Source organism: Amphibalanus amphitrite, unplaced genomic scaffold, assembly GCF_019059575.1.
Source record: "Amphibalanus amphitrite isolate SeventyFive unplaced genomic scaffold, NRLGWU_Aamphi_draft 000195F_arrow, whole genome shotgun sequence".
Classification (NCBI taxonomy): domain Eukaryota; kingdom Metazoa; phylum Arthropoda; class Thecostraca; order Balanomorpha; family Balanidae; genus Amphibalanus; species Amphibalanus amphitrite.
In genome coordinates, this window is record NW_024881690.1 from 558 (window position 1) to 131047 (window position 130490).

The window sequence follows — 130490 nt, forward strand, 5'->3', positions numbered from 1 at the left end:
GACCGCCCATATCTCACCCCCGCTCGCTGTGCTGTGCTGTGCGGTGTACTGATCTCACTGTTACCGGGAGTTGTGTGCCGCGTCGGCTGCTCACTACAGTCAGAGAGTCGGTGTGCCCTCCCCCGTGTCCGGCTCGGTAGTCTGGTGGACGTGGAACTCATACTTTGATCTCGCACGTCGCTGATGTGTATGATTAGGGTACGCTGAATTATGTTCGCTCGCGCAGCTTTGAAGTATATTTATTATTTTTTATGCTTAGTGGATGTTCTACTCTTGCCTATTCTAAAAAGACGTAATTTAACTTTGCTGCAGTCGCCTTTGCCAAAGATGTATCACAAAAAGATGTCGCAGGTGTCGTGGTTTTGCTTTAATTATTATATTCCTAGCGACATTATGTCGGCTATGATTTTCTGCTATTACCGTAATTGTCAATTTATGTGTCTATATAAACGTTATATGTACTGATATATTTTTTATGCTGAGGATTAGTGGATAAGTGTCAGTGATAGTTCATATTGCTGGGCAGTTCCAATCGCAAGCACAGTAAGAATCAATTGACGTGCCAGGAAATAATCATGCTGGGCTTTAGGTCTCGATAGTGACACTTTCTGAGAGAGAGATATAGCGCCTCCGCAGACCGCTGAGACTCACAATGACGCATCGGTATTCGACAATGACATGCTCGAAGGTCCAGGGTACCAGTCTTCCGCGTGTCCCGGTTCCTGATGATCCTCTTGGAGTCCGGTTCCAGTTGATCCAATTTGACCCTTGGTATCTGATGATCTTTTGAGACACCGGATACCGGATATTTTATATGTCCCGGTACGGTCCACTCTCTAGTCCCGCTATGGATGTCTCATCTGACAGTAGTGCGCTGGTCCTCCTAGGCGGGTCACTCCGGACCCTCGTCCCGACAACACTGTGCCGGTGCCTCCTATCCAGTGTCATTGCGGAATGCGGATCCCTGTTCTAGCAGTCCTGTCCTGTCTCCCTGAGGGCGCGGTGTCTGTACACGGGTTATATAGCTCGGTGGACAGGCCTGCCAGAGGGCTAAATTACCGCTCACCATACGAGACGAACCACCGAGGGAGGGACGGGGCACCGCCCTGTGGAGTTACCGGTGTTCCAGGGATGGTCTGCAGCGCGAGCGGAGGCTGATGAAACACCCGCTCAGGTTCCAGCTACCGGCAGATTTGATTATGCTACCGACGCGGGCTCCAGATTGCCCTCCACCGGGCAGCTTGCCTCTTGATGGCTAACGGGAAACGATGAACACTGTAGGCAGTAAGCTTCTTGGAACTCGGCCTCGATCCAATGGCCTTTCACCTAAATCTCCAATTTCTGCGGTGTTGTACAGGGACGAATAGCAGCTTTGTGTAGAGCGTTTTCACTGCAATACCTGTCAATTGAAAAGGTATCGCTCAGTAAACTTCCGCGTTCCTTTGCCTTGCCTGGACGTGGGTCGTTGGATTAATTCATTTTACCTGCGGCCCACGAGTTCTGGTTTGCCACGTGCCGCTGCCATCTAAACTGATTGTCGTCCTCTCTGTGATTAACTATATTCCTGGATCGTATAGTGAACTCATGCGTATATGCACCATGCACATTACACATGATAACTTTACGGATCTCAAGTCAGTGTGATAACTTCATGGATCTCAAGTCAGTGTGATAACTTCATAGAACGTTGTAGGCCAAATATTGCAGACTATTGTATTATTTACTTGTGCGTCATGCTGAACGCTCAATTGTGCCGCACATAACCTACATTTTAGCCTGTATTTTTAACACATTATGCGCATCATATGCATTCATTTATGAAGTTACTGAGATTCGAGTGGATAACTACGGACCGGTTCCTTCAAACCGGCCTGGCGCTGCTTGGCACACCGGACAGTATTACAGTACCCGACTGGCTGAGCCATACGACTGTCGTCAGGGTATCCAGTATTTATCGCATGGGCCATCGCCGATGGATGTCACTCCGCTCCCATATAAGCGGTTTTGTTTTATACTCGCTAGCGCGCTGCGGAGTGCATTCACCTTTGTTAGGCGACGTTTTGTTCTTGCACGGTGACCTTGATCGGGTGGGGTGCGTGACAGGCGCCGTGCACTACCTGTGTGTACTACGCATTTCATGACGCTGCAGCTGTCACTTGCAGTGGCGCCGTACCGGTCATTGCCCGCGTCCGGCCGAGCCGGCTTACAACAGGGCCGAGCCCAGGTGATCTGCACCGGACGCCCCGCAGCATAGGTGTTGCGCGATGGAAAATAATTGAGCGGCGCGTTGCCCCTGTGCCGTGGGCGTGCCGTGTATTGCGCCCGGATCAAATGGCACGGGCGGCGGCACGGGAGCGGGCGCGGCGGCGTCGGGTTTCTTATTGAACGTGTACCGAGAGCGGCCGGCCGCCTCAGTTACCGGAGGAAGCCGAAGCCGCGCTCGCCCATTATATGGCTTATGAGCGGAGTCGGGTGACTGGTGCCCCGGTTCGTTTCATAGCTCGCCGGCTGACTGACTGCACTCCCAACCACTGAGTGGCTCAAGGGGGGCGTGAAGCACGACGGAGCGAGAAAGGCACCTAACGTTACTGACACTGGGGCATCCCGCGGATATAGAACACCACGCTACGTAGATTGGATAGAGCGTGCACTGTGGCGTAATAGTGGTACCAGCTCAGCTTTGATATCATTTGTCGTCATTATTTCCAATGAATTTTAACCAGCGCCATGGCGGTGGGCCTCGTGGAGCACCACGTGACTGGGTTGTGGGAACGTTCGCAGGTGCCTGTCTTGCTCTTTCTCTGCACTTCAGCAACTCAGCTTGAAGCAACAGAGGGCTGTCAAAGCCAGGGGCGTAGGCAGGGGGGGGGCCACTGGGCCATGGCCCCCCCCTTGGGCGCCGAAGGCGCCCTTTGCGATTGGAGGGCGCCGAAGGCGCCCTCCAATCGCAAATGCAATTGTGATATAATCGAATCGAAAAACAATCGCGACTGGAGGGCGCCCTCCAATCGCGAATGTGTTTACAGGGAAAATACGGATGGAGGGCGCCCTCGGAGGACGCCCATTCCAAATACGCCCTCCAAATACGGTTGGAGGGCTCCCTCGGGCGCCCTCCAACCACATTTGTAGGCTGTAGCTCTCTAAGCGTAACGGTGGTCGCCTATGTAAGCCGCTGTCCTGTAAATAAGCGCCCTCTCACCCGAAGGCGCCCTCCTGTAGGTCGCCACCCTGCTACACATTGCCGCCCTTCTGCTGATCGGCGTCCTCATAATTATTGGCGCTCTCCTACCTATTGAGCCCTCATGTGAAATTTTGAAGGCCGCCTTTCTCCCTTTTGGCACCCTCTTGTTCAGTGCCGCCCTCCTACCTATTGGTTCCCTAGTCCTTCCTGTTGAATGTTAATCGGGGCCCTTCTCCTATTGGCGCCCTCGTGTAGATCGCCGCCCTCCTAACCACTGGCACCCTCCTGTTGATCACCGCCCTCCTATCCACTGGCACCTTCCTGTTGACCAGCGCCCTCCGCACAGACGCCCTCCTGTTCGTGTCATCCTCTTGAGCAAAGGCGCCCTCCTCACCATTGCCACCCCCATTTTAATCGTCACCCTTCCGCTCATTGGCGACTTCCAGTTGATGACCGCCCTCCCACCTATTGGCGACCTCTTGTTGATCGCCACCCTCCTATTGGTGCTCTCCTGTTCCTCGCCACCCTCTTACCTGGTGGCGCCCTCCTGTTGATTATTGATCGGCGCCCTCCTACCTATTGGTGCCCTCCTGTTGATCGCTGCCCTTCTATCCATTGGCGCCCTCCTGCTGCTCGCCAACTTCCTACCTATCGGTGCCCTACTGTCGAAACTCGGGATGTTGATCGGGGCTCTTCTACCTATTAGTGCCCTCCTGTGGATCGCAGCCCTTCTACCTATTGGCAACATCCGTTGATCGCTGCCCTCCTATCATTTATTTACTCCTTTGGCATGTTTTTCAACTTAGTCGTTCTATTGCACATAGTTGATGTCTTGCCTGTGAAAACTGCCACAAATGAACGTGCATTCAGCACAATGAATGAAGTATCTATACCTACCAAAACTATCTACGCTCTACGATGCATAAAACACGTCTTTGGTCTTAACGGATTGATCCTACTTTACGTGCATCATGGCATCTATATGGATTACGATTAAAGGAAATAGTTCACTTTTAACATGGGGTTTTGAACTGGAATAGCAGTTTCGTAGCTTGAGCTGACACTAGCACAAATCAGGAGCTTTTACGGCTCAATGATCACCCTAGACGAAGATATTCCATTTCTCGTTCCGAAAAGAGTGTCTTGCAGAGGAATGTGTGCCTTGCAAAGGAATGCAGCCACGTCATCGTCAGCCAATCAGCATGCTGCTTACAGCCAATGCAGTATGCGTAGGTTTGAACTACGCGATATGATTGGTCAACGCGTAATAAGCTTCCGCGTCAAACATTATTTTACATAAAATATAGTTCGTCCTATATTAAAATACAGAAAATAATTGTTTTTACAAAAAGGTTTTATTTTATTTCATGATCATTTTGAGCATAAAAAATCATAAATCAAATAGCAAAATACTAATTTCAGGAAAGTGAACTGTTTCCTTTAAGTATTGTCAACAGGTTCGGGCGCAACAGCAGGCATCTGAAGTTTCGGTGATTGAAACTGGTTATGTGGGTACACTGTATGCATCTGTGAGAAGGCTATGAAGGCTGGTCTGAGGTAATTTGGATGATGTTTACGCATCTCGCGCTCCGGTATCAATCCGATACGGTGATCTGGTGCGTAGATATGCCACCGCCAATAAACTTTTATACATCGACACCCATGAGCCAAGCTTTCTGTACAGTTTGTGTGGCAGCGGCCCGACCAAACCTTAGGTATTTTTACACCTTCAAATTTGGTAAAAGAGCGAGAGGAGCTTTGAACAGTGATCGTATAAAAGGCGTGCCTAAAAAGCGGAGGAAAAGGTTGTTTTCAAAAATTTCGCGCGCCTTCGGCGCAGCATTTCAAGAACACTTGACCTTTTGTGACCTGGAGTATAAAGAATACACACGATGCAAAATCAATGCAGCACGACCTATACGAGGTTACGCAAAAAAAAACTGGTGGCATGGTAAAAAACGCCTCCCAACCCCCCAACCCCCACTGAGCGATTTTTTATCTCGCGACCGTATGGCGCCCTCCTTGGGTGAGGTGGCGCCCTCCAAACCCTTGGCCCCCCCCTTCGCGATTTTCTAAATACGCCGCTGGTCAAAGCTCATCAAAATCATAAGGAAAATATGTTGAAGAATTATCATTTGTCTATGTACTGAAAACATTTTCTCGCTTAGTGAATTTTTAAAGAATGGAAAAGCGAGATGGGATTGTTGGTGGGCAAAATTGGAAAAAAAAAACTTATAGCCCTAACACCGACTAGTGACAAGACAATGGTTCCTCCTGTCCGTTTAACCTTATTTTGTTTAAAAATTGGTCAATTATTTATTATAACGTTACTTTCACATCATTCCCTGACGACCCCTGCGGAACTTATTGACTTTTTTATTTATGGCTGAGCTGATTAGATGGATTCGGCTGAGGGCATCGGAAGTGTCGCAACGGTGGATAGATTGATTTAGCAGATATTGCAGAAAAAACGAGAGGGCTTTAAATCTCCCAGTCCTGTCAGTCCCCGAAAGTGGCCCCACCTCACGAAAACAGTAAAAGATCGCCCTAGCTAATGCAGTACCGGCTGAATGATATGTCCTGCATGATTGCTTTGGGGTTGTTCACCGATCGGATTTGTGAACCATATTCCGCATTTCGTTTATCTTTTATCTATCGATCGGTGACCCACCGTTTGGTCAGTTTTGTAACCACTCCATCATTCTTAGGCCAACGGAAGAAACGGAGTAACGCTACTTTGAACGAAGGTCACTTTAAACATTCTCAAGATCTGTTAAAACCACTTGTTTTAATACCTACATCGTTCGAAAAATTGCACACATTACCAAACCATATTATACCTATACGTTTGATGTCGTGCGAGACCATGAAAAGCTGGCCTAAGTCTTTAACGATAACTTTTGACAGAGGCATGTCATGATGTAGACTTCGGAGCGATTAAATTGTCGTGGATGCCTTACTTTATTATTTTAACAAAATATTTACGTTGATTTAGGGTATGACCTCCACATCACAAGGTCTTTATATAATCTTCATGGCAAACTATAGTGAACTTGACGGCTGACGCGTCTCGATGATACAGGTTCAAAGAGTGAAATTAATGCCATGCGAACGTATTAACCCGCGCCCCACGGGGGGGGGGGCTATTCATAGCCCCCTCCCGTTTTTCTGCAATAACTTCTAAACCGCTTGACGTATTGCCGCCAAACTGTTAGTACCTTCGGCTGCATCAATTTGACACCTAGTGTAAAAATTTGAACTTTGTACCTATCATAGGTCGGCCGGAAATGACGTCAGAGTGACGTCATGTTCGGCCAATTTCGACGTAAAACATTGAACCACGGGAATCGCTCCCAAAAACTCAGTTTTTGAGCTAGTTCGAATTTCTTTGCATGAGAGGACTCAGAATGGACTGCGCTATCAAACTGCCATCTCGAGTTTTGAAAATTCTGAAAAATTTGTAAATTATTCATATTAGAAATGAAAATTTGTATTTTTATATTTTTTTCGAAAACTTTTTAACCTTTCGAAAAAACCGGAATATATGTGATAGAACACATGCTTATGACTTACTCTAGCAAGTTTTAGCCAGATGTCTTCAAAAATAGCCAAGTTATACGCATTACGTATAGCAAAAATTTCACAATTTTAAATTTTTCAAATCAATTTTTTCTGTACGAATTTGACATCGTTCATCAATGTACATAAATAGCACCATCGTGTTCCTGAGCTCAAACTGCATCCGATAGACATGTTTTTTATTCAAAAATGTCAACTTTGAAATTTGACCTTTTTTGACCTGAAAGTGACCTGACCTCAGCTATATTCAGATGAAAATGGCCTCAAATGACACAGGCGACACCGAATTCGAAATTTATGGCCTAAATAGACCATTAAACATGTGTCGCATCACGTGACCGACTTATGACAAGATTTCCGTGACCTATGATGACCTGACGGCTGACCCTGACCTGAAAATCAAAGTACAAGTTTGGTACCCTCAGGGTATCTAAAGCATCTGTTGACGAGTGTGTAAACCCAAAATCAGCCTGATCTGACTTGTAAGACAGCAGCCAGAGCCCAAAATGTGAACAAGCCAAATATCGATAATTTTTACTTTGACCTGACCTGTGACGTCATCGGTGGCCTCGAGGTCAATGAAATTAGGTTTCGTTCGACAGTTTTTCCGGGGCTATCAAATGCCGTTTGAATTTTGACGATCGGCCCAGTAGTTTCGGAGTTAGGAGGGGGGCTATGAATAGCCCCCCCCCCCCCCCAGTAGGGCGTGTTATACACATACCCCAGTGGGGCGCCCGCGTTCCGTTGGGGGGGGGGGGCAGTCGGCCCCTCCCATCCTCTTTCTTCTCTATCTCCTAAGCGAAGGTTAAAAGGGCCACCAAATTTTGGATACCCCTTTCAGCATCAATTTTGCTCATTCTGACAAAAGTACAATGTGGAGACCCCAAAAGAACGGTCGGGAATGATATCAGAGTGATGTCATGTTCCTTCAATTTTGAAGCAAAATAGTAGGACAGTTACTGTCTTACTTTTACATTTCACCGCGGTCAATCTGAATCATTCACCATTATCAAAATTGTGGATGCAATTTTCCGCACGTTCTTGACTTCGAAAACGAAAACAAATAGCTCCATCTCGTGTAAAAATCTCACACTGCATTTGATACTTGATAGGCACCTTTTTGTCCAAACATTATTTACTTGTAATTTTGACCATTTTGACCTGACCGTGCCATGACATTGACCACTGTAACCGACTGAATACGACATCGCCGGCACCTACCTTACTATTGTAACTTGTTGAATTATTTGGCCAAATTAGACCATGAAACATGTGTCGCATGGCATACATGCCTTAAAACTTCAATGACTTTTCTGACCTAGCGTGACCTAGGTTTGGCCTCAAACATTCTAAGTACGGGCTCGGAACCCTAAGGGTATCTTCAGCTTTCATTACGGAGCGAGCGAAGCGAGCGTAGTCTTTCCTCGGAAATTTCTGAGTATGAGCGGCCGGCCGGCCGTGGTCACGCTTTTGCGAGGCTTATATCTCAGCAACCACTTGACCGATTTAATTTACATGCGGTAATTTTTGTAGGGTAGCTTCATTCCTTCTACCAAGTATTGGACTATTCCCGATGCATGAGGGTGACCCCTTATGCACGTGCCACGTGCAAAACGAAGAGGTGTCACTTTTGTAATTGTTGCAACATCTCGGTAACTACTTGGCCGATTGCGCTGAAAGTTGGCATGTAGGTAGGCACCCACTATGCAATGCATATCCATGTGCCAGAGTTGAGGTGCTGCTGCACGTGCGCACGTGCAGGGGTCGATTCCAGATCTCGAGAACGGCTGGACCGATGGCGCTCAAATTTGGTACATGGTTAGGGTCTAGGGACCGGTTAGTAGGGTGCCGTGCAAAAGTCAGTTGGGACCCATTTTGCACGTGCGCACGTGCAGGGTGCCGCTTCCAGATCTCGAGAACGGCTGGGCCGATTGTGCTCAAATTTGGCACATCGCTAGAGACCGGTTAGTAGGGTTCCGTGCACAACTCAGTTGGAGGTACCCCCTCGCAATTTCGCACATGCAAGGCTCACCCTTTCGCTCGCTCCGTTAGTCGCCCCAAAAGGCGTTATACTGTTGTAATCAGGGATGCGGAGCCGGAGCCGGAGCCGGAGCCGGAGCCGCCGGAGCCGGCATATTTTGCCCGGAGCCGGAGCCGGAGCCGGAGCCGTGAAACAATATAGCCCGGAGCCGGAGGCGGAGCCGGAGCCGTCAAAAAAGGGGGCGACTCCGGCTCCTTTTCTTAAGAGGAAACAATTATTTACCTAGGTTTGACAGTACAAGGCGTAAAACAATGTGGTATTCAAAACAGCCTTGTTATACAAATACAGAAGCAACGTGTACCAATCGGCCATCGCCTTTTTTCTTCCACCCGTATTAGGGGATGTACTGAGTAGAAGCCGGAGTCGGAGCCGCCGGAGCCGGAGCCGCCGGAGCCGGATCATTTTACTCGGAGCCGGAGCCGGAGCCGGAGCCGCCATGACATTTCACCCGGAGCCGGAGCCGGAGCTGGAGCCGATTTTTTTCTCCGGAGCCGGAGCCGGAGCCGGAGCCGTCTGAAATTTCCACGGCTCCGCATCCCTGGTTGTAATTGTTGCAATATCTCGGTAACTACTGGGCCGATTGCGCTGAAAGTTGGCATGTAGGTAGGCACCCACTAGGCACTGCATATCCATGTGCCAGAGTTGGGGTGCTGCTGCACGTGCGCACGTGCAGGGGTCGTTTCCAGATCTCGAGAACGGCTTGACCGATGGCGCTCAAATTTGGTACACGGTTAGGGACCAGTTAGTAGGGTGCCGTGCACAAGTCAGTTGGGACCCATTTTGCACGTGCGAACGTGCAGGGTGCCGCTTCCAGATCTCGAGAACGGCTGGGCAGATTATGCTCAAATTTGGCACATTGCTAGAGACCGGTTAGTAAGGTGCCGTGCACAAGTCAGCTGGAGATACCCCCTCGACATTTCGCACGTGCATGGCTCACCCTCTCGCTCGCTCGCCCTAAAAGGCGTTATACTGGTTTGTATGTTGAAACCAAAAATGGGCTCGCTGTGACTTGCTTAGCAGCGGTCCGAGCCCGGAGGGTGAACATGCCAAAATGTTCGTACTGGGGGGGGGGAGGGCGTATTCACGCCCCCCCCCCCCCCGTCTAACGGGTGGGGCGTAAACACATCCCCCAGCACGGCACGGGTTAAAAATGAGCCGTCTTCTCAAAGCTCGTTAGTTCGTTGGAGCTTTCGATGAGTTATTTACATAACGTCGTCAGTAATCGTTCGTAAAATCTTCGAATTTTCAGGTGACTCAATCTTAGCGGTTTGATGCGATCGAATAGATCTTATGATACGATTACCGACGAAGATATGCAAATACACATCTAAAGCCCCAACCAACGACTAACGAGCTTTGTGAAAAAAGTTCATTTTAAGCTTTTCTGTAGGTATTTCGAATTTTATATTGTGTCTTGAAGCCAAGTTAGAGGTTTGTAGCTGATTTATCGAAACTTGTCCGAAATATGAAATATTGAATTTCGATGACCTATGGTTACCTTGCCTTTGACCTTATCTAAAATTTACTTTTTTTATTTACCAGGGATCCGCCACATATTCAGGATAGGGTTCTGACCCAAAAATTATCCACAACACATAAAGTGGCATTGCGGAAGCGAAATTATTGAGGGGGGGGCTGGACCCTCGCGGCCTCACCTTCCGTGTTGGAGCCCCTGATTTTTGCGATTTCTGAAGATGCAGTTTTCCACTGTTAGGTGTATTGCCCAGGAGCCGAGTTTGGGCGGTAGGGGTTTCAACACGCCCCCTCGCCACGGGGTGTTTTGACTAGCGCGACGGCGAAGGTTTGTTTCTTTTTTTTTAGTTTCGGGCTACACTGGTGTTGAAAATCAGTCATTATTATCAGTCTATGCCGAAACTGAAAAGGAAAGTCTTTTACCGGAGGAAGATGTTAAAAATGTGCAACACTTGTCATTATCGACGTGGGTTTAATATTGAACAAGTAATATCGTCTTAACTACGAATGGAGGTCGTCTCCGTCTCGCTCGTCTCTCTCCGGGAGCAGAGACGCTCGTCTCGCTCCATTCAGTGCTCTGCTGCCATCGATCGCCAGTGTCGGCGGCGGCTCCCGGAGCGGAGGCCGTCCTCAGCCAGCCAGCCAGCCGGGGTGCCGGCGGCGGGCGCACGCAGGCCGACCGACACCGGCGGCCGCGCCGCGCCGCACCGCCACTGTGCCACCGGCCGCTGCTGCGCTCCAGGTAGGTGGTCCCTGGTCCCTGCAGGCCGGCTGGGATCAGCTGCTTCACAGGGCCCTGTGCTCTAGACCATCCCCTCCCCACACACACTGGTCCCCTCCCCAGCCCGGCCGGCCCAATACACAGGGCCCTGAGCTCTAGGCATCCCCAGTTCCCCTCCACAAACACACAGGTCCCAGCCCGGCCGGCCCGATACACAGGCCCAGCTGAGCCTGAACCCTAGAGCCCCATCCCCACCCCCACCCACATACGCTGACCCCTTGATTAGACCCCCCCCCCCTACACACTGACACAGGCAATGAGGGGCTGGGGCGGGGGACCTTATAGGGATTTGATTCACCTGACCCTAAAAATGTTGAACATTGTTATCCGAAGCCTTATTAAATGCTTTGACTGGATGATGAAATTACTGCATTATTTATAATTTGTAGAGAAAAGATCAGTCATTGGTTTTTGAAAGCTCTATTTTTTTTTTCTGGCTGGTAGCCGGAGAGCTGTGAAAAGCTGACCTCTTCCCATCGTGCCTACCAGTATGGTCGCGTGACTGTAATTATATCAAAATATTGTTTGCTACTAAAGCCATTTGTTTGTAAATGAGATCAAGCTCTGTTATATGAACGTGAGTTTGACGAGAGCCAGACAGTGCGGCGGAGTGGTCTGCCTTTTCAGGGACGTGTGTACCACATAAGAACTGTTTATAAGCTATAAGATGTACTCGTACCTATACCTAACTAAAGCAAAGTGCTGACCAGCTTCACTAGTCACTTCCTGCCCCAAGGAATACGTTTCATATGGAAGGATGACTGTTTCACGGCGCTCAATCACGAATGAGGGTGATGATATGCGATAGGTGCGTACCAGTTTTCACGACGTTTTTCTCATATCTGGCACACATTTTGTCACATATGGTGCGATTTAATCAAATTAGGCTCACAGTAGCCTTTTTCGCGGCGGCATGTTGGTCACCTGTTTGGATGAATTTGAAAGCAAAGCAATTCTGAAGGCGGAACCCCTACTAATTACAGCGATTAAAATTTGTTCGGTACCAAACGGATCTAACGGATCAAATGGGTGCCAAATATTCCAACCTGAAGCCGCATAACTTACCAACTAGTTTCTGCTTAAGTTGTAATAACTGCATATATGCCTAATTTATCAAGTTCTCAGGCATTATTTTCGAATAAAACATTGAAATAAATTGATGCTATGAAGATAGCGTCTTGAAAACGGCTGTTAAAAGCGGTAAGGATCAATGATACCTACGGGCCCGCTCGAGAAAGCTGACGGAGCAGGTGCATGAAGATGCAGAACTTCTTCGTGTGTTAGCTCTAATAAAAAGCAGTTAGACGGCATGCAACATGCTTTTGACAGGGATATACCGGCCTAGAGACGGTACGAGTATGCCTTCATAATATATCCCTGAGTGTCCCTTGGTAGATCAAACCGTCTGCGGAATAGATCGAGATTCGATCATTCGCCCCTTCAATCGATCTGCATTCAGAGAAATCAAAAGCGCATGCATAGGACCTATCTAAGATTGTGTTAGTAATACCGGATAAATATCCATCTACCTAACCTAACCTACGGCCATGCCTGCTTGGATCATGTCACTTAACTCCAGTGGTTCCCCAACAGCACTTACGTGGCTCCCAGTCTCCCTGTGCTATAGCCGTCCACATAGCATCGCAGCTTTAATAGGTCATTAACCCATATGGCAGAAAATTGCGACCGGGCCATTAACATTGTGGCGTTTCTTGGAGTGTGTTCTTGAGAATCACGCCCAAGAAGGTATGCAAATATTGACATGGATTTTTATAAAATGCCAAATGGTCGGCTAGCTGGCATGAGGAGGAAACCCCAGACGGCTGAATAACGGAACTTAATCTTCACAATAGCCGTTTTCACGACGGGCTATCCGGCGAGTGCACCTAATTTGACCAAATCTGCACCTAATCTCTTTACAGCAAATATCTTTATTTTATGAATTTATTTCTGTGTTTTAAACGGTGATACTCTCCATGATAATATGGCAAAGCAACAAAGCAGGCATATAAGCAATTAAAGCAATCCTAGCTAATCGCTACTAAAACACACTGAACCTAATTTGACCAAATCTGCACCTAATCTGCACCTGATGTGCACCAAATGTGTACCAGATGGCCGTCGTGAAAACGTATGCGTTTCAGTGCGTCGAGCTGTCAATTTCTATTTCAGAGTTAGGACTCTATGTCTATAATTATATGGCCTGGAGGCTAATAATTTCCATTTTCACTCTCTCACTTGCCACTTGGTTCAGTCTTAACAGCGTTACAAGCATTAGATGTTCACTATACATAAGCAGCCATTGCAATTAAGCACTATGTGTTTATGCATATGTCGCACTTTGTGAAACACTAGGTACTATAGGAATTCGTATGCGAGCAGTGAGTTTCAAATTCCTTAGGCGTTGGGACTTAGGACTGTTCATTGCCTCTAGAGGTAAGCGCGTTTTAGCAACCGTTTGCATGGTGTCATTTTTGGTCGTTTGTGACGTTTGTGTCGTGGATTTTCCTTACCTGCGCACTATAAATCTTGTATCCTGTAGATGCCGTGACCTTCGTGACCATAGTGCCGTATCAATATCAATAAGCCGCTGTGTTCCATGCCGATTGGAAACTAATGATAATTAACTATATTTATTTGGATACACTGGTTAAAGCGCTCGTGAATCGAGCGGCTGCTGGCATTAAAGGCATGCCTGCAAAAACATAATGCTTTTGAAGATAAGCTCTGTGCTCGCCCACATGCCACAATACGGTGATTGTTTTCCTAAGAACAAATCTTCCACTCATAACATTTGTAAATTGTGCTCAAATTTCAGTGAACAATTTACAAGTTTATTGTATACCTTGCAGGGATATTTTTAAACGACTCTAATGTGAGGGATCACCGTCTTCCGATAGATTGATCGTCATGATGTTCTAAAATCTCATTCACCATCAGCCCCGCCCACATAACATTTACCGGTACCCAAATAGCTATAGTAAATTCACTGGGCATAAGTGAAACCGGTAGCTGAATGCGGGAAAGTCCGCCTTATATAACCGCAGTGCTCCAGCTCGGCTATTGTTACCGGCAGGACTGCAGGTCGGGATGAAAACAGGGTGCCTCGGGTGGATGGGCGTCCATCTGCACAGTCTGACAGGGCCGGTCGACCGGTCTGGCAGCGACCGGGCGCCGCGCGCGCTCCGGCTCGACCGGTCTCTGCAGGCTGGGCTGGAGAACCGGTCTGACCGGGTACCGGGCACGGCAGGGCGGGGGGGAGGGGGGCATCGGCGTGACGGGTGCACGGCGTGCAGCCGCTCCTCCTCCGGTGTACCGACCGGACCGCCGCCGTCCTACCCCTCCTGACAAACAGCCGCTCCTCGGTACCGGCCGTACCGCCGCGGTCCCACTGACCCGTCCTAAAATTTATATAGCCGCTCCTCCATGGTACCGGCCGGACCGCCGCGGACGGTCCTACCCCGTCCTAAAACAGCCGCTCCTCCGGTACCGGCCGTACAGCCCACCGCTAAAGTAATGTAGGGTTTTACCAATCTCACTACGGCTGGCTTTGACTGGCGATTGTGATCGAAAAGAAGATGTCAATAGCTAAAGTTGCAGCTGCAAGGGTGACAATACATATAAGCTACATTCAAAGTTTCACTGTAGTCTGGCTAATCGTTCCTAAGCTTCAGAAGCAGAACATACCCATGACTGAAACCCCACATTACTTCTGCTTTGGACTGTACCTCCACGGTCGTACCAGCTACCCCGTCCTAAAACCAGAAACAGCCGCTCCTCGTTACCGGCCGGACCACGGTACTGCGGTCCTATCTGAAACATATACAGCGTCAGCCGCTCCTCCCCCGGTATACCGGGCGAACCGTCGCGGTCCTACCCCGTCCTAAAACAGCCGCTCCTTCAGTACCTACCAGCCGGACCACAGTACTGCGGTCCTATCCCGTCCCAATAGATAAACAGCCGCCATACCGGCCAAAACGCTGCGTTTCTGTCTCGCCATAGTCCCTGACGCGCATACACTCTATACCGGCCGAACTAATGCACTGTTTCTGGATGCTATGCTTCCCTGAGCCGACGATTGGATTGGTTTGACTCCATTGGTATTCTTCATACTGGACTTTACGGGCATCCCCGGGCATCCCCGGTCCATCCCCGGTCCTACCCCGCTCAAGGCCTTGCAGCTGCGTTGGATGGGAGCAGATTGAACTGCGCGTCTTTCGAACAGAAGTTATAGTCACAAACATCGTGCAACATTTTTCGGATTCAGGTTTTTTAAGCTTGTCTAACTAGTCGCTTGAAGATAGGGCCTTGACTATATATGGCCTTGGGGCCTTGGCTTGAAGCGCTTTGATGAAAGCGGATGTGAAGCGTCAATGCATTTAACAACGGTCAACTGAAAATATCAATATCATCTTACTCTTGACTTTACTTTTTGACCTTCTATTCACTCCTATTCCTTGTCTCGCGCCGTATTCATTTGTGCACTAAAAGCGATCCGGCAGGCTTACAAATCTGAATAGTATTGTAGTATTCAACTATGCAGTAATCAATCGGAATTTCGCATCCGTGAGCCCAATTCAACTTTTGTTCAGTCGGGGCGTTCCACGACAAATCGACAAATAAAAAATTAAATTTGCACCCTCATATTTTATTCTTCGTTGAAAACTGGTGTAAGGGGTTGTGATGGGCGGGGAAGCCAGCTGTGGCAAGGATTTTTTTCTTCGAACAACGGTTTCCGAGATATAGCCTCGGGCAATTCCTGGAGTTCGCGCTGCAGCCCTATGTTAAGCGGCCTATAACTCAGAAACTATTGTTTTTTTTACGATAAAAACTTTATATGGTTCAACACACAATCAACCAACAAACATTTTGGCTATCTCGGATTTTCAATTTTTGAAAATTTTGATCACGTGACCTTTTGTCCTATTTTTCGAAGAGTGACCTTGATATTTTCCCCACTGAAAGTTGCAATTTTGTCTGATGACGATTAAAGCCTTATCAATTGTCATTTATATGCGATAATAAAAAAAGTGGTTATCGCCCTGCGTTGACCTCAGGTCAGGTCATTTTTATGACCTGTCCATTATTACGAGCGGGAGCGACAGCGAGATCTCGAGAATAAAGCAAGATAGCGACAAGTGGTAAACGGTAAAGGGTACACACGGATAAGGTCTATAATTTTTACTGAGGTCATTTTCAGGTCAGGTCAAAGATGACGTCACAGGAGCTAAAAGGAAGTCAAAATAGCGGCACTATACATATCTATGAAGTTTTTCTCGAATAACTTTCACGGTATCCCACCTAGGAACAAACTAATAGCACCATCGTGATCCTCTCGTCGATCCGCATCGAAACATATGTATGTTGAACTCGAAAGGTCGAAAGGTCAAAAGTTGACCTAGGTCACGTGACCTAAGGTCAACTTTCGACCTTTCGACCTTTCGAGGTCAAAATACATATGTTTCGATGCGGATCGACGAGAGGATCACGATGGTGCTATTAGTTTGTTCCTAGGTGGGATACCGTGAAAGTTATTCGAGAAAAACTTCATAGATATGTATAGTGCCGCTATTTTGACTTCCTTTTAGCTCCTGTGACGTCATCTTTGACCTGACCTGAAAATGACCTCAGTAAAAATTATAGACCTTATCCGTGTGTACCCTTTACCGTTTACCGCTTGTCGCTATCTTGCTTTATTCTCGAGATCTCGCTGTCGCTCCCGCTCGTAATAATGGACAGGTCATAAAAATGACCTGACCTGAGGTCAACGCAGGGCGATAACCACTTTTTTTATTATCGCATATGAATGACAATTGATAAGGCTTTAATCGTCATCAGACAAAATTGCAACTTTCAGTGGGGAAAATATCAAGGTCACTCTTCGAAAAATAGGACAAAAGGTCACGTGATCAAAATTTTCAAAAATTGAAAATCCGAGATAGCCAAAATGTTTGTTGGTTGATTGTGTGTTGAGCCATATAAAGTTTCTATCGTAAAAAACCAATAGTTTCTGAGTTATAGGCCGCCAAACATAGGGCTGCAGCGCGAACTCCAGGAATTGCCCGAGGCTATATCTCGGAAACCGTTGTTCGAAGAAAAAAATCCTTGCCACAGCTGGCTTCCCCGCCCACCACAACCCATTAGACCAATTTTAAGCAAAAAATAAAATATGAGGGTGCAGGGCACTTGTCGATTTGTCGTGGAACGCCCCAGTCATCTCATTCATCCCGGCTGAAAAACTACGATTTGCGTGGATGCTGACTGCTGTTGTTTTGCGCGCATAAATGATGAAAAGAATAAAAGATCGTCGGCGGTTTTTCGAAAATAACTAAAGAGTTACACCGATGAAAATACTATTTATATACCTAGGTACACTGGAAAAAACCGTGGATGTGTTTAGCTTAACTATACATACGTATCCCTTGATATCTATGCTGGGTCATGGATGACCTTTTCTGTTCAGCTCATGACCTTTGCCTTAGATAAATTTTCAAGTTGACATTTGAAAGTTGAATAATTTATTCGACGCGTTTCGACGAGAGGAACACGATGCTGGTAAAATTAATGAATACCTAATGACGTACAAGCTCCGTGTCAAAATGCATTGTGGAAATAGAGGCAGGTATTCCATTAATCGTTACTTATGACGGTTCATTCCTATCGAAGCGTGCTATCGAGGCAAAATGATTGACCTTGGGTCAAATATACCAGCAAAGGGCCTTTAATCGAGCTCAATCGAATGTATTTTTTACGGCGCTGCACCTATATGTTCGTTCACTGATAACGCACCTATTTAAAAAAAAGTTGAATCCGAGGAATTTTACCTGCAATTGATTACCCAGTGGCGCGGGAACAGGGGGGGCTAGCGGGGGCTGAGCCCCCCCCCCAGCTTTTCGGCTGGGGGGGGGGGCTCGTAATGTATTTGAGCCCCCCCAGCTGGAGGAATCGAAATCGGAAATCTACCAACAAAATTTCATAGATTCATACATAGGCGCGGGAACCGGGGGAGGGGGCAGTGGGGTAAGCTTGCCCCCACAACTCTGCGGCCGTGGGGGCGGTGCCCCACAACGTTTCATGAGGCCAGGAACCGTTGGGCAGCTTGTCTTCCCCAAATTAGGGGTTGTGGGTCACAAAGGAAGAAAGCATGTAAGTGAAAAATCCACCTATTTCATTGGCTCGGCAACTCATTTGGCAGATTAAAACCTTTACTCCAGGTTGCCAAAACGGTAGTTTCTTCACTCAGCTGAGACGGAATACCTCACTTTTTGAAAATATTTTCGTGTTTTTTTTTTTTTTGTTGTTGAAAAGGCCAAGGTCTGAAAAATAAGTGGCCTAAAACCGGTGAGAAAACTAGATTTGGGGGTACCCTAGGTTGATTTCTATTATGGTTCAGCCCCCCCCCCCCCCCAGTCTGGAAGAAGTTCCCGCGCCACTGTGATTACCTGTTTTGATCTGACCTTTCACCCGACCTGCTTCGCGTATCTCAGTCGATAGGTGATCCAGGAGCCGATTCAGAGGGAGAGGGGGTGCTCAACATCCCCCCTTCCGGCAAGGTATGTAAATCCAGGACTCAGGAGCCTCAACGGGGCGGGGGATATCTTCATAAACGTCTGGTACATAGCTGTTCTGTTTTATCATTTTGTTTAGACATTCGATGTACATAAATGCGGAATACATCAAGGAACCCAGACATTCGATAAATAGAAAAATGAGAATCATTTACTTGCCTGATAGGTCGGAACTCGGATGGGCAGCCTGACCTTAACCTGTGCTTGGTTTGACACCCGCGCATGACTGGGGTATATTCCATAACGCGAATGGCTGGGGGGGGGGAGGGGGAGACGGTACAGCAGAGCCTTCCCTCCTATCTCCGAAAGTACTGGTCCGATTTCCAATATTCAAGCGGGGTGTGGAAGCCCTGAAAAAACTGTCGAGCGAAACGTAATTTTATTGACTCGAGGTCACTGATGCTGTCACAGGTCAGGTCAAAGTGAAAGTTATTTACATACAATTAGGCATGATCAAACTTCGGGCTCTGTCCGCCGCCATATAAGTCACGTCACATCAAGTTTATATTTGGTTCATTCATAAATGTACGTAAAAGATACCCTGTGGGTAGGTACCGAGGCTGTACGCAGTCTCTCATGAAAGTACCGCGAATCGGTGCGGTGGATCCATCAAACCCGACCGAGGAAGGGCTGCTAAATTTGAGAATCGCCGAACCAATTCGCTGACTCATCCTGATCCATTTCACTGGCAATTGGCTCGCTGACTCAAACTTAGCAGCCCTTCCTCGGTTTGGATTGATGGATCGACCGCACCGATGCGCGATACTTTCAAGAGCGATTATTTGTACTCGATATGTTTCTTGTCAAAGCCAGGTCAGCTTAGGTCACAACTGTTGAAGGAAACTTTAGGTCCTGTACATATAGTTCATGCGACGGATGTTTCATGTTTTATTATTTATTTTGGACATATGATTCGAAAATAGTACCAATCGTCTGTACCGGCTGAAGCCACTTTCAGCAACTTATACATGTATCGGTCAGGTAAAAAAGGTCAAATTTTGAAAATGGAATGTTTTAACCAAAAAGGATCACGATGGTGCTACTTTTGTTTTGGTGTATGATATCTAGTGCACTGAAAATTGCATTTGAATTATTGGTGGTGAATAATTGACCACGGTAAGATGTTAAAGTGCATAACATAGCCGTTTTTCTCAGATATCGGGCTTGAACTCTCTAGAGTCTAGAGAAGTCATCTTTATGTGTTCTATCATACATGTACCGGTTTTTCGAGAAGTCAAAATTTTATAGGTCAAATAAAAATGAAAATAAATTAATATTATATAGGGGAAAGTGGGTGTATTGCGCCCTCCTAACCAATTGCGCGGCGCCCACCGCACGAATTCAACGGCTTGTTTATAATTTTGTGTTCGAATTCATTATTTTCGCCACTGGATAGTTCATTTTATGGCCCAAGCTCTCCGATGAAGTTAATCAGCACTCAGCAGGGCTCATTACGCCATCAAAGATATTACGCCGTTTTCTTAGCTTTTTTTGCAGTACCTATTTGAACCGTTGGCTATAAAAGCATGCGATACGTGTGTGATTTTCAGAGTGATATTTAGAAAGAATAACCCTTTTTCCATTATATTTCGCTGAAACAGTAAACTTCCTTCAGCATCTTCTATGATTAAGTATCTACGCTTTTATTAAAAAGTACCTCAATTTTAATTGCGCCGGGGGGGGGGGGGGCAAATAGAATCATGGTGTAGCTATTGTACTACGACAGTATGAATGCATCATTAACTGATTGCAATAAGGAAGGATTTTAATATCAGGCAGGGGAGCAGCCCGCTGTCGTCAGTCTGCAAATTATTTCTCTCGTCAAACTTATAATGCAGCTGCCATTTAGGCTACGAACTTGTGGTGTAATTGACAAAATACGGCATTTTCATCACGGACTCAGGCGTGAGAGGTGACAGCTATGATAAAAAGGTAAAAACTGATGTCAAAAAGTTGTTGAAACGATAAAAATAATTAATTTTGAGAGAAACGATTGAAAATTTAACCGTATATGCGCATACGTTCACATATATCATTCTAGTTGGTTACATTACACGTTTTCGTGGCACTTTTACAAGCATACGGACACATGTAAAGTTATCTACCTGGGCAAAAAACATCGCGATTTATATCTACATTTATTATTTATCCAGCCTGATTAACATTATAAATGTTTAAGTAGGCCGCAATGACATCTGCCGGGGTGTATGCATTCCGTCTCATTCGCTTAGCCATGTTAAAGTAGGGCGCAGTTGGGTTCTAATTGCGCCATCCCCCTGGCGCAATTTGCAGCAGTTGCTGGCAAATGCGCCCTTTTGCATGTTTCTGAAAAAGCAGCTGTCAGAAGCAAACGAAACATTCTTAATTGATCGGGAGGCTCTTAAATCGTAGCCAATGAGTTCCTCTTTGAAATGGTTACCAGTGCATGCTTATATCTCCAGCGGTTTTCTTACAATTAGCGTTTTTTCTTAGGCGGCGCAATTCACCCTCCGTCCCCTATGTATAATTTCAAAAATCCAAAACTTTAAAATTCCAGATTGCGTCTTGATAGCCATGTGCTTCCTGCATCATGGTATGCGAGTAAACTGGTGCTGGCTTGAAAACATGGCCCTTGAGAGTGATATCCGTAAACCCACGTTTTGCATCAAAATTGGCCGAACATTACGTCACTCTGACATCATTTCCGGCCGACCTATAGCAGGTCTTTTTATGTTGCCATTGTTGCCGAAGATACTAAAAGTTTCGTGTCGATGCGTGCCGTCCAGCAATTTGAAAGATATTGCGAAAATAACGGGAGTGAGGCTCTGCAAATCGGGCAGAACCTATTCCGCCCTCCTTATGATGTAGAAACATCAGAGCTTGACCTTTGACCTGACCTTGACCCGAAAGTTCACCTCAATCTTGAAATCTAAAGAAATATTTTGAGAAGTTCTTGTGGAGAGCCATCGAACGCTTCCTCGCGGAGCTCGATACGACTATTGGTTCTCGAGATAGCACGTGGGGGGGGGGGAGGGCGGGGATATGACCCCTCCCCAGGCGCGGGCGTGGTTACGGAAATATCCCAGGCGCCGGTCTTTAGTTCGAGCCAAGAACTTTTAAAATAACTGCTAGACGTTGAGCCGTTCGAAAACGTCTGACGGACGATAAACAATTTGCTAAACGTCCAGCAGGCAGCTGTTTTATTAACTTACTTCTCCGGTCAAATGCTGAATGAAGGAATCGAGGTGAGCGATGTAGGAGAAACCGGAGAAAGAACCATTACCTGTACCCCGCTACTAACATATGTAGATTGCAACGCTCTGCGGGAGAGGGAATGAGCAGTGAACCTCCCCGTCAACTCTGCTCCTGGGGCTGGGACACCCAGCGAAACGTGGTAAACGGCCAGCAAATTTAGCAAAATGCTCAAAATCGTCAAGAAATTATCCCAGTCATTTTTGCGTCTGGTCACCAAAGGTCATCGAAGGTCAAATCTATTTCGATTTTCGACAGGCCTTGTCAAAGTTCGATGCTCTCTGACGAATCGGCGCGTAACTCGTAAACGAATAGAGAGAGCTACGGCGCCGCGGCAAGGAGCACTCGATAAGATTGTTCGTTATTGCTCTCGCTACTATGTCTGCGGCATCAAATTTGACCTAGATGAGGTCAACGAATAACGATTTAGTATTCAGAGGGAAAACTGTCAAAATTGTACATAACAAGCGTTAATTTTTAAAACAATCGTTTTCTCGGTGCAGCCACGGTGACTCGACTAGCCACTAGGTGCACCACGGTGACTGTCAATAGGTGCAGCTACGTCGACCACTTGCTTCCGTCACTTTCGCGAGTTTTGGTCACCTGACGTTGATTTGAAGTGCTCACATTTACAGATAAGATAAACTAAACTAATCATAGCAAAGCACGAAGCACATACGTTCAAAGATATTCGCGGAAACCGTATGCAATTTTATGTAGCCGTTTTGTTTTTACCAGGGTGAATCAGACGACGCAGACATTTTATTTAGACATTCCGACTGCTCCGGCCTCCGCCATCAGCGACAGAGAAACAAATAACCGAGGAAGAGGTCAATCAAAGCACCGCCGATAAAATGATTTAATCAATCTGGAAAAATACGTTAAAATACATCTACAGGCTAAAAAAGCATTTCTTCCCCTCCCGTTCAGTGTTCTGTCGGCCATTTTATGAAGTTTTTAACGGCATCGGGCATATGGTCAAAAGTTACTACGGGGGGGGGGGGGGGCAATATAAATCGGCAACCGGGAACACGTCACCATTCCGAGTTCTCAGCTCCCCCTTTCCCTGTTCCCAGCCCCTCCCCGTCCTCGAGCCACAACGGCCGGCCGCCTTTCGCGGGCAGGCTGTGTGAGCTGAGTAGACGACCCACACCAGCCGGCTTGTGTAATGGCTGCCAGAATATGTGGGGTCGTCTCCTGCACCCTGCCAAGCTCATCTGGGCTGGTTCCTTGGCGGGTGAGGACGTGCCTCCGCGTGTGTTGAAAGAATATTTGTCTTTTCAGGAGACATTCCAGCGTTGGGTGTTCAAAGTGCTCCAGAAATGTGGCTGTGTTGACCACTGACACTGTGTTGTGGATTCAAGCTCCTATAGAGAGCGGTCCTGGTTGAAACTTGAATGTGTCAACCTCGCAACTGAACTGAAGTCGACAAGGACCTGCGTTTCGTTCTGCAAGTGATTGTGAGTAAGAGCGATCGATCGATCGATCTTATGTGGTTTTCGCCACATATTTTTATATTGATTTATTTTTTTGTAGTTTCGGACCAGTATTGCCCGAAGGTTCGGGCGGTTCGGCTTCGTTTTGGGCTGGTAAAGGGATCAACATTTCAAATTTGGTCCTCCACAGCTCTCAGTAACTCAGTGAAAATGGAAAAATATCTGTCATGAGTGATGCATCAATGGTGATGGTGTAATTTGATTATTGTAATATTTTTTATTTGTGTAGCGTATTTATTTAAATCTGTGTGATCGTTGTCTAGTCTTCTAACTGTAACCGAGAGGCGAGAGACAAGTGGCTTTCATCGGTTTCATGTGTGCTGTTAAATATCGCTAGGTAGTGGCTTAGTTAGTATGTTTTATAACGCTAGCCGCTGGGTAGTGGCTTACTTAGACGGGCCGGAGCCATACCAACAGCTTTGAAATTTCAACATTACCGGTATGCGGCGGTATGGCGCTGTTAACATGTTATTGGTTTTGGCTTGGCATACTAATGCCATCAGCTTAAAACCATTTGAGTCCTACCATTGAATTTCAGAAACTTCCGTGGCTTCTTTAAAGTTTGAATTCAATACCTATGAAGTAAACTGGATTACATATAACAATAGATCTCAATTTCTGATTTTGTCCTCATTGATTCGATGCTGCCAGTCGCCGGAAGGCATCCTGGGCCTTCCGGCATCCGGCACAATCCTCGACAACTGCGAAAGTCTCAGTCGTGCTCTTATGGCAAAACATTTCAACCGTATTTATGAGGAAAAAAAAAACACGTAAATCTGGCGTAAATGTTACCAGACAGCAGTCAAACTTGTGAATTTAACTGAATATTTATTTTCAATGGTTTTAACAATGTTCGTTAGAATTGTGTGTTTTCTACTGAAAAATATATGATTTATTTAGAAAGGAAAGCATTTTGTGAGTTCACTTTGTGCTGTTAAACTTTCGCGAAAACCTCTAATCCGTCTTCGAGCAATATAAGGATTCTCTTGTGGGTGATATTCTATTTGCTAAGATCCGGAACATTTCGACGGAGCTATGAGCTGGATATTGCGCTGCTAACCATTGGGTACCCTGGTTCTGCCGTGCTGTTTTGGGCAAACCTTCTAGGCCTTGGCTTTGCAGGTGTACGGCTTTTTATATTTTTAACCTTCTGCGCACTATGCAGAGATACCGACAGGGGACGTTTTGTTTCAGATTAATCGATGCCAGCAGAACTGCGGGAATGAACAGAACACCTTACTACACTCATGTGTACAGGTGAGATAAGGTTTGGGCTGGGAAGTAACAGTCAACTTATCTACATTGGAAGTGGAGACAAAGGGAGCATTTGTAATTAATTTGAGTGTCACAAGTCGTTCTGCTAGTTTCCATTGTATTAATTTGTGTATTTAGTTGCCTTCACTTAATCCATCATGCCCGTTCCTTGCGATGATTATTTTTTATTTTATTTTCTCTCGATGTGACCGCTGGAGAGGCGTTCCGTTGCTCGCAGGCTGCCCTGATTCGTCAGTAGATTTGCGCTCCCCATTCCCCGGTCTCATAAGATCACGGAGTTGACACGTGGTCGCTGTTATCCGAGTGGCCATCTGGTCTGACCAAGCACACAACCTCAGTGACCTCATGCGGCTATCGATGCTACTCGAATACAAGCCACAAAACTACCAGTGGTGATACTCAACTTTTGAAGAGCATGCTTGCGTCAGTGATTGGGGCCATGCTTTATTTGCATTTACTGAATAATTTATCCAAGGCAAGATGACTCGACATGTTTTTCGTTGTCGAGATATGCTGATGCACGCTTGACCACTTCCGGATTACATGTATGCATTATGAATGCACAACAATGTCCCATACGCCAGTCCCGGAAACGCCACTAGCAATCGCCGTGCTGCGGGCATGTGTCGCGGTATCAGTACGTTGAGATTACGTTCGGCCCGACGGCGTGACGAGGAGCAGGCCGACCCCGGCCGGCCGGCCGGCCGACCCATGTGCGGCCCAGCCGGCCGGCCGCTGCCGCTGCCGCGCGCCGCGCCATCGATTCACCGCTGCCCTCGCCCCCGGCGCCCGGCCCCGCGCCGGCCGGCCGGCAAATCGTTACGGGGCTGTGTTTGCCGGCAGCGCAGTCGCCAGGCGGCCGAGTTGTGCACGCCGCCTGACGTGGCAGTCTCGGTGGAGTCATGGGTACTGGGGTGATCGTTGAGCATGGAACTCACCCGGAGGAAATTGATATCGTTTTAGTCAGCAGCTAAAAATGAAGGAGCGTTCATGGGTCAGCTACAATTGTAGCCTGAGTCATTAGAGACGGCGTCGATGGCCTAAGCGCCATAAACCTTAATTGTCATCATGAGCTCGTATCTCACGTTGTGGTTTGAATCGACGACGTTTTGCCGGTTCGTTATCCGTTTCCCTGCCCTTTCCATTCACTTCACTTATTTACTTTGTCATTACCCTACTATTAACGTTTTACTTTGTTGCGCATTTTTGTATTTGATTTGTGACGATGCCAGAAATCCCACGCCAGCAAGGGCTGAGACATCCGCTTCGTATTCACTCACTGATGTAGGTAGCTGAAATGATGAACTGAGGTTTCACTGCTGACTTCGCCCATGACCAGTGACGCGCCATGACCTCTGACCTTTTACCAGTGACTCGCCGTGACCCGTGACCTGTGCTGTTCGCAGACCGCCCGGCCATGATTCGGCAGCGTACCCGGCGGCGTCGGCGGCTGCTGCTGCCGCGGCCGCCTCTCGGCTGGGCACCTACAGCCTGCCGGGCGGCGCGTTCCACGCCGCCTGGCAGGCCGGCCTGCCGTACCCCGTGCGTCCCGCTGCGGTGAGTTCAGAGGCGCGCGTGCACGACCGTGCAGTCCCGGGCAGGTGTCCCCGTGGGGAGGGACCTTGGCCGCTGAACGGTGTCAGCCGGCCGGCTGACTGGGATCTGCAATCTGCATCCGTCTCCCCTGGCCGTGGGAGCGGCGCCGGCCTTGGTGTGATGCGGCCGCCGCCCGGGCCGCGTGGCTGACGCCTGACGGTTCTGACTAGCCGGGCCCAGAGGGGAGGGCAGGGGCAGGGGGACACTTGATCGGCCGGCTGCCGTGGCGGTGTTGGCAGCCAGGCGCGTTACGTCACACAGGCGGCCGGCCGGGCGCCGACACGTGCTCCGGGGGGGGGGGAGGGGGGGGGGGGGGGGGGGGGCTGTCCGTACAGAGGGGAGACGGCTGCTCCGTACGCGCCGGGAGGCTCAGCGCCAACTTGGCTCGCAAAGCAGCATCAAATGACCATTTAGTTGAGAGTGCTGTGTTACAGCGCTCAATGGTTTTTGCTTCACGTTGTTCTATTAACGTTTTTGGCTTTGAAGGATCCATAATAATAGAGTTGTTATAGCAATGATAAAGAACAATGAGACATCCGTTTCATGCTTGTCAAACCCAGCTTTGATGTCTGTGATGTCCGTCCCACTTCATTTGTTTGATCTGTATATTCGGATCAGTATGTAATAAATCCTGCCATAGCGAAACCCAGAAAATAGCTTAATAGTGAACTCAGAGTAAATGATAAAATAATACTGATAGCTCTAACTTGTTTAAGTAGAAACTAGTTAAATGTTTTACGAACGTCGAAAATGAAATCCGGCATCATGCTGGCTGTAATTTTAGAAGTTTGGCTGTTATCCCGTTTCGATTATTGCAGGATGTGGTGCATGTTTGCATTGTTGTGCCGTTTTTAATACCGTTTCGTACCATTTACTCACACTGCATATTAATTTTTTAACGGAATGCTGTGAATGCTCGATAATAATTACACAGACGGAGTAGCAGCGTGTTCGCCAGACACTGCGGTGTACTCGCTGTCAGCGGCGACGCTCTGTGATTCATTTCAGCCTTCCGTGGGTTCCTTTTCATGCTCGGCGGTCAGTAGCGCGTCTGGACAGACCCCTGACGGTGTCCTGTCGGTCTGCGAGCCAGACGACGCAGGCCTTTCCGCCGGAACTGGCGCGGCCACCCGGCCTAACGGACATGGACAGATGGGCACTGCTGCGTCTCCGGGGCCGGTGTTTGCACAGATGCGGGTGACGTCAATGGGACGATCCTACCGGACTCGCACTCACGACATCGGCTGGGCTGGTCTCGTCGCCTCCATAGCTCCACAGTGGTGTTTGTCCATGTCCCTGTCTGTATAGTTGTCTGTCTGGCTCTGGTACAGCTTTGGAAGTCGTCCCATCGTGTTCCTGTCCCCTTCCCCGTTCCTGTTGGTTGTTGTCCGGCACTGCAGGCTGCAGCGGCAGTGTCTGCACTAGAGATGCCACTTTTGAACCCGCGAACCCGCTTTCTGCGGGTTTTCAAAACCCGCAGGGTTTTTGGCGGGTTCGAGAAGCAAAACTTGTCGTGTGGCGGGTATTTGGCGGTCAGACTTTAGAACCTATATTTTTTTTTATTTTTTTTTTTTTAGATGCAAAACACAATGCCAAGTGCATTTGCTCAGGTTGACAATACAATATTCATCAAAACAACTTTTAAAACAGAACCAAATATAAAAATATATCAAGGAAGCACATTCCAAATGCAAAACTGAAAACAACCAGCAATAGCATCCACAGTCTAGCAATGACCAAACCAGGGTACAAGCAACAAACTACAAAGCATAAATAAATGCTGATGAAAGCATTCCATAAAACATAAAAGAACCTGAGAGCAACCTTATAGGAAGCTGAACTGAAGTATATGTGCAGTGTGCATGCACTAGATATACATTATGGAAGAACCCAGACTCAAATGAGATGTTGAAAAACAGAGCAAATGCCACATGTTACTTTATCTGCGTCTGGTCCGCATAAAAAAGAGCTATCAGCTAAACAAAATTTGATGCAAATTCATTGATTGCCTATCCTCTTCTATGTTCTGTCCCACCCTATATTACGAAAATAACACACCAATTACCCTCACAAAAAAAAAATCAAAATATTGACTGGCATGCAGCCCAAACATAACGCAATACAATACTGACGCACTTCCGACATTCTGACAAGGATTGGCATTTGACTGCGTCAATTTTGGTCTCTGATGTAAAGGAAAGCTGTCATTGATGACGCAATAAAAGATTTACAATCAATTTTTCTGTCTTGGTTTTTGAATACCTCAAAATAGCAGTTATACATGTTACAAAACCACGTAGCTGGTCGCATTTATTTCTTTTCTTTTTACGTCCTTATCATTTGTATGCCGAGAAAGGATTACCGAGCATTACCAAGACTATCTATAAAGTATAAAATTATTACATTTAATTTAGTATTTACTGTCTCTTTATTTCTTAACCGGTGACTAACCTCTGAATTGTAAAACTTTAGCTGTTTTGTAAAATAATTTTATCAGAATGACACATGAATATGCATTATACAACGGTGTTTTCGCAACGAGTTCGCACTAACTACGGCTGCAATAATTTAGTCGCTGTAACATTCCTTGCAATCAGCTGTTGGTGACGGTTCTGACGCATGTTTCCAGAAATGCGTGGTTCATTGGTGGTTAGTTGGTTTAGGCTGGGATTTTGCATGATTTGTTTTATGTGTAGATCGACTGGATACTCATTTTTCACCGTGTCACTATTTATTTTTAACTGGAAATCGCATATCTTTTTATATCAACATTCATTTTGATAACAATATCATTCCAGAAGCCTAACATTGAGAGGGAGCCAGAGTGAAATTTTGATCCTCAGCCAATGCTGAAGGGTAAGGTGGGAGAAAGATTTTACTGCACTCTTTTCAGAAAGGAATTTCAAATGTATTTATGCATTATTCATTTTCCACTATCCAGTGTGCACTTCCTGAGGACGTAGCATAGCAATTTCAAGTCCTTACTATTTGTTTGGCTGTCTTTTTCTGCACAGCAATGAAGCAAGTAAGGTTTATATAGCTCTAGCATTGACCCACCTGTATTTTTTTCTTCCAAAAGCAGGTTTTTAAAATTGCGGGTTTTTTGCGGGTTCGGCTCAGCCTAAATCAGCTTGCGGGTAGTTGTGGTTGGGCAAGGGGTAGCTGCGGGGCGGGGCGGGTAATGAAATTGCAAATTTGTGGCATCTCTAGTCTGCACCGTGTTGGGATTGGTGACCAGTGTAGGCGCGGCCTGACCCGCCAGCCAGTTTCGACTGGCGTGTCTGCCGCCGGCCGGATCTGAACCTGACCCACCCCGCCGCGCCGGTCGGTGGTGTTATCTCCGAGTCCGACCATGTTTATCCATCGGACGGGCCGTGATGGGCTCAGTCCGTCTGCACCGAACTGCAGCACCGTCTCAGCTTCAGTGCACTCTAATACGCTGGACGACCCCCTCTCGACATCAAATAAACAAACTCAGGCGAGGGACGATGGACACCGGCCCGCGGTCGTACTATCACCGAATTATGCGGTCTGCCGGCAGTTTCCATTCGGTCGGTGGCGGTGTTTGTGGCTCTGGCCAGTCAGCTGTCGCTGGGAACAGTTTCCCAGGCCGGCGGCTGTGCTGTGTCACACTCCACTCGACTCCACTGGGCGCCCTGGTGGGCCCCGGCGGCACTCCCCGTTCGTAGGTAGTCCGATTCAAATTGGAGGAGGAAAGTGGGTGGACGACGGACGTTGCACTGGACAGTTTATATTGCGTCAGATTTCCAGCAATGCCATCTTTCAAGTGCAGTAGACTGCAGAATGATGTTCCATCCCTTACAAGCCATCCGTTGAGTGTAAAGCCAGGTTGGGACGCTTATTACGCTGACGCAATTGAGCAAGTCAACAGTTATCAAAGGGTCACGTGGTCCAATGTTCAGTGTTCATGGATTGGCTGTTTCACTCAACCGGTGTGATGCGGCACAGCCTATCACCCCAGGCAACTCATTGCCCGGAAGAAATGGGCCATCGTTTTATAATAAACTGCACAGCGATATTGCCACGAATGTTGTTGTGCCACAATGCGTTGCCAAGAGACGCAGATGGTTGTGTCGTAAAGATTCAGCACAGCATGTAAGATTGCATTCTTTTCGTGGATTTCATTTGTTCTATCATATTCCTTTTCACTGGAGCGTTCAGTAAATGAATCGTTTGATCCAATGAGAGCCGTAACGTTTCATGTTCCGCATGGTCGCAGTCGGATGGCAGGTCTCATCAGGCTCTGACGTCCGGCATCATTGGATCTCCGCCGTTCAATAGAGTGGACGGAGACGGCGCCGGTCACCGTCAGACCCGAGACTGGGACAGTGTAGGGAGAGGTGACAGTCTGGGTGCCTGCGCCGCGCCCGAAACACCGTATCAGCCCGTACCAATCACCCAGCACCGGCCGCCTGTCTTCCTGACCGCGCCGCAGAAAAATGGCGCCGCCGATGGAACCGCGCGAAGGCCGGCGCTTTCCCGCGCGAGCCGCTGAACGGGGCCACTCTGCTCGCGGTGGGTCGGCCGGCACGCGAGCGGCTGGGACCGGCTGAGGGCGACTGAGGGCAACTGCTCCTCGGCCCGACCCGGCGGCGGGTGCGACTGCACTCGTAGGGAAGGCCGCGCGCCGCGCACGTCTGGAGTCTGTCGCCGTTTGGCACGGCTCCCGCGGCGGTGTTTGTGTCTACCCGGACAAATAGTATAACAATCTAAACCGCACCAGAGTGTCGTCAGTCGTCACATCCCTCCGGTGCCCTTGTCAGTCCGTGTGTGCCGGTACATGTATGCGGCGCGGCTGCCGCCGTGTCTGCCGGTGCATCTAAGTACCTACACGGCGGCGCTCGGATCGGCCGGTCGTCGCCGTCGGCCGGGAGGCTGCAGCCGGTGCCGGGGCGGGGGCGGGGGCGGCGGCCGAGAGCGGCGCTCCATCGATCGGTCCGGGCGGCGTGGCGGCCGCTCAGCTGAGTCCCGGCGGCCTCCGGCGGTGCAGCGGATACAGCCTCCTCCTCTCGGGGGGTAGAGCACACCGCGGCCGCGTGCTCCGGGTTAGATGGAACGGAGCCTGCCTTTGCTTACTTTACCTTGTCGTTTGTTGATCATGATTATAAATACGGCCGGCTCTGGTATGCCATTCCAGTTGACGCAATCGATACTCGTGGCAACGACCGGCTGACGGTATGCCACAGGCGCGCACCACCACAATGTCGCCAGGTGCTGAGTCATCAGCTCTGCTCCCTGGAGTGGCGAACGCTGACTCATCCAACGCTTCAGTGACTTGTCGCTACTTCATTAGACGTACTTTAGAAGAGCTTATATCACTGGAGCGCTAAAAGTTGGTAAACGACTTCTGGTTTCATTGACTTGGTGGCCGGGTCAGCCTTGGTGACTGCTGTCAATGTTTGTCACATTGACAGTCTGGAGAACCCTGGTAAAACGCTTGCAGTCGACCGCAGCAGTTCAGCTTACGTCATGACCTCGTTGGACAGACTAATGTGGTCGTCTGTTATGAGTGTTCCGAGTTCCGAGTCGTATGGCCGTCATGTTTTCTCCGTCGTGATAGCGTCAACCTCGTTTGTGTTTACTTTTAGCTCAGCCAAATTAATGATCGAATGGACTTCCGTGGTGGTGTGTAATGTGTTACCAATAAGCAGTCTGTTGTGCGGGTATTTTGGAGAGCCGGTTTTCCGTCGCGCCGCAGTCGCCGTGGCCGTCCGTTGGATGCAGCAGTGTGGCAGCCCGGCGCTCCCCGTCCCTGCCCGGTGCGATGGCGGTTCATGGCGCCATATATGTCGGTAAATCTCTGAATGCCCACTTGGAGTGGCGCGGCGCCGGCTGCGGCTCGGCTGCAGGCTGCTAATCAATGCATGCCGGCAGTGCAGCGGAGATGTTTGATTGCACGAGACTGCGCTGCAGGCGGGGAGTGGCCGGCCACGGCCGCTACGGACAGGTACCGTACTGTGTGAGCGGACCATGCGGACCATGGGGACCGGACGGCCGCGGACGGTCCCGTGTCGGTGCCGCTCCGCCGAACACATCACTCTCTCCCCGGCTGACCGGTCGGCCGGCTGTCCCGACCGCGCGGTGGGACAGGATCGGGAGCCGCGAGGTCCCAACGGTCTTCGCGGCACCTCCCGCGCCGCAACAGGACGCGCGGGCCCGCCGACATTGGTATGCCACTCGCCGTTGGTTTGTGCACGAGCCGGACACCGGTGCCCCCTGAAAGCGTCTGCAGCTATGTAGAACGGGCCGCGAGGAGTTGCAATCGCGGACTTTGCACGCTTCATTGCCTACCCAGCACTTGACATACTGAGCAGCCTTATTATTTTTGTTATTTATGACGCTGAAAAGTCACGATGAAACCGGTTATGAGGGTTACCTTTTACTTGTGTTTCGTGTTGGTAGTGCTGGCGGGGTGGTTTCGATACAAGTTACTGCCCTATTTATCGGGATTGCTACCAGCTATGTGGAGTAATTGACTACTAGATTTAAGATGATAACTCAAGCATTGTTGGCCGATTATATGGAACGTCAAGGAAGTTGCCACGAAATGTCACCCGCATTCACATGACACTTGAGTGAGAGAGGTTTTTGTTGGACTGAGTCTGTCTGTCGTGACATGTTTCCCGTCGAACTCTTTCCCACACATTGATCGCTCGGCGTCGGCTGTGCTTTTCCTTTTGAACGCTCGCTCTGTTGAATCTGCACAGTCGTTCCTGTTTCCTTTGGCTTGTCCTTGGCTGTGACGGGAGTGCCGTGTGGCGGCTGTCGGCCCGGTACGACACATCTGCCGGCGCTCCGGCGCGGCCCTGTCGCCGGGCCCATGCCGCGCGCCGATCTGGGTCAGCTGCCGCGGGCTGGCGGTGTATTTCTGGAGCCGCCGTAAGGCAGTGCGTGGCCGCCCAAATACCGACCACCGGCGGCCTCCGTCACCGGCGCGGCGCTGACGTGCCCTTGAACCGGCGGCGGCGGCGCGGCCAGCCGGATGTGCCGGCCCCCGGCGGCCGGGGTGCGTCCGTGCGCGGCGCGCGGGGCCGCTGACCCGCGCCCCGTCCCCCTCCCCTCCCTCTGCCGCCGGTCAGCTGTTCGGCGGCTGCCCCACTGCCGATAGCGCCGCCGCGCCGCATGGCCAACCCTCGCCAACATTAGACACCGCCAACCTCGGCCGGCCGGGCGCTGCTGGCGGCGTGCCAAGTGCCGACCCACGTGAGAGTCGGCGTGACACATTGCGGTGGGCTCCGAGCCGGAACGTTCTCCCCCCCCTCCCCTCCCTTCCCCCGGCGGACACCGCAACAGCGGCCACCCGCCGCGCCGCGGACTGACATTCCGGGCCGTATCACAGCGGCGGCACCCGAGAATCCCGCACTCGACGCTCGAGTAGCTCTCGACAATGACCGGTTTTCGAAAGGTCAAGGTCATCAATCATGGCACTTCCGTGCTCACCAGTATCTTTGTTGGAGATGGTTGACGTCATTCAAGCGTAATCGAAATGATAGTATTACATTGATTTCCCAGGTAGTCTTTGTATCTACATTTGGCATATAGCCACCGCCCCATGTCCGTAGGGTAGGAGCGAGTTTATCTCTTTGTGGGCCGCCCCTGTGACCGTTTTATACAATGACTGGCCATCGTGCGGAGTTGTTGCGGAGTTTTCTGACAGGTGTTTGGCGCCAGGCTGTGACGGACGAACTCTGAGTCTGAATCCGCCGAACAAAGGCGCAATAGATCACAACCCGCCCGCATACAAGGAAATCCCTGCTTTGTGTCGTGCGACGACCCGCGGCGCCTGCTCTCGTCTTCCAGCCAGTCCGGTCTCCCTTACACCTGCGTTCCGCGCGGACCCCTCCTCCCTGTGACGTCATCTCCAGGTGTGACGTCACTGTTTGCCGGCTTTGTGTATCAGTTTCCCGGGACGGGTCCGTTACTGTAACGGCTGGGTGGCTGGGGCACCCTCGCTGCTGGTAGGGCCGACCGGCATCGTTTGGGGTGCTGGGACGGCGCAGCGGCGGGTGGGGAGCGTGATCCCCGGTACGCTGACGGCGCAGGGCGGAGATTAGGGTATAGCGGTCCGGTCCTGGCACTGAGGGTCAAGACCGGGCACAGCGATGGATTGTATTATCCGCGTTATAGCGGTCCGGTCCCAGGGCACTGCGCTGGGACTGGGGAGGAGATGCGATGGATGGTGCTATCCTCGTTATAGCGGTCCGGTCCGGAGGAACAGCTGGCGACCGGCGTGGGTCCGGTCCCTGCAGTCCTGCGGGCGTCCCTGGGACGGGGTGTAGCGTGTGCTGGCGCCCGCATCTGGCCGAGGATGGGGGTGATGTGGTCGCTGGGTCGGCGACCCGGTGGGGTGGGCCGGCCGGTACCCACAGGTGCAGGGCTAACGTCCAGAATCACATGTGCCACCTGCAGTCTGCTCTGAGCGCACCGCCCCGCTTGCCCACGGCCTAGCAGCTCCCGTCCCACCAATGCACTTTCAATACGGCACGGCTACCTCTCAAACCTCCGATGGGTCCCTTGTATTGTTCTGTTTTGCTGACACATCCTGAGTCTTACTGACCGCTGGTGTTCGCATGTGCGCCGTCATTAGCTGGGTGTCATCGTGAGGTGTATAGGGACGGAAGGATATGAAGCTGGTGACAGTGGGATGTGGCGCGATTAGCGGACCACCTGTGCGATACATCCGAACGGGGTGAGTCAGTGGGAAATCGGAGTCAGCTGTCCGCCACGGTGACGACTCGCCGAAGGTCGCTAGCTACACCCGCCTCTGGCCGCCAGCTGGGGTCGGTCGGTCGGTTGGTGTCTGTCCCTGTGTTCCGTCTGCCAGGTGTATGGTGCTGGCAGTCGGGTCTCGGCTCAGATCCGGCCTTCATTTATCTTCCGATATTAATCTACAGCAGCCGGCGTGGGTGAACGATGAGCATTGAGCATTGCACACATCTGAATGTTTCCACGTCTGGCGTATTTCATATCAATATTCCAGTCTTACATAAGACGAATATCGTTTCTGGATGTTATGTGCTCCTTTTGGGCATGTTGTGGCCCTCCGGAGGCCCGCTGGCCTTGGTGGGCACGTTAGCCTTTCCTCCAGATTCATCCCGGGCTGAAACTCGTCTCGAAGGTCAGTGGACAAGTTGTGGAGAGCGGGCGGCCGGTCGGGCTGCAGATCGGGAACCGGTGCGACGGGACGGGCTGCGCTCCGGCAGTGGTCGCCGGTCTCTGGCCGGCCTGTCCGGGTCCTGCCCGCTGCCATGGACCGGAGAGGGGGGGGGGGGGCATTGTTACCGACTGGCAGAGCGAGATGGCGCCGCGGGTTGGGAGTCGGGGTAGAGCACCGGAGGAAGTGGGGCGGGGAGCGGCAAGGTCATGGACGTTGGACCTCTCATTGGTGTTCGAGGAGCGTGCTGTGTCAGTGGTAGATACGGCGATATACAGTGACCCGGTGCACAATGCACCTGCTGAGTCGGCAGTGGCGCCGCCGGTCGCGGCCGCCTCGCAGGCGCTTACGAAGGTCAAGGTGAAGTCGCCGGTCATGTGTTACTGATGCCCATATACAGACATAGTGTGGGTTCCTCACCTAACGACGGCATTGTTAGAAAACATGCCTCAAACGGAACCCAGGCATGCCTGAAAAGTCTTATCATAACAGGATCTTCGTTAAAACTATTTTTCCCACGTTATAGTACGTCAGCGTATATCTCTCCCGATTGAGATAGCCCGGCCACGCCCGCGGGCAGTGACGCGGGCCGGACGTTGTGCCGGATTCCGTCAGACGAACTGGGCGCCGGGCGGTGTACGGTATCGAACGCTCGAGCGGTCACCGGAGAGTTTATGACTGCGTTCGATACATTGCCGGGAGGGCAACTGTTGGAACACTGTCGGGTGTTTGAGTGACAATGTCATTCGGCCTTTTACTCGCCTCTGATCCAAACTCGAGCTGATGTAACTATCGCAACTTTTTGTGAGGCATTTCAAGAGCTTCAGGATTCTATTAGGTTCATAATCTTATTTTTGGATTGGACGCTGGATTACTTTGTGTGTGGTGTGTTTGAGTCGCCGGTGGTGTATCAAGTTAGTACCGTGTGGCAGTCAGTGTGTGCTGTGCGCCTTCCTTGTGTTGTGAGTCGCCGGTGGTGTGTTGAGTTAGTACCGTGTGGCAGTCAGTGTGTTCTGTGCGCCTTCCCTGTGTTGTGAGTCGCCGGTGGTGTGTTGAGTTAGTACCGTGTGACTGACGTATTCTCCTCCCCCCGTGTTGCAGCCGGCGCCGGTGCCTGTCCGCCCGGAGCCGGAGCGGGCCGGCGTGCCACCGCCGCCGCGGCTCCACCGGCACGACCCTCTGTCGGCCGCCGCGGCCGCCGCCGCCGCCGACCAGTACGCGCTCGAGCAGCGCCACTACAAGCAGCAGCTGGTGAGTTACACTCACCGCCGTCCACCTAACGCCGTCCGTCAGTCAACTGATGGACTGACACAGTCGGTCCTGTCACTGTCAGTCCTACCGCCGCCGTCCACCTAACACCGTCCGTCAGTCAGCTGTTGGACTGAAACAGTCGGTCCTGTCAGTGTCAGTCAGTCCTACCGCCCACTCGGCACGCTCGACCGACTGGCGGGCTGGGTGATGGGACCCGAGTCTCGATTACGGTCTGATTGGGTCCCGCCCGCGCTCCGTGCAGACGGTGCGCCCCCAGCAGCTGTGCTGTTTGTGCGCGACGTTGGTATATCATCCGCCGGTCACGGGATGAGGGCCGTGTGGCTGGCTCAGCTCGGATACACGTCACCGAGACTGCAGCGTGCAGCAGGGCTGAGCGGCCCAGCTGCCCAGAGCGACTCTGAGACAGACATTCCGGCCGGGATTACCGGCGGTACTTTTGGCATTGTTCACGGACAGTACTTTTAGCATTGTTCTGTTCATTCTCAGCAGTTTGGCTGATTGATTGCTGTGTTGTTTCAGCAGCAGCAACAGCAGCAGCAGCAGGCACAGGCGCAAGCGCAGCAGAAACAGCAGCAGCAGCGTCAGCAACAGCAGCAACAACAGCAGCAGCAACAACAACGCCAACAGCAGCAGCAGCAGCAACAGCAGCAACAACAACAGCAACAGCGGCAGCAGCAGCTCAAGCAGCAGCAACAGCAGCACGAGCGTCTGCAGCAGCACCATGAGCGTCTCCAGCAGCAGCAGCAACAGCAGCACGTGGAGCGGCTGCAGCAGGAGCGGCTGCAGCTGCAGCAGCAGCAGGCGGCGGCCGCGGCGGCGGTGGCTGAGCAGCAGCGGCGCGCGCGGCGGCCGACGCTGCTGCCCAGCGGGCACGGCCACGGCGCCGAGCTGGCCGGCCTGGCGCCGCGGCTGGCCGACGACCGGGCCGTGCTGCACCCGGCCTACCGCAGGTCAGTATATGGCCACCCTCACAACATCCTACCGGAGGTCAGTATACGGCCACCCTCCCAACCTTCTCAGGGGACCCGGCCCGCGGGAGGTCAGTTTCCCACATCCATAGGCCACACCCTCGGCTAACCGGGTCCACCCTCGGGTCGTGCCTCCTACCTTGTAGGGAACTGGGAGAGGTGTTAAGAGATAAGCGCTTGTCGCTTCTGCACCAATCCGTGTGAATGTATGACTGTGAAAATGTTTTTACTTTTTATAAATAAAATATTAATCAATCAATCAATCAATCAATCAAAACCGGGCCTGCCTGGGCTCAGTACCCGCTCTAACGGGGACCCAGGCTTTCTGAGTCTACATAGTTCTCCCTCCCCCGGCTTGTCTAAGGTTAATTCTCCATGGCCCAGAGGCCAGTTTTACCAACAGAAAAATAGCCGCCTGCCGGAATTTTTGTCTAGAGACCGCTTCACATACGGAGCGTAAACGCACTGGGCACGGTAGCGGATATGGCTTTACCGTTTACGCTCCGTATGTGAAGCGGTATTTAGGCAAACAATTCCGGCAGGCGGCTATTTTTCTGTTGGTAAAACTGGCCTCAGGTATCATGGAGGCCATTCCCCTCCCCCGTCCGGGGTAGCCGGCCGTAACCGCGGCAACACCCTGCCGGTGCTGCGTAAAAGGCGGGCCTGTCAACCTGACATAGTAATCCCTGACAGTCGCACTATTCCTGGAACACAGATCTGCTGGGCCATTAGCGCGGAGCTACGTTCACATTAATGCCTGATGGCTGATCAACGATCACAATAATGATACCTTCAAACATTTGTTTTCTTAGTTCTGCGACGCAAAGCTCAAAAGACTGTCGTTCGTTCTATGTTCCCCTTTTTCAACAACAGCCTATGTGGTGTCGCCATGTATGCGCGCCTGCTATCAGAAGTCGGTTCGGTCATTCGCTAACCACCCGCCCTGTGCCCTGTGTGACTGACAGATCTTACGGAGAGCGGGAAATGGGGACCAGCGGAGGAGGTGGCGGCCTATCGGTGACGGCTCGTGCGCCAGAGCCTCGGCCACCGTCGGTGCCGGGCGGCGACCCGCGTCTGCCGCTGCACATCGTCACGGGGGCAGAGGCCTCCCAGCGGGTTAGTAATGGGAGGAGTCGGGTTAGTAATGAGGGGAGGGGGGGGGGGGCGTGGCTACACATCGTCACAGGGGCAGAGGCCTCCCAGCGGGTTAGTGAGGGGGGGGGGGGCTACCACATCGTCACTGGGACAGAGGCCTCCCAGTGGGTTAGTAAGGGGGAGAGGGGTCACACATCGGGGCACAGGGGCGAACAGGCCTCCCAGCTGGGTCAGTGAGGGAGTCAGGGCCCAGGGGGTCACACTCGGATGGGGTAAGGACTTCGCAGCGGGCCAGTTCCCGTCTCCACATTCTAAGGAGGCAGGATGACGCGGGTAGGGGTCGGGGTAGACCGCTCTAGCTCGGTTATGGACCTCCCGGTCTTAAATTATTGCAGTGCTTGCCTTTAGTGGGGCCGATCACCAATGATAACATGTGGAACGGCTGAAAATAGCCAGGCTTGAAAGCAGAGTGATGTGAATTTGGCGGACATCTGGTCTCTATTCGCCGTAAATGATCTGTATTTGCCCTTTTCACATCGTTCGTGTTCATGGTTCGTCTTCCTTTCGAAATCCGGTGTATCTGTCGTGGGTTGTGCAGCTGGGCTCTCCTTTGTATGTGCATTGTCTCCTTGTGGTCACAACTTTCCCATTATGTGACTCCGAATAAGGAACATAATAGACCTACGTCCAGCGGTAAATGCTAATGTTGCGAAGACGTCATATGGCTCTCAGCGATATCGGGGAAATCCCCTGTCCACTTTTCTGGCAATTAGATCAATTCAATACTTTGTTATTCCGGGACAAGCGATTGTTATTCGCAGCACGACGCCAGCGAATTAGAGATGACAGACGGAGTAGTGAAATTTAATAACGTCTGAACAAACCAGATGTCACAGCGCGCGGATGGCTCCGGCGTACCGGAGCGGTCACACGTCCCGTCCGACCGAAATACGGCCGGACAGGGGCGGATTCAGCGGACGTGGGCTGTCAGCGGCCCGGATGTGTGCCGGCCGGTCGGTAACGGGTCAGAGCGGCACGTCCTGCCCGTGACCGGCGCCACTGGTCGACTGAAGTCACGTGAAACTGAAACCGAGTTACCGAACATCCTCTTAGGGACAATTACTGCAGGCACTGCATCCGCGTGGTGCCAATCAGTTCCTTTTATTTTTGGTTTGTTACTTGGCTTCTAAGACTTCTTCTCGGACATTGTGACATTATCATGGGATATTGTCAAGATGGGGTGATGTAGGATAACGATAATTCCCGCTAAACATCCGACAGAGGGTTGTGAAAGCCTCACATCTTACACAAATTAGCTCTTTTTGTTTTGTGCACACGTGTTCATCAAAATGAAGCGTTTTCCTTTCCAACATTGCGCGGTCTGGGGCATTCGGCTAGTAAAATCGTTGTCTGGCACGAGGTTAAAGTTATGGCTCTCCGCCGACCTTCCCTACGGACTTATGCAGTGGGATCACGTTCAATCTACCGTGGCAGTGTGGAGCGACGAATTCTGAACCCTGCGCGACCCACGAAGACCTGTGAGCCCGTATATTGGAGAAACCCTACGGCGTAACTCCAGGGAGCTTCCTCGGCCGACCAGCGCTGAGGGCGGATGCCCCCCCCCCCCCCCCCCAGGTATAAATTTTAATCTATCGCCACTGGCTCAGTAGGATAATCAGAACTAGTTGGACTGGTTACCACAGCTCACGACCCCACCTCGTAAATGGTATTAGTTCTGTGTAAACCCCCCTCTGACGATTCAGCGCCGTACAATAGAGGCGAACAATACGCCTGCTACAGTGGATTGGTATTCAATCAGGTTTACTCAGACGCCCACGCCGTCATGGAAATTGCTTTTTTTCTTGTTGGTCATGTGGGTGTTTGCCGTTTGGCAGAAACATTTACCTTTTTCTTTGCGCCTCATTACTTTTGCTGTCATTATTTTTTTTTTAGGAGCAATACCCGAGGAAATTTTTCCCTTGTTTTCTTTAGTTTCTTTTTCCGCGCTCTTATGTGTTATCGATACGTAGATGATTGATGTCAGTGGTTGACATGATCGCCCTGCCAAAGCTAGCGGCCGAGTTTAGTGCCGTTGGCGCATTCATCATAACTGGTCACCGGTCGGCTACTCTATCCACTTGCCCTCCTCTGTATCTGCTAATGATAGCAATGACTGACATCAGACTGCCCGCGTCCTCGTCCTCCCACTCCCGCTCCCCCCGCACAGCGCGACACCAGCCGCTCTGACACCACCGTCCCGTCCCCAGGAGTCGCCGTACAACCCGCAGACGGAGGCCATCTCGCCGACGCTGCCGGCCGACGGGCTGGACGAGTCGCCGCTCCGCTCCACCAAGGACGAGCTGCTCGGCCAGATCAGTACCATCGACAGGGAGATCATGAAGGCAGAGTCTCAGATCGCCAAACTCAAACGGAAACAGGTGTGCAAAGACGAGACGGAGTTGGGTGGGGATGCACTACCAGCGTTCACAGTGTGCGTGTGCGGCCGGGTACTTTCTCACCTATCCTTTGCTTCTATTGTTTGGCAGCTAATGGGTAGGTTAATTTTTCTTTAGGAGAGACTGAGCGGTCGAGCTGTTTCAGACGTTTATTGGAGGATTAGGCCGCTGCTTATCAACCTATGTGATAAGTGATGCGTCAAGCGTGGTTTTATCTTACATCGATGATCAGTGGCAGTGACATTCATGGATCATCGTTGACCCATCTGTGGCCCACTGGTGACCGCTCTGAATACCTTGCCGTCGCCAGAGTGAGCTGGAGCAGCACGCGGCGCGGCCGGACGGCTCCGTCTCTGAGGACGAGCGGGAGCCCAAGATGACCAGCCTGCCGCAGACCATCTACGCCGACAACCGGGTGGGTGGGGAGTCTGCAGTCTGTAGAGTCTAAGGACGGGATGGAGAGTGTATGGAGTCTGTATAGTGTGGAGTCTGTGGAGTGGGGTCTTACGAGTGTGACGCCTGTGGACCTTTCTGGGCTAGGTCGGGGAGAGGGTCTTGTGCGGGGGCCAGATTGGTTGTTTGAAGGGTACTCGAAGTAGTCTGGTAATCGAGACTCGTGCTCATTAGGTTTGCAGTCAGTCATGCGGTACATCTGCAGGCGTGTTTGTACGCTTTCAAGTCATGTGTTGCATAAGTTTGGTCATTTGCGTCGTTTTGTCAGGCTTGTTTGATATAACTGCATCCATGTATGTGAGGTAGCACGTTCATTGTTCAGTAACTATGTTCATCATGTGCGACGTAGCCAATTGTATCACCTCAAGAATCGGTCCTTTCACCACATCCAGAACTCCCCTGGAGCAAACAATTGTATGTTGCGGTTGGACATTATTTTGTAGGTGTGGCTGTGGTTGTTGACAAAGGTGTCACGTTTTCAGAAGCGGGCACGGACAGCTACGGCGGACCTGGAGAAACTGAAACCGGCCCAGGTGAAGGTGAGTTCCACGGGCTTGGACTATTGACGGTGGGACTGAGGGGTCGGAGGGATAGGGCATGTAGTTACTTGTTACTGAGGGTGTGAGGCCTCCTGGTTATGACCAAGGGCCCAACTGATTATTCCCTGGTGGACCTAGGCCGTGAATTGCTGAAGCATGCTGAAGTTTGTGTATTATGTGTGCACGAGAGAAGCAAACGGTAGCCCGGAAACACACGATGGCTAGCTGAATGTCCGAGCGAATTCAGACAATGACGAATGGTGTTGAATTATTTATGGCTCCGTGGCCCGAATCGCGGGCCTCTCGAACCACCTGTCTCCATTGTAAGCAACACACGGCGTCCTTGTCGAGCGATATGCCTATCCTCGTGTCTGGTCGTTGTGGCCTCTCTGACCTGGCAACCTTGGCAACAGACCTCGAGTGGCAGGCTCAGCGGACCTCAGCAGCTACTGCGGCTACCCTGCGTCATACCCTCCTCCCCTCACGTGCTGCAGCCACCGTCAACCCATGTCTAGTGGTTTCTCTGACCTTACCCTGTGGTACGGTCAGCTGCCGGCGATGGGTCGTCGCTGAGGCCCGTGTCCTGGTCGTATTCGACCTTTCCCAGCCGGTGAGACATGTCAGCCTCAGTCTCCCCTGTGTTCTTTACGTTCTCTCGCCTCCCCTGGCGTCCTGGCCAGCCACTGACTCCCGTGCCCCAGTCTGACCTGCCCCTCTGCCCCTGTAGCCGGCGGCCGGTGCGGACGGCACCGAGCGGTGGCGACTGCACGCCGTCCAGCCGCTCTACAACCAGCCGTCGGACGTCGCCGCGTACGCCGCTAACCGCACCGCGTTCGCCACCTTCAAGCCGCGCCTGGTGGCGTCGATCCGCCGCCGGCGGCTGGCGGAGATCGGCCGGGACCGTGATACGCTGCACACCTATACCGGACAGCTGCGGCAGTGGCTGCGGCGCATCCAGCAGCACGAGATGGTGCCCGTGAGTGACGCGGGGGCTCGGAGCTTGGGTGGGGACTGGAGTGGTAACACAATTTAATTAGTGACGCACATTAAACTCGTTACACCTAGTCACAAAGTGCCACCAACGGCTTTCGTCAATGCGTGCCATAAAACGCATAAATGTACCATGGAGGGCGAAGCAAAAACCAGCCCTAGTTGTTTGCTAGGACGGGTCTTTATCTTGCCTTTGTTGCACAGTCCTGCAAATAAGGCGATGAGTATTCATTTTTATCCGTAGTTCGCCGGGCGTTCTGCTGTATGGCGTGTTCAGAGCTCTGACGACGGTTTATCTCTTCCACCCACAGAAGCACCGTCAGTGCGCCGCGCGTGACCGTGAGTTCTACGAGAAGGTGTTCCCTGAGATCCGACGGCTGCGGGAGGAGCGCGAGCGGCTGGCGGCCGGCGGCGGCCGACCGGCCCGGCCCGACGGAGCCGAGCAGGACGACCAGCCGGACGGCGTCCAGCAGAAAATGGTGAGCGGCACGGGGAGGGCGGCCCGACCCCGGCAGCGTCCGCTGGTGCTGGGATCAGGGGTTTCCGGCCGGACCAGCCACGGGCGGCAGACGAATCTGCTGATGTCAGGGCGGCGGCGCCTGCTCGACATCCAATTATGCTCGCTTGTGAGTCAGGCCGGACAACCGGGCCTGATCTGAAAGCGCAGCACATTTTCTGGGAAACTGTCTGCTTTGAAAGTGCTCATATAAATGTCAGTCGTGCGCTGCTTACCGGGAAAGGTCACCGGTCGCCGCTGGGCGGCTCTGCGCTGTAAAGTTGGCGCGCTGCGGCGTGCCGGTGCGCGGCCCCTCTGACCCCGGGCGCTACTCTCTGTGTCCGGCAGACGGAGCGGCAGCGGCTGCTCTCGCTGGCCGTGGTGCCGCCGCCCATGCTGGACGCCCGACGGCGGAAACACCGGTTCATCAACCGCGGCGGCCTCACCGGCGAGGCGCTGCAGCTGCACGACGACCTCTCCAACCTGAACGTCTGGACGGAGGAGGAGCGGCAGACGTTCAACGAGCGCTTCCTGCAGCACCCCAAACAGTTCCACGTCATCAGCGCCGCCCTGGAGCGCCACTCGACCCGCGAGTGTGTGCGACATTACTACCTGAGCAAGAAGCAGTTCAAGTACAAGGAGCGTCTGAAGAAGGCGCGCAGCCGCGGCCGGACGCGCGGCCCGGCGCGGCCGCCGCCGGCTCCGCTGGTGATCGGGGCCGACCTGCCCGGCATGACTACCCGCGGCGCCCTGCAGCAGCGCGGCCGGACCGGCGGCTCGGCGGCGGCGGGCACAGCCACCAGCACCAGCAGTGCCGTCCCCGCCCCGGCACCCGCCGCGCCGGCCGCCGCCGCTGCTGCCACCGCCGCCCCGGCGGACGGCGGCTCGCAGCCGGAGGGCGGCGACACCGGCACCGACACCAAACCAGCGGCGGTGGGGAGTGGAGAGGAGCCGACTGTCAAGGTGGAGGAGCGAGGGGACGCCGCGGAGCCCGCGCCGCCGGCGGTAGCGTGCGCCGTCTGCCAGACGGAGCAGGGTGCCGACACTGCCGACGAGTGGCGCCCGCTGCTGCCCGAGCATGCCACGCTCTACGGGCTGTCTGAGGACACGCTGCCGGCGGACGCGCGCGTGTGCGCCGTCTGCCGCGGCCGCTCGGCACGCAGACGCTACCCGCAGTGAGTACACCGCACTATACAGCTCCTAGTCTGTCCCTACACACATCACTGCTGTCTGCACATGTCCTTGGCAGTGATTACTGACAGTCACGACTGTTGTTAATGACATTGGATAGTTCTGTAATTATCTGACCTGTTTAGAGTTCCGATATCATGATGAGCACCGATTATCAGTAGTTGGCTTAATATCGTTGTCATATATAGAGTAACTAATGATCTATTTGTTTTTGTTTTTTGATTGCACTACCTGCTATTTCTGCGCTCACCCAATGTCGTCTCTCTAACACTGCGCTGCGGCTGTTGCAGGGTCAAGTGCCCGATCCCCACGTGTCCGACGCCGCGGCAGCGGGTGAAGCGCCTGCGCCCGCTGCCGGCGCGCTGGGCCGACGCCGACGCATCGCTGCGACAGACCATCGCCGCCGAGCTGCGTGAGTAACCGCCGGTGACGGAGGCGGAGGGGGATAGTTTGAAATTGAAAGGCGTTTTTTCGTGGGTTGGATGGGAGATGGGGGTGGGGATACACGCCATTGCACGGTCTGTTTTACGTCAATCGTGCTGAATGTGTATGTTTCAAGCGATTGTTCGCTCACATTTGCGGGCTGCTCATGGGGGAATGGTTTTGATCGATTTGATATTTTTCCATCAAGTGTTAAGATTGGAATCCAGTTGATGGCTAGTATCTGGCCATTCCGTTGCCGCTGATACGTCTTGGGGTGGCTTATGGCGGTAGCTGTACCGAGATAATGCTCCCGACCTGACCGGCGCGTACCCGTGTCTGTGCCGCAGAGCTGACGCCCGAGGTGATCAAATGCTGCACGGCCTGCCGCGGCCGGCTGGCGCGGCGGCTGGCCGGCCGTCCGGAGCCGCCCGCCGAGCCGCCCTGGACGGATGACGAGCTGGAGCGGCTGCGGCAGGCGCTGCGCAGCGGCGGCGCCGACTGGACGGCGGCGGCGGCGGCCGTCGGCTCGCGCCGGCCGGCCCAGTGCCGCCGGCTGTACGCGCAGCGGCGGCCCGAGCTGGGCCTGCAGCGCGCGCTGGCAGAGTACAGACAGGTGAGCAGAGCCGCCGGCCGGGTACCGATCTGGGCCAGGAGGCCTCTAGCGATCACACGGATCATGTAACTGCGCCGTATCGTGCGGAGATAATGCAGCTCCGGAGGCACCGCGCCACCGCCGGCGCGTTCTCGGAAATGCCTGTCCGCCCGCGGCGAACGGACAGTGGGTCGGCACGCCATATTATCCAGACGACTCCGTCGGTGTGTTCCTGGAGCTGAACTGGTTAGCACCGGACGGACAGTCTGGCATGGTGTCTGGTATCCTACCGTGCGGTGTCGCCCACCCCAGCGCTGTTTGGTATCTCTCCCACGAACTAACCTGATGCTCTGTTCACAGGCGGCTGGACTGCACCTGGCGGCCGAGGATCTGACGGACACTGACACTGAGAGCGAGGAATCGAGCGGAGCAGAGGAGGACGAGAGGCCCGTGCCGGCGGCCAACGAGCGGCGCGGAGACAGCTCGGCCACCGTACGTACCGGGCCGGTCGGGAGGGCGGCCGGCCAACGCCGGGGGTCGGGAGGGAGGCCGGCCGGCGCTGGGGGTCGGGAGGGATGTCGGCCAACGCTGGAGGTCGGGAGGGTCGGAGTCTGATTGTTGGTAGTGTGGTGTCATTGCTTATTAAGGTGCGTTTGAGAAAGGGCTTGAGTTTTTGGCAGGACGTACCGGATATGTATGTTATTATAGGGGTGAATGATAAGCTAACAGCAAACTCCAGTGGTATGACGTATCTCGTGTAGGCTGGTGGTTTGCGCTGCTGTTTGCAGGTCACAGGGATGGAGAGATGCACTCTGTTCGATTTAAAGATTAAATGGTAATTTCATTGCACAGTGAACGTTTATTTCCAGAAGCTCATTATGAACTGTTTCGGCGTATAAGCCGACGACGGTGGGCAGATCCTAATCGCTTATTCATTTTGAGGATCTGGACTGTGCGATGGACGGGTAATGTTTCCGTGGCAGCCGAGCAACGGAGATTTCCCCAGCGCTTATCCAGGTCCGCAGCAGCCCACTCAATTATCGAACCCTGTTTTAAGAGTCTGCGATTATTCCCCTAAGAACTCAGCAGGTATTTGCCGTTTCTGACTGTACCGTGTCCCCTCTGTCAGGTATCTGCCGACGAGGCGTCGGCAGAGCCCGAGGTGAAGGTGGTGACTGTGGGCCGACCGAGGTCGGCGGCGCTGCAGAACCACGCCGACCCGCCGCCGGCGCCTGTCCGCTCAGCGGCGCCGGCCGAGCCCCCGCCGGGGCCGGCCGTGTGCGCCATCTCCCCGCCGCCGACCACCAGTCTCGGACCGCGGCCCTCCATCGGAGACCTCATCGACGTCACCATCAACCGCTCCTTCCGCAACGTGCTGGCGCGCATGGAGCGCGAGGGCGACTCGCCGGCGGCTGGCGGAGACGCCCGAGACTTTACTCTGAACAGTCTGCTGACGGCTGGGGAGCGCCGCGGCCAGCCGCCGGCGCCTCCACAGCCACCGCAGCCGCAGCCGGTGCAGGACTGCGACAACGTGGCGCAGGACCTGAGCGTGCGTCGGCCGGCCGGCTCCGAGCCGCCTCCGCCGCCGCGCCGCAGTGCGCCGCCCGCTCCGCCGGCGCCGCCGCGGCTCGGGCCGCCGCCGGACGCGTACCACGCCGAGCGGCGGGTGTCTGCGCCGCACCCGGGGCTGCCGGAGCCGCGCGGCGCGCTGCCCCCGCACCTGGCGGCCGCCAGCCGGCCCTGGCAGCAGCCGGCGCCGCGCGTCTCGGCGCCGGCGCCGCGGCAGCTCCCGCCGGCGGGCTGGCCGGCCGGCTACCCACCCAGGCCGGAGCCGCGGCCCGCGCCGCGCGCCGGAGCTGGCTCCATCACGCAGGGCACCCCGATGGCGGCGATGGACGGCCTGATGCGCCCGCCGGCCACCCATCTCCGCGAGGGCGGCAGCATCACCCAGGGCACGCCCATGCAGCCGGAGCCGCGCCGCCGGGACAACCCGACCACGGGCGGCGGCCTGGTGGGGTCGGCCGAGCCGGGTGCGTACACGTCTCGCGCGGGGCCCGGCGCGCCGGCCGGCTACCCGTACCCGAGCGGTCCGCCGCCGGGCGACCACCTCTCCTCGCGGCACGTGCTCATCACAGACTACATCACGTCGCAACAGATGCACGGCCGGCGCGACAGCCGCAGTTCTTCGGACGGCGGCGGCGACCCGCGTGCCTCGCCGCGCGATCTGGCGATGTACGGCCGGCAGCCGGCGCCGCCGCCACACAACACGCCTCCGCCGCCGCGGAGCACGCCGCCCCCGGCGCGCCGCCAGCCGCCGGCGCCGCAGCACCAGCCGCCGCCGACCCAGCAGCGAGCCGGCGTGATCCAGCGGCCGACCAGCCGCCCGGGCCCGGGGCCGGGACCGTCCCGTCCGCCGGCGGACTCCTATCAGCGGCTGGCGGCGGCGCCGTACGCACCAGACAACTTCAGCACTCTGGTGGACGTGGCTGTGGCGCAGAGCAACCTCATGGTGCCGTCCAGGATGGAGCGGGAGCGTCAGCAGCAGGAGCAGCGCTACCGGCAGCAGCAGCAACAGCAGCAACAACACCAGCAGCAGCAGGCGGCCGCCGCTGCTGCCGCGGCGGCCAGTCAGCAGCGGCAGGCGCTGCAGCAGCACCGCCAACAGCAGGAGCAGCACCGCCAACAGCAGGAGCAGCATCGCCAGCAGCAGGAGCAGCGCCTGCTGCAGCACCACCATCAGCAGCAGCAGGCTCACCAGCAGGCCCAGCAGCAGGCCCAACAGCAAGCCCAGCATCAGCGGCAGCAGCAGGCCCAGCAAGCTCAGCAGCGCCAAAACTCGATCAACAAAGAGATGGCGGCGCGGGCTGCCGGCCGCGGGCTGGACAAGGCCGGTCTCACCGCCATGGGGCTGATAGACACAATTATCAACCGCTCGATGACGCAGGAGTCGCGCGGCGCCGGCGGGCCGCCGCCGCCGGAGCCGCGCGGCTACCCGCCGGTGGGCCGTGGCGGCGGGCCGGCCGCCGGCCGCGACTCGCCGCGCTCTCTGCCGCCGCCCGAGCGGCCCGCGTACCCGGCCGCGCCGCCGCCGCCGCCTGACAGCTACGGTTACCGGTACCGCGGCGCGCCGGCGCCGGCCGGCCGACCGGCCGAGTCGGCGGCCGCCGAGCGCGCCGCCATGGAGCGGGCGCGGCTCATCCGCGAGGAGCGCCACATCATGAGGGTGGCCCAGGCGGGCTCGCCGGAGCTGGCCGGACAGCGGCCGCCGCCGCAGTCGGCCGCCGAGCCGGTCCGACTGTCGGCGCCTCACCAGGCCTGGCTGTATCAGCAGCAGCAACAGCAGCAACAACGCCAACAGCAGCAGCAGCAGCAGCGGCCGGCGGCCACCGAGCCGCTGGCCGCCACCTCCCAGGCGAGCCGGTCGGCAGTCGGCGCGTCGCCGCTCGACTACGTCAAGAACAAGATCGCCGAGGTGATGCGCACCTCGGACAAGTCCGGCGAGGACGGCGAGGAGCCGGCCAAGCGGGCGCGCCTGGAGCCGACCGCGCTCTGCCTCACCCGCGGCAGCAACGGCGGCGTGGCCACCCCGCCGCCGCCGGCCGCTCACCGTCCGCGGCCGCCGTCCGAGCGCGCCACGCCCGCCGACGGGTCAGCAATGTGATGCGGCGCCGCGGCGCGTCCCAGGCGGTCCGCGGCGCCGCCCCGCCACCAGCTGTGATCGTGTACCTGTGTCAGAGGGGCAGACGGCCGCCAGGCGGCGCCACAGTCAGAGCCGAGTCAATCCGCGCGTGTGGGAGTGAGTGAGAGAGGGAACAGTGGATGGGTGTTTTATATTCAGTGCGCGCTGTGGGCTGTTTGGCGGTCTGGGCCAATGTCGTTGTTTGGTGTGTGTACGGGTGGTGACGCTCGGCCGGCCAACTGTGGGGCTGTAACGAATTAACCGCTAGGATTCAAGGTTGTGACCGTACTCGGCTTCTGGAGGAGATGATCTCTTGTTACTGTTGTTGAATACATATATCTTGCTAATGTCCGTTTCTTGCTGTGCTCATCGTTATACGGGCGGATGATGATTGCTGTCGTGTTATCTGGATCAATACATGTGATGCAGCGATGCAGGAAATGGTGGTCTCCCAGTGTCGAAAAGGAAGAAAAGGGTCGGTTGCGGACGATTTTTTGCCTCCCCATGAAGAACGGTGCGGAGGTCGCAGTTGTCCGATACTAAAACAACAGCGTTCCGGGATAGTATCCAATGTCGTCGGCTGAATCCGTTTTTTTGCACACATCAAATTCTTTTGCTCGGGACGAGTTCGAAGTACGACGCTGCCAGGAAGGAATGGCACTTCAGCTCTTATAGTACGATGGGGCGAGTGGGGACGGCGTAGCGCTGGTAAGAAAGGGGAGGACCTCTGGAGAGAGAGAGAGAGAGAGGGGGGGGGGGTCGCGTCGCCAGGGAGAGTGGGAAGAACATACCGCACAGACCAAGGGTATGTCGGCCGCCGGTCAAATGAGAACGTGCCGCTGAAATGATAATGTCAGTCGTCAGAACGCACGAAATAGACGCTTTATGCTGCCAACAGAAATCCATCGACTTCAAACGGTTATCGCCATCCACAAAATACCATTTTTCACCTTGCTGGTGCCGGACAAATACCACGCAATAAGAGCAACATCTCCGGCGTTTGAAAGCTGTTTTGCGCTCTTCTAAGTAAATCGCTACAATGCGAATGCCAGACTGGGAATGCTTCGACCCAGCCTGGTTTGTTCTGTTACAGCTCCAATCCGCCATCGTTCAAAGCTCGCGAAGAGCAAAGCAGGTAAAAATATAGTTACGATAATCTGTGTATTTGACAGAATAAAGAATATATCCATCACAGGGAGCACAGTCCCACAAGAAGGCTGTGTGATAATGTCGACAGGACTGCCGTGCTGCAGTGATGCTGACCGGGACCCCGGTCGGTGCCGAGGACAGTGGGTGCAGGACATCCACAGGCTGCAGCCACACCCGGCCGTGCATCCGTGCTATGCAGGCCATTGGCCCAGTAGCAGCCGTCCGCTATCTCACAGACAATATCAGCCCCTCCACACATTTTCCCTATCGGCGACTTGGTCCGTAACTCTATCGTCCACGGCACCGCGGCAGCTATCCGTTCCACCGACATACCCCTCCAGTCCCAACACAGACGCCTCCGTAAAACAGTCGCGAAGTTCCCTGTTCAGTGTCCCACTGCGAGCACCATTGTCCGCTGGGGCATCGTTGTCAATGCGGGATATCACTTAAGTCCCGCGTACATCACTGTCGGTCTCATGTATCATCACTGCAGCTCCGTCGAGGCACCAATCATTGGCTGTTTAATCGCAGCATTAATCGCTGTCCCACCCAGACGTCCTGGCAGACTTATCACGGGCGTCTTGAAGCCCCACCGCCCCACACAAGGCTCCCGTACAGCGAACACCGAATATCGGTACGGGCGTCTTCAAGACCTTCTGCCCCACACAAGGCCCCCTACATCAGAGGCCGAATATCGGCACCAATAAGCCTACCTCCCCCGCGCCACCCTCCAGTATCAGGTGAAGAAGTCAATATAGCACAGTGCCCGAAAAAAGAATCATCGACAGCATTCACACTGGATTCGACTGAGCACGGTTATATCCTTCCCAGCCTTGATAATTCCTCTGCGCGCTCTGAGCCTGTGGACTGTGGACTATCACTCAATAATACAGACGGCCGAGCGACTGGGCGACTGCGACTCAGTGACGGTGCCCGTGCCCCGGTCGGGTCGTCTCGAATCTCCCCGCACAGGTCAGGTGGAGCTGCATTCCAACACTCTGCGCACACGGCACACGCACAGCCCTCCCACAGGCACGCGCGCGGCCATGTCACCGCCCGCCCGTCCTCTGGAGCTCTCACTCCCTGTCCACACACTCTGCTCTGCTGTGTCTCTGCTCTGTCAGCCTCAGCCGAACAGGCATCGACCAACCTCAGCCGAACAGGTACCAGATAAAGAATATCAGGCAGAGTCCGATGACGGCGCCGAGTATGAGCGAGTCGCGTCGTTTGCGCAGCTGGATGCGCTGCACCAGGCTGTTGATCATGGGGAACCGGTGCGCCAGGTCGTTGACACGCGTCTGGATCGCCTTGAAGGTGGCGCGCTGCGAGCCCAGGTGCTCGCGCGTCTCCATGGCGATGGCGATCTGTTCGTCAATCAGCCGGTCCGAGCTGGGCGGACGGGGGGGGGGGGGGAGGGAGGTCAGGGACGGGGACACAGCACAACAAACGCCTCAGTACAGCAGCCTCAACACTCAGCTGATTTCATAGTAAACGTCAGTGAAATGGATAACTCACAAGTCATACTGACAAAGTGTTATTTAGTACTAACTGCTAATAAAATAGCCAATTAAAGCAATATTACTGAGAACTGTAGAATAAAACAGTGAATGTGTAGCGCCGGCCGGGATCATGCACATTGTACAGCCCCAGCAGGCTACACACTTACAGGGCGCCCGTCACTCACTTTCTGATGTGTTCGTTTTCCTTTAGAAGGTGGTCGAGTCGGCGGTTGAGCCGGCCATTCTTGTAGCTACTGTCGACACAAAAGACCGAGACGGGAGTTAGGCGGGATTGCCCGACACAATACTATAAACCCAGTAGCTTACATTGAGCCCACTTTGACTCTCCCCAGCATTTGGGACCTTAGACACACCATACCTGCGATATGCCGTCTCGTTATCTTTAGCCAACATCAGACCTATAACTCGATTAAGTCCTCTTACTTAATCTCACTCAAACGTCAGTCCTAACTGATCTACAGCCCACAATTCTTACCCTGACTTTGATCCAACTGATCCAACCCTATCGAGCACTCACAAACTCTCCCCACAATAATTCAAACCCAGGCCCACACCTCATCCCAGTCACCAGCTCCCCGAGGCCGGCCGGGCTCTCTTCCCAGTCGCTGTCCGTCCGTCCAACCGACCGTCCGACCGTCCGTCCGTCCGCCCGCCCGTCCGTCCGTCCGTCCTACCGTCCCACCTGTCGTCGCTGCGCCCGAGCAGCTGCTGGCGGTCGCGGCTGGCGTCCAGCGCCGTCTTGGTGCGCCGAAACTCCTGCGTGTAGTCCTGCAGGATGTCGCGGTGCCGCTGCAGCGTATGTGTCACCGCCGCGCTCGACGCTGCGCCCGACGCAGAAAACTCGCACATGCGCTCGTTGATGGTCGACAGCTGGAGAGCAGTGGAGGAAGGTGAGCGAGCGGGCACCGATGTAAAAAAAAACTCGTGGCATACCCCAGCCCGCAGCCGCGGCGCGCCAGTAATTGTCGCAGTCTGAGCCAGGATGTCAGCGACCGTTTGATCACATCAGGCTCATGAGTAGTAGTTAATTCCTATTACATCGAGAACTTTACGCCCGGGACTTTGAAAAGGGCGAACAAATTCATTTTTGTTTAAAGTGAGCGATGACACGTTATATCGATGTCGCAGACAAGTAAAAGTGGTAGAAAAAGATGGAGAATACTTGAATCGGCATCAAAACTGCTCTTGGAACACCGGGACACGGAAAAGTGCACAGGTTACACTTCAATGACAATGTTATAGGTATTGCCTCAGCAGCATTATTAGGACTGCAGGCGACGTTGCAACTCTCCAAAGGAATACGTCATTGCTCCACATCGAAAGAATGGTGGTGCCGAACGGGGCTTACCTTGGTCAGACAGGCTTCGATATCCGCCTCGGTTTTCTCCACCTGCTGGTCGTCGCCACTGAGCAGCGGCTGCTGGTCGCTGGGGGAGGGGGGGGGGGGGGCGCCGTCAGTGGACACAGGAGAGGCAGGGGGAGGGGAGTCACAGATTGGCCAGCGGATGGGGCGCCGTGCGTGAGATCGACATATCGCCACGGTGACAGGAAATGTAGAGACCAAGAGCCGGACAGTGGCTGGAACTCAGGAGAGGGGTTACTGGAGGGCAAACGCGAGACGGCATCACTGCCCGTGATGCCGGACAGACGACGACACTTCTGTTTCGACACAGGCTACACAGCATAGCTCAGCTGAATTTAGTGACCACTTAAGTGACCAGTGAGCATTTAAATCGTTTTCTACATCAGAGGAGGCATATAAGCATATCACACACCTATGGGCAAAGCCTGTGTACTAAAAGATAGCCGCAGCTTCAACAAACACCTCGGCTTGGCACTCACCCGGGCACCACAGATGGCGCGCTGGCATAGCCCGCACCCAGCTTGCTGTAGGCCACCAGTTTAACGTCCAGCTCATTCTCCACCTGCCTGGCCTGCTTCCGCAGGTCTGGGGATAGGTCAGACAGCAGTCAAACACATCACATATTCCCTGGACCCTGAATGTGGCAGAGGTGCTGAGGTGCTGTGATATCTATACAGGCAACAAAATGAGCTGCCGAACATTTGAAATGAGTGATAAGAACAATACCACATGATACAGTGATACAGAGGATAACAGTTGCTTTTAAACTCCTTCCAAAGCACTTATAAGTGTAAAATTTGTCTTGACCACTCTTACATGTCATATAATATTGCAAAATGCAGGTATGATTATGCATTGTAAAATGAACATTGACTCTTATGATGTGAGCCAATGGAAATGGAAGAATAATCGATTTTTTTTTGTCTTACCTTCCCAGCTGTGGGCACCTGCAGCCATCTCCAAGAACACTCTTATGTTGACATTGACTTGCAATCTAAGCCGATATCACCTGACTTCTCTCTGTAACACAGCAGTAGGTAGTAGGTACACATACTCATTTACAAAATAAATCCAGAAAACCGCAGACACGCACATCAGGATTCACAATCATGCAAATAGCAATATCATAACATCAAGTCAGCCCTGAAAAGCCTATAATCAAATAGATAATGCATATGTATAGTCATTGAGCAACATAATGACTGCAATTGTAACTGTCCTTCTTCCTTTTTACCTGCCCTTGAGTAAGTTAACCCTCGCACTGCTAGATGGGGGGGGGGGGGGGGTAGGGTGTTGAACGGACCTCCCCCCTCGGTATTTCGCGAATATCTCGCGCCAAAGGTAGCCGATCGCGACGAAATTTCAAGTGCCCTCGAGCTATCAATTTTACACCTACCCTGAAAATTTCATGACCCTGACCCAGATGACTTTGACCTATGGCATGTTTCTCGAGACCATGTTTGGTCGGAATCGCGATTCTGTTTGGTCGGAATCGCGATTCAGCCCGTCTTTAGTTCTGCACTTCGCGATGAGGATCTGCGCTGGCGGAGGTCTTCCTGCCGCGACCTAGCTTGTTCCCAGGCGTCTATCCGCTTCGTCACGTGATAACCAGTGCCAAATCGTGCGGCAACTCATGCCCAGTGTCTCGGCGACCTGACCGTGGTTCATGCCGTCGGCAACCATGCCGACTGCCCCACTGCGGGACGATTTGCTCTGCAGTTTGGCCATCCTGGACACCTGGTCCGCGCGCGCTGGGTACTGCCCTGGAAATGACCTCCATACACCCTTCGACCGATCAGGGTCACAAAAATTCGAAGGTTACGTGACTATAATGTAGCCAATATGGTAGAGGGAGCGCAGTACCGGCGAAATTATATTGATGTTGCACCATAGAAGCCAAATGAAGGCTGTGGGAGAATGTGACATTAATTTTGGGACACCCTGTAAGTAATGGTAGAAAAGTGGTAACACAGATCCAATTACTTAGTCCCAAGAAAATGTTTTAATCATGGACTTCTCTATATCACTGAACTAAGAGGGGTAAGTAGCTAGGTAGGTACCCACAGGCCACAGTCCCAAGACAACTAAAGATGATGGTTATCCATTATGATGAATTAGAATTCTGACAAACAATGGGTATGTTAACTCTTTCACAGGCACTGGGACAGGAAGGAAAACCCCCAAAAGCACTCTAACAAACATATAGGTAGCTCATTAGCCATTACATCTTGAATTTTGATCAGAAACCAGGTGATCATAAGGAGTGCTGACATTTCAATCTCTAAGTTCAAGGAAGTGCCTACATGTAAAAAAGTATTGGCATGAAAAATCATCCAAAATAGGTATAACTGCTGACTTCCTTTTAATTTTTTCTTTAATAATTAAGTTAGCATGAATGTTGGAGAGACAGAAAGACGATTGAAAGGTGAGGTTCAAAGCTAAGTGATTTCAGTGTCTCAATTGTAACAATCACCTTGTTACCTTAAATACCTATTACTGACATCTATTTGGAACTCTGGTATGCTTAACTCTTCATGAATCTGTGATTGAATTATTGGAGCAATTTACCATAATAAAGGTACAGACTAAGGAGTAAACCCTGATCAGACTCTGCTGTGGGTGAATGGTGAATACAGGGCGCCTGGGGTGTTTTGATCAAGGCTCTTGAAAGTAGCTTACGCAGAGCACGTGACCAACATTTTGACTTAACCGTAGAAGGCTTCGGTAGAGGGAAAACCTCTTAGTGGTCATGTGACTGGACATGGTAGTGTACCATATCTCATGCCCTCTGGGTGCCTGGTTTTTGCCGTCCACCCTACTGCATAGCATAGTAGCCCTGGCCTCTACAGCCAGCTAATTTAAGTGTGACTCGAGCCACACGTCAATTGATACGGTAGGGCTTCTTATCCAATATTTTAAGTCATACAGTCCTTGATGGAAGAGGCGCGCCCAGAGACATGCTAAGTCAAAATATAAAACGGATAGCTGCAAATCAATAACAATAAAAGCAAAGCCCAAGAATGCTAAAAGCAAGATTCAATAGACAAGTCATATAAAGTATAGACGAATGTGCTCATATAATGGGCCAGCTAGTATGAAAATCTCGTTCAGAAGTACGAAATAGCTGACAATAATCTGTTAACGACCTATATAACCCAGCTGTAGGGAACCAGTATCAAAAAATGTTTATAATTTCTCTTTACCCCCTAGGCCCCTAGCCGCCACGTAGTAAAGCAAGAATGCGGCATTAAAAGCGCATTCTTTGCTAAAACAGTTCTGCACGCGGCCCGATAAAAGCGTCAGCAGCCAATCACAAATGTGCGTTGCTGCTCAAGTTCATCTTTGAACAAATCAAATGCTACGTTTAAGAGTGTCAGGACCCTGCAGAACAATATTGTTTACTCCTCTTTACGAAATCGGAGACGGGCGTGGGAAATTTGAAACGGAAACAGTTTTGAACGGTGATTCGAATTCGAGAGGTTAGGGGAGGTGATTGCTTGTAGATTAGCCCGATGCGCTGATAAAATGTCTTACTTTACGTTCAGGAACGGTCATTCATGGTGAACATTATTTTTGTTGTTATTTCACTTGGATAGTTTAGTTCAAGTTTGAGTTTCGAAAAGCGTGTGCACTGTGCACTTCAACTTCAACTTCAGCTTTGACCTCTGAACCTGCCGGGCTACTTGGGACAGTATGTTTATTGATGTTATCCCTTGGTTTGAATTTGAATCTAAAAAGGATCACTGGACATCAATTGTGTTATTTTATACTAGCAGTACAACTTGAAATTTTACTTATCATTACAATTAGCTCAAGTGACTCGACAAACAGCCTTGAAGTTACCAACTAATTCAGTTCCAATCCAAGACAGGGTGGAATTTGAAAACAGGGTGCCTGTGGCGACTTTATCAAGGCTCTTGAAATGCTCTTACACAGATCATGTGACAATTAGCCTATGGAAGGCAGCAGGAAGAGATTTGCTTTGAAGTCACATGACACGCCCTGTTTTCAGATTCCACCCAAGCCAGAGCAGTGCGGTCCTCTGACCCCTGCCCTGGTTCCTCTTCTATTGCTGCCATGCAAAGGTACCTAAATAAACACATTTTTGAAAAATAGTTTAACTTCTTTTTCAGATATATTTTATGTAACTGAGCTGTAACCATGCAGCGAACAACCCAAATGGAGAACATTTCAACTCAGGCAGAGCCAGTTCCTTGGATTTTGAGAAGACAATATTCTGAGCCCCAAGCAACTCACTCCACAAGACAGTGTCTGGAACAAAGATTTGCCTTCTCTGCAACATCTGTGGCCATCTCAACAAATCAGTCTACAGAATCAAGATCAATGAGTGGGCTGTTCAATATGAGACTGCCATCAATTTCTTCTATCAAGAACACTCAACCACAAGAGGCCTTGAGGCAGGGCCAGAAGAAAGTACAAAGAGCATTTCATGAAGTAGCTTCTACTTTTGATATGTTGTCTCAAGTGAGTATGATAAACCATAAAGTTAGGCATTGAAGTAGGGGTGTCTACCTACTGTCACAACTACTTTACATGTCATACTCATCATTCTGCAATAGAGACTGCCTTTTCATTTGTCATATGTGCAACACCACAGTGATAAGTCTAATTCTTCTGACCCTGCCTGCTGAGTGCTGCCTCTCTGTCTGACACCTCCTGCCCCAGCATCTGACATTACCCTCCCGGCCGCGCCCTCAGCGTCTGACCCCTCCCAGCCTCCTGCAGCGTCTGACCTCGCCTCCCCATTCGTCTGACCCCTCCCGGCCGCCCCTGCAGCGTCTGCGCCGCTCCACCCGGCGCCGGTACCGGCTGACCAACTCTCCGTTCACACCGTCCCCGGGCAGCCCGCGCCGCCGCTCGCGGCTGCGCGCCAGCCCGGCGGCGCGGCTCTACTCGCCGTTCGGCATCGAGACGCCGGCAGAGCGCGCCGGCTGTGCCAACCGAGCGCTGGAGGTGACTCCGCCCGTGCCCAAGCCACCGCCGAGACGGTCAGTGACGATAACAGACATAACAGCCGCTTTGTCGAATGCTTATTGCTTATAGTATAAGGTGTGCCAAATGCACCATAATTTTGCGATTTCGCGGAAAATCGCATCGGGGTGTTCAAATGCTGACGCGGTAAATCCCCCTCACCGCGGGTTCCTTAGCTCTGGAGGGATTGGGCATCGGTTGATGGTTTGTCGAATGCCTTTTTCATGATATGGCAATAACCCAACAATTTATGAGCGAACTATAATGTAATTCTAAAAAGTTGACTTTCGATGACCTTGGGGGAGTCTTGACCACTGGTCCAGAAACCGTATTGGAGGCGGGGCAGGGGAGGGGGAAGCGTGCCCAGATCACTAAGGGGCGTACAAACACGCTCTCTTGTCGATGTGTTATGATCGGACCATTGCATTGCCATGGGTCGAGTTAACTTGGCACTTGCCAATGGCCAGTGTACGACATAAGTCAAAATGTGAATCTGGGACTACGAATTGTCTCATGGTCATGGCAGGTAGACTCAAGACTGATTGCAGGTATTTAATATTTATTACTTACCATTTTGTATGGTGTTTCCTTTGCACCCATCTTATCCGCTATCTTGTTGCCGTTTCAGCCGTCGGGTTCTTCAGAACGTGGCCAACACTGGCGCGGCGCCGTCCCCGCGGCCCAAGGCCCGCGCGCCGCACAGCGGGCCGTCGCCGGGCCAGCGGCGCGCGCTCGGGCCGGCCTGGGCGCCGCCCTCTGACGGCTTCCACAGCCCCACGGGCCGGATGCGCAGCGACGCGGCGCGCGCAGAGCGCTCCGGCCGCGAGCTGCACCGGCTGGCAGAGACGGTGGGCCGCCGCTCGTTCCGCCTCTGAGGCGACACTGGGACGGTACGGCCCTCGGAGACGGGGAGCTGCCTCAGACGGTGACACCGGCGCCCGGCGCCGAGCCGAAATCTCATCCGCCTCAGATCTAACACTGAATCAAAATGGTTTCTAAAACGTCATGACATCAATTCCGAATGGCCACTCGTTTTGTAATACTTGTCATGAACTTGGCATGTGAGGTTTGTATGATTTCAAATTGCCTGCTGTTTTAGACGTTGTTTCAGTACGGTTTACGTTTGTCCAGTCCCTAGCACTGTGGCTCGATAAGTTTTCTAGTAGCTGAACTCCACAGTCTGATGGATGCCAAGCTCGCGGGGACTCCTGCCAGCGCGCAGGTGATCCCCGTGTTCCGCCTTCTGCCGCTATTGCTCTGCATTTAGCGAGACTCCCTGAGGAAGGTTGAGTCCGCGTCGCATGGCATGCTTTATAGCGCCTTATTTGCTAGGTAGGTAAGTTAAGTTGGCACTTCTCGCGTATAGTTGCGGCAGCAACTGCTGTAGATGTGTACCAATAGGGGCTCCAAAGTTTTTTTTTTACCTTTGTTCCTATGGGGAAGCTTTTGGAAGGACACTACCAATTCAGTGATGTTCCCTCTTCCCTTGATTCTGTTGAGTGCTCTTAAGTCTGACTGTGGCAACCAATCGGTCTTTGACAAGCGTTTTATCAAGGCTGGTATCGCTTGACGCATCCCATTGGAAGCATTTTGTTTTCGCCTGAGATACCTTTGTTTTGGCAGTTTGTACTTGCAGATGCATGATTGTCTCAGGTCCTTACGTACTTTGTGGTGTAAAGATCTTGCCGTTTTGATTGTCGTAAGGAATCAATTAGACTAACAGTTTGATGATGTACAAATGTCCGATTGGCCAAAGACACTGTTTCGTTGAATGCTCAACCTGGAGTCCTGTGACGTTACTTCACAATGATTCTTTTGTGCGAAGACATTGTTGACAAGTATGATCATCTAAATGCCAGTATGAAATGCGCTCATCAACATCTCGTGCTGTGTAAAATAGTTCTGAGTTTTTTTCTGTGTGTCAGTATTATTTCCTTTTTGCCATGTCGCGTCACCAAATCATTAGACTAGCGAAAATGTCATAGAATCAGCTTGTAGACAGTGTAAGATGATGAACGATACGTTTTCTGGCTGAGCCGCATTGCGACATCGACCGACGTTTGCGACGAGCGTTCATCGGCTGTTACCGATGCTGCGCTGCGTGTTTGCTTACAGTAGCCTCTGTGAGGACCCGGCTCGCTTGCTGGTGTCCGCTTCGCCTGTCGCCTGTCATATGCACTGCTCACTCGCTTATTTGCGTACTGTATCGTGCTCTTTTCACCAATAGACACATGAACATTCAATCCTACGTTTATTCTTGGCAATGATCAAGCTGTACTGAGATTGTATCTATTCGGCCTGGGGACGGATAAGATAAGGCTAATTAGAATTAGGTAAACGATGCGCAACTGCCCGCCATGCGTTCTCGGTTTCATTTGCATTACTGTAATTAATTCTGCAGTAATAAGGAAATTGAGCTTATTCTGCGCAACACTAGACTTTGTAAAAGACTCAATTCACCAAAGATGTAAATTCACACCTTTGCCATTATAGAGGTGCGATAAATGATTCGGGTTGCCATCATTTTTTTCGCTGGTGCATTTTCGCTTACATGACAAGCAACGCTCTGTAACCAATAAAGTCCTGGTGGCTGAGAGCAATTTTGCTTACCAAGAATAGCAGCAAAATAGTTGTGCGGAAGAGAAAGAAACTGCAGCAAACTAACGGTTCTAAGGACATCTCGATAAACCGCGTCACAATGACGTATTTTTTGAATAGAATATATTTTTATATTCTTAATAGACTCTTTTATTATTTAAATGTTAATATCTATAATTTAAACGTTCAAGTATTTGTAAAATAAATTTTTTTAAAGCCTCTTAATCGCTCTGTTTTGAAACATTTAGACAAAATGTGATAATACGTCATCAATCTTATTAAAGAAAAGGGTCGCAATTGGTTAGCATTTTCGTAAACCTTGAATTCGTACATCGGAGTCTGAGAAGAGGAGGCAAATGAGGAGTGTTTGTGTGCTTTGTTTTTACGATTTTGTGGCTTGAGTCCCGTGCACACTATCGGAAAGACTTGTATTTACTCGCTATAGTGTCCGCAATTTATCGTGGTTTTAAAAATCATGTAACTTTACATTTACTGCACGTTAGGTCATGACCATTACGAACGAGCCGGATATGTCGATCCAGAATCACAATGGACAAGCAAACAATTTAGGTGTTGGAATGGCCATGGGTGCAAAGCAGGAAGTCAATCCAAGAGATGCTTACTCCGTACCAGGGATTCTTCATTTTATTCAACATGAGTGGGCAAAGTTTGAGCTAGAGAGATCCAAGTGGGATGTTGAAAGGGCAGAATTGGAGGCCAAAATTGCATTCCTTCAAGGTGAGAGGAAAGGCCAAGAAAACTTAAAAAATGACTTGGTCAGGAGAATCAAGATGCTTGAACATGCTCTGAAACAGGAGCGTGCACGGTTCCACAAACTCAAGTACGGCACAGATCTATCACAAGGCGACCTGAAGGATGCTGAACTGGACGAAGCACAGGAAGATGCTGGCGAAGCAGATCAGCTAATAATTGCCAGCAGTGATATATCGTGGCGGCAGGGGCGGCAGCTTCTTAGACAGTATCTGCATGAGATCGGCTATACAGACACAGTGATTGATGTGAGATCAAACAGAGTACGATCATTGCTTGGGCTGAAGGAAAACAAAGATGGAGTACCAGCACAGAGTATTGATCCCGTGGCATCAAAAAGTGATGTCCAAGCTAAATCTGCGAGCCAGAATCAGGCTGGTCTTTTAGCAGAGGATATGCTGAGAGAGGCAGAACAAGCTGTGCTAGCAAACTGTCACTTTCTGAACCCTGATGGGGGTGTTCCTGTCGATGATGGAGATGAAGATGAGGAAGACTGGAAGAGTGAAGAAATCAACACAGGCAAACAAGGAAAATCTCTTGGAGATGATGAAAGAGATTCCTCAAACATGGCAATGGCTCTGAAATCACTGGACTTCAACTTTGGGAACATGTCTATGGTGAACCCATGGGATGAGAACAGTGCTATGAGATTAGCAGCAAGCAAGGATCCAAGCCTCCAGAAGCCAGGCATGAGGATGAACTCAGCCCATTATGGAATGGAAGTCAATGACGAGTCCTTGGAGGAGATGGGACTGGGTGAGCTGGCTCAGCTCACGGTGACAAATGAGGCTGAGGGCATGTACGAGTCAGGCACCTCCAAAGAGGCTTACTCAAAGATGTGGAACGCAAAGTACACGCTGCGCTCGCACTTTGACGGTGTGAGGGCGCTGGCGTTCCACCCCATCGAGCCGGCGCTGATCACTGCCAGTGAGGACCACACGCTGAAGCTGTGGAACCTGATGCGCACCATCGCCGGCAAGAAGTCGGCCTTCCTGGACGTGGAGCCGGTGTACACGTTCCGCGGCCACCAGGGCGCCGTGCTGGCCACCTGCATGAACCCGACCGGCGAGCAGTGCTACTCGGGCGGCGTGGACGGCACCGTGCGCGTCTGGAACGTGCCCAACTCCAACATCGACCCGTATGACGCGTACGACCCGGACGTGCTCAGTCTCACGCTGAGTGGCCACACGGACGCCGTCTGGGGCCTGGCGTTCCACACGCAGAAGCCGCAGCTGCTCTCGTGCTCGGCCGACGGCACCGTGAAGCTGTGGAGTCCCGGCAGCAAGGCGCCGCTGCTGCAGTCGTACGCCGCCGAGCCGGCCATGGGCGTGCCCAGCTCGGTGGACTTTGTGCACGAGGACTGCAGCCACATGGTGGCGGCCTACACCAGCGGCCGCTGCGCCGTCTACGACCTGGAGACCTCCAAGGTGGTGATGCAGCTCGAGTCCAACCAGAACGTGGAGGGCGGCGCGCCGCGCGACCAGGTCAACTGCGTGGTCTCGCACCCCACCATGCCGGTGACGGTGGCCGCCCACGAGGACCGCCACATTCGATTCTACGACAACGTCACCGGCAAGGTGGTGCAGGCGATGGTGGCGCACCAGGACGCCGTCACCAGCCTGGCTGTCGACCCCCACGGCCTCTACCTGCTCTCGGGCAGTCACGACTGCAGCGTGCGCCTCTGGAACCTGGAGACCAAACAGTGCGTCCAGGAGATCACCGCGCACCGCAAAAAGAGCGACGAGAGCATCCACTGTGTCGGCTTCCACCCGACCAAGCCGTACATCGCGTCCGGCGGCGCCGACGCGCTCGCCAAGGTGTTTGTGTAGGCGGCGGCGGCGGCGTGGGAACCGCCTCCCCCCCCCCCCGGGCCGGGCGCCGATCTGTTAGTCTGTGTTAGAGGCCGCGCCGGCCGGACGGAGGCGGCCGACTCTTGCCCGAACTGCTGTAGTGCTGTGGATCTGAATGTCGGCTCGATGTTGCGCTCGTAGATGACCGCACTGCCGCTGTCCTCTCGTGTAGGATTTTTTCTTCGACTGCTGTCCCCGGCCCAGCGCTGTAATAGGAGGGCGGGATGCAGCCGACGGCCGCCGAGATCTTCCAGCCTCGTTTTTTTCAGGGGTTGTGCTCACCAGACCCCGGCTGTATATTTATCCCGATGGTTTTAACCGTATCTAGTCGCGGCCGACTGCGAGTTATTGTGAATACCAGCCCCGACGTGGACAAATTTCTGCTTTAAACCATTGCATGTCCCGCGCGCGCGACCCGGTGTCGATGGCACTTACGTGTGTTCGTGTTCTCTGACATGTAACCATTAATAAACTGTGCTGTCAGTTTGCCAGTCTGTCTGCGGTGTCCTATTGCCAACTAGCCAGCCTTTGCCTGCGGTCTTTGCCCAGTCAACGACACAATCAATACACTATCAGATTGGGTACACGTAAACGACCTCTCAGAACATCCACATTCTTCTTGCATCTGTGGTGCGAGACGCGTCCATAGTTTTCCATTTTGAAGACAGTTTGCGCATTACACCCACGCTATGAGTATGCCCACAGCATAACTTTGCTACTACTGAAGCACCCGGCGATTAAACATGTAACGTTTCATTGCGATTTATTTCTCCCAATATAGGAGATACATTCTGCAGTTTTGTCCTATACACGGTCGGCGATGGGCCGACTAACCACTTCTGGCGCTCGGAGCCCCAGCTGCTCAAAACACGCTAGGATACAAAAGGTAAAACGATTCCAAATGACTGTCGGGCCAGTCGGATCTGCGCTGAGATATCACATTGGGTTCGGTCAGACCCCGTACTGGAGCGGCCGGGCGCCGGCGCTGTCACACGCGAGCGCCGGGGTCGTGGCCTGAGGTATAGATTCAGGTCCAGTCCGAGCACACAGCAGTCGGTGCTCAGACCGGCGAGTTCAACCCGGCAGCGGCGGCGGGGCGGGGTCAAACGCGGAGTAAGCGGCAGGTACACACACGCACACAATCGGGAGGCGCTACCACGACCGGCGCCCTCAGCTCGGCTTTTTGCAGACGAAGAAGACTGAGTTGTAGCTCCAGTGGAGCATACTGTCCTGGTTCTGACAGTAGGCCGTCTGGACGCCCTGCTCCTCTTTCTGCCGGTGAGAGGAGGGGGTGTCAGCAGTAGTGATGTCAATTACGGAAAATCAGAATACCGATACCAAACCAAATACCAACCAAAACCACGGGGAAATACGGAAACCAAACCAACTTGGGGAAATGAGGGAAATACCAACTTTTTACCGATTTCCTAGCCTCTTATACATTAGTGAGGGTTTATGATACCAACAAGATACCAAACACAATACGATTGAAATACCAAATACCAAGTTGGTATCAGTTTGGTATCGGTATACCAAAAAGTTAGCATCCGATTGACATCTCTAGTCAGCAGGGCGGCCAGTTTGGAAGGAACGGATCTCAGCGGAGTGGGTGCTAGAGGAAGGGGTTAGCGGGGAACACCACCGGGGACAAGGGAACTTCAGGGGTGGGGCAGGACTCATGGGAAGGGAGGGGGCGGGAGTGCAGCGAGACGCGGGCCATGAGTCCTAGATCCCAGTGCCCTAATTGTGGGTGAGTCAAAAAGTGACCCCTGTTTATAAATAAGTGCTGTGTCGAGTCACTGGAGGATATTTCCGTCGAGTTTCCCCGAACGGAGACCCTCACCGTCCGCGTTCAGAACACGTAATGAATGGATATAACACGCAGCTAACGGGCGATGGACTGTCATTATTCTCCCATTCATATGATTAACAATGTAAAATCAATGCAATCATCATCGATAATATATGATAAAACTCATCAGTCATCAGTCCTCCGGATGCAGAGGCCAGTTTTACCAACAGAAAAGTAGCCACCTGCCGGAATTTTTTGCCTAAAGATCGCTTCACATACAGAGCGTAAACGCAATGGGCACGTAAGCGGATAGGGCTTTATCGTTTACGATGCGTATGTGAAGCGGTCTTTAGGCAAAAAATTCCGGCAGGCGGCTATTTTTTCTGTTCGTAAAATTACAGGCCTCAGATCGATGATTTCGAAAATGGTGTGACGGCATTTTTCCCGAGTAAAAGGCTGGGCAGGTGGCGCCGCCGGGCCGCGAACCCACCTCGAACGTAAAGCCGACGGCCGTGATGATTTTCCGCAGGTGCTGGTAGGTGGGTTCAATGCTCTCCTCACTGGGCATATCAGAGTAGTGGTAGAGCAGCGGGCCCATGTTGATCCATACACCACCTGTGGGCAGGTCAGGTCAGGTCAGGACAGGTCAGAGTAGTGGTAGAGCAGCGGGCCCATGTTGATCCACACACCACCTGTGGGCAGGTCAGGTCAGGTCAGGTCAGGTCAGGTCAGGTCAGAGTAGTGGTACAGCAGCGGGCTCTGGTTGATCCACACACCACCTGCAGTGACATGGGTCAGGTCAGGTCAGGTCAGGTCAGGTCAGGTCAGAGTAGTGGTACAGCAGCGGGCCCATATTGATCCACACACCACCTGTGAGCAGGTCAGGTCAGGTCAGGTCAGAGTAGTGGTACATCTGCAGCGGGCCCATGTTGCTCCACACACCACCTGTGGGCAGGTCAGGTCAGGTCAGGTCAGAGTAGTGGTACAGCAGCGGGCCCATGTTGATCCACACACCACCTGCAGTGACACCGGTCAGGTCAGGTCAGGTCAGGTCAGAGTAGTGGTACAGCAGCGGGCTCATGTTGATCCACACACCAACTGTAGGCAGGTCAGGTCAGGTCAGGTCAGGATAGGTCAGAGTAGTGGTACAGCAGCGGGCCCATGTTGATCCACACACCAACTGTAGGCAGGTCAGGTCAGGTCAGGTCAGCTGCAGTAGTGGTAGAGCAGCGGGCCCATGTTGATCCACACACCACCTGCAGTGACAGGTCAGGTCAGGTCAGAGTAGTCGTACAGCAGCGGGCCCATGTTGATCCACACACCACGTGCAGTGACACGGGTCAGGTCAGGTCAGAGCTAACGTAGTATTGTGGTTAGATTATCTCCATTATTTGCCATAGACATCTGTATTTACTTAACAAACAGCTTATTTGCATGATACAGGCGTACAATATCGCACACTGCAGAGTGCAGACTAGGCGCCTGTCTGACGGCGCGTACGGCGTCACAAACGGTCTATCAACGCTCGCACACTATTATCAGTGCAGCCACAAAGACAACAGGAGCCCGAGCCCACCGGACGCCGGCGGTAGTAACAAGTTTCCTGCCAGCGGCTGGCGCAGGCGCCATTTTCCGGGTATTTGTCGCGTTGCGTGCACGACACCGCGGTTCGGACGGGAAAGGCACTGGCGCTAGCAGACATTTGCGAGTAAACGGTGGATCCAGTTGGGGTGAGGTAGAGTGAGGGGCAAACACCGGAGCTGCTCGTTTCTTTCCACGAACTCAGCTAGTAGGCGTCATAACGAAGCAAATCACATTCAATCAGGGGGGTACATGGGACGTTGCCAAACAAGTTCAAAGCCGATCAAATAAAACCAATATTTTTATGTGGCATGAGCTAAAAATAGTCAAATGGAAAACCTTTTCTAGCTACGGTTCGTTACGATTCTGTCCCCGAGCGGGTTCATTAGCGAAACAAGCGTAGTGCAGTATAATAAGCGAATAGTTTAGTTAGGTAGGTATCTCGGCAGGCCCATATAATACAGAGAGCGTCACTAACCGGGCCGCAGGATGCTGTAGATGGTCTCGATGAACTGAACGATGTTGCTGGCGCAGTCAATGAAGAAACAGGTGGCCACACAGTGCCACTGGGCCGGCTCTGTGTACACCTACGGGAGAGAAACTGAGTGAGCGCAGCGCGAGACATATAAAACACCGAGGGAGCCACACAAAGCCACTGGGCCGGCTCCGTGTACACCTACGAGAGAGGAACTGAGTGAGCGCAGCGTGAGACATATAATAAAACACCGTGGGAGTCACACCATGCCACTGGGCCGGCTCCGTGTATGTATGTACACCTACGGGAGAAGGTAGAGTAAACACACCGAGTGACCAATGCGAACACCCAGGGAGCTACGCAGTGCCGCCTCCGTGCACAGTGTACACCTACGGGAGAGCAACTGAGTGAGCGCAGCGTGAGACATATAAAACACCGAGGGAGCCAAACAGGCACCAGCGGTTCCGTGGCACCGGGCCACAGGGGCTATCGGATTTCGGAAAGCGGAGGATCTAGTGAATAAAGCGCGAGACCCATAGCTATGTCGATTGTCGAGGGAGTGACGCATTATAATTTACTGGTTAGCTTTCCATACAGTAACATAACAGCAAGACGGTCCTTCGGAGACGATTATGTCACTAACACAACTTACACAGCGCAAGGCAAAGGATAAGTTTAAGTCATGCCACATGATTGACAGTCATCCATCCCTCTAGAGGTCAAGTCTCCCCCTACCAACCAGTTCCCAGTCAGCTCAGCCCCCAGTCTATTCCAGTGCACCAATCATGGTGACCGGTTTCCACCGGCCCCATCCACTCAGACCATGAACTCACCTCCAGAAAGTCTCCGGCAGCCATCGAGAAGAGAGCGTCGGCCGGCATCTGCGAGGGGTCCGTGTCGGGGAAGGTGACGGCCGCTGCCTGGTGCTCGGGAGACAGGTGGTTGGCGTGCGTGGTACACCACGGGTGCAGCCGGTACAGGTGCGTACCCCGACACCTGAAAGAGGGGTGGGCTGCCGTCAGCGGCTCCCACAGCCGACCAGACACATACTGGAGCGGAAAACAGAGACAGAGTCTGCCGAATTGGAGACTCCATCCATACAGACGGGGATCAGCGGTAGAAAGTTAAGATAATTAGTTCCGGCGAGCAAGCCAGACGACACGAAGGATAGGTTTACTCGTACAGATTTATCGTCTCGATTTCCTGAACATTATACATAATGATCTCGAAAAATCATTTTAAAGAAAGTATTTCCGATATAAAAGAAGCATCAGAATGGGAAATCTAGTACCTATTGCTTGTTGTTGATCTCTTATCGCAAGATGCCAGTGATCAAAATTCATCAAAAAACGACGATAACTATCGTGCTTCACAATAATTAGGTGCAACACCCCAAGCGATTTTATTTTAAACCATTATCTCAATATCCTTCAGATGTCACGGTGCTAATCACATTTCTTAGCAACTGCCTACCCGATGGACAGCTGCGCTCACCGGTTCAGCACAAAGTTGGAGGCGAACAGCATGAAGAGGGCGAACTCGTTGCCCTGGCAGGCGTAGCCGAGTTTGGCGATCTCGAAGGCCAGCCTGCCGAGGCCGGCGCCCGGAACGAGCACCTGGATACTGCTCAGGGGGCTGCGGCAGCGAGCGGGGCAGGAGACACGGTTACGTTACCGTCGACACATACACAAACACGGACGCAAGCAACAAAAACTGAAGATTGTGAAAAAGCAAATGCTTAAAATGATAGTGCATGTAGGTATGTAACAGCGATAGTCTACGTAGTCAAGTGCACAGTAGGTAGTTGACGTAATCACTCATCGTTTTTTTCTGAAATTCTTCCTAATCACCAGCACTACCAACATCATATCGAGCAGCTCAGGCCTTATTAATGACGACACATCAGATGTTACACAACACCATCAGCAAACACTACTGGTGCTGCGGCTCCGTCACAGGCCCGACAACCACCAGTCCAAATAAACACCCCGGTCAAAGTGAATAACAGGCGACACGGCGGTGGACACAGTCGTGGGCAGCGGCCGGGCGCCATCCCCTAACACGCATCACACACGTTGGGATAGGGCAGGCTGAAAACTGCGGCCGAGCTAGGACTCCATAACTAGTAACTGGGAGGGATGCTGCCGGAAGGGAGACTGTGCCCGATACCAATATAGCGACACTCATGCTCGCAGAATGGCGGAATAGAGCAGGATGATAACAATTAACAATAAATACAAATATAAGGGTGCAATGAGGTAATGGGATTAATGGCCCTGCCACAGCATTTAATAGATGGTTTATCAAGTCATCATGGCTCAGTTCGTCGGCCACGTGACAAAGTCAGCACTCACGAGCTAAATTAAAGCGGGCATCTTAAACAGGATCTTAAATGACGAGAGCTACCCATCAAAGTAAATGGTTCTTAATTACGATGGCGCGCCCTGCCCCTATAACGGCACACGGACCTCAGCCGGCACTCTACCGGCGCCTCCCATGACCCACTCACGTGTCTCCGGTGGGCGGGAACCTCCTCTGTATCTCGTCGACGATCGGCTGGTAGCACTGGCGCCGCTCAGCCTCGCCCTCGACGCTCCAGTCGCGCACCACCTGACGTAGCACTGAGCTCACCTTCTCCATCTCGGAGAGATTCGGCCGAGACAGGCCCCGGAACTCCTGCCGACACGGCAGCGAGACGCGGCTGAGTCAGTGGTGATGAGCGCGAGAACCGCATTGGTACGGCATGTGCTCGTTCGGTGGTATGACATTAATAAGTTCGTTGGTACGACCGATTCGTTGGTTGGTTCGTTCGTTCGGTATCTGTAAGGATCTTGGGCACGACATTTATTCATGCAAGTGGTACGATATTAGCTGATTCACTGGTAATAAGTCATGTGGTGGTTCATTGGTGCGACATTTGTTCTGCCGTGCAAAGGCAAAAACGATTACGTTAGGTCAGGGCTCATTACAGAGCCAGCCAGAGGTCACTCGAACGTTATCGTTTTTGCTTTTTCACGGCAGCGTTGGTACAAGTGATTCCATGAGGCCGAGATATTGCTCAAAGCCGAGGACTGTCCGCTTTGCCTTCCGCTCCGACCCTAGCTCAAAGACGAGGACTGGTCGTTTCCACGGCGACCTACCTGTTCGTCGTGTCGGCTGTTCTCGAACATGACACCCACGTCCTGCAGGATCAGTTTGATGATCTCGTGGTTGTGCTCGACGCAGACGCGCAGCTGACGCAGGTGCTCGGCATAGTCGGTGAGGAGCTCGCGCTGCCGGGTCGTCATCAGAGACATGAACGTCTCGTTCTTCTCAATCTTGCCCAGGAAGTGCACCCTGAGATGGGAAATGCAAGGTCAGGTAAACGGATAATGAGGAAACATGTCATGACGTGCAATGTGCAGACTAACATCATCATATAAACATGTGAATATGGATTATGGTTGCAAACAAAAATACTCTGAAAACGAATTATACACTGTACAGTCTGGGATATTAGTGACAGCATAATAGCAAATTACAATGCGTCTGAGCTATTACCTGTAATATTTGAAGGCATTGATGACCCTTTGGAAGTGTTCCCTCTCCTGCCTCTCCTGATCCACTGGATCGTCCTCCTCCGGCCCGCTGTTGACACCATTGGACATACCCTCCTCTTCGCTGCAGGGCTTAATGGCATTCATTTTATGCAGATCCTGCAGTCATTTGGGAAGGTTTAGAAAGTACACACGACACATGCACAAATTAATACAACAAATTAATAACTACAGAAAAAAAAAACATTTTGGAAGGTTAAACTGTTGCCCTGTCCTCCACTTGCCTTTTCACAGCTGCAGTTTATCTAAATAAAAGGGGAGGGCTGATCTTGATTGGGCTTCCTAGCCATTCTATTGGACCCTCATCAAACTAGAGCTACACAGAAAGCTAGCGTGCTGCCCATGACAAGAGGAGCTGCCAAGAATACCCAATTTTAATCCACACCATTGGTTGACCTTTCAGGTAAGGCCAATGACTGGTTTGTTTTTCCCTGGTTCTTATTTTAAATCTTCAATCTGTTTTCATTTAAGATGACTCATGCATTTGGGGTAGGATGGGTTCAGGTCAGATCAGGTCAGGTCTGCCTTACAGCACCCCACTGTGACTGGCTATCCATAAAAGATGTTAGCCACTACTAACACTTGTTCAATATGCTATGCATTTCTAGAATCTAGATGCATCATTGTAACCAGAAATTTAATTATGATAGGTAGGTAGGTAACTAATTAAAAAACAACAAGAAAATTATGGGAACTATTAACTGGAAAGTTATCACAACATTGTTGCACGTCAACATAAGATGCTTAAGCTTAGGCCTAGGGTGCTATCAATGCTAAATCAATGTCAAACTACAAACTTAAGGAATTACAATGGGCAAAGAACTGTCCACAAAAAAACAGATTTGCCTGGTTATGACAGAAGAAAAAAGGGCATTGAAGTATGGCTATGAGGCTAAGGACCCATTTTTTGGTATCATCTGGCAGTGCCTACTGCGGCACTGCCTGCATTTGCCCCTGCAGAACTCCCCAGGCTGTGGTATGCATGTCTTTAAAAGTCTCAAGCCTTTAGCAACTTTATCACACCACAGCATATGTCTGCTGGTGCTACATGATGCCTACTGATGCCTTTCTGTATTTTTGCACCAGTGCAATATAATTGCAGTCACACTTTCATTTCTTAAATGATTGCAATTGCCAATTGGTGATCATTCCGCGTAGGTACCATTCGCGGCATATTGGGATAAAAATGAAAAACCTGGATGATATGTGGTGTGTGCCTATCTGCCCCTTTGTCCACAAAATGCAGATTTAAAACATGACATGTTTTAATCACTGTTTGTCAGGTTTTGACTGAGAAGTAAGCAAAGTAAGTCACCTCTTGGCTCTGAGTCAAAAGTCAAGTCATGTCATGCTGCCTTGTTCAAGTTGTAGTGTCTCCTAACAACTGTCATTAAGATATTAACAAAAGATACAAATGGCAATATTCACAATATAAAAAAAAAAATATTGTGACACAAAAAACATGCAACAATTGCTTACTTTTCCGTTTTTAGTAAAAATCTGCAGCGCCCGCAACCTCGTCGCCTTCGCGGCTCTCGTGGTCACATTGCCGGCGTGTTCGCTAGCACTATACACGAGTGGGACTCATTTGGCTCATTTATCAGTCTTGGATAATACGACACTATCGAACGCCAAATACAAGAAAGTAAAACTTATACGCCAGCATATTAGTTTAAATATAAGCATATAAGTCACAAACCACTTAAGGGTCAATTTCTTTTTTAAATCTTGTGTATTTCTTTTTCTCTCAGGCTCAGGTTGCCATGGACACATTCGCAGCGAAATCAACTGGTGCAGCATTTGTATAGCACGATGAACAGGAGGGAGGAAGTAGCCTTATCGGCCTCTGCAAGGCTTCCGCGGCCGACTCATTTCTAATTCTCATGCAACATTCAAAGATTGTCGCGTCTAATACAAAGTCTAAGCAGCACAGCTTGTCTTTATTTTATTTGGGCTCAGACACTGCTTCTAGAGCCGAAACTAACAACAAACTCCTCAAAACAACGGCTGAATCTTGATTTCCGCGCAAAGGGTCACACAGGCTCCACAACCGCGGCAGCAGCGCGATATAGTCTAGTAGACAGCACTCTAGCAGCGGGCGTGCAGGCAGTCCAGTAGTTCAACCACACCACACATCCCACACGGCCCGCCACTCCGCGGCGCAGCACACATACCCGACTAGCGCGTGAAGAAAGCACGAGACAGCCGCGCCGGCCGCGTGCCGATGACGAGATCCGGGGACGGCGCGCCGGGCCTCGGAGGGCGCCGGCACACTGAGGTCGCACTGGTCGCGTGATGGGAGAGGGCATCAAGCGCAGCCCACTGGTCAGATTCGTTCACGAACCGGTTGCCGTCGGTCCCTCACTGGTTCAGAGCTGCCACGCGCCCGCTCCTCTGTTCGACCAGAGGGCGTCGAGGCCCGGGTGTTTGTCCCGCCCGGACGGACCGCGCGCGAGCCACCGTGGGGCCATAAGAGACGACACCCTCTAACACTGGCGTCATGACCCGGCCGGCTGGTGTCCAGAGACAGCACTCCCAGGCACGAGCGTCCTGACCAGGCCTGGCCGGCCGGCTGGTGGCCACAGGACAAGCCTTCCCGTCTATTGTCCCAGCCCACACGCCAAATACTTGACCGGTCACCGCCTCCACCTTGCCGCAAACCATCAGAGAATGCTGAAAACAACAAAGCAAGTGAAAAATAACGCATACAGATGAAAACAAAACCAAAGCCAAAACCAGCACCATAGTGTAACACGGTAAGGTCATTCAAGAAAAATATATTGAGAGTACACTACAGAACGAGGAGGGCAGTACAGACAACTAAGCCAACAATCGGCCCTCGAAGGACAGACGGTGGGCCGGCGACCGGCAAGCCGCCCGGGCGCGGAGCACTCACATCAGATGGCCATCTTCGTCCATATCAAAGTCGTCATAGCCGTAGTCGTAGTAGTACTCGTGGAAGTCGTCAAAGTCGTCCTGATCGATATCGTCAATGCCGTCATAGTCGTAATCAAAGTCGTACTCGTCGAAGTCGTCCGGACCGAAGAGATGCAGCTCGTCAATGATGCCGCGCATGTGCGGCGGCACTGTGTTGACGTCCCGCAGGGTCAGCGGGCCCGGCTGCGGCGGCGGCAGTTCCTCCAGATTAGTACCTGGAGGGTATGGGAGGGGGGGGCGGTCAGTTGCGGCCCGCGCCGAGGCTAGAGTCGCCGGTCAGCAGGGACCGCAGTGCGTAGTGTGCGTTCACACCACACACTGGGTGAGAGGAGCAAGTCAGTGTTCTGAATACGACCCATTGTGTGAGAGCGGCGGTCTCTACTTAGGGATTAAATGCGAAAGCACTGCGCTGATTTTTTGTGCGACTCCCTGCTTGTCTCACCTCCCACGTAGAGCGTAACGTCCCTTGCGACGGGCAGCTGTTCAGACAGGAGGTCCACCAGATCGGGCGACAGGTCCTCCACGCAGCTGATGTCGAGCAGTGTCAGCGACTGGCAGGCCACCACCAGTCTGCCAGAGGTCACCAGAGGTCAGACACTGGTCACCACGAGCCTGTCAGAGGTCACAGAGGTCAGACAATGGTCACCACCAGTCTGTCAGAGGTCACCAGAGGTCAGACACTGGCCACCACGAGCCTGTCAGAGGTCACAGAGGTCAGACAATGGTCACCACCAGTCTGTCAGAGGTCACCAGAGGTCAGACACTGGTCACCACCAGTCTGCCAGAGGTCACCAGAGGTCAGACACTGGTCACCACCAGTCTGCCAGAGGTCACCAGAGGTCAGACACTGGTCACCACCAGTCTGCCAGAGGTCACCAGAGGTCAGACACTGGTCACCACCAGTCTGTCAGAGGTCACCAGAGGTCAGACACTGGTCCCCATCAGCCTGTCCGAGGTCACACAGTGGCCACCACATGCCTGTCAGAGGTGGAAAAAAAAACACTCATCACCACTTGAGTCACACAAATATTGAAAGCTTATAGGTCAAGCCATATAACTACAGTACCGAGTTATTAAAATGGGAACAAAAAATAGGATACTCTCGATGCATGTGGGTCACCCCCAGTGCACGTGCAAAATACAACAATAAGAGGTGTCAAATTTGTTCCCATTTTAATAACTCGGTAATTACTGGGGCGAGTTCGCTGAAACTAGGCATACAGGTGGGCACCCACCAGGCAATTCATTCCCATGTGTTGCGGTTAAGGTGCTACTGCACGTGCGCACGTGCAGGGGGCGCTTCCAGATCTCGAGAACGGCTGGGCCGATTGCGCTCAAATTTGGTACACGGTTGGAGACCGGTTAGTAGGGTGCCGTGCAAAAGTCAGTTTGGACCCCGTTTGCACGTGCGCACGTGCAGAATACCGCTTCCAGGTCTCAGGAACGGCTGGGCCGATGTCGTTCAAATTTGGTACCCGCTAGCGACCGGTTAGAAGGGTGCTTTGCGCAAGCCCGTTGGAAGTACCCTCTCGCGGCCCTTCCGCACGTGCAGGGCTCACTATCTCGCTCGCTCGTTCTTCGCCCAAAAGGCGTTTTACTGGTATTACTGACCGGGTGACGCCCCGGTCGGTGGTATTACTGACCGTGTGACGCCCTGGTCGGTGGGTATTACTGACCGTGTGACGCCCTGGTCGGTGGGTTTGTAACGTGTGACGCCCTGGTCGGTGGGTGGATATTACTGACCGTGTGACGCCCTGGTCGGTGGGTATTACTGACCGTGTGACGCCCTGATCGGTTTGTATTACTGACCGTGTGACGCCCTGGTCGGTGGGTATTACTGACCGTGTGACGCCCTGGTCGGTGGGTTTGTAACGTGTGACGCCCTGGTCGGTGGGTGGATATTACTGACCGTGTGACGCCCTGGTCGGTGGATATTACTGACAGTGTGACGCCCCGGTCGGTGGGTAGATACTGACCGTGTGACGCCCTGGTCGGTGAAGCCCGCCGCGCCCTGGTAACCCTCCGCCAGGTGCAGCTGTTTCAGAGGCAGGCCGTGCAGCCGGTCCAGCACGGCGTCCGTGACACAGCGAAGGTAGCTGAGGTCCAGCGACAGCAGGTGCTTGCAGCGGCGCAGGTGGAACAGGCCGTCCTCGGTCACCGATGGACAGTCTGCCGCACAGCCAGATCTCGTCAGTGGCGGAAGTCTGGTACTACACCTGAGACCGTCGTCGACCTTATTTGTAACAAGTGGTACACCCAAACCCGGCTTCCCCTATGACCTACAGACTGAAAGTATGCAGCTAAACACAACGATCAGCAGCTGAGGGACTATTAACCCGGCAGGCGGTGGGCCTACCAGCCACCTTCCGCGCGGTGGGGGGGGGGGGCACTTTTTTGCCCCCCCCCCCCCCCCGTATCTCCGAAACTACTGGACGGATCCGGAAAATTCAACGGCGTTCGATAGCCTTGTCCAATTTGTCGAAGGAAACTAAATTTCATTGACCTCGGGGTCACCGATGACGTCACATGTCAGGTCAAAGATAAAATGTTTCACCGTTCACGGGGCTTCTAGGGAAAGCGCTATAACACCGAGTAAAACGAATTTTGTCGAAAATCAGCGATAGGGCGTCAGTTGTCTAGTACATATGTTGCTATTAGAGGTCACTGGTCATACCAGGTCAGGTCACAGGTCAGGTCACCAAAGGTCACCAATGGTCAGTGGTCACCACATGAGCCCAAGTTTACTAAGGTTATGCGATGCATGTTTTATGGCCAGTTTTTCATTTCCAACTCAATGGTGTTGGTTATAAGACCATCAGGTACGGTTTAGGTCACTTTCTGGTGGAGGTCAGGTCAAGGTCAGGTCAAAAAAGGTCCAATTTCAAAGTTGATATTTTTGCATAAAATGGGTATCGATTCGATGCAGCTCGTCACGGGGAGTCTGATGGTGGTCTTTGTTTTGCGCTACGAGGTCTAGAATGGCTAAAAATTGAGTTTGAAAACTTGACGTCATCAGTTTTGAACAGTTTTTTTCGCTATAACTTGGCCAAAAAAAGAGGTATCGATCTCAAATTTGGTATGTAGATAGAAGGCGGTAGGGGCTATCACATATATTCCGTTTTTTTTCGAAATTCAAAAAACTTTTTGGATTTTTTGCTATCATATTCAAAAAATCTATTTTTTGATTTTTGGGGGTCAAAATAAAAAAAATCGAAAAACCGAAATAGCAGTTTAGTGGCCCTTTTAATTCCACACCTTTTATGTCTGAAACATTTTTTTTGTATCTCTAAAGCTGTAGGCCTGACAGCTCTTCCCGCAAAACCTTTTTTTTGGGTCGAAAATGGCAAAAATGACGTCACTCTGACGTCATTAGCGGCCAACCTATCAAAGCCTTTGGAAAAAATTTTTGGTCACCATGTGCGCTAACTGCTCCCGGGAGGGTACTGAAAGTTTGGTGACGATCGGCGCAGCGGTTCTCGAGATATATCGAAAAAACTAAAGGGGGGGGGGGGGGCAAAAAAATGCCCCTCCACCGCCTGGAAGGTTAACACACAACCCCTTAACCACAGCCGCTCTGCAAGCAATCGGCGCCTTCCAGCATTCACAAGTTCAGCAGCAAATTCAACAAAGGTCCGAGAATAGGATGTATGTACCTAACCGACAAACCCAGCATATGCCGATTGCAGAGTGCGGTTATACCGAGCAGCAGGACGGCAAGCGTGGGATGTATGTGACGGCCCCCGGTCAACAGACATGGTAGCCCAAATCTAGTCGGATATGAAAATTATTCTAAATCCATAGACTTTAACCCGCGCCCCACTGGGGTCTGCGTATAACACGCCCTACTGGGGGGGGGGGGGGGGCTATTCATAGCCCCCCCCTCCTAACTCCGAAACTACTGGGCCGATCGTCAAAATTCAAACGGCGTCTGATAGCCCCGGAAAAACTGTCGAGCGAAACCTAATTTCATTGACCTCGAGGTCACCGATGACGTCACAGGTCAGGTCAAAATAAAAATTATTAGCATTTTGGTTTGTTCACGTTTTGGGCTCTGGCCGCCGTCCTACAAGTCAGATCAGGCTCATTTTTGGTTCACACACTCGTGAACAGATGCTCTAGATACCCTGAGGGTACCAAACTTGTACTTTGATTTTCAGGTCAAGGTCAGGTCATCACAGGTCACGAAAATATTATATATCATGCGTCGGTCACGTGACACATGTTTTATGGTCCATTTAGGCCAAAGATTTCGAATTTGATGTCGTCTGTGTCATTCGAGGTCATTTTGAGTCAAATTTAGCTTAGGTCAGGTCACTTTCAGGTCAAAAAAGGTCAAATTTTGAAGTTATAATTTTTCAACAGAAAAGGTGTCTATTGGATGCAGTTTGAGCTCAGGAACACGATGGTGCTATTTATATTGGCGTACGATGTCAAATACGTGGTGAAAAATTGATTTGAAAAATTAATAATTGTGAATTTTTTGCAATAATGCGTATAACTTGGCCATTTTTGAAGATATTTAGCTGAAACTTGCTAGAGTTAGTCATAATAACGCGTTCTATCACATATAATCCGGTTTTTTCGAAAAGTCACAAACTTTTTGAAAACAATGTAAAAATGTAAATTTTGAGTTTTATTATATAAAATTTTCAACATTTTCAAAATTTCGAAAATCCGAGATAGCAGTTTGATAGCGCAGTCAATTCTGAGTCCTCTCATGCAAAGAAATTGGATCTAGCTTAAAAACTGAGTCCTTGGGAGCGATTGCCGTGGTTCGATGTTTTGCGTCGAAATCGGCCGAACATGACGTCACTCTGACGTCATTTCCGGCCGACCTATGGTAGCTACGAAGTTCAAATTTTGACACAAGGTGTCAAATTGATGCAGCCGAAGGTACTGAAAGTTTGGCGTCGATACGTCAAGCGGTTTGGAAGTTATTGCAGAAAAACGGGAGGGGGGGGCTATAAATAGCCCCCCCCCCAGTGGGGCGCGGGTTAATGCTAAATTGACTATATTTGAGAGGGTTTTATGAAGATACATAACCAGATACAGAAAAAAGCGAGATGCTATCTTGTAGAATAAATCGTCTACTATCTGCGACTTTTGAAGTGTTTTTCAATCTGAGGTACGGAAATCGTGTTCCCAAGAGACTGAAAGTAGCCATGCTTTACATTAGACCCAATAACAAAAATTCGGAATCTGACGAAATTGGCCATTTTTACGTCGGATTTATGAAAATTCTAGACAGGATATATAAAAACCCGAGATGCTATCAGGTGGGAAATTTCATTGTCTATTACCGCTTTTTGAAGTGCTTTTCGATCTGAGACCGGCAAATCGTGTTCCCAAGAGACTGAAAGTAACCCTGTTCTACAGCAAGACAATGGCAGGATTCTAATATTTGATGGAAGATATCTTAGGTGATAATAACCTTACCATTAATTGCAATGCTTCATTGGAAAGCTCAACACTGGCACTATCATCGGTCTTTGCATTGCTATTTCACAGAACAACAAGAAGTAACGTTTTGAAGCCTTTGAATATTGACTTACTTTTCATCGACGGGCTCGATCCCTATCACCATCAACAATTTTCCGGGAAGTCAGGATTTTGCAGATATTCAAGCAAAATTGCAGAGCTGTGTTAATGCTACGACACTTAAATATACATTTTAAGAAAACTGCTTTTTTCCTTAGCATGAGTTAGGTCTCAGAAACAGCAACATGTCGATATAATGAGGAAAAATAAGTGCAAATGATCGCGTAAGAGAGTATCCTTAGCTCCCTAGCAACCACCTAGCAACGTAGGCAAAATAGTAAACAACTCCTGTTGATATCAGGTACTCAGCCTTGGAAGCACACTAGACGGTCACCACACTGGGCTGCATACTAAATTTTGCATACCAGAATGGATGTTTCCAACTAAAATTATCTTTTCGCGAAATTTACCTTTGTTGCCCTACTATTTTTCGTAAAACCGAGATATACAAACTTCATGATATCAAAAATAATATTGTGATAATGAAAACCGCCATATAAAACAAGATTATTGCTGAGATCATGCCTACTAAACTTGGTCCTACCCCCTAATTCAATATACCCTGTGTGACATAGCTTATAATATGCTCATGTAGCTGTATTCGAGTATATTAGACGTATGTTTAGATCTATCGTACCCTGTATGTTGAGTGTGGTCAGGTAGGTACATGTGGGATATGCCCTGCATTTTGAGCGTGGTCAGGTGGATATATGTGGAACGTACCCTGTATGTTGAGCGTAGTCAGTCCGGGCAGCAGGTCGGCCAGCTGTCGCAGCGTGTTGTCGGTGACTCCCACTGCCGAGCCGAGGTCCAGGTGGCGCAGCGCCGGCAGACCGGCCGCCGGTACGTGCCGCTCGATGGGCTCCATCATGCGGCGGGCGGTGAGCCGCTCCAGCTGCGAGCAGCCGGCCAGTGCGACGCTCAGGTCGGCGGCGGCACCCTCGGGCAGCGAGGAGACGTCCAGCTGGCGCAGCTCCGGACATCGGGAGCCCACCTGGCGCAGTGAGTCCGCGCGCAGGCCCGTACAGCCGGCCACCGAGAGGCGCCGCAGCGCCGCCGGCAGCAGCGAGAAGCAGCGGCCCGTCACGCGGTCACTCGAGTTGAGCTCCAGGGTGCGCAGCAGCGGCAGGTGGCGCAGCAACACCCACACGCTGGCCTCGCTGAAGTGGTAGTGGTTGGGCAGCTTCACCTCCTCCAGCGACGGACACGATATGCACAGCTTCTTCAGAGAATCCTCGTTGATACAAAACCCGTCCAAATCGATTTCAACCAGATTTTTGCAATGAGATGCTACGGACGGAGCAAAGGGGGGACAGGGGGGGGGGGGGGCACGTTACACAGGGCTGGGCGAATTTCGGAGCGAACATAGAAAAAGTGATTGAAAGAAATGGTAAAATGAAATGAACGGTAGAACTTTTCGTTTCCCAACAACGTCGTCCCAAAATTACTCCCCGGGTTGCTATTCTCGGGAGATCGCTGCGAAATATCAAACGAAATTAGAGTCAGCATCAAGGCCATCAACAGTAGGAATCAAAAGAGGTCTGAGTAGCAAAATTTTCACCCATTTCGCGCTGACAGCTAGTAAGTAGATCCAGCTGCTCTGAACAACAGAGTTTGACAACAAGCCCCTGCCCGTCCGAGGGGCGGCCACTCACCGACAATGTCGAGCGCCTTGTAGGAGCAGGTGCGGACGTTGCCTCCGGTGCGGAGGACCCTCAGCGCCGGCATCAGTCGCAGCAGGTACCTCAGCGTGCGATCCGTCAGCCGGCCGAGCGTGAAGTCGCCGGTAGTGGCGGTGGCCAGCAGCGGCTCGGCGCGCAGATCCAGCTGCTGGCGGCGCCGCAGCAGGTCGCGCGCCGCGTCCTGCCACCGGTGCGACACACGCTGCACGGCCAGCAGCTGCTGCAGCGGCAGGTAGGAGAGCACCAGCTGCAGCAGCTCGGCCGGCAGCCGGTCCACCAGGCACGGCCCGCTGGGCGGCGACGGGCGGCGCGCGCCAGCGGCCGCCCCCCGGCCGGCCCGGCTGCGAACGGACGGCGCGCGCGGCTCGGCCGGCGACACGCGGATCTGCCGGCGCAGCAGGTGCAGCGCCTGCGAGCCGTCGGCGGCCAGCGCGCTGCAACGGGCGGCCGGCGGTCAGAGCGCGCCGCGCCGACACCGGCCGGAGGACAGACAGGGGACGAACCGGCGCAGCGCCCACAGTCGCGGCCCACCGCCCGCCGACTGCCGTCCCACAGACCCTTACACGAGCGGCAAACTTATGTAACCATGCCGTTAAAGGGACCACGCCATTACTGAGAAACCGAAACACAATCTGTAATAGTGACGCTCAAATACTGTAACACTCATGCGTTGGCATGCTCAAAGGCTTACATGAGAACCATGCAAAGGGCTTTCCCGCGGCGACGGCAAGTCGGATACATAGGAGAGATCTGCGTACTTTTGGGCACCAGCCTCCTCCCTGAAGGTGACAAATCCAAAGCCTCTGGATTTTCCACTGTGGGGAGCTTTCACTATGTGCACGTTCGCTACTTTGCCAAACTGCTCAAACAGGTCCCACAGTCTTGACTTGGATGCCTGCAAGCAACACAGATGTTAGTGCTGAGAGTGAAACGAAAGGCCATACCTTAACTGAATCCATGGACTATTCCTGCAACGAGATCAGTTTATGAATAATGGACGTCATTTACTAACTTGAACAATAAAGATGAACAAATTCGATGGCAGAAAGTTAACAAATGTGATTCAAAGAAGGCATGTCACAATAAAATCGAGCAAAGATGAAATACAAAACCCGACGCATAACTAATCAATTTTAAGACGCTTCTAAAAACAGTGTGGCTCCTGCGCAGTGCCCGACGGCCTTGCACTGCCCTATAACAGTGCAGCCCATAAGCTCGGTCAAAACCCTCGCGGCGTTCCCACCACTGTCCTCGCTGTACGTACGGTGAACGGCAGGTTGCCGGCGAACACCCGCTTCTTGAGGTCGGGATCTGTATCGGGGGCCGCTTCTGCCTCTGGTTCCTCTCCTGTTGTCGCACCACACTCCGCGTCTTCCGCCGGGGCTCCGCCCTCCGCGTCTTCCGCCGGGGCTCCGCCCTCCGCCCCCTCGGCGGCGGCGGCGGTTCCGCCCTCCGCCCCGGCGGCCGGTGGGCTGTCACCGCCGCCGGCGGGGGCGGGGGCGGGGGCGGGGGAGACGGACGGCTGCGTGCGCCGCCGGAAGTGCAGCGGTGAGCCAATAGTGAAGCGCGCCGGCCCGTCCTGAGAGGGCGGTCAGCGGGTCAGCGGCGGCGGCCAAAGGCGCGGGACAGGGAACTCGGCTAAAACGACACCATATACACAAACATAACGACACTAGAGACAGCGGGGTAGTGACAGAAAAGTGGTGAACTTCTCGATTTTCTTAATCGTAGAAGGGGTTGTACACCAGTCAATCATCCGTAAAATATGGCCGTGAAATAGTTTTGCTACTGTACGTACTTTAAAACATTGCGTTCCAAGTGCGCCGTATGGGTCAAAAAAGTTATTCCGCAAACCATCGCGAAAGCACTTTTCTGACACTGCGGCGGGAGTGAACGCTTAACAAACCAGCTGCTACGCTAAACCTTATTGCAGCGGTAACGGGTAGCCTGACACGCCAGACGCTTTGACCACCGGACCCTGGTACAAGCAGCAGCCACACACTGGCTTACTGTTGACTAACGGGCCGAGATGGCGCAGCCGCCCTCGCTCCCTCCCCTCTCCCGCGGAGGGACACGCACCTGATCATCGTCCGAGCCGGGGTCGGCCGCGGCGCCGCCGAACTGAGCCAGACCTCCGCCGATCTCGATACTGGCTGCCTCGGTCCGACTCATCACAGGCAGACTCAGCTTCCGACTCTGACCTGCTCCAGCACAGCACGCAAAAACGCACAGTCAGGCGTACCACCGAGACGTAAAATAAACACAATCTATGGAGACATAGCAGTGGGCACTGGGTTCTTTGAGGCTTTTAGCAACACTCTCCAGTGATAAAGTCAGAACTGAAAGCATTGTTTTTTGTTCAGAGTAACACCACATGATGACACCGGCTCTGGGTGTCAGCCAGATCATACGAAACTAATTTGATTGCAATCTAAATAAGAACCAAGGATGGATGAAGTGTCATTAGCGACGTAATTTATAAGAAAAGAACATCAAATTGAGAACTTGAATCTTCCAGGAAATAGCATACTTCATTTGCTTATGTTTTCACAAGCACAGAGTAGAAACACTTCCAAGTGGAGAGTCATACCGTTCCTCCAAAATTACCTGCTCTTATCACTAAGACCACGAACGCCATCACCAAAACAGCTAATATTAGCAGCAAACAACTAACAACTATAATAGAAAATGCAACAAGTATCAACATAACAGCAGCTGCGTTGCAACACTATAAAATTAGTTGACATGTTTGTTGATTAGGGATGTAGGACTAGGAACGGTTGCATAGCGACGTTTGGCAGACTTTGAACATCCTCCACTTGGAGAGATTACATACGCCATCCAATAAGGGCGAAATGAGAATGTAAAAGAAGCTACTGAAGCATCGGTAATCGTGGCATAGGTATTGGTTCGCGAGTCAGTTGTAGGCAGTTTATAAAGTGACAACATCCCCTAAAATGGACTCTCGATGAAAGCAAATCGAGCTGGGGCGATCACAGTCGCTTCTAATGACGGTTTCAAAGCCTGCCCGCTCACTTTGTACATAGGTTTAAGGAGAACTAACGCAAATTTAACTGATTCCGTATTCATTCTATAAATGGTTTACACTTTACAGCCAGGGATGCCGGATGCGGAATCGACAAGTTTCGGTGAAAGCGACTGCGACTCCGACTTCTTAGCCCCGTATTAACTCCCGAAAATCACAAATGTATATTTTATTCAATGGCAGCAGCTCGAGCAAAAATGACACTTTTGGTCAAGTGACGAGATAACATCTGTTCCTCCAACCTCATAGCGAACGATGCGCCATTGGACAAGAAACACGGCACTGAGGTTTTTCATCCCGATTTTCCTGTGCGCTCATCCCCTAACTGTAATATTATAACTGTTGGCCTTTTGTCCACCAAGCATGCTGTGCTGAGGCATACAGTACAGCACTGCGGTGAGTTCAAGAGCTCTGAGACCACTTTGGGCAAAGGGAACCCTGGCTGATATAGGTACCAATAGTAACACGGGGGTCGAACACGTTGGCACCGGGACCGGGGCATAACTCGGAGCCGGGCGGCACTCACCACCGGGGCCGAGTTCGGGCGGCACTCACCGCCACCAGGGCCGGGGGTAACACTCTACCGTCCGCAGCCGAGACCGGGCCAGGGAGTCACTCGCCGCCGGGGCCGGACCAAGGGTTCACTCACCGCGGGGGCCAGGGTCGGTGCCGGGGGTAACACTCTACCGTCCGCAGCCGGGACCGGACCAAGGGTTCACTCACCGCCGGGGCCAGGGCCGGGGCCGGGGGTAACTCTCTACCGCTGAGCCGGGGCCGGACCAGGGGTTCACTCACCGCTGACCGCGGGGGCCAGGGCCGGTGCCGGGGGTAACTCTCTACCGCAGCCGGGGCCGGACCAGGGGTTCACTCACCGCGGAGTCGGCGCTGCAGCGCGGCGCGGCCGCAGATGACGCCGTCGCTGGCGTCACACTGCAGCGCGTTCAGGCCCAGCTGCGACGAGCCCAGGTGGAGCTGCGAGAGGCGCGCAGACGAGCCCACCGCGATCCGAGGCCGGTTCGGACGGCGAGGCAGCGTCAGCATGGCACGCGCCGCCGCCGCTGGCTGCTGTCCCGCGCTGCGGCGGGGTGACGACTCGGGCGGTGCCGATCAGGGACTGGTGCGGCTGACCTCGACCGGCTGCGGCACACAGTGGGACCGCGCGGGAGGTCACAGGGAGCCGACCACACTGGAGGAGTCACACAGGTCACACATCAAGCTGACTGGACTGGAGGCCAGTCACACAGGTCAGATTGGGAGTGGGAGTGGGAAGCACAGGGTGTAGGGCAGACTGATTCTTCTCCAGATTTTCACATCAAGATTACTATAGGGCCTAGAGCTTCTTTGAGATCATAATTGATGATGATAAGGCGACTTTGCTTAATTAACTTTACTACAAAACTTTGCACAGCCCACGGTTGTTGTGAGAGGTGACTAGTCAGCACATTCAAATTGATCCAGAACTGACAATCTATATTACTTTTTATGAGCCAACAATACAAAATGTTTAAAGAGGCATGATTCAAATTCTCTAATATCAAAAAGAAAAAAAGAAGATCTTATCCCTACCACTAAAAACGGTCATGCATCATCTAATTTCAAAAAGAAAATATTATCCCTGCCACTAAAAACCATCCATGCATCATAAGACTGGGCATAAAAGTAGGTAAAAACTTATGGCAGCATACTGAAGTAAAATACATACACTATAGTTCGTTTATTTTTCATTTTGATTTTCATTTTCACACTCCATGCTCCTGGTTCAGGCGCATATATTCAAAAGTAAAAATATTACTTTTGTTATATATGACTATATAAATAATTGATAACTTGCTTGCTTACAAATAACCTATTCGTGATGCAGAACATTACAAGGGGTTGAAATGCTATATATTTTTACTGGCAATTTATAATTCTTTTTGAGAAGTCAGGATAGGTAAGTGAGCAGTAAAAATGTTAAGGTAGCCAAACCTAAAACCTATAACCTACAACCTGCCAACCTACAGGCTACAACCTGCCAACTTACCAATGGTACTTTATATACACTGATATACTGCCAGGATATAGCTGATTTCTTCTGAGCAATGTCTCCAAGGCAGCCTAAGAACAAATAAAAATTGCACTTTTCAAACCTTGTCCATACTTCTGCTTTATTTTTATTTTCTAAAAGAGCAACAAGAACAGAGTAAATACTAAAGACCCATGGAAAATTAGCAATGCCAACATGGTCATAACGGGAAACAGTTCTCTTCTACACCAAGTTGATGAGGACAAAATGAATATCATGTTCCATAGGTAAGTACTCTAGCTTAACAACTCGAGCCATCTATTCTCAACTCAATAGTAATGTGAAAGTGGAATGGTCACTTAAAGTGTTAGACAATTTTAATCAAAAATAAGCAGAATTTATTGCTGTGTATAACACAAGGTACCTACTACAATCTCACCAAAAGTCAAGTCATCCTTAGTATCCTCTGCGACCCGCGTATTCACTTGCTCACCTTGACCTAGGTTGAGGTACCTATAGGTTACCTATCAAATAAGCATTCCATTCACATTTCAATTTCAGTCTATTCACAATTCAGGTAAACTCATCCTGCAATCTCCCAATTTTATTGCAATGTTGGTGTTCATACCGGGACAAAAAAAAGAAATAAATAGAAATTATTGATAGATACAAAAGAAGGCGACATTCGTGGCGCTTTCGGTATCTCACCTACACCCTTGTTTTTGGTGATGAAATGACATAAAAATAGATGAAAATGACAATAAAAAACATATAAATATTTTCAAAGTCATATGTACCTTAAGCAGTAACGAATAGCCCGGATCGTCTTCTTTTTTCCGCAAAATTGAAATACGAACCACACGAGAAACACACACACGCACCAATGCAAAATTGGACGTCAAGGATGTTACAAAAACATGAGCTTTGGTAAAGAATGGCTTTATTTTACTGCTAAAAACAAGAGTCCCGTTTATAGCTCACCACTGCGAGGTAAGGCAAGATTACTTTACTAATAGAGCTAAGGCACAGTGTTTGACACTAATGTAAACTGACGATAATAACTCAAGTTTACTGTACAAGACAAAGCTTTCGATGCATAAAGTATCTTGATCACTGTCAATGAGATGTGACACAAGAGATTTGACACTGAGATGTGATCACTTTGACACTAAACTAAAGCTCAAACAATGTGACGGTTTAGTCAAAAAACAATTATCGTTATCGTTCTATCGTTTATCGTTTCGTTATCGCTGTTAAAAAACAATTATCGTTATCGCTTTATCGTTTTATCGCTATCGCTGTTAAAGTTTTAAATATTTTTATCGTTTATCGTTTATCGTTATCGCGAACGTTTCTTATCGTTTTATCGTTATCGCAGGTCCGAAAATTAGTTATCGCGTAAAACACTGAAACGGTGGTTCCGTATTAGCGGTCCGTACCCGGCGGAGGTCGCTGCCCAACTCCCGGCGTGGGACAGGGGTACCTATCAATAAAATTCCGGAACATGAGCTCATCTGCATGAACAGCTTTGAGGGGATTTTAAGCGATTTGGTCAACATTTGAACCGTTAAAAGTAAAACCAAGATAGAAAAAATTTTGGGACCAAGGCAAGTATTATGGTAAAGGATTAATCCAAATCGGTCATAGTGCAGGGGCGTCGCCATGGATTTTAAACAGGGAAGACGGATCGGCCGATCGGCCGACCAAAATTAGGACCAGGTATTGTTACCGACCCGTACTTTTTCAGGGCGATGCGCTGCCTCATGGTTGTAAGAGTTACGCGGCCGGCCAAGGGGAAAAGGATAGCCCCTCCTCGCAGATCGAGTTCGTCGTGTGGCAACTGCCGGTAGCGGCGGGACACCTTCAATTAAGGGGGGCACTGCCGACTTTTGATCCCATTCCTTCCATGCAACGCCCATAGGGCTAATGTTAAAATGCCAAACTCAAAGGGGGCACGGTGCCCGCGCCGGTGCCCTCCCCGTTCCGCCGCCTATGATAGGCTTCACCCATGGGTGTAGTTTTCCAAAAATCATTGGGGGTGCTCAATAGCTTTCAGAAAGGCATGCCATAGTTTTTTGTAGTTTTTTTTTTAGCTGTTCTTTTTTACTGTAGCCATCAGGCATCATGCAAGAAATGATGTTAAATCGGTTCGAGAGCTTGTTTTAATAGCACCACTGTAAAACAATTTTGGCTCACCCAATGCATTAACCCGCGCGGGGCTGGGGTCTCCAGCCGAACACGCGGGGTTGGGGGGATAAATTTTACCCCCCTGTTATCTCCCGAACTAATGGTCCGATTTGGAAAATTCAAACGCCAGTCGAAGGATCTCATCACGAATAACTAAAAACATGTACTTAATTTAAAGTTTGAGGTCAAGGTCAAGGTCAGGTCAAGGGTACAAATTGCAAGTTTCTACAGTATCGGCCTTGCACCGTAGTTGCCGAAGAATGGAGTCATGGACTGAGACTGATTGCCCAAAACGTGTTTGGGCCTGACCTCAGGGCACATTTTAACAAATTTTTACTGCGTCCCAAAGTTGAGCAGAGGGCACGTGCTACGACTAAGGGCACAGGGCAAGGAACAGAGTAGGGCACTGAGGAGGGCAGAAAGTAGGGCACGGCAGGTTGCAAGACATGGCACAGGACATTTTGAGGGAAGGCCGGGTACAGGTCAGGGCAGACGGCAGGGCACAGGTCAGGGAACCGGACAGGGCAGGGACGCAGTGGTTCAAATCAGCAGGGGCTACGTCTCAAGGCGAGGGGGCTGCGTCCCAAAATGGGACGCAGTAAGTGCCTTAAAACATGCCCTGCCTGACCTTGGCCATAAGTTTGGCAGGCCAGATTTTGTAATGGACCATTTTGAGTCAACTTTGAGAAATACATAAGTACAACGGTGGTAAAATCGTTGCTATAGGTATAACACAGTTTACCCGCTCCAGGTGTGAGGAAGGGATGTGGGGCAATGAGTGCACTGACGTGGCGCCCTCGGAGGGCCGGTATGGGATTAAAGCTCAGCTACACTAAGCGCTTGTGTGATGCCTTCAGTTATCGGTGGTACCCTCAGAATCACCGGCGTAGGGCCCTCAGAGCCGCCGGTAAGGGAGGCACCGGTGTGGGGCCGCCATGCAGGTGCCGGTGTGGGCGATCAGAGGTGCTAGTGTGATTCTCCTCTCAGAGGCGCCGATGAGGGTCTTTACAGGCGTTGCTCCGAGCCCTCATAGACGCTGGTGTAGAGCCGTTACAGACGGGTGTGGGGCCTTTAGAGCTGCTGACGCGAACTCTCTACAAGCCGGCAGGGGGTCTCAGTGACCGGCAAGGGGTCCTTAGCGGGCTTAGGCCGGCAGAAGAAGTCCTGCGGGGTCCTAAGAGACCGGCATGGTACTGTCAGACGGCGGTGGGGCCCTCAGGGTCACCGTTGTGGGGCCCTCAAGTCATCAGTGGGTGGCCTTTAGATGCGCAGGTGTTGGGTGGGTCCTCAGAGCCGCCGATATAGGGCTTTAATAGGCACTGGTGTAGACACTCAGTTGGGGGTGTGAAACCCTCAGAGACACCGTTGTGGGCCCTCATAGGCACCGATGAGGGCCCCCACAGTTGCCGTTATGGGGCCCTCAGAAAAATAAGTGTGGACTGTGGGACCATCACAGGTGGGAAATGCCCCTAGAACTGTCCCCTCATAGGCCGGTAAGACCTCTCAGGAGCCAGTAAAGGCTGAAGCAGACTCTTTCCGCGTTCAGGAAATCGTATGCGAGAGCCTATTCAAATACATTGTAATTCCTCTCGCATCAATCGCTCGCGGGAGGTGCGTGCGATTGATGCGAGCGTGCTTCCATGTATTTGAATAGGCTCTCGCATGCGATTTCCTGACTGCTGAGTCTGTTTCAGGCTTAACGGGCCTTTGGAGACCACCGAGGTGTCCTTAAAAGCCGCAAGAGGCCCTCAGAAGTCGGCGTGGGGCCCTTATGGAAACCTTAGTGTGGCTATTTAGGGCCCATGAGGTGCTCTAACGAGCCCCACGGGACCCTTCTGAGTAGAAATATGGCCATCGTTAACCCTCAGCGGTCAAATGGCGCCGCAGGGCCTCTCGGACCCGAGGGTCCCTTTGAACTCGATGGGGGAGGGGGTACGTGTCCCCTTAGACCCCTAGCTATGCCACTGTTTCATATGCATCATGTCAGGTATTTTAGGCTCGCCCCCCCCCCCCCCCAACTTGAAAATCGTTCGCGGGCCCCTGATAATATCAGATGTAATGTTAACACAAATATCATGCATCTTAATTTGTGGTGATTTATTCAATGTATATTCTCTTAGTCACTGAATTGAGTAAGCATAGTATTTGCATGATTCACTGGGCTCATTACAGTACTAGGAGATGGACATTCTGATTATTGAGGGCCTTGAGTCAGCTGGGAATGTTTTGAGGAGGCTGGGGGTGCTTTAAGAAGGCAGGGGGTGCTGAGCTCAGGATTGGGGGTGCTTGAGCACCCACAAAGAGATATAAAGTTACGCTTATGGCTTCACCTATGAGTCTATGACACCAACTTATTTCACTGAGTTGGCTTTGTTTTACTTTAGTCTTTACTCTTTACACTGCATGACTCTCTGGGATTGATTTACTACGAAACTAGAGCTTTCTCACCCGAGGATGCAAGTTGAGACGCGTGCCGGTCGAGACGGGTCGCAATCGCCTGCCCGCCGGTGACGTATCTCTTTCCTGCGCGCTGATTGGTCGGACGGTCGGCCGTCTCCGTGCGGGGGGGGGGGGGGGCTCGGCTGCTGGCGGACGGTGTTTTCTCACGCACGGAGCAGAGGCGGCCACGCGTGGTTCGTCGTTGTCGCCGGTTGATGGTTGCGTTCTGCGTGGGTGTGATTGTGGTCTTGTGGATTTGTGATTGTGGTGATTGTGGATTGTGGTATTTATGTACACTGTGATTGTGGTGTGATCTCGGCAGTTGGTGGCGTGCACTGTGCACTGTTCGCTGATGCACAGTTCTCTGAACAATGGAATGATCAGTGTTCAATGCATTTCCGTGCGTTGTCGCGTGATGCAGTCTGCAAAGGTATCAAAGGTATGTTGGCTATCATCTTGAGGCCTGCAAAGGAGAGAAGACCAGACTTCCGCGTGCTTCTATTGGTGAGTAGAGCAGAGCCCTGAGCTCTTATCAATTATCATTATGTTCCACTCCTGCGCGAGGATTCACTGCTTCAGCACAACCCATAAGTGATAAGCCCTGTCATGCTAGGACAATCCTGAACTTATTGGGAAATTATGAATGAAAGTGGACTAGGTAATGCTCGGAACTTAACCCGCGCACCGACAGGGGTCTGCGACTCTGCGCCGACTTCGTACCGACGTGGGGGAGGGGGGGGGGGCGGATGACCGCCCCCCCCTGAGATCTCGAGAACGAAGCAAGATAGCGACAAGCGGTAAACGGCATGGGATACGCACGGACAGGGTATACAATTTTTACGAAGGTCATTTTCAGGTCAGGTCAAAGATGACGTCACAGGCCCCTGTGACAGGGGTCAAAAAGTCAAAATGGCGGCGCTAGATATGGATAGTTTTTCTCGAATAACTTTCTAACTAGTCAAGATAGGAGCAATCTATGGGCATCATCGTGATCATCTCGTCAATCCGCATCGAATGATATATATATATATATATATATATATATATATATATATATATATATATATATATATATATATATATATATATATATATATATATGTTGACCTCGAAAGGTCAAGGTCAGAGGTTGAACTCAGGTCATATTTCAATGCAGTCAATTGAAGGTATATCATTCAATGCGTCTTGACGACCTGAACACAATGAGACCATCCGCGCGGCTGTACCTTGTTCCTGTACGGAGTTATTGGCAAAAAACCTTTGGTGACCTTTGATGACGTCACATGACCTTACAACAGCTGCCCAACAGCAAAACAGACCTCAAGGTAGTGAAGGTTGATCGTACCTATATGAAGTCATGTATGGTTACCACGGACGTATAAATAAACGTTTAATTATACGTCCGTGATGGTTACGAGCGAGCGAGCGCAGCGAGCGAAGCGAAGTCTTTTCAATATAACGGAAAAATCTCAGTATGAGCGACCCGGCCCGGCCCGGCCCGGCCTGTAACGCTTTTGAGAGGCTTATATCTCAGCAACCGCTGGACCGATTGGCCTGCGGTCTTTTTTGTTGGGTAGCCCCGGGTTCCGGACAAAAAGTCAAATGATAAAAGGTAAAAGGATGATTAGTCAACAGACATTACGTCAAAAGCAAGAAGTCAAAAATCTTAAAAGTCAACAGGTAAAAGGTCAACAAAGAGGAAAGTCAAAAGTCAAAAAGTCAAAAAGGATAAAACGTCAAAAGATAAAAAGTGAAATTGCCAAAAAGTCAATGAACAAAAAGTCAACTAGCATAGAAGTCAAAAGACAAAAAGTCAAATGGACATGAGGTCAAAAGACAAAAAGTAAAAACGGCAAAAAGTCAATTGTCAAAAAGTAAAAAGGACAAAAGTCGAAAGACAAAAAGTGAACAGGACATAAAGTCAAAATCCAAAAAACCAAAAGGACAGAAAGTCAAAAGGACAAAAAGTCAAAAAACAACAAGTCAACCGGGCATGAAGTCAAAATAAAAAGTCAAAAGGTCATGAAAAGTCAAAAAGACATATAGTCAAAGTCCAAAAAGTCAAAAGGACAAAAATCAAAGTGACAAAAAGTCAAAAGGACAAAAAAAGTGAAGAGTACAAAGGTCAAAAGACAAAAAGTCAACAGGACATAAAGTCAAATTACGAAAAATCCAAAGGAAAAAAGCCAAAATCCAAAAACGCAAAAGGACAAGTCAAAGAGACAAAGTCCATGACACCTGGATCATCAGTCATTACATACATGAGATAACATTTACAAACAGCTGTTGTACACAATTAAGCAGGATGCTGCACAATATAAACTGCATCATTGGACATTGAAGCGAGACTGCCTCCATTGCGCGACTGATGGGGATTCCCATGGCCCGCAACCGCGACTCAGCTGGTCACACGGGCATGCTTGGCTGAAATCTGACACACGTCCGCTGACACGTGCTAGGTGGGAGCTCGCTCGCATCGTAAGGTTGTCATGAGGCAGCGTTACATGATCCTTCGAGACAAAAAAGGACAGAAAGTCAAAAGGACAAAAAGTCAGACTGAGGTGTGCCGAATCAGGACCGACACAGATCTGTTCAGGGGAAATGTCCGCGACAATCGCATGAGGAGGCTGATCCTGGAAAAAGCAAAAACTCTGAAGGACTCTCAGTACTCACACATTTTCATTAAGCGTGATCTTACCTTCCTCCAGAGACAGGAGCTGAGGGCCAGATACCCTCCTCGTTCTCCACGTCCGGGGCCCATTGCTCCTCGGTACCAGGAGACAGTTCCTAAGCAGGTGATGTCTCGCTTGGGGACATCACCTGTTCCAGCCACGGCCGACCCCTCGCATGCAGCTTGTGCAGCGCCGGGCGCCGACCAGGGGAACCGTGTTGATGGGCAAAGGTTCCCCCTTCCAGAACGCGAGGGAAACTGATTTGGAAAGGTGAAGCTCCGCGGACATATACAGTACAAATAGCATGTTGCAATGTGAATGGCTTAAGCAGTAAGGTCGGACTACTGCCAGACTTTCTTATTGATCCATTTCAGACCGATCTTTTACTGATAACTGAAACCCATCTTACACCACTAGTATCGGATGCCACTATAGCTATCCCTGGTTATTTGCTTTTCCGTAATGACTCAGGAAGCACGCCTAAGCATGGAGTGTGCATGTATGTCCGAGAATCTTTCAAGGTTGACCAGGTAGATTCCTCCCAAGACAACTGTCTTTTGCTGAGACTAGCAGATTGTGATATCTATGTATATGTGGTGTACAGGCCCCCTTCTAACTCTCACGCTCAGAATCAGATTCTGGCAGACTTTATTCTCCACAGTTGTGCAGACAAGGAGGTTGTCATACTTGGGGATTTCAACCTGCCTTCCATCACATGGTCCCCAACACATTCTGAAACCACACATTCAGCAGTCGAGAGAATGTTTATTGACACATTTAACACAATAGGTCTCACACAATGGATATTTGAGAGCACCTTTCCAAGATCAGGCAACATACTCGATCTGTTGTTAACTTCTGAGGTGGATAGGTTAGGAGCGGTTCAAGTCCACGCGCCTCCACCAGGCTGTGATCATTGTAGCATCCACTGTGATTATGTCTTTGATGTAGACAGAGAGGCAGCCTTGAAGGGCCACTGCAGAGTGCTGTGGCATCGTGGCCACTATGGAGTGATCAATGCGGAGCTGGAGGGCATTGACTGGGGAACAGAATTCTCACAGCTTTCCTCGCACGAAGCATTCACAAAATTGCTGTCCATCATGAACCCACTCATAGACCGACACGTTCCAAGAAGGATGCACGACACTAGACCAATGAAACCCCCCTGGAAGTCAAACCCTCCATCGTCTTTGAAGCGCCTGCGTAGGGAAGCATGGCAAGCTTACAAGGATATCAGATCCATGCTTGGCAGAAAGTCGCCTGAGACGTGCTTGGCACTGAAAACATTTCTCGAGACCAACAATAACATACGATCCTACGCTCATAGGTCCCAGATAGAGTACGAAAGGTCACTGATAGCAAGATCCAAAGCAAATCCGAAACTTCTTCACTCTTACATGAGACATAAAAAGCAATTCCGCTCCTCCGTGGGTCCACTGCGCATGGACCCAAACACCATTTCTGATGATCCGGGGGAAATGGCAGACTGTCTTCTTCGTGCTTTTGCTGACATTCACACTGCTGCGGTGCCGGAGGAGCCGGCTCCTCATCAGCGTTGCGAGGCCGCACTTAGCGAGATCGAGTTCGGCCCCTCTGACGTACGCACACTGCTCACCGGTCTAGATCCAAACTCAGCCATGGGACTGGACGGGCTGCACCCAAGACTGTTGAGGTCTTGTGCCAATACCCTCACCAGTCCCTTGTATATTATCTTCCGTCGGTCCCTTCTAGAGGGGAAGCTTCCTCGAGCCTGGAAGTCATCACTGATTGTGCCCATGGGCGTCGAAACCGGGGGGGACGGGGGGGACGCGTCCCCCCCAGTCGAGGAATCCGGGGGGGACGTCCCCCGCAAAAATATCCTCATGAATGATTAAAAAAGTGATCAACGAAATTGGTGTATTGTCGTTTTGGGATGAAATTGCGGATACCTACTCGTATACAAATTGAATCATGCGAATTGCTGACACTGCACTTGCTTGCAGGGCTGCGGAGTAGATTGATTTTGGTAGCTCTGACTCCGGCTTTTAAAAAATCGCTCGGAGTCCCCACCCCATCTCCGATCACGGCATCCCTCGGCCCGCATCGGAGTGAAAAACATGTGATGTGATGCTTTTGTCTCTTTGAACATTTCTTGGCACGTTAAAAGATAACATTACCTACGAGGTGCAGCTCTGGACTGTCCGTCCCAGGTCCTCGATAGGGAGCCAAAGCTCCAGTTGTAGGGGCGACCATATTCAACAAGGGCTGAAGATCTGTCCCAAAGTCTCAAGCTTGCAAAGACCACACATTTTATGTAGGATATTCGTAATAGTCAAGACCTTCAGCTCACTCTCAAACGGCCCTCTTCCCGTTCAAGGCCATCCGACAGCAGAAGGTCTCACCATGTCCTTTGAACGCTTGATGCTTGAGGGTGAGAGGACCTCGTCCTGGTCTGAGAGAGCCCAGGAGGATGTAATACTCAGTATGGTCCTACATTGGTCTTACCATGACCCGGCCTTCAATCACAACAGCCAACAGAATCTCCAGCTTTTATCCGACCCATCCTCGGGGATGACGTTGACTCTGACTTCAGAGTTGAAGTCTGGTACGACTTTGGTGACTCCAACTCCGTATCCGACCAAAACCGTCGACTACGACCGAAGTCGACTCCGACCCCGCGGTCCTGCAGCTACACTGCACAGAGTTTCCAACTTCTTGGAAATAAGCTGTACCTATGGTTGACAGAGGACCACACGATTTTTTAGAGGCAGGGCTGCTGGACTTGGTGACCAGATCCTAACTGTCCTGGTATCAAACTTATTACTCGGGATGCAAAATTTATGCGTTTTGGGACTGTTTTGCCAAGAGTTGTTGCCAATTTTCGCGGCGCTTCGCGCCGCCAATTCATGCACAGATAGAAAAGAGTGTGACTAATAACGCCTCCACGCGAGAACATGAGAACATGTGTATTGTGTATGCGTTATAAGTAGTGCATAGGCCTGAAATTGTACGGTAACTAGCTTTTGGGTTTTTAGTCAGCCAATCCGTCCCCCCCAGTCAAAAATCCGTGGCGACGCCCCTGATTGTGCCTATCTTTAAAGGGACCATCCCACCTTAACATTAGTTTTGAGTTGAGATAGCCAAGTTTGCGGCCAGGCTCAGAAACCACCATTAATCCTGGTCGCAACCCCCGCAGCTTTATGGTGTTCAAGAAATTTCTTCCCTTTACTTGCAGGGTGGGACCAGCTTAGTCCCTATCTCTTAACCATTAGCGGTTTTTTTGATGACGTCAGCAGTCATTTCAACGCCCGCCATTCCTTGAACCCGAGTTTTGCTGACCTTGAGCTCCCTTTTTTATCAACGTGAAATCCGTCGTCGGCGCTGAGAAAGCATATTGCTTTTCATTTTAATTTGAATATTAGAAGATACCCACCACTGGAAATTGGACTGATATTATACCAAGGCCGAAGATGATCAAGCTGCCTGCTATATCTGGAGCTTGGTGTTCAACTTCAACATGGAATAAAAAATAAAATATCAAAGCAAACTGGATATGGTACTGCAAGTTAAAGTCCAAAGAAATTTGAAGAGCTGACAATTGACATTAATTCTTTTCCTGCAAGGTTTCCATATGGAGATCACAGTCACACCATGAAGAAATATTTTTGATGTTAACAGTTGCAAGGGGATTTATCTTCCAGTTTTGACGAAAGACGCTGCTGACTGTCTTTGGAAAAGGATGTCGGCATGAGGTGCAATTGTGCTTGTGAAGTGGTTATAACTGGTCTTTTCACAGTATTAAATTAAATGTGCCATTGCAGCCAAGTGTGTTATCATGTAAGGTAAAATCAAAACTACAATGTTGGTTTTACGAGCATTGAGAAGGCTGGTAGGTAACACCTGCCTGTGCTCGTAAATCATGCTGCCAGAGTATTCTAAATTAATTTTATCATACACTTTTGTTGTCCAGAATGGCTGCACTATTGTTTGGTATCATATTATTCCATGTAAATATGGTAGTGTAAAGTCCGACCAACATGTTACCACTTACCTGGTTTACTTACCTGGTTGGTTCCCTTCACCAAGTAAACAGTCACAGGAAGGAGTGGCAAGGAAAAGAAAGGAACCCATAACGAAAGACACGCCAGTTCCGTTTTAAGACCAGCCATGTTTGAGTATTGCAGTGTGTGAGCCATGAACTGGAAATGTGTGTCGCCATTTAACCTATCGTAATACATGATCGAGTATCGAGTGTTAGTACCTTTTGTTCTCGCTAATACCCTAATTTCACACTAATTGCGTTTCACATGTCACATTAGCACCAAATATTCTACAAACGTATATGAAATATACACATGGCAAGAAGGCTAGACATAATCAAATAGCAAGTCCGGTATCACATCATCTAACCCTCGCTTAAAAGCAGATACATCAGGGGCATCAACAACATGTTCTGGTAGGCGATTCCATGCATTGACACATCTCTTTGAGAATGATCTTTTCCTCACATCTGTGTTCACATGCGTCACACCAATCTTGTACAAGTGTCCCCTGGTGACACGGGTGACCAGATTTGAAGCTGTTACGTTACCTAAGTACCTGTTTTTTACTGGCGTGGTGAATGTCACCTGAATTTTGTTTTGAGGTGCAGACCTAGTAACTCTGACTACATGGGTTTGAAGCTATTATCTATTCTGTTTTTACTGGCCTGGTGAATGGCGACTGATGTTGTCCGTGGATGGCACTGAAACAAATTTTGAGTGTTTTGTACAGTGTTTTAATACAATGCTGAGGGCTGAAAGTTGTCTTGTTTAGAGTGGTGAAAGTTCAGGATATGCCAGCCACCATGGTGGGTCAGAGTTAAATGTGTTGCAGTCAGTTCGGCTTCGGCAAGCACACGGATGGGCATACGCATCAAGACCTGCTCTGCCATACTTTCAGCCAATTTTACCTAGGTAAGTCTTTTCTTTTTTCTGCTGCCAAAAGCTATGACATTGTGAATTTCAGCACTGTGGCCTGAATGTAGCTTTCAGGAAAGCAATTCTAAATAAAGCTCTGATAAAGTGCAAAATCAGCAATGCAGCCCTCTATTACATTTTCTACAACATCTTACTTGTTCCTTGCATGGAGAGAAAAATGCAATGTTATGAATTCGTTTATTCACATAATTTGACAAGCATGCAGTTACCTGCTACTATCACTGCACAAAACAGAGCAGAAAACATCAGTTGATCAAACACAAGACATAACAGAAGTTTACAACATAGGGCTGCCGAACCTGCTTCCTCCCACCACAGTTGATGCCATTTCCTAGCCTGGCTTGATGTGAGCACTGAATAGCTGCTTTGTCTAATTACAGCTCACTACCATTCAACTTAAACTACTCTCTTTAAAGTAAGAGTGAGAGCGTTCAGTGTTCATAGCAGCTCGACAGACGACAGACAACAAACATCTTGACAAACCAACCAGTATTTGATTTGGCTAATGATTTATGTGCTTGTTGTATCATGGCCAAACTACTTTAACAGCAATAATCCCTGTTTCATTTTGATCTTGCTTTTATTTCCATTAAAACTCAGATCTTGAAACAATCATCTGAAGTGATATCAGATACTGGCTTCTGTTTCTCTTGAAAGCAAGTTAAAACAACAATGATAAACTAAGGCAGGAGATGTGAGTTGTGGCAGTAGATTTTTGATTCAACATATGTCAACCTTATATTGCTTGAGACCTCTGTGACAGACAAACAAATATTTATAGTTTTTTGATAGTTTGGATTCTTGGCTTGATTTAGCAGATCAGCTGTGAACCTTGACTTTGAAATCACATAAATGTCATGGTACCCGAACGAATCCTCGCATGACATTTCTTCGTAGCACAATTTTTCGTCCGCATTTCTTCGTCTACAAATCTTCGTCGGTGCATTTATTTGTCCCTCAATGCTTACTCTTGCATATATTTGCGTTGAAGAAGAAATGCGAGCCGATTTTCATATACCCTGGTGCGAGACAAAGTAATGCCATAGGTACGAATAAATGCCCTGACGAAGATTTGCAGACGAAGAATTGCGATACGAAGAAATGCCATAAGAATTGTCCTGGAATCCTTTATTGGCCATCATATATTGACCTTGATAAGATAAACGCATCATACGCGCAATATTTGTCGCACTTTGATACCAAACTATTGCTTCCAAATGCCGACGTAAAGAAAACCTTTATGTGACGTCATAGAAACAGCGGATTTCCCAAAAAGTAAACAAAAATAAAAGTCTTATATCTCGAAAACGGGTGAATATTTTCCGGTAAAATTTGGTAGATGTTCATTTTCGCTCTTTGTGATTCACGCTACATCACTTTTATGCCAATTCATTAACTTTTTTGAAGGTGGGAGGGTCCCTTTAAGAAAGGTTCCCGTCACGACCCTCAGAACTACAGGCCGGTTGCACTGACGTCAGTTGCTTGTAAGAGTCTTGAGAGATTGATCTTCCGTGGACTTTATGATTACTTCTGCGAAAATGCGATTCTCTCTGAGGAACAGTTTGGTTTCCGTCCAGGTCGCTCCACGGAGGACCAGCTGATTCTCACTTATGATGAAATCACTAGCGCGCTTGACTGTGGCCATCCTGTCGACCTCATCATGTTCGATTTCTCGAAAGCATTCGACGTGGTTTGTCATGCCATCCTCCTCGAGAAGCTAAGACAGATCGGTGGGCAGGGAAGGCTTCTTGACTGGCTGTATGATTTCTTGGTGGGAAGAGAAATGCAAGTGCTGGTTAAAGACACGACAAGCAAGCCAACAGAGGTGCTGAATGGTGTACCACAGGGCTCCGTTCTAGGACCGATTTTGTTCCTATTGTACATAAATAACATCGCTTCAACTTTGACGAGTAGCTACAAGATATTCGCGGATGATTTGAAAGTGTATATGAAGATGGACAGAGAAGCCCCTCTGACTACAGCGGAAGATCTCCAGAGGGACATCGACCTACTGTACGACACAGCCACATCGTGGGGGCTGGCGCTTAACCTACGAAAGTGCGCTGTGCTTCATTTTCGGCGCCGATATCACGCCCAGTCCATCATTTCATACACATTGAATGGCACCGAAATACCGCACGTTTCGGCCTACACTGATCTGGGCGTCGCCGTGGATGACAGTTTAAAATTCCACGAGCACTGTGCCCTTGCTGCGAGAAAGGCTGGGGGCGTTGTCCATAACTTTCTTAGATCTACTCGCTGCCGATCACCTGACTTCATGATGTTCATTTGGAAGACACACATACGGCCCATTATTGAGTACGCTTCATCTGTGTGGAACAGTGGATATGTTCAAGATCTCAAGAAGTTAGAGAAAATCCAGAGACTATGGACGCGTAACACTCTGGGCCTCAAAGATACGTGCTATGGTGACAGGCTCAAAACACTTGATCTTTTTTCTGTGCAGGGTCGCCTTCTTCGTGCTGATATTTTGAAGTGCTGGAAAATATTTCATGGACACTGTCACATCTCGCCGGAGGATTTGTGGAGTCTGGAAGTAAATGGAAGAACACGTGGTCACAGACACAAGATCAAGGTCATCCGCGCGCATGTTGACGCGAGGTCCAGATACTTCACACACAGAGTCGTCAAAGAATGGAATAGCCTCCCGGGGTGGCTAGTGCAAGAAACCTCCCTGCAGAAATTCAAAGGAGGACTCGCAGAGGTGTTGGGCGCGAAACTTTACGATTACTCAGTCTAATGTTGCTACGTTATATGACAGATTACGATCGGTATAATGTCAAACCATTGGATCCCCCCCCCCCCCTCCATGGTATGCGCCCCGTTCTTAACAAGCAAGGACAGGGTCAGATGCGCCATGGAGCTCCAATCGGTCATTCACCACTTGCCTCCTGATTTCTGCATTCCCACCATGCCTGGCCTTCCTTCACATGTCATTCACCCATTTGGTTTGCGGGTGAGACAGCATTTGCGTTACACTTCACAGCCGTTTCTCTCTCTTTCTTTCTTTCTTTGTGGAGCATTAGCACCAACTACGAGTCGAGTTTTGTCGACTTGTGTCGACTTGCACCAACTACGAGTCGAGTTTGTCGACTTGTTGTCGAGTTTCCACAACAATTCACACGCAGACGCACAACACCAGTTCCCTGACTCAAGGCCCACCCACTGGCCCCAGCTTGTGTCCAACTATATTCTTTGGAATTGGCGCGTCTCTGAACGACTTGGGTTTCCCTCCTTCTCACTCCTCTCCTAAGAGCAAGGCTGAGGAAACCCAACAGGTGAGTTAACAGGTGAGTTAACTGGCTGTCCCAGGCGCAGTTTACTGGAATTATTTCAACAAATATAGTAACCCAGAATGTTATCGATACGAAAGGTTCGCTTGCTCAAATTTCCTATACTGTGTAGGGAGACGTTTCTCATCAATTGATTCCGTCACGGGTTCTATTAGCGATTTCACACTTTTATTATAGTTCAAGCGTACCTATTGTATGGTACAATTGGTTGGTACAATAGTAAAGCGCGTCGTTTCTTTTAGATAGGTGGAAGTTGGAACGAGAGGCAATTGTGTGATTGTCGGATTGTCCTGCCTTGAATGGAACGCTCATATTAGCATCAACAGACAACAACCTGTTAATATTCACGGACTGCATACTTATAAAGGTGACCAATTTTCATCGAAAGGTACGACTACGGACTGCATACAATTAACCCGCGCCCCGCTGGGGGGGGGGGGCAGAATCTGCCCCCCCTCCCGTTTTTCGCCAATAACTTCTAAACGCGTTAGGCCAGCGACGTCAAACTTTCAGTACCTTATCATACATCAATTTGACACGTTCCCTGAAAATTTGAGCGAAATCCGTCGGAAAATTTTTTGAGAAATTGACGTTTTAGTGACGTCATGTTCGCCATTTTCGCCTCAAAAACGGCAAAATTTCAAACGCCGCTAACTTCTTCATTTTTAAAGGAATCAAGACGTAACAAAAAAGGTTATACATGATTCTACTTTGTCTATCAAATGGCTATCTCGCTTTTTTTAAAATTTTGGATTTTGGCCAAAATTTTTCCAAAAAACTGACTTTTTTGGAAAATATTTATAAAATCCAAAATTTTCAGTTAATCGAAAAAAACCGGAATATATGTCACAGAAGTGGTCTATGTGCACCTACATACCAATTTTTAGAAGAATCGGTTCAAAAATGTGGGAGTTATTCAAAATTTTATGACGTCCCGACACACAAAAATTTTGAAAAATGATTTTTTTGGAAGTTCTAGACCTCGTACGGAAATAAAAATAGCACCATTCGATTCGGCGTGAAAAACTGAAAAAACCTTTTTAGGACTTAACAACCAACTTCAAAATTTGACCTCACTTGACCTGACCTTGACCTGACCTCGACCTGAAATTCATCCAGAGGTGGTCCATATCACTTATTGAGTGTGCCTATTGAATTCCATGAGTAAAATGACCCATAAAACATTGTATTGTATTGTATTGACAAAGGCAGACAACTCCACATGGGCGTGGCTATTCTGTGTCTCTAGTCACAGAGAGTTAAAAAAGAAAACATACATCAGGGTAAAATGGGAATAAAATTTACCGTCAGAAATCACACACCCACGCACACACCACGCACTCAATGCACACGTCATACGCAATCAGATCACCGACAATAACAGTCTCTCGGAACCCCATCAGAAGTGCGCCTTTACTGCTTTCTTAAAACTGTCCGGGTCCAGATCTAAAAGGGCAGCGGGCAGCTGGTTTAAAAGCGCGGTCGCTTGGTGTGAAAAGGCCCGCTGCCCAGCCGCAGTGCGCGAAACCGGTGGCCGTAGGCGACGGTCATTCCGGGTGGAGCGGCCACCACTGGCCCGCGACCCTGCGTTCGTGGCGAACAGTGAGGCGAGGACGGTCGGTTCACCGCGCACAATCACACCGCGCGCGATAGTCACCGCTGCGACCCGGTACAGTATATCTAAAAAGTATGTCCCCTGGTTTGGCTCTCCCACAGGAGGCGAATTGGTAACTTGGCTGAATCCCAGTTGCGGCACCCGGCCGCCAGGGTCGCTGCCGCGCGAGCGGCCTTGACCGCTCGCATGTCATTGGCAGTTCGGTCCCTCCCCATCTATACCGAGGTGGGGAGGGGAGAAGAGGGGAAGAGAGGGGAGGGAGCGGCATCCGCTCGGCACTTGGCGATACCTGGCTGACCCCGCGCTCCCTCGCTGACCTTTGTCCTGCCCTCAGGCGAAGCCCGACTTCCTGGCCTGTAGCGGCCCAGCGGAAAACCGAGCTCGCGGGGCGCGACTCCATTGGCCCAATCTTATAAATGGAATGCTGTCGTATTCACGGCTTAATAGTGATACCAGCAGTGGATGTGGTAAAATACAGTCCAAAATAAACGAAAGCACACGATTCGTGCATAATGCGCCCTCCCATTCAAATAAGCCCGCCCACTTTGATAGATGGTGTAGTTTCTTAGGGCGTAAAAGATGCAAAACACTACCGATTTTTTTTAGCTCGGCCACTGGGACCGACAATATACAATTGACTGAAATGCATGAAAACCATTTTGCATTTAGGTAATAGCCGTTTTCTGCACCCAAACTTCAGCCAGTGACGCCCTGTCCATTCTAAAGCGTTTATAAGATTGGTCCCAGCACCCGATTTTATATGAGGAAGTGGTTTAAAAAGCATCTTATTTCTAACGAATTTATTATTATGGCCACTTTTACAGGACGTCTATAGAGCTTTGACTTTTACATTTCTTCCTCGTTCAGGAGAAACGTTTTAACCCTCACCGGACCTTCAGGTTTTCTGAATACTGAGGGGACGTTGGGGGTTGGAAGTGAGGAAACAACCCCCTTCGCCGATTCGCCCCTAATTGAGCTAGAGCCTCACGAAAGAAACGATCGTGTGCGTCGTTACGAAATGCAGCGATTGGTCTCCGATTTAAGGACCAGAGTCAGCCGATGACTTCGGAGGTCAGGTAAAGTGGCCCAAGGCACAGGTTCGGTTTTTGGTAAATAACTTCGCTAAAAATGATCGCAGATCCGCGATTTTAGCAGCATCGTGTTTGTCTAGCTCAGGCATGTCGAATGGTATACTTTTTCTTCGGGTGAGATCAACTTAACCCTCGCCCGTATAGAGGGGGGGGGGGGGGTGGAACGGACCCCCCTCCCTCGGTTTTTCGCGAATAACTCGCGTAAAAAGCGGCCGATCGCGACGAACTTTCAGTACCCTCGCGTTAATCAATTTTACTTCCACCCTGGAATTGTCATGACCCTGACCTTAATGACCTTTGACCTTTGACCTACTTTTCGAGACCATGTTTGGCCGGAATCGCGATTCGGCGTATGTCGGCTTGCATTAGCGGCGCGTTTGCAGTCTTTTCGTGGTTTTAAGCGTTCAAACATGGGATATGATGTTGCTTCCATGCATTAGGGTGGGTGTCAAGGTCACCGGAAAGTCAGGTCAGGTCATTGACCTTTGATGACCTTGGTTCACTTTTTCGAGTTTTACATGTTTCTAGGCCAGTTGTAGGAGCTGAATTCGAATTTAGCAGCCATATGAACATTTACGAAGTAGTTTTGGTGCCCTCGTAACATGTTGCGAAGCTGTCAGAGGCGGTTGCCACCTACTACGAATACCCTTACTGGTTGACCTGACCTGACCTGACCCGACCTGGCCTAAATGCATGAAGACATCATCTGTGATCAAAACTAACATGATATTCGTGATCAGCACCCCGAAAACCCCATAGCAGCCACGCTTAACGACTCTCTAACAGGTCCCGATTTTCCCGACTTTTGGGTCATTGACCTGACCTGGAAAGTCAACCGATGACCTAGGACCTTAAAATTGGGTATCATCGACTTCCTCTCGTCACGGCCAACACGCTCGTTTTTTCCGCGAAGCTCTAGCTCGATCAGGGGCGAAACGGCAAGGGGGGTCCAACGGACCCCCCCCCCCCTTATACGTTTGCGGCTGGAAAAACACCAATACGGGCGAGAGTTAAGGTGTTAACCTCGAGTCAAGGTCAGGTCACAGCCCGTCAGGTCACGAAGCTGGTCAAAGAAGGTCATATTGCATATCAATCGATTCGGCAGGTCTTTTCATGTCCATTAGTGGCTTTATCGACACGGTAGCTTTAGTTGATCGGGAGTTATTGACGACGAAAAACTGATAGCCTTAGTTACGTGATAAATGACGTCACGCAAGATCAACAAAGCAAAATTGAAGCATCAGACCTTGCAACGAGCGCATGAAATCACGATTCCGTGTGCTTGAGAATTTGAGATAGTTGTATACCTATCATTTCCGGACCAAACCCCATACTTATCGTATGATAAAGAACGTCAGTGTTAGAAAGTTAATTAACAATTTTATTTAGGATAGTTTAATTCAAGTGGGTATAATCCGACTTGACAATTTACTAGGAGGGTTTTGCAGCGCTATTAGTTCGGCATTTAATTATAAATCATTGCTAATTTCGATCCGGATATCGTTATTCAATGCTGGCCTTTGCGTCCTCAGAAAGTTGTTTATAGTCATGAAGGCTTGCATTGACCCATACTTTCTATTTTTCAGCACTATTATTCGCCGTAGTTGACCAGGTGTTTTTCTTCAGCTCTCCCCTGAATCCTTTGGCTTAGACCTGGCGTATCACCCGTGAATCGCAAGACGCACCTACCACACACAAGTTCATGATCCCCACGAACCCACACCAGCGTCCGTTCGCTTGGTGCGTGACCCCCTTGACCTTTGGCCGCGACAACTGCCAGCTTGCTAGAGCACCCCTCCCTACACGCGCTGCCCCGCCCGCTCCCCTCCCTCACCCCCCCCCCCTCCCGCGGGGTCGTGTCACGAAGGTTCGGGCTTACGCTACTACCGGCCGCTGCGCAGCTGTCACCTAGCGCTTGGGAATGTGTGGTCTGGCGCGGATTCAGCCAACTACCGGCTCGCGACACCAGCGCCACGTAGTGGCGACGGTACATTCTTTTTAGACACACTGTACATGTCACTGGCCGATTTGAGGCGCAGGTCATCCCGCGCGCGAGATACGTGGTCGTACTTTTTGAGGCCGGTAATAACTCTTGTAGCGAAGTTAATAATTTTGAGAAGTCTGGCACAGTTATCGGCAGAACAGTTTCCGTAAACAGATATGCAGTATCTCACGCGCGAGATGACCAACCCCTCAACAATAGTTTTCAGTACGTGCTGCGGGAGGAAATGCCTCAGGTGGCGGAGACCGATCAGGAGGCCGGTACAGTGGCGAACCACGTCACTGACGTGTGCGTCCCAACTCAAATGACGGTCAAACAGCACGCCAAGGTTTTTGACTGTCCGGCTCTCCCGAACAGTCCCACCACCGACCCGTACGCTGACAGGGGGGAGGTTACGGGTGTTCTGACGGGTGCCGAGGAGAAGGATTTCAGTTTTGGACGCGTTGAGTTTTAAGCCATGGGCATGGAACCAAGCAGACAAGGTGGAAAGGGTAGATTCCATGCGTTGGATGAGGTCAGGAAGATTGGCTTTGACATCGGACAACAGGATTTGGGTGTCGTCAGCGTACTGAGTCACATGGGCGTCCGGTGCGTGCAGGCTGAGGTCGTTGGAGAAGATGGTGAATAGGAGAGGACCAAGGACGGATCCCTGGAACACTCCCTGTGTCGCACATGCCCTTTTCTATATTTTGTTTTTGGTGACCTGACCTGACCTGACCTGACCTTGACCTTGACCTTTGAATGACATTGTGTGCAACGAATGTTGTCTTGGTAGTCTAAGAACACGTTTTGGGCAATCAGTCTCAGTCCATTCTTCGGCAACTACGGTGCAAGGCCGATACTGTAGAAACTTGCATTTTGTACCCTTGACCTGACCTTGACCTGACCTCTGACCTACTAAAGCAAAAAAAATTGGGCTCTTAAGATCCGCCTTGTTGAGAGCTTTCGATTGCCGTTTTCCCCGTCTTTCTACGACCATCGGTTCGGAAGTTAGACAGGGGGGCAGAATCTGCCCCCCCCCCCCCCCCAGCAGGGCGCGTGTGGCTTTTAGCCCAGCGGGGCGCGGGTTAAGGTGACCAATTTTCATCGAAATGTATAGGTCAATTAAGTTATCGAGATGCTATTGCTAAAAACACAATTTTTTAGGACCTCGGAACTGTTACGTCCAAAGAGAGGTGACAAGTATAGCGCATTGTGGCCACCAGTTACTGTTCCTCTCCTTCATCTTCGCCTCCGCCCTACGTCTCCTTATCGGAACTACCCCCCCCCCCCCCCCGCCACCAGCAGGCACAGCACAGTACGCCAACTTTATATAGATAAGTTCACATTCCCAATATACTTTTTAAAGCAAAGTAAAAATAGGTAGGAGCGCTCTTATCGGTAGTGTCGGGGCACGTACGGGACGCGCCGAGACGCGCTATGCGGTGCAGCCGGCGCCCAGCGGGCGGCGGCCGGGGATCAGGTGGCCCGGCGCGGGTCAGTCGCCGACCGGAGACGCGGGCTGCGGCGTACTTGTACCGACTTAGTTAACGACTGCTGTTGAATACTACTTTTTGCTGTTGACTACATTTTGCGCATCAAATTTTCGCACACCTTCTAACTATTTGCTTGTTGACTTTTTGTGTGTTGACTTCTAGCGTGTTGACTTTTAAGCATGTTGGCTTTTAGCGTGTTGACTTTTAGCATGTTGACCTTTCGCGTGTTGACTTTTAGCGTGTTGACTTTTAGGCGTGTTGACTTTTAGGCGTGTTGACTTTTAGCGTCTTGACTTTTTGCGTGTTGACTTTTTGCGCGTTGACATTTTGCGTGTTGACTTTATGCGTGTTGACTTTTAGCGTGTTGACTTTTAGCGCGTTGACTTTTTGACATGTCGGCTTTTTGTCTCTTTGACATTATGTCTTTTGACTTCTTGCGTGTTGACTTTTAGCTTGTTGACTTCTGGCGTGTTGACTTTTTGGCAGGTTGACTTTTTGTTCATTTGACATTTTGTCCTTTGACTTCTTGCGATGTTGACTTTCTGTCTGTTGACTTAATGTCCTTTGACTTTTTATCCGTTTACTTTTAACGTTTTGACTTTTCATCCGGGAATCGGGTAGCCCCATCCCTTCTACCCCGTAATTGACTACTTTTGATGCATCTCAGTGACCGTCGTGGCACGTGCCACGTGAAAAGTCAAGGGTGTTCAAGCTGTTTTGCAAAAGTAATGATTTTGAGAGGCTCATATCTCAGCAGCCGCTTGGGCGATTGTCTTGCGGTAATTTTTGTAGGGTAGCTGCATCCCTTCTACCAAAAATAGGATACTCTCGATGCATGTGGGTCACCTCCAGTGCACGTGCAAAATACAACAATAAGAGGTGTCAAATTTGTTCTCATTTTAATAACTCGGTAATCACTGTGGCGATTTCGCTGAAACTTGGCACACAGGTAGGCACCCACCAGGCAATGCATTCCCATGTGTTGCGGCGTGGGTGCTACTGCACGTGCGCACGTGCAGGGGGCGTTTCCAGATCTCGAAAACGGCTGGGCCGATTGCGCTCAAATTTGGTACACGGTTGGGGACCAGTTAGGGGGAGACCAGTGGGGACCACTATAACAGATGCAGTAAGGTTGGGAGAGGTTTTATCGGACAAAAATGATAGACGTTCTGTTAATTGAAGAGAGGCGAATTCTGTCAACTGACCGGAGTGCAGTGTACAGATATTGATACTCTGCAACTGTTATTTTTGTTGTTGTGTTGATGTTTCAAGTGAAGGTATGTTTAGAATTGTTCTGCCTATTTGTTTATGGGTCAACCAACATCGGTGCTGGCGAGACTATCGTTTTTATGTCAGGTAAAGGCAGTATGTTCAAATTACCCCACGGTGGGGCAATTTGAACACACCGTGACTTGGTGGAGAAAAGAGGCTATGCTATTCAATTCAAGGTATGCTCGGCTCGTCCAAAAATGAGTCTTTCATGGTGAAAGCAATGAAGCAGTTTTTCTTCGTCCAGGGTTGAGCTGGAATTTGGTACAACGGAGAAGACGTAAAAATCTGTTCAAATTACCCCACACTACCCTGTATGGGCCATTCCGACCCGCTTTAGTGGTAAAAACATGGAGTTGATTTTTCCCCCATTGATTTATGATGGGGAGGTCGAGATATTGACCTGACCTTAGGTCACCGATTATATGTTACAATGGGTGCAAATTTACATTGCGAATTCCTAATTATAAATGATATACAGACCACAACAAACACACAAGCTACGGTGCTCTGATTCGTCACACCTGTGCTCCAAATCACCGTAATATATCCCCTTCTCGTCACTACCCGGCGTCCCTCCGGCGTATTATGTTCATTTTTCTCTGTACCGGTCTGCCTTATTTGCCCCAGACATGTCACACAGAGTATGCCCCGCTCGTCGCTGATCGCCCCATGCCTCTGCGTGACGCCCCAGAGCGGCAGCTGCGTGCCGACGTGTCTGCTCTGGAAAAGAACGACTACCGCCTGAGATCGCTGGAGGCGGACGCCGACACGGAACTGCAGCTTTGACAGAAAATTTCGGGGAGGGCCGATGCAGAGATGTCTCAACTGGAGCAGGATCAACAGAGATAGGTATGGAAGGGGAGGGAGAGAGATGGAGAGGGAGAGGGAGAGGGAGAGGGAGAGGGAGAGGGAGAGGGAGAGGGAGAGGGAGGGAGGGAGGGAGAGAGAGAGAGAGAGAGAGAGAGAGAGAGAGAGAGAGAGAGAGAGAGAGAGAGAGAGAGAGAGAGAGAGAGAGAGAGAGAGAGAGAGAGAGAGAGAGAGAGAGAGAGAGAGAGAGAGAGAGAGAGAGAGAGAGAGAGAGAGAGAGAGAGAGAGAGAGAGAGAATGAGAGAGATAGAGAGAGAGAGAGACCGACGGACACGTGTATTGAGTCGTATAGATAATCGCACATCATACTTCTCGTCCGCAGTAAAGCGCCGAATTGCATTCTCGTAGGGGAGAGAGGTCATATTGCGCCATGTTCTTAAATGCGCCACGCCTTCCTCCTGTCCAAAATTCGATTCGAATGAATGCTCGAATGTGTGCATTTACTTCACCACCAATAACTCGCTCTTATTCCGGTCCACGGGGGCAGGTGAGGTGTCTCAGCTTTCTCGCAGACCATTTTTTTTGTGATTTCCTCTACTTTCTTACGCGAAACAGTCTATTTCGATCTTTGCTAGTGTCATGGTTTATCTTAGAGATAGTGATTCAACTAATAATCATTGTTAATTGTTCGTTTAATGGTAGTTTTGAAAGTTTATCACCACCGTGGCTTCGCTGCCCTCGCCATATTTGAAGCTCATGAAAAATGTGTTCCATTCGTAATTGCGCCCACCCTATTTGCGCCCTATTCTTCAACTCAGAGAAACAGTATCTGGTGGTTGGGACACATTTCATTGAACACTTTGATTATTAGAGCACTCACCTTACCATTACCTTAGCCTTCACAGCATAAATGGTTAATGGGCTGACACGTTCAAATAGGCTACTTAGTTAGGTGGCAAACCGTTGTTTTTAATAGGGCGCTTTTACATGAGAGGCATGGGCGCTTTTTGATTGGGTAGTCCGTAAATGCGCCCTTTGCAGGTGTGTCGGAAAACTTTTCTCTTGTTAGTTTTTATGGGTGTGATACAAATTAGGAGTTGTAATTTGATGCCAAAATAACTGAGGTAGAATTTGAGATATCATCAAGCATGACAGCTGGTCAACTTTAGCCGCAATAGGCCAATATCCTTAAAGGTAGTGTGCCAGCTTTCTTGGACCATATGGAGTTAATGACCCGGATAAGGAGAACCGGATTTTTAGAACTTATCCATACCTTCAAAACTTATGGAAACGTCTTAAATTCTTCAAATTTTGAGTAGGGGAGAGTGGGGTAAGACGCCCAGGGTGGGAAAGACGCCCCACCCCCTCTAGCGGCGAAACAAAGAATCGAACCCGGAAATTAATGTTCTTAGCGTAAAGCGGAAGCCTGCCTTGTTAACTGCACAAAAATTTGCAAAGCTCAGTTGGGCAGCGGCTGGCTGGTGATTGCATGTTTTTTATTTGCTGCTTTCAAAAAATATTTTGGTGTCAAAAAATTGTAAATATCAAAGAAGGTAGATCATTTTTGCGTCCCTTGCTATAGTCGTGATACATGAACATGCGATGTACTGTGTCCCAAACAGTTTGTTTCAGGGTGTAGTTTTATGGCTAACAAATTGTACTGATTTAATGTTACTTCGGTACCATGGGGTAAGATGCCCCCTGTCCTGATGGGGAAAGACGCCCCCCTAAATCCGTAGGCTGTCCTTCAAGCAGCCCGTCAAATCATTTATTACATGCTTTTGATGAGAGACAAAAGCCGATCTGGGACTATTGAGAGTCCAGTACGGTCGGGTGCTCCCCATGCCGGTCTCTCGGCCCACACAACGACTTTTTGGGCGGCATCTGACTCTGAGAGCCCTCACGAAGGCCTCTGTGGGCCCCATTATTGGCTCCAGGGCCCCTCACGACATCCTTTGAGGGCTCCCACGTTGGCTCCACGGGCCGCGCTGGCATCTGAGGTCCCCTCGATGGGCTCGAGGGCCCTCAAGCATCATGAAGACCTATAAGGGCCCCACAGTGGTCTCCGAACGCCACCACGTAGGCTTGTTTGGCCGCGCTGGACTAGATGGCCCTAACGATGACCTCTGAAGCCCCTTACGACCACTTTTGAGGGCCCTTACGATGACGTTTGGTGTCTACTGCAAGCTCGAAGGGACTACTGATTCGTTCAGGCAATTCACGTGCCTATTTATGTCAGTTATAGTGCAGGGGGCATCTTACCCAACGCCAGCGGGCGTCTTTTCCACCCTGTGGGGTAAGATGCCCCCTTTCACTTCTTCAGGAAAATGCTTAATAGCAAAAAAAGTTATCATATTTCAGGCACGAAAGTGTGATATTTTTGGAGAAAAATGATGTCGGCTTCCCTTGAAACTCCAAGTTTTTGCTTTTCGATCGTCATTTTCGAATAATATATGACATAGTAAAACCCTGGGCATCTTTCCCCACTCTCCCCTACCCCAGTGCGAAATTCGCCCCGACGGGTTGTCGGTCGTACCCCAACCACATTTCACACCACTATGAACCAGAGCCTATTTTAAGGGAATTTGACTGGGGGGGGGGGGGGGCAACCTGGAAAATTGTCTTTAATAATCCATTAACCCTCGCCCGTATTGGTGTTTCCCATAGGCGTAGGAACAGGGGGGGCCAGGTGGGCAAGTGCCCACCCACTTTTCGAGGTGGGGGGGCCAACCATGTGTTTTGGCCCACCCACTTTTTACTCGAGGCCCCTCTTCTCGATTTGAGAGGACGTCGTCACCTTCCAGAATAAACAAACTCGGTAAAAATAAGTTCCACGAATCCCCACGCACGGACTCCAAGGGGCCGTGATGGATCCAAGGAGGCCCTCTGTTCATACTTGTCAGTCGAAGCCCCTGAGACTGATGGCCTGAGAGGCCCTAGTGGATCTGAGGAGGCCCCAATATCCACACTGGTCTGAGGAGGCCCCTGACACTGGCGGTCTGGGAGGCCCCTCTATCCACACTAGTCAGAGGTCTGAGACTGGTGGTCTGCGAGACCCCTCCATCCACACTAGTCAGAATAAATTTAGGCCCCTGACACTGGCGGTCTAGCCGAGGCCCCCTACCCTCACTAGTCAGAGGAGGCCCCTCTATCCTCAATAGTCATAAGAGGCCCCTGAGACTGATGGTCTGGGAGGCCTATCCATCTACACAGTAGTCAGAGGAGGCCCCTGAGACTGATGACCTGAGAGGCCGTTATAATCACACCAGGCAGAAGAGGCCCATGATACTGATGGACTGAGAGGCCCTTCTATTTATACTGGCCACAGGAGACCCCCAAAACTTTCGGTCTGGGAGGCCCCTCGATCCGGCACCAGTCAGAAGAGTCCCCTGAGACTGATGGCCTGGGAAGCCCCTATATTCACACTAGGCAGAGGAGGCCCCTGAGACTGATGGTATGAGAGGCCCTCATATTCGCACCAGTCAGAAGAGGCCCCCGAGGCTGATGGCTGTGAGGCCCTTCTGTTCATATAACTGGACACTGGAGGCCCCTGAAACCGGTGGTCTGGGAGGGCCCTCTATCCACACTAGTCAGAAGAGGCCCCTGAGACCGATGGTCTGAGAGGCTCTTATATTCATACTGGCCACAAGAGGCCCCTGAGACTGATAGTCAGAGAGGTCCATTCCTAATGAATCTGAGGGGGCCCTCTATCCACATTTACACTTTTCTAGGGAGGCCCCCGAGACTGATGGTCTGAGAGGCCCTTTTATATATACTGTCCACAGGAGCTCCCTGAGATTAATGGTCTGAGAGGCTCTTCTATTTATACTAACCAGAGGAGGCCCCTAGGATTGATGGTCTAACAGGCCCTTCTATTTATACTAGCCAGAGGAGGCCCATGAGACTGATGGTCTGAGAGGCCCTTCTATTCAAACTAGGCAGATAAGGCCCCTGAGAATGATAGTCCGAAGAGCCATGCGGCGGCAACTGACCGTGGCCATATTTCGGCTCGGTAGGGCCCCACAGAGCTCATGAGAGCACCTCAAGGGCTCCTAAGTAGACACGCTTATCCCCACATGCCACGCCGGCTTCTGAAGGCTCCTTGTAGGCATCTAAGGTCCCTTTCCGGCCTCTAACGGCTCCACCCGCCTGTGATGGCTCCACACCAGTGCAGTTTATGAGCGCCACACAGCGGCGCCTTTGAGGGTCATACTAGTGTCTCTTAGGGCCCTATATCGGTGGCTCTGGGGGCCCCACACCGGCGCCTCTGTGGGCCACCACACCTGTGCATCTCAAGGCTCTATAGGTACATCTGAAGGACCCACACCGACACCTCTGAGGGCCCCAGACCAGTATCTCGGAGCTCGGAAGGCCCCACACCGGTGACTCTGAGGACTCACCGGCTCCTGAGAGCACCATGTTGATGTCTAACGGCTCCACAAGGTCACTGAAGGCACCACACAAGCTCTCACTGAGCTCTTATGTCCATGTACCGGCTTCTGAGGGATTTAAGCCAGCGCATTCATAGCTCCACACCAGCAATTGTAAGGGCTTCACACTGAAGTATCTGAGGGTTCCACACCGGTGTCTCTAAGGGCCACATACCGGCATCTCTGAGGGCCCATACCGGCATCTCTGAGGGCCCCATACCGGCGTCTCCGAGGGTCCACATCTGGCGGGCACCCATCAGCGACTGAAGGTCCCACACTGTCGACTCCGAGAGCCCCATCTGCGTCTGGGAGCAACATGCCGTCTCTAAGAACCACAGCGGCTCCTCCGTACGAAAGATGGGCGTCTCCATGCCAAAGGGGAGCGGTTCTGAGACAGTAGGGCACCTACGTGCAATAGAGGGGCGCCTATGAAGCCCATAGGGGCGCCTCAATGCGAAAGAGGGGCGCCTCTGAGGCCTACATGGGCGTCCACATGCAATAGAGGTCTGCAAATTGCAATTGATCAATGCCATGGGGGTGCATTCATAAGAAACAGGGGCGCCGGCATGGCAAAGAGAGGTGCCTTCAAGTGTCCATAAAAGAGAGACGCCTATAATAAGCGCACATTGTATGCGACAATGGGGCGACTGTGGGACATATAGGGATGTCTCTGATGACTATGCATAGGGCGCTTATATGCCTATGAAGCTAATGGGGGCACCTGGGAAACGAGAAAGACATTTGTGTAAGGGTTTTCAGGGGCCATGCGCCGTTTGCGGCAAATACATTCTTAAAAAAAATCGGAGGGGAGCAAGTTTTAAAAATGGTGCGGACTTTCTGCACTATTCGCTTAAGCGGTTACGCCCCTGGGTACATCTGCCCAATCTCAGAAGCTAGATTTGGACGTCATACTTGAAAGCAGCCAGCAGGACGAGGCAAAAGTTGGAGGCCCCTGAAAATAGGAGGCCCCCTGGAAAAGGAGGCCCCTTGACAGGGTGGCCCACCCACTTTTCATGACGTTCCTACGCCCGTGGTGTTTCCAGTAGCGAGCGTATAGGGGGGGGGGGGGTCCGTTGGACCCTCCCCCTTGCCGTTTCGCCCCTGATCGAGCTAGAGCTTCGCGGAAAAAACGACCGTGTTGCCCGTGATGAAAGGAAGCCGATTATACCCAATTTTAAGGTCCTAGGTCATCGGTTGACCTTCCAGGTCAGGTCATTGACCCAAAAGTCGGGAAAATCGGGACCTGTTAGAGCGTCGTAAAGAGTGGCTGCTATGGTTTTTCGGGGTGCTGATCACGAATATCATGTTAGCTATGATCATAGATGATGTCTTCATGCATTTAGGCCAGGTCAGGTCAACCAGTAAGGGTTTTGCCGGGTATTCGTAGTAGGTGGCAACCGCCTCTGACAGCTTCGTAACATGTTACGAAGGCACCAAAACTACTTCGTAAATGGTCAAATGGTTGCTTAATTCGAATTCAGCTCCAAAAACTAGCCTAGAAACATATAAAACTCGAAAATGTGAACCGAGGTCATCAAAGGTAAATGATCTGACCTGACCTTCCGGTGATCTTGACACCCACCCTAATGCATGGGAGCAACATCATATCCCATGTTTGAACGTTTGAAACCACGAAAAGACTGCAAACGCGCGGCTAATGCGAGGCGACATACGCCGAATGCGACCTCGGCCAAACATGGTGCCATGGTGCTAGGCCGCCGGTGCATCTGAAAGAACTGTGGTGCCCCTGACAAGCCTGAAGTTCCAACGACAGGCCCGTGGTGCCCCTGACAGGCCCATGATGCCTTTGCGAGGCCGGTGGTGTCCACGTGAGGCCGGTGGTGCCCCTGGGCCCTGACAGGACTGTGGTGCTCCTGACAAGCCTGGAGTGTCCCCGACAGGCACGTGGTGCCACTAACAGGCCCAAGGTGCCACTAACAGGCCCAAGGTGTCCCAGTCCCTGCGAGGCCGGTGGTGTCCCTGCCAGGCATGTGGTGTCCATACTAGGCCTCTGGTGCCCCTGACAGGTCCGTGGCGCCCTTGCTAGGCCTATGGTGCCTCTGGCAGGCCTATGGTGCCCCTGGCGGGCCTGTGGTGGTACCCCTGACAGGCCCAAGGTGGTGCCCCTGCGTGGCCGGTGGGGCCCCTGGCAGGTCTGTGGTGCCCCTGGCAGACCTATGGTGCTCTTGCTAGGTTGATGGTGCTCCCAACAGGCCTGTGGTGCCCCTGACAGGCCGGTGGTGCCCCTGGCAGGCCTGTGGTGTCCCCGGGCCCCAAGAGGGTGGGGGGTCATGAACCATATGACCCACGCTTAGATACACCACTGGTCATTACTTACAGACTGACTCATTTGACATCCATTGCAAAACAAGTCACAGTAGTTACGTAGTATGTTTGTCACCCTGTTCCTTTATGCCCATTTTTATAGTGGGCAAATCTCGACGACTAGGGGGGCAATTCTGTTGAGTGCGGGGGCATTTGCCCCCCCAGTTAACATGTTAAAATAGGCCCTGCTATGAACAATAAATGCACACACTAAAATCGCTATTACCGATAGGCTCATCCAATCAAGTTTCGATAAACCCGTTCATCATCATCTCCTGCGGTTTCGAACACGCCTGTTAGGTGGCTTCTGATGCTCGTCGAGGTCGGAATTTCCAAATACGCGTGGTGCGTCGGGCCGCGCGCTCTGACTTCGGCCAAGAAAAATGCGTCAGCTGATCATTGTCATTTCTGCCACTTGCGTGTGGTGTAATGGGGTCATAACTTAAGAGACGGCTGTTTCATATCAATTATTTTACATAAAATCATATTTCGAACCACAAATTAATGTTCGACAGCCAAATTTAAGAAACAATACCAATACAGGCTTACAGTTTAAGGCTCGACATTGTGTTGTCTACGATTAGACAGCTGATAACTCATTCCCGTACGTCGTATGGTCGTAACACTATAATGACCTTTGCTTATTGTCACAAGTGCGCCGCATTCGCGATTGTTGCCCGACGCCTGTTTGCAGGTGAGCCCACTACAGTTGTTATACATATCTAAAAACCGATAAACTTTTAGGCGAAAAAGGCACTATTCCAGGCCCATTTTTTATTTTTTTTGCGATATTAGGTAAAAATAGAAGCTTCTTATCCTAGGAAAAATAAAACGGGAAATCTTTCAAAGGTGGCACACTACCTTTAACCCTAGAACGCCTAGGGGGGGGGGTTGTATCAACCCCCCCCCTGAGGTTTTTTCGAAGTGCACGCTAAACGGCTTGTCGTAGCGGGCTGAAATTTTCAATACCCTCTGGGGCAACCTTTGCGCATCTTTTGCCGAAAAAAATTGATCGGGTCATGTCAGGTCACGGAGTTATGACGTCATAAGAGGTACAGCCTCCGGCCGGATTTTCACAAACTGAGTGCCAACGCCCGAGGTTTCCTGCCGGTGGTACGGACATCGGTTGATGGATCGTGATGAAACTTCCCATGCATGTTGGGGCAAGTATTGGCTATCATATGGTATAAGAAATTTGACCGGGTCAGGTCAGGTCACGGAGCTATGACGTCACAAGAGGAACAGCGTCCGGTACTATTTTTGAAAAGCGCCCGAACCACTATTTTGCTAATTCTTGTCACCTCAATGGGAATATGCAGCAATATTAGCTTCTATAGGGAGCAAATGGACCTCCCAAATCCAAAAATACAATCAGATTTCAAAAATTTAAATTTTGATTTTTCGAATTTCTGCCGCCGACTGTGACCTTGCCGACTTCCGGCGCTCCCAACGCGCCATTTTTAGAGCTAGGGAAACGAAATACATACCAAACGATAGAGAATTGATCAAGGAACACGATAGTGAAGGTTTCAAGTCGATATCTCCCACCGTTTTGCCGCAATCGCCGCCGAAAGTTGAAAAAAGTCTATTTTTCCGAAAATTTGACCTTTGACCGGTCAAAAGTAGGTCAAATGTTGACCTAGGACCAAAAAATATACCACCAATCGCGAGATCTCGTTGAGAGCAATCCGTTGGTTTTTTCCGCTAAGCTCTACGACCTTCCGTTTCGAAACGCCAGGGGGGGGGGGTCGTAACAACCCCCCCCCCTGGTCGTTCGTGTTATGAGAAATGGCCTGGTCGTGCGAGGGTTAAGGTGGCGCAATATGACCTCTCTCCCCTACATCACTTGAGTTGAGTAAGTAAGAACTTCACACTCTAACCCTACTAACTACATTGTTAGTGTTCGAGTAAATACCGTGACACCGGCTCTGTACACATGTCACCGGGGTGTCTACACCACTGTGATGTTCTCCTTAGCGCTCGCCCGCACATGGGGGGGGGAGGGGTTGCCACCCCCAGGTAGTTTTTCTGCTCTGCACTCACATTTTTAGAGCTAGAAGCCGAATTTTTTGTATAGCTGCTCCTCTATCCTTTCTTGATGTCCACTGAAATTTTCAAGTTTCTGTGCTTTTGGTTTCGGAGATATGACCTTGTTTTTCAGGTCATGTCATGACCCAAATGACCAATGCTGAACATCTTGCGTTGGCTATGGGCCTTGTGAGCTTTTGACACCTTGTTTTCGGCCTTTTTTGCCAGTCTTACCTCCCACGTATCATGGAACATGTTGTTCGACGATGTACAGATGTCAAGTTCAGGGTCAAGGTCAACCTAGGTCATCTAGAATAATGGCGTTTTAGGCAAGCTGAATTTACTTTTCGTGAAGTTTTTTGATTGCATTTTTGATAAAAGCTTCTCAGATCATGATTTCATGTAATAGGACACATAAACAATCGGTACACACATCAATATACACACAGACACACACAGACATACAAACACATATCATTGACCTTGACCTAACTTGACCTGACATGACCTCAGCAGCAAAAACCTGGTCGGGTAGTGCGACAAAGAGGTTCTAGCTGGCTTGGCACCAGAAAACGGCATCGCCATCGGTATATGATAAGCACTAAGCAGCGTACTTGATATCCAACGGTGACCCAAAACGCCAACATTTTTTAGTTTGACCTAACCTGGAAGGTCAATGACTGACCTGAGAAGGTAAAACTGCGTATCATTGGATTCGTCTCATCCCAAAGAATCTCTTGGTCTTTACCGCGAAGCTCTATCTCCAACAGGAACGAAATGGCGCGGGGGTGGCAACCCCCCCCCCATATGCGTTCTATAGGATGGGAAAATGGCATGTGCGGGCGAGGGTTAGTGTGTAGATTAGTACGTTGGCCTGATCTTCATATCTGTCTTCTTCAGTGACTCCAGTCCCCTCAACGTCCGCCACCATATTCCAGTGAGGTCCACATCACCGCCTTCCCGGTACCGTCCGTTCAGGTTGCTCAACCCGCACCACCTCCCGCCGTACCACCAGGCCCCCTGGTTGAGCTGTGCACAGTGGCGGACAGACGAGTCCTGGTCACGGTCATGGGTAGAGAACTTCTCATTGACGCTCCAGTACAGACCATCCCTGGCAGTTCCTGAGTAGTTGGTATATCTCAGTCTGTACCCATCCAGCTCAGACGAGACGCTGAGCCCTTGATATACAGCGTATGACTGATTACCGTCAAAAGCCTCCAGATCAATGCGGAGCTCGAACTGTGGGTCTGATGACGTTAGCTGATAAACGTGCTCTAGGCCCCACCAGAACTCTTTGGTAACATTACCAAAGCCCTCCTTGTAGTCGGTCCATCCGAGGTAGAAGTACTGGTGGGGCTTGATATCGTCTCGTCGTTGGATCACCGTCCAGTTCCCTCCGGCAGTATCCATGTCACAGTAGGCCTCGACGGGTGGTTGTGTGTTGTTACCACTGGGCCGAAGGAGGTAGACTCCAGATGGCGAGTTGACAGGCAGGCCGCTGCAGTCAAGGGGAGGATGGTGATGGTTTACCTTAGCAGCTTGGCCATCAATACGCTCCTGTTGGGATGATGTGTTGTTTTTAGCTCCGGTCAGCTTGGATCCTAGAATGTCAACCTGGGAGGTCAGGTTATCCATTCTGACTGAAACCTCACGCTGAGTAGTTTTTTGTTCGTTCAGCCGGGTGTTGAGCTCACTCAGTTGAGATTGCTGGCTGTCGAGCCTTGTAGCCAGTTGGGACGTCTGTGTGAGTTGATCTCCTTGCTGTGTAACGATGATATCCAGTTGCGCCGTGAGCTTGTTCACTGTGGCTGCGGTCTCCTCTTGTTGTGATTTTTGTTGGTTCAGTTGTGATTGCTGGCTGTCGAGTCTGGCAGTGATTGCAGTCAGTTGAGTGGACAGCTCTTCCATCTGCTCACTCTGTCTGCTCCTCAAAATGTGGGTGGTCCATTCAGTCACTCGAGAGTCGAGTAGAGTCAGTCTATTGTCCAGCGACTCCACCCGAGACCCGAGTCTGCTGACGACTTTGTCCAGCGACTCTACTCGAGACTCGAGCTTGCTGACGACGGGCTGGAGCTCTTGTTGAACTGCTCTTGCGATGTAGCCGTACACCTCGTCGGCAGTGGCGCTGGGCAGGGCGGCCGGCTGCTGCTGCTGCGCCGCGGACCGCCCGGCCAGGGCGGTCCAGACGACAAGTATCACACCGATCACTGAGTACACTGCCATGCTGGATTGGCAGGAGGTGCCGGCGGCGTCGGCTGCCGCCCTCGGACTGACGGCTCGGAGTTGGCAGGACATCTGCAGAGCTCGGCGCGGCTGGCCTCTGCCAGAGGTGCCACATCCGGTGACGCGGCCCGGTCCCGTGACCGACTGACTCAGCGACAAACATTTACCTTGGCTTCTGACCACTGCGTTGGATGGGTGTTATTTCTGTTCACGGTAGCCACATCCAATAACCCGTGTATATGTCGATGGTGGGTGAGATCACTTTTATAGTGACGTGCTAGTGCTAATGATTAGTGATGTAAATATGTCTGATGAGAGAGCGAGAGCGAGAGCGAGAGCGAGAGAGAGAGAGAGAGAGAGAGAGAGAGAGCCAGAGAGCCAGAGAGCCAGAGAGACACAGAGGCAGAGAGACAGAGAGACAGACAGAGACAGAGACTGTCTTCGCACGGCCCTCCGTCTGAACCCGGTATACAGACGGGCGTCCAGACGAAGCAGGCCAACCTGCAGCCGGACAGGTGCTGGTAGAGGCGCAGCTCCAACTCGAGACGCTCGGTACGTCAGGAGGGGGCGGGGTGGACAGCTGTTCAGTTCCTGGTGGATAAACAATGACTGTGTGGTAGACGCTAGCTAAAATACTAGTAGTGACATAAACTCTAAGATGTCCAGAGCTAATCAGTACCTTAATATTTCACTTTCCGTCAATAGTTGGAAGACACATAATGATTTCATCAACTCGTTGTAAAGCGCTTGGGAGGTGGCCGGCGTTACCCCTATGCCGGGCTTACCCCAGAAAAATCAACAATTTTTTAAAACTCGATTTTCTCAACCTTATACTATTTCCACGAAACCAATTTTTTGGGAACACACGGCCAATTAACTTATCTAGCTAACAGCATATCAACATTTTATACAGCACGTATGGTAGGTATGTAATAAAAATGAAAAAGAGCTTTCTATGCCGGGCTTCCCTCGGCTTCCCCTATATTTGTCCCTCATCTGAGACCGGCGACATTCGGAGAGCTCAAGGCGCCATTTAATGTCTCGACAGCGGTCAGCTACCTGAACACGGTGCTGAAGCAGATGTTGGCGGAGGTCAGGCAGGCAGAAGAAAGCATCAACAGGTGCTGGACGCGCGGGGGGCTGAATTGGCTAGTTAGACTGCTAGAATACAGGCTGCTAACAGCTTGACATGCAAAGATCAACTCCGTGTAAGACAACTACAAAACCATGGTAACATAAATAGTGTAATATGGACTTAACATTATCTTGGTCGGGATACAAGGTTATGGATACGAAAATGCAGGAGAGACTGATGCTGTTGATTACCTGTGCCAGCAGTTAATGATACCACACGGGCACACCCTGCAGCTATCACAGTCCACGATCCTCGTTTGGTTAGTTCTATATTGTTTCAGCCGATCACAGAGCTCTGTATACCGAGGTATCCGGAGGTCTATGATCTAATTTATCTATAACTCGTGTGTTTACATATTTTAACCCTTGCATGTGTAAGGGGGGAGGGGGGGGGGGGGTCGGATAGACCCCCCATGGTTTTTCGCGAATAACTCGCGCAAACCGATATAAAAATTCCGAGATATACAAATTGTAGGTAGCTACTAATGAACTAATAATATCCTGCGACTTTCAAAGGCCTTTGACATCTACTGTAGCTCTGGCACGGTGACAAAGTTGCAAAAAAGTGACGAGGTCGGGTCATTCAATGTGACCTGGTGACCTGACCTTAAGAGTTAGGAGGTTCAAACTTGCACACCATGTGTAAAATTGATGAGAGAATAGTCGTACCAAATTTCGCGGCGCTACGCGCCACGGTTTTTCCGCTATTCGCGAAAAACCTCAGGGGGGGGGGGGGCGGATATCCGCCCCCCGTCGGTACGTGTGTTAATTCTCGCCCGTATGGGGGGGGGGGGGGGGGTCGAACGGACTCCCCCCGTTTTTTTTTTTGCAAAAAATTAGCGTAAAAGGCGGCCGATCGCGACTTACCTAACTTGCAGTTCCCTCGAGTTGATCCATTTTACACGAAAATTTCATGACCCTGACCCAAATGACCTTTGACCTATGACCTATTTCTCGAGACCATGGCCTCGTTTCATAAAGTGAGTCCGTAACTTACGCCGGTTTTCCAAAAACCGCCGTAAGTTACGGACTCGCTTTATGAAACGAGGCCTATGTTTGGCCGAAATCGCGATTCGGCGAAGGTATGTATGTCGGCTCGCACGCGCGTTTGCAGTCTTTTCGTGGTTTCAAGCGTTCAAACATGTGATTTGATGTTGCTACTTGCTCCCATGCATAAGGATGGGTGTCAAGGTCACCTGACGGTCAGGTCAGGTCATTGACCTTTGATGATCTCGGTTCACTTTTTCGAGTTTTAGGTAGGTACATGTTTCTAGGCTGGGCTAGTTTTTGGAGCTAAATTTAAATATAGCAACCATTTAAACATTTACGAAGTAGTTTCGGTGCCTTCGTAACATGTTACGAAGTTAAGCTGTCAGAGGCGGTTGACACTTACTTCGAACACCCGGCAGGACCCCTGCTGGTTGACCTGACCTGACCTGATCCGATCAGTCTAAATGCATGAAGACATCATCTGTGACCAAAACTAACACGATATGCGTGATCAGCAGCCTGATTCTGAAATACCTCATAGCAGCGACAGTTTATGACGTTTTAACAGGTCCCGATTTTCCCGACTTTTGGGTCATTGACCTGATCTGGAAGGTCAACCAATGACCTATGACCTTAAAATTGGATATCATTGACTTCCTGTCGTCACGAGCAACACGTTCGTTTTTCCGTGAAGGTCTAGCTCGATCAGGGGCGAAACGACAAGGGGTGTCCACTGTCCAACGGACCCCTCCCCCTTAATGTCCGTGAAGTTGGCGACGTCGCCAGCGACTTTTCCAGCGACGAGCACCGATTTTAGCCAAAACGTCGTTCAAGGTCAATTGCCCCTTATACGCTCGCGGCTGGCAAACCACCAATACCTACCTACGGGCGGGGGGAGGGGGTGTATTCCATAACGCGAGTGACTGCGGAGGGGGGGGGGGGTAGGCTATAGATAGGCCAGGCCACCTCTTATTTTCGAAAGTAATGGTCCGATAGCCATAATTTAAACGGCGTCTGATGACCTCGGAGGTCACTGATCAGACGTCACAGTTAAGGTCAAAATAAACATTTAAACATTCTAGCATGTTCACACTTAAGGCTCTGGGCTCCGGCCACCGCTGAACAAGTCACATCGAGCTCATTTTGGCTTATTGCACACCCGGACAACGTTTAAGATACGTTGAGTATACAGAACTTGTACTTGGTAATTGGTAGGTATGTGCTAGGTCAAGACTAGGTCAGACTAGGTGATGGAAATTTTAAATATTTTATGTCGCGTGATGCCTAGCGTCCAAACTTATATCATATATAATATACTGTGGCTGTCAGTAGATACTGTAGCCAAGAAAATAAGAATCTGCATTAACCACTGCAGCTCATGCGTCGCCGAACATATGTATTAGGTACGAACTCACAGGAAGGCAACTTTTCCTTCGCGTTGAAGTTGCGCTTCCCTCTTGCAAAGCACACACACACTGTCTGTTCCTCGGTGCATAGACCTCCCCTCCCACCCCATCCCTCAGTGTCAATGAGCCACGAGTAATAAAGTTTAGCACTGCCGAAGCAAGTACTCGAGTAATGCCAGTTTCGGACCACTGCGAGCCCGCAAGCTCGCGTCTCCAGCGGATCTTCTCCTAGCTGTGTTGGTCGCGTCTGCAGTCAGGATAGAGCCGGTGGCAGTCGTCGGCCCGCATCGCCTCAGGGATGACCCAGCAGAGGTCACTGAACCGGTGCCCGGTCCGCTTAGAGATGAGCCAAGAGAGCGGCAGGCTGAGGGGAGACCGTGCCTCGGTTAGAATTGAAGATACCACGAGGAAAAAGAGTCCACACTACAAGGGCGAATCGCTGCAAATAATGAGCAGGTGTGATGCGTGAGTCTTATCTGCATTGCTTTTCATTTTCAACAATGAATACACTCACGACAGCTGGTCTGCACCTCAAACCTCGTCTGGGGTTCTGTTCGACCTACCTTGCCAGCGGCAGCGTGGTGTCGTGGGGCCGGCCGGCGCGGTGACCTTCACGCACCAGCTGACAGAGGTCACGCTGCACGCAGGGCAGGTCACCGGGCGTGAGTGCCAGCGCAGCAATCCGACCCACCAGGGCCAGCCCGGTCGGTTGGTCGGACGAATCTGAAGCATAATACGGTGTAAGATACGTGGCTACGGACGATAAAAGATACTGGATTAGCAGAATGACCGTCGGCTTTTAGGACATCCCTTAGATAAGGAGGACACCCACCGTGTTCGGCAATTTTCACCGAGTGGCTGCTCACACATGCCCATTGAGAATCAGTTCGGCTATTTACACCTCACGTTACATTCATTCCGTGCGATAATGTTGTTCGACTATTAAAACAATTACCAATGAACCTGATAGATAATGAGCCCCATCTCTCTAGTTCTATGACCCAGGGCCGGAGACTGACCGTCGAGCAATCGGCCGCCTCCGGTCCCGCTGCCGGTCATGCTCGTGCCAGTGCCGGTCGTAGTGGTGGTTGTCGTCGTGGTGGTCATCGCTGCGATGGTCATCATCGAAGTCAGCAGGGCCTGTGCCGACTGGGACAGCGAGAAGCCCGAGAGGGCACCCAGTCCCGCCAGGCCCGCCAGCGCCCCGATCATCTCCGAGAAACAGTCGTCGCCGAACTGGCGCGACGAGAAGCGGTGCACGCCGGAACGAACCCGACTCAGCCACGGCGCAGACGGCGGAGCGATGTCAGGTATCTCGTTAGAAGAGACAAGACGCAGGGAAGGCTCACCGTCGTCATTGATTCCGATGGTTTTAAGCGGCTTCCCGTTGGAAGTCGGGGTAAATTCATGATTATTTTCGCCGTTAGTTGAAGACCAGGGAAACTTCCCATCAGTACTCTCGTCTCCGTGTCCATCCTGGTTCCCGCTCACGCTCTCCCGGCGTCTGGCCGTCTCGGAGCTGCTGGCGAGGAGGTCGGCGGCGGTGCACGTGGCGGTGACCGCGGTCCTGGCCAGCCAGGGGTCGGCGCCGGCCGCCCGCCGGCTGGTCGCCGCCACTGTGGACGTCAGGCTGTTGGTGAGCAGGATATAGACGAGGAAGGCCAGCAGGGAGGCGGCGCCGGCTCCCAGGCCGATCGTCTGGAAGTCGCCGCACACGTCACCGTTCCCGGTGTGGTAGGTATCGGAGCGGTCGAGCGCCACGCCGGCCCGGTCCGATTTGGTGGCCGCCGCCGGGTAGGACGGGTGCGGGCGGGTCCGCTGGGCGGGGCTGCGCTCAGAGGTCGGCTGCCGAGCACCGCTGTCAGAGAAGATGCTGTCGTACCTGAGCCGAGGGGTGGTGGAGCGGACGGGCCGCCGACTGGGCGGCTCGCGGAGGTAGCCGGTCGGGTAGCGGGCGGTGCTGGTTCTCGGCGCGGGTAGGTAGCCGGCGGAGTAGTCCGAGGGGACGTAGCCGGAAGAATAGTCGTCAGAGCGGGTGTAGCCGGACTTGTAGTCATTGGCGCGGGTGTAGTCGGCGGAGTAGTCCTCCGAGCGTATATAGCCGCTGGAGTAGTCGTCCGTGCGGATGTAGCCGGCCAGCGCTAGATGAATGATCGAGAAGAGAGCGGCGATGGACGTCCAGAGACGCATGATGGCGTTCGGGGCTGGAAAGAAGGATATGCTGGCAACCGGGCAGTCGAGGACTGAGAGCTGAACCGCGTAGAAGGTCGAGGCTTAGAGAGAATTTGCTTTCTTCTACTTCTAGTGACCAAAAAGAAGGAAGAATTTAGGTGACGAAGTTTCCACTACTGTGGATGTCTTGCTTGGATTATTCCGGACTCAGTCTTCAGGTACAATAATTTAATTAAGATCAGATAGCTCAACTAAGACTTCACCGGCTTCGGAGGACAGAGGCTCCACAGCGTCTGTGATCACTGATCGCCACCGCCTTTGTGTTCCTCAGCACCCGTCTCCGCTGAGGCTCACGAGGCCACGCACAGGTGACGGTCTTCGTGCACAAACTGACCGGCGGCGTCGGACGCTGACGAGGCTGGGAGAGAACCGCCTCCCCTCCTGACCGGAGATGGCAGGTGGATAGTCACGGCTGACGGTATGCTGACCGCTGCGCCGCCGCTCCAGGTCACGGGTCACAGGTCACTGGCTACTGGGTCATATACGACCGCTACCTCGCTGTCTGAGACGGAGACGAACACGCACCTTATGTATACCTATCAAGGTGCATATCTGATGGCATCGGTTATCTTAATATCCACGAAGGACTGCTGAGTTAGATATGTCAATGCAGGCCGCTCTTGGAAGGGCATCTTTACTCCTTTGTTTTTTTTTTTTTGCACCTGATCATACGTACACTGAAAATAATTTAACTCTCGCCCCGTTGGGGGGGGGGGGAGGCAATGTGACCCCCTGTGCTTTTTCCTGAATAGCAAGTAAACGGCGCCGCCAAATTTTCAGTACCTTTCCGGGCATCAATTTGACACCTGCACACAAAATTTCAAGTCGTAGGTCACCTTAGGTCAGGAGTCATTGAGGTCAAACTGAGGTCATGTTAGTGCAAAAATGAACAAAAAATATAAAATCTTGAAACGCTCACAAAAGCTACAGTTAAAAAGCAACTTCACAGTTCTTTAAATGGTCCTGTAGAGAAACGGCGGCGCTATAAAACTGCTATCTCGGATTTCGAAAATTTGAGGACTTTGACCCCCAAAAATAAAGTTTTTTTTTTCAGATAAACGCGAAAAAAATCCCAAATGTTTTTTTTTTGAATTTCGAAACAAACAGAATATATGATAGGCCCTGCGCACTTCTATCTACATACCAAATGTTAGATCGATACATTCTTTTTTGACCAAGTTATAGCGAAATAACTGTTCAAAATTGATGACGTTAAATTTTTGAACTCAATTTTTAGCAATTCTAGACCACGTAGCGCAAAACAAAAACCACCACTAACTCCCCGTGACGAGCTGCATCAAATCGAAACCTATTTTATGCCAAAATATCAAGTTTGAAATTTGACCTAATTTGACCTGACCTTGACCTGACCTTCACCAGAACATAACCTCAACTGGTCCCAAAGGCTGCCTGACCCACATAATCGCATTTGTCCTGTAAAATGGACCATGAAACATGCATCACATGATATTTTTCATATTATGACCCTCAGTGGTCTGGCCTCTGTGACCTTACCTGGCATCAGTGACCTACACTTGCAAAATATGTATTTACAGTTTAGCCGACAGGCGACATGTCAAACTATTTGTTACGCTCGTTCTTCAGTCGATACTGTGCCATCGGAAACTTACAACCGATGGGCACGTTGAAACGTAATTATTAAATGATTATTATTAAGACCCGAGCATTGTTATTGAAATACATCCCTACCAGTTTTCGTAGTTTGTCTCCAAGGACGTTCACGCACACGGCCCTAACTGGGCGGCATCACTGCACATTCACATTCCACATTGTAGCTGACGAGTTTCGGTCACGGGTCACGGCAGTCGCGTCTGTGCCAGTGGGATATGCGCAGCGGGGAGGGGTACGGATACGGGATAACGGCACGCAAAGGTGATAACGCGCGACGGAGCCTATATGAACAAGCGCAGTGGAGTGTGCAGCAATAAATCACAGGATGACCGGATCTGAATCTGAAGACAGGGTGCCACAGGCAAAGGATCAGTTCTAGGTAGGTACTATAGGGGCCATCAGTTCTACTATCCATGTCTAATTCTGAAAGGCGGAAGCTGCATGATAAGTTGTTAGTAATACCCAGATCAACTATTTCTTAACTTATTCTCCTCCACGTCTTCAAAATGATGTCGTGGTAGGTTATGCTAATTTTAGGTAGGTATGCCGCTATTTTTGGTTACATTGTATTTGCAACGACTTATTAGTTAGGCATTATATCGTGCTCGATCATGGTTTGACCCTCATCCGGTATATAAATATAGGATTGTGTTATAACTCTACCGGCATACCTAGTATAACATAAGCTATAACTTCACCCTCGCACTTATAGGGGGGGGGGGGTCGTACGGACCCCTCCCTCGCTTTTTCGCAAATAACTCGCGCAAAAAGCAGCCGAGCGCAACAAAACTTTCAGTACCCTCGAGTCAATTAATTTTACCCATACTCGTAAAATTTCATGAACCTGACTCAAATGACCTTTGACTTGTGACCTATATTTCTAGAGACCATGTTTGGCCGGAATCGCGATTCGGTGTATGTCAGCTCACATTATCCGCGCGTTTGTAGTCTTTTCGTGGTTTTAAACGCTGAAATATGTGAAATGATGCTGGTCCAAAGCATCATGGTGGGTGTCAAGGTCACGTGAAGGTCAGGTCAAGGTCACTGACCTTTGCTGACCTTAGTTTTTTCTTCTAATTTTACATGTTTCTAGAGTAATTTTTTGTAGCTGATTTCGAATTCAGCAACCCTTTTGAACATTTACGATGTAATTTTGGTGTCTTCGTAACATGTTACGAATACACGGTACACCTACTATGAATACCCGGCAGGACGCGTACTGGTAGACCTGACCTTAGTTGACCCAACCTGATCTAACTGCATGAAGACATCTGTGATCAAAACTCAGCGCCCCGGAACAGCCTCACTTTATGAAGTTCTAAAAGGTCCCGATTCTCCCGAATTCGGGTTATTGACCTGACCTGGAAGGTCAACCAATGATCTGGGACCTTATAATTGGGTATCATCGGCTTCCTCTCGTTACAGGCAACACGTTCGTTTTTTTCGTGAGGCTCCAGGTCGATCAGGGGTCGAACGGCAAGGGGGCCCAACCGACCCCCTCTCCCATACTTTCGCGACTGGCAAAGCACCAATTAGGGACTGGAGGGCTTAAAGCTGACCGTGGTTAGCGCGGAAGAGTAGAGGAAGGTTTGATGATTCGCCTCTTCTAGAAATCTCGTCCGCCTCCCCTCCCCCTGCTGTTTCCGGAGTCCTGACTTCCCGAGTCATGTATTTACTGATAGGTATTGGCTTCGTATAGGTAGGTAATTATGACATGAAATAACGACTAAATGCTACAGAAGAAGCCCCTCAAACTGTCGATTGATTCTATGGACTATTTAATTACAACGAAAACTAATCGGTACACGGTTTA

At 50.9% G+C, this 130490-nt stretch overlaps 8 protein-coding genes across 16 annotated transcripts; 4 read left to right on the top strand and 4 right to left on the bottom strand.

Annotated features, from left to right (window-relative positions):
- Nucleotides 1-23081: 23081 nt before the first annotated feature.
- Nucleotides 23082-36978, top strand: LOC122384667 (transcription factor SOX-3-like). Its single transcript, XM_043372296.1, has 5 exons — nt 23082-23314; nt 24545-24607; nt 26032-26182; nt 36498-36647; nt 36910-36978. Exons 2-5 carry the CDS (start codon nt 24573-24575, stop codon nt 36976-36978), a joined length of 405 nt encoding a protein of 134 aa, XP_043228231.1. The 5' UTR covers nt 23082-23314; nt 24545-24572.
- Nucleotides 36979-37474: 496 nt separating this feature from the next.
- On the top strand, nt 37475-49532 carry LOC122384641 (nuclear receptor corepressor 2-like). Its single transcript, XM_043372238.1, has 16 exons — nt 37475-37618; nt 38602-38752; nt 40999-41169; nt 41498-41602; nt 42123-42179; nt 42907-43155; nt 43481-43648; nt 44014-44840; nt 45147-45268; nt 45627-45892; nt 46232-46363; nt 47001-47569; nt 47696-48119; nt 48303-48380; nt 48612-48993; nt 49300-49532. The coding sequence occupies exons 2-16, from the start codon at nt 38621-38623 to the stop codon at nt 49530-49532; spliced, it is 3915 nt and encodes a 1304-aa protein (XP_043228173.1). The 5' UTR covers nt 37475-37618; nt 38602-38620.
- Nucleotides 49533-50697: 1165 nt separating this feature from the next.
- Nucleotides 50698-56837, bottom strand: LOC122384668 (Golgi SNAP receptor complex member 1-like). Of its 3 annotated transcripts, none has more exons than XM_043372298.1 (7): nt 56786-56837; nt 54512-54602; nt 54062-54167; nt 53568-53646; nt 52902-53089; nt 52384-52452; nt 50698-52088 (listed from the first exon to the last, which is right to left on the bottom strand). In XM_043372298.1, the coding sequence occupies exons 2-7, from the start codon at nt 54537-54539 to the stop codon at nt 51851-51853; spliced, it is 708 nt and encodes a 235-aa protein (XP_043228233.1). In that variant the 5' UTR covers nt 54540-54602; nt 56786-56837; the 3' UTR covers nt 50698-51850. The 3 variants fall into 3 exon arrangements, with proteins under 3 accessions (XP_043228233.1, XP_043228232.1, XP_043228235.1); XM_043372297.1 differs by having other exon boundaries at nt 56729-56796; XM_043372300.1 differs by lacking the exon at nt 56786-56837 and adding an exon at nt 56628-56643 and having other exon boundaries at nt 54512-54610.
- Nucleotides 56838-56982: 145 nt separating this feature from the next.
- On the top strand, nt 56983-60817 carry LOC122384669 (serine/arginine repetitive matrix protein 1-like). 6 transcript variants are annotated; one of them, XM_043372303.1, is made up of 4 exons: nt 56983-57043; nt 57716-58067; nt 58380-58591; nt 59203-60817. In XM_043372303.1, the coding sequence occupies exons 2-4, from the start codon at nt 57744-57746 to the stop codon at nt 59447-59449; spliced, it is 783 nt and encodes a 260-aa protein (XP_043228238.1). In that variant the 5' UTR covers nt 56983-57043; nt 57716-57743; the 3' UTR covers nt 59450-60817. The 6 variants fall into 6 exon arrangements, with proteins under 6 accessions (XP_043228238.1, XP_043228237.1, XP_043228239.1 ...); XM_043372302.1 differs by having other exon boundaries at nt 57001-57061; XM_043372304.1 differs by having other exon boundaries at nt 57027-57061; nt 57595-58067.
- Nucleotides 60818-61499: 682 nt separating this feature from the next.
- LOC122384645 (striatin-like) lies at nt 61500-64280 on the top strand. The gene has a single exon (XM_043372242.1). The coding sequence runs from the start codon at nt 61679-61681 to the stop codon at nt 63770-63772; it is 2094 nt and encodes a 697-aa protein (XP_043228177.1). The 5' UTR covers nt 61500-61678; the 3' UTR covers nt 63773-64280.
- Nucleotides 64281-64543: 263 nt separating this feature from the next.
- On the bottom strand, nt 64544-72814 carry LOC122384647 (carnosine N-methyltransferase-like). 2 transcript variants are annotated; one of them, XM_043372245.1, is made up of 9 exons: nt 72717-72814; nt 71182-71336; nt 70782-70977; nt 70151-70317; nt 69136-69276; nt 68475-68637; nt 67645-67753; nt 66076-66200; nt 64544-65065 (listed from the first exon to the last, which is right to left on the bottom strand). In XM_043372245.1, exons 2-9 carry the CDS (start codon nt 71322-71324, stop codon nt 64964-64966), a joined length of 1146 nt encoding a protein of 381 aa, XP_043228180.1. In that variant the 5' UTR covers nt 71325-71336; nt 72717-72814; the 3' UTR covers nt 64544-64963. The 2 variants fall into 2 exon arrangements, with proteins under 2 accessions (XP_043228180.1, XP_043228181.1); XM_043372246.1 differs by lacking the exon at nt 72717-72814 and adding an exon at nt 71462-71666.
- A 344-nt stretch (nt 72815-73158) lies between these two features.
- On the bottom strand, nt 73159-87365 carry LOC122384646. The gene is made up of 11 exons (XM_043372244.1): nt 87243-87365; nt 85313-85577; nt 83474-83595; nt 82659-82973; nt 82153-82289; nt 81368-81828; nt 80436-81002; nt 76151-76343; nt 74617-74744; nt 74134-74389; nt 73159-73910 (listed from the first exon to the last, which is right to left on the bottom strand). The coding sequence occupies exons 2-11, from the start codon at nt 85479-85481 to the stop codon at nt 73901-73903; spliced, it is 2358 nt and encodes a 785-aa protein (XP_043228179.1). The 5' UTR covers nt 85482-85577; nt 87243-87365; the 3' UTR covers nt 73159-73900.
- Nucleotides 87366-124945: 37580 nt separating this feature from the next.
- Nucleotides 124946-125902, bottom strand: LOC122384648. The gene is made up of 3 exons (XM_043372247.1): nt 125833-125902; nt 125377-125536; nt 124946-125177 (listed from the first exon to the last, which is right to left on the bottom strand). The coding sequence occupies exons 1-3, from the start codon at nt 125870-125872 to the stop codon at nt 125042-125044; spliced, it is 336 nt and encodes a 111-aa protein (XP_043228182.1). The 5' UTR covers nt 125873-125902; the 3' UTR covers nt 124946-125041.
- Between the last annotated feature and the right edge of the window lie 4588 nt (nt 125903-130490).

Bases quoted from the DNA above. Each gene is read 5' to 3' on its own strand.
- LOC122384667 (XM_043372296.1), top strand. From the start codon at position 24,573: ATGAACAGAACACCTTACTACACTCATGTGTACAG. The intron at 26,183-36,497 runs GTGAGTTCAGAG...CCCGTGTTGCAG, and splicing joins ACCCCGTGCGTCCCGCTGCG to CCGGCGCCGGTGCCTGTCCG. The intron at 36,648-36,909 runs GTGAGTTACACT...CGCTCCGTGCAG, and splicing joins GCCACTACAAGCAGCAGCTG to ACGGTGCGCCCCCAGCAGCT.
- LOC122384641 (XM_043372238.1), top strand. From the start codon at position 38,621: ATGGGGACCAGCGGAGGAGGTGGCGGCCTATCGGTGACGGCTCGTGCG. The intron at 41,603-42,122 runs GTGGGTGGGGAG...TCACGTTTTCAG, and splicing joins CCATCTACGCCGACAACCGG to AAGCGGGCACGGACAGCTAC. The intron at 44,841-45,146 runs GTGAGTACACCG...CGGCTGTTGCAG, and splicing joins GCACGCAGACGCTACCCGCA to GGTCAAGTGCCCGATCCCCA.
- LOC122384668 (XM_043372298.1), bottom strand. From the start codon at position 54,539: ATGGCTGCAGGTGCCCACAGCTGGGAAG. The intron at 54,168-54,511 runs GTAAGACAAAAA...ACCTATCCCCAG, and splicing joins AGGTGCCCACAGCTGGGAAG to ACCTGCGGAAGCAGGCCAGG. The intron at 53,090-53,567 runs GTAAGCCCCGTT...ACTGCTCTCCAG, and splicing joins TCGAAGCCTGTCTGACCAAG to CTGTCGACCATCAACGAGCG.
- LOC122384669 (XM_043372303.1), top strand. From the start codon at position 57,744: ATGCAGCGAACAACCCAAATGGAGAACATTTCAACTCAGGCAGAGCCA. The intron at 58,068-58,379 runs GTGAGTATGATA...CCGCCCCTGCAG, and splicing joins CTTTTGATATGTTGTCTCAA to CGTCTGCGCCGCTCCACCCG. The intron at 58,592-59,202 runs GTCAGTGACGAT...TTGCCGTTTCAG, and splicing joins CCCAAGCCACCGCCGAGACG to CCGTCGGGTTCTTCAGAACG.
- LOC122384645 (XM_043372242.1), top strand. From the start codon at position 61,679: ATGACCATTACGAACGAGCCGGATATGTCGATCCAGAATCACAATGGA.
- LOC122384647 (XM_043372245.1), bottom strand. From the start codon at position 71,324: ATGAATGCCATTAAGCCCTGCAGCGAAGAGGAGGGTATGTCCAATGGT. The intron at 70,318-70,781 runs GTAGGTCGCCGT...CCGTGTCGGCAG, and splicing joins ACAGCCGACACGACGAACAG to GAGTTCCGGGGCCTGTCTCG. The intron at 65,066-66,075 runs GTGGGTTCGCGG...TCTCACCGGCAG, and splicing joins CCGTCGGCTTTACGTTCGAG to AAAGAGGAGCAGGGCGTCCA.
- LOC122384646 (XM_043372244.1), bottom strand. From the start codon at position 85,481: ATGCTGACGCTGCCTCGCCGTCCGAACCGGCCTCGGATCGCGGTGGGC. The intron at 82,974-83,473 runs GTGCGTGTCCCT...CCGCCCTCTCAG, and splicing joins CCGGCTCGGACGATGATCAG to GACGGGCCGGCGCGCTTCAC. The intron at 76,344-80,435 runs GTACGTTCCACA...GCTGTGCGGCAG, and splicing joins GACTACGCTCAACATACAGG to ACTGTCCATCGGTGACCGAG.
- LOC122384648 (XM_043372247.1), bottom strand. From the start codon at position 125,872: ATGACCGGCAGCGGGACCGGAGGCGGCCGATTGCTCGACG. The intron at 125,537-125,832 runs GTCAGTCTCCGG...ATTATGCTTCAG, and splicing joins AGGCGGCCGATTGCTCGACG to ATTCGTCCGACCAACCGACC. The intron at 125,178-125,376 runs GTAGGTCGAACA...GTCTCCCCTCAG, and splicing joins ACCACGCTGCCGCTGGCAAG to CCTGCCGCTCTCTTGGCTCA.